The sequence below is a fragment of the Trachinotus anak genome, unplaced genomic scaffold, assembly GCF_046630095.1.
Source record: "Trachinotus anak isolate AG129_WGS33_773 ecotype Australia unplaced genomic scaffold, CSIRO_AGI_Tana_v1 ptg000002l, whole genome shotgun sequence".
Taxonomy (NCBI): domain Eukaryota; kingdom Metazoa; phylum Chordata; class Actinopteri; order Carangiformes; family Carangidae; genus Trachinotus; species Trachinotus anak.
In genome coordinates this window covers 18228185-18361847 of record NW_027273853.1, presented here as the reverse complement: position 1 = coordinate 18361847, position 133663 = coordinate 18228185, and the positions used below count along the sequence as shown (strand labels likewise).

At 42.2% G+C, this 133663-nt stretch overlaps 1 protein-coding gene across 2 annotated transcripts; it reads right to left on the bottom strand.

Annotated features, from left to right (window-relative positions):
• Positions 1–46246: 46246 nt before the first annotated feature.
• On the bottom strand, positions 46247–119986 carry ldlrad3 (low density lipoprotein receptor class A domain containing 3). Of its 2 annotated transcripts, none has more exons than XM_071503330.1 (6): positions 119554–119986; positions 92620–92766; positions 82944–83069; positions 80923–81054; positions 49165–49570; positions 46247–48525 (listed from the first exon to the last, which is right to left on the bottom strand). In XM_071503330.1, the coding sequence occupies exons 1-6, from the start codon at positions 119603–119605 to the stop codon at positions 48321–48323; spliced, it is 1068 nt and encodes a 355-aa protein (XP_071359431.1). In that variant the 5' UTR covers positions 119606–119986; the 3' UTR covers positions 46247–48320. The 2 variants fall into 2 exon arrangements, with proteins under 2 accessions (XP_071359431.1, XP_071359422.1); XM_071503321.1 differs by having other exon boundaries at positions 80923–81057; positions 119554–119982.
• Between the last annotated feature and the right edge of the window lie 13677 nt (positions 119987–133663).

The following is a 133663-nucleotide window of genomic DNA, read 5'->3' as shown; positions in this document are numbered from 1 at the left end:
AGAAAGAAAGAAATCTTTCTCTTTTCAAATGAATGTTAAAAAAGGAGTTTGAATGCGTGCAGCTCGGCACTTTTAACTGACACCTCTGTATGTGTGTGAATAGGCCCTAAACTTCAGACGACCCAGCAGAGGAGGAACCAAGCTCAGGACTGAAGGGTGGAGGGATGCAAGAGGTGGGGATGTGTGGTAGGGTGGAGGCGGTGGGGGCTGTGATTTGCATGGGCCATTGTGCTGCACAAGTTTGGGTGCTTTTTTTTTTGGCCTGGGCCCTTTTGGCCATTTACTTCCACTCTGGCTGGCTGTGGCGGGCTGTGAATAGTCTCTGCTCCGAGGAGACACAAAGGCGCTTTTGTGCTACAGCCGCACCATATTCATCATGTAATGCCTGTAAGACAAATCTGATTGGACGTCTCTGTCACTTTGATGTGGGTCCAGAGTGCGAGTGGCCCTGAGATTGCTAACTTCACTCTCTATTGCCTATTCTGCAGCATTGATATGGGGGTGGAGGCAAGGGGGAGTGAGGAGAGGTGACTCGCTGGGAGAAGGAGGAGGGAAAAGAGAGAGCAGGCAGGGGGTAGTCCTCATTATTTGCAGGAGCAAATTCATAATAAATTTCCCCATTCTACAAAACCGGGTCGAGATGATTGACACTACTTTACGCCAGGCTGAACAAAAGCCCTGATTTGAGCAGAATACTAAATGAATGGAGCGAGCGTGGACTCAATTCAAACAATTTTAATCTCTCCCTGTCCTCCCTTATTTCTCCTCTCCTCCTCTCTCCCCCTTTCCCTCACACTTACCCTCTTTTTTCAACTCCAACTCTCCTGCCTCTTTTGTCCAGAGTATTCTCATTTTACAGGGTAATTCTACTCCAACGGATGTGCTAATTGTGCTGGGTTAAACTGGATGCTGGTGGACTCCTGTGATACAGAGCTTATTCTTGCCTAATGACTGTAATGATGGTTCAGAGAGGCTGCAGCCTGCAACCTGGAGTGGACCGCTTGTACCGAGCTGGAGAGGGAGATGTTGTTTTTTTTTTAAATTTTTGTTCTTGTGTGGGCTGATTAGGAAAGAAGAGCAGAGCTGGAGCTGATGTCCATGGTTAGGTAAAAAAAAAAGAGAATAGTGGACACAGTAATCGCTCCCCACAAACTGGAGCGGATACTTAAACTGTGGCATGGGAGGATGATGCCATTAAATGCACTAAACTTATTGTAACTGCAGGTGGATAATTGAAATTGGTGATGGGCATTAGTGCACATTAGTGCAAGTTCTAGTGTACAAATGAGGAAGATTAACTGTGGCGATACAGAGGAATTTAGGCTCAGGATCAGAGCTGGGCCTGGTGCGTTCAAGTGCAGTGTGACGGACACTTGTCTCCCACGGCGTCATTCACAGTACATTTATGTTTTTGTCAATAATATTTAAAGATTATTTAAAATGACTATGCTCAAGTTTGAAATTCGGGCATTAAAACCTTAAAAAAAATTAAAACTAAATTTAAAAATATGGATGTTACTTCCTTTATGTCACTCAGACTTCCCATGATAGCCTGAGGATCAGTTTCAATTTTAGATATGTGAACAATAAAATTCGGGCAATGCAGCAAAGCCTTGGTTGAGGTGGGTTAAGCTGAGACAGTTGCAGTGTGATGGACTGAGACACCAATGACCTGTCAAACCCATAAAAAATGCATCTTTTTAAGCCTTGATCTTCCTTCAATGGAACAATAATAAGTGGACTAATAAGAAGTTCGGGTTTGTCCAATCTCCTTGATAGAATAGAAGTTGTCTTTGAAACAACATGTGGTAGCCAATAGTGGAGCTACATTTTAGAGGCCCCATGTTTTCTGGTATTTTATTTCAAGATTCTATATTCATAAGTAAATTTATATGTATCTCAAAGTAGTTTTACATCTCCTCTTCTCTCTTGTAGCAACAGGTCTGTGATTGGTTGGAGAGATCAAATAAAAATATAGCACTGAAACAAACCAGATCCCATGAGGTGGTTCTGTGTGGGCTAAGCTTGGGGCATGGCTGGGGGACGTGACTGCGTCGATGTGACTGTCACAAAGTTACAGAAGTCCTGACAGCTCGTTTCAAGGCTCAGTTTCTAAATATGGACTGTGTGAATTTCTCTGTGGACTGAGCACTTAGATGCTTTCACAGTATTAATATAGAACATAGACCTGCTTTATAATCAAAAAAGACATGGAAATCTCACTTAATACAATATGGGACATTTAAGACACTTGGGCATTGGCTTAAACACTGAGCTGCAGTGATTAATACCCAAGTCAAACTCAACAAAAGCTTATTATCCAAATGGATCTGCCTCATATATATGATACAATAGCTACTATTGGCGCAATTATATTCTTTCATACTGTCAGTTAATCACACAGTGAGTTGATTTCAGTATCGCCATCAATACGTTTATGGCTCCTGTCAGCTCATCAGGACCTCACCCATCCTGTCCTGTTCTGCCCTCACTTTTGTGATGATGACATGAGGAAAAAAAGGGTAACTCCCTTTAACTGTCTTTCTAAAAACATGTTATGTGCGGGCTTGCTGTGCGTGCGTATGCGTTTGTCTTTGTGTGTGTGTTTAAATAGCTTTCACCCATTCCTTCTGTTAAGATCAGGTGCATTCCTTCACTCAACAATACATTGTAATGTCTCAAGGTTTTGTGTCTACGTGGGCTGGTGTGCAAATTTTATGAAAGTCTACGTGTCAGAGGTCTCACCTCTAACCCTGAAAATCACTTTTCTACTTCTACTTTCTTTTCTTACTCAGAGCAAGACTGACTCCTCCCTACACACACACACGCACACACACACACACACACACACACACACACACACACACACACACACACACACACACACGTCATGTCCCAGGGTCTTCAGCAGGTTGGAGCCTGCCCCTGGAGAACCTGTTCACAGTGACACACCATGGCTTCTTCAGTCTCTGACATGCATCGCCCTTAGCTTCAAATCACATGCTTCATTCTTCTATTGTTCGATTCACACAGACAGTGGGACACTTGGATATTTTCTTTTATATGTCTTGTGAATGTCTCTGCATGACACAATAGAGGTGCCTTCTTTATGGTATCAAAGCTTAGTGTACACTTGCTTCTGGTTATGAAAGGGTTGTGTGTAAGGACTCTGAATGGAAACATGAAAGCACATGCAGGATTAGAATAACAACAACAACACAAGAAAAAAGAGTTTTAAGCGAAGGTTGTTCACTGATGTTCAACCACAATTGAGTTTTGCGCGAGTTGTCTGGTTTCACAGCCTTGATCTTGGCAACACAGAGCTACATAAATATATTTGGGCATTATCTGTCCCCATAATATTTCACTTACTCTCTTTGATCCCTTTGTATTCAAGTACAGTACAGTACATTATTTATTTATCCATTTTTTGCTACATTAGACTTCTGCTCCAGTCCACTGCAGCTTTAAATACTATACTTTATTAATCCACATTTATGTAACAGCTTTAATTCTCTTGTCACTTATAAACAACCGACTTATAAAATATGCATTTTTATTGAAAAAACCACCCAACTGTATATAAAGGATGAACTCCACCTTGACCAGCTACAAAAATTAAACACTTAAAGCACCAGAAACAACAACTAGTATAATATAGAGTAACATAATGACAAGGGCCATCCTGCCTCCACACTGAATACTTTACCTTCAAAGAAACAGTTAATGTCTTGAAACAAGAAGATTACATAAGTTGATGACGTAAAGCTGATTTGCATTAGAGCAACCAAAAAGATCACATCTTCCTGGCAACTGTTTCACTTGTTTTCAAATTTTTTTTTTTTATGGCTCAGAATGTGATCATGTGATCTCCCTCTCTCGTATGCACACACACACACACACACACACACACACACACACACACACATATATATACATACACATACAAATCCAGGTCCCCCTGCACCCCACAACCTATTATCAACAGAGATGCCCTGGCTTACAGAGTCCTGCCCCCTCCCTAAAACAAGGTAAAGGGAGGATTAGTAAGAACCATTTAGGGGCTCCTTTCAGGCCCCCATTTCATTTCATTAGCTTGTGACCTCTCCAGTTAATTATTTTGATCTGGCCAAAGGCTTGGCCTGCTTTTAATGATCCTGACTGACTCACCGCCCCCATCAGAATGCACAATACTTAACACACCCATTGAGGGCAAGGAATAAGAGGAGTGAAAGGGGAAAAGGAGAGAAAAGAGAAAGATTGAAAGTGGCATTTACCAGTCACCAGTAGAGGCTGTATGGAAGGGAACCCGGTGATGGCAGGGTGGCGTAACGCCCTCAGACTTTTTGTCAGAATATACTATTGTCCCTCACTGATGGAGTGGCTCTCCTCTTTAGAGGGCAAAATCACTGCAGAGCTTTAAGCTGATTTTGGAGGACAAAAAAGGAAGGAATAAAAAAAAGGGAATCCATTGCACCTCCTTCTTAAAAATAACAGTGAAGGGAAAAAAATGGCGGCCTTTAGAAATCATTCATCTAAAGTGTAATGGCACTGGGGAATTGTTCAGCTGTTATTGGGACATTCAGAGGTTAGAGATACAGTGTTTTGACGTGTGAAGTATTTTTGTTTCACGTTCACAGAGACGAAAAAGTAATGCCTGATGGATATACTTCCAGATGCATTAAATTGCTCCTCTCCTCTCCTCTCCTCTCCTCCACCTGTCTCTCTGTTGCTGCTGCACAGTCTGCGCTAATTGCCTGTATTTGTTCATCCTGTGGGTGTTTGTGAAGGGATAGCTTCCGTTTACCCATGGCCATGCAGCTTCATTTTGAATGCAAACACAGTAAAATCTAAGCAGCTTGTGCCATTTAACGTCTTATAAGCATGCCACCCAATACATTTCTCATTTTATCCAAACACGAAGGATGAAAAGTTTCAGAGGTGGAGCAAACTGATGCTTGGGTTAGTCCGATATTCCCTTTTTTTTCCCCCCTTCTTTCCGATCTCTCTAAGTCTGTTTTTGTGCCTTGTATTTGCTTGCAGTGCTGCTGGCCAGTTTACTCTGTCTGGCTATGCATGTAAAGAGTGTCCCCTCTTTGTTCCAGCCTTGGGCCCACAGCCAAGCTCCCCCTTCAAAACTTAAGCCACACACACACACACACACACACACACACAGTACCCCACACCCCCCTTTTTTTTTACTCTCTCAAACAACTCTCTCCCTCTCCCCTGTGCTGCCCTCAAATTGCAAATAACAAAAAAGGAGGATAGAACCACAGAGACAAGCATCACTTTAAAAAGCAGGTGTCCAGAACTTTTCAGTGCTCGTCGATTTCAAATGGAGACCCTTTAACCTCTGTGCTTTTCTAGCTGGTGGCTGAGGTAGCCAGTCAGAAGCCTAATCAGTCTCGTCTGACAATACTGGGAGGTTGAGGGCTGTCAGTCTTTCTTTCAGACAGGGACTCCAATGAAGCCGTGGCAGGGGAACCTCTGATTGATTAGTCCCTCTTTATTGAAGTGCATGTGTGTGAGGAATAGAGTGTGTGTGTGTCTATAGGGGCCCAGCCAGGAAGCTTTATTTAAATCCAGCTAGAGAGAGTACTATAATTATGACTTTTTCTTTCTGCTGGTCGGTTAAAGCTGACAGAGAGGGTTCTTATGGCTCACTTCACCCTCTCAGCCTCCTAAAGAGAGATTATTACTGGCCCTAAGAGCTCGGGCCAGTCAGGCTCATCAGTGTGGCTTTGTCGACCTGAGAGAAGGGCCGGGTCCAGAGCAAGACTCAAAAAAGACAAAAAAAGGGTGGAGGACTGAGATGAAGACAAGTCACTGTGTAATCCTATTTCAACCTTATTCATTGATGCCAGGAGACTGAACAATTTCTGTGCCCAGTATTTCAAATAAATGAAACCAGACAAACTTCTACCAGAGAGCAGAGTGCCAGTCCACTACTATCACTGGCACTATGTGTTACCCCCCCCCCCCCCCCCCCCACCAAACAAACAAATAAATAAACACAAACAGATGCTGAGTGGGGGTCAGATAAATTAGTAAAATGTGACTGATCCTGTGTGGCCTGGTTGGTAGGTGGTCTTCCTCCTCTCCCTTTCTCTCACTTTTATCAGTCATCCACTATCAGTATGTGTCTGCGTCCCCTCTGCTGTCCCCTCTGTGAGTCCTTGCAGTTACAGCGCTGGCTCGCTGGGCCTCAGCCCTGCTTCCATTGTTCAGCGACAGCTCCTATCTGCTGACCGTTTTGAGATGTGTGTGTGTCCGTGTGTGCTCACCTGCTCTGGAGCTGGGCTAACTTATAATTCATACATTTTTACTACACTTTCATTTGTAGATTCCCTTTCATTGCAGATAAGCAAGTAAACACACTCTGGTGCAAACAATAAGTTCAGAGGGGGTCACATGCGGGTAAGGAGAGTAATTATTCTGCATTGGCTTGGTTTAAAAGTGCTGTAAAGCCACTGAAGAGAGATCCCATTCAAACACAGTAAATCTGTAATTTCTGCCAGACTAGTGAAAGGGAAAGTGATTTATTTTTGGCAGGGGTGTAATAGAATTAATAGCTGAGCGAGAGAACAGTCATAATTAGTGTGTACAGATAAGTAACAAGGAGAACCATAAGCAGTATATGACCAAGACATAGAAAAAGTACTCAAACTGCAGAAAAATGCCCCCCATCAGTGTTATATTAATGCATAGTACATTACTATTGGATTATCATTACTGGTGCATTCAGTATAGCTATGTGGTTAAAGATTTAGCAATTTGTACTTAACGATGCATCAAAGTAGGAAGAAATAAAAACACTTAAGAGATTGCAAAACCACTTAAGTCAGTGCCTTAAAACTGTACTTCAGTACTTTAATACATTTCACCACCTGACTAGGACTTTGCAGTTTATCTTTCTAGACAGTGTAGGTCACTGTGTGTGCATCCATACGTGTGTTTCTGTGTGTGTGTTGAGTCTGTTCACATTGTATTTGGACCATTGTAACATGCACCTCTGGGTGTGGCAAGATTTTAGTTCTACTGACAGTGTCGTTGTTTACGTGGTCAGACCAATGACACACACACACACACACACACACACACACACACACACACACACACATGCATGCAAGACCTTCAGGTTATTCTGGAGCCCTTGAACCACATTGTGTTGCCGTGCTCCTGTGGTACTGACATAACACATTACAATTTACGTCACTTCTCAAACCTGACCAATTTATCGTCTGTACCTGCACATGGAGGCACAGGCTTACCTCGATGAGGAGCTTCTGGGTGATGTTTGTCCTTATGGCTCTGTGTTCATGAGTGAGTGCAAAATGAGGTTTAGCTTTACCAGCCTTCACGGATTCAACTGTTTCTTGTTTGTGCTTTTGTAACGCTCCCCTTAAGTGCAGCGCTTTCATCTTGAATCACCTTGTTCTTGTGTGAATAGCAGTCAAGCAAAACTGGACGCAGTGACATACCTCAGAGTCAATATTTAGATTCAGGTAGAGAGCACACGTCTTTCTCCCCTCTGTGTTCTTGTTGCCGGCGGTAACAGTTTTTCACCCATGCCATCATTGTGAGCAAACAGGACAGGCAGCTCTTGTCATTTGACTCCTGGGATTAACAGAGGCAAAGGGTGTAATCCTAACACTTTGAAGTGTGTAAGATCTTAGTGCCTCACATCACAGAGAGCACCCCGAAGAAACCTATCATTGTTATATATCAATAGAAACCATCAGCCTGCTTTCAGCTTTGAACATCATTTGAGTTTTCTTTTCTGCTTTTTACTCATTGAGAGGTACTGTATGTCAGAGGCAATCTCTTCAGAAATACAAAAGAATGAAAGACAAAGAAAGAAAAAGTGACTCACCGCTTTCATTCAGTTTAACTGTGCACCTTATAATAAGCATAAACGGCACATCTCTCTGAATTTTTGTGCACGTGTTTTGGGTTCAGGGTTAATTTCGATGGCATGTGGCAGCAGGTCCGCTCTGTTCACCATTAATCGCACTTTGTTAGATAACAACCTTACTCTCTCTCTTTCCCCTTCATGTTCTGTCCAGGTTCATGGCCTCCTCAGGTGTATAGAGGATCCACTGGTAAACACACAGGGCATCAATATGACACACACCTACACCTGCTTAAGCATTAACCATGTCACCCATAAGTGAATAAACGCACAGGTCCTCACATATCCTCTCTATCTGCCAAACACGCACACACACACACACGCACACACACTCACACACACGCACACACGCACACACACCTGTGTTTAGCATGTCTTTTAGTTAGAGGGGGAAAATTCCGACATGATACCATTTATCAGGGGGAGAAGGCAAGCGATTAGATATTGGTGATAAAGATTTTAAGTCAACATACTGGCAGGTGTCGAGCGCTTTTTACTGCACACGAGTGACTCCACTGGGTCTTTATGGGCAATAAACTCTTCCGCCCTTCATCCCTCCATCTACCCCAGTCCTCCTCTTTGGGCAGAGTCCAGGCTGGGGCTTTACCATCCTGCAGACAGGCAGAGAGCACACCAACCTGTGCTTGTTACACTAAATTACCAATTCAAGTCAGCCTATACAGCAAAAAGAATTATATAATTGTAAAAAAAAAAAAAGTCTTGCAGGATTCTCTGTGACTCAACTTGCTTGGGTACTTATGTAGCTTACTAGTGGCACTAACAGTCAAGGTACTCAATTTTTAAAGGTCATTACAAAGTAAATATTAGGTCAGGCCATGATACTAAGTATTACTTACTGCAACATAGTCTCCCATCGCAAGAAATACTATTAAACGAAATATATAAAAAAAGCTCTCACTAACAATAACATAAACCGCGATGGTATTAGCAACAACATTTCCCTTAATGGTATTTGGGTAGCTCATAAAACTTGTGGAGGCACTGAGTGCAGAGAGAGTTGATGCTTCAGACAAGCCTAGAGGCTTATACCGTTTTTCTTGCTGTGACAGGTTCCAAGTATTTTATAGATCTATAGATCACTCTGCTACAGTCACATAACATATACAATGATTTAAAATGATAAATGTTGAGATGGTGCAATGCCCAGTTCTGATTGCTAATGAAGTTTAAGTCAGCTTCTTTCTGGACCAATACATCAATGCATAAGGTCACTTAATGTACCACTCCAGGGACTGATGCAAAACGTGTGTGCATGTTTAACTCAGAGGGGTTCAGTGTCACTGCAGTGATAAGTAATCTCCTTTGAAGATGTAGGAATGTGTGATGTGCTTTCACCTCTACTGGGGGGGTCCACATTCACTCACCTCTGAGACAACAGCAAAGACCTACAGCAGCAGCGGTAGCATGTATGAACCTCCTGGTCATTACGAGAGCCACCTACTGAAACAAGCCACTCTGTCAGACTTTGACAGGGACGAAGCCACAGGCCGTGGACATTAACTAAGTTAGCCATTCAAATGCTAGTCTGCGCAGAGAAATGCAGGCAGGGAGAATCTGGTCTATTTGTTCCCTGATCAATCACAGTCCATTCCTGGCCTTCTTTTTGGTTTGGGATCAAAGAATTAGGTTGGATTGTCTTCCTAGTGATCCATTCCTGTTATAGTTTCATCACAATAGACAACAAAAGAATGCCAGTTGGTTTTCCTGCAGGGATTCTTTACAGTACTGGACAAATACAGATGGATGGACAGCATGGACTGGGAGCTATTGTTACATGGTGGGGAGGTTGTCCTGCATCTGCTGCCCACTGGGACCAGTTACTCCACTAGTCCAAAAAACATTGACTCATACAGGCATTGTTGGAATATTGTGATACACTGTTGTTTGAAATAAAGAGGCAGTTTCTGTCCTGTAAACTGAGGAAGTAAAAGAGTAAAATTCTGTCTCAATTGATGTAATATAAGACAGCAAATATTTTTGGCATTCATTTCTTTTAATTACTTCTATGATGCATATATGACTTTTAAAAAATTCTCTCTATTTAGCCTGACTTTCTCCTTTTACATTTGTCCTGACCTCAATTAGTAAAAGTACTGAAACACAAATGGAAACACACACACACACACACACACACACACACACACACACACAAACACAAACACACACATGCTCTGTTTTGGTTAGCTTGTAAATCAGAGAGATGTATCTTTAATAGCTCCCTTCAAGATAGCAGAAGGGAAAGAGAGTAAATAGAAATATGATAAAGTAAAGAGGAACCAATAGCTGGTGGTGTGGTGTGCTGCCACAGTTTGCTTAATGCTGAACCAATAAGATAATGCAGGGACCATATTGTCTGGACTTGCTCCATTCAGAGATACAGCTTGGACTGGGCAATGTGTGGCGTGTGGTCCCTGTATCAGTGGCTCTGATTTTCAGTTAGATAGTGAAGCCATTATATGTGTGTGTGTGTGTGTGTGTGTGTGCTAAGTTAAAGATAGTGTTTACAGCCCCCACTCATGGGCAGGTGTAACTTTAAAGCAGAGTGTGCAGTCCTCTGAACTTTGCTCCTCAGACAGCGAGTGTTTTTGGCTTTTTTTTTTTCTTTTCACTTTCTTGGGCCAGGTGAGACACAGCTCGTACCAAAAGATAGCTAGAAATGGGAAGGTGGGGGTGGAGGGAAATCACATATACAAGTTGATGTATGTTCCCCATCTGTAAAACTTACTGTGCAACCATCATTACTCTGCCAAACGTCTCTCCAGAAGTGAACATGCCATCCACTGCCCTTCTTCCTCACACATCTCTGCCCCACAGCTCAGCCCTCTTGGCTTTTGCTCCATTTCCTCACCACACTGGTGCGCTGCAGGGATGCTTCTGTGTGGCTCAGCGCACGGGGACTTGTTAATTTGTGACCCATGTGGAAGAGAGGGGGTAACGGTTGGGTTTGGTGGGGAAATTTGGTTTGAGGCCAGAGTGAACAGAGGGTTGCTCAAGCAGTGGGCCCTCACAAATGTGACACACATCCCCAGGCTCAGGACTTGTGGGCCTGAATGAAGGAGAAGAATAAAAAGACAAGTGTGCAATAAGTAGGTGAGATTTTTTATTCCAGGTTGATCTTGGGTGCATCTGATGCTCTTTTACTGTGAAAATAAGTGCAGTATTTGATGTGGTTTTTGGCATAGGCCTATATCATGTTTAGTTTAGTAAATTAGCATGCATGCATAATAAAGCAAAACAATTTGCTTAAACTTTGCACTTTGTGTTTTGATTGTCGTAGGCTGAGCACCAGTTGAGGTACACAGTGAAAAGAAGAGTGTGTAACCTGCTGTTTCCCGAAGGCATCAGTGTACACACTCGCGGATGCACACGCAAACACATTGTTGTTTTCCCTCAAACATCTTGGGATTTTGTGTTGCTGTGCTGGCAAATCAAGATTCCCAAGTACCAAAACAATTTTCCATTTGGAAGATGGAACACAGGTCTTTGTTTATTCCCTGCTTCATTCAATTACCCCCTCTTTGGTTTGTTTAACATTTCATACTCATGATCTAATTTTGTGTTTGGTTGCTCTTCAGATCTGTGAATTAATGCTTCAGCTGAGCGCAGGAGCTGCATGTGGTGTAGAATTCATTAAGCCTGCTTGTCCCCCGCGTGTGTATGTGTGCACATCACAGAACGACGGCATCCCCGGAAAGAAAGTGTGAGTGTGTGTGTGTGTGTGTGTGTGTGTGTGTGTGTGTCTACATGTGATGCAACGGTGAAAGGCACCATCTGTTCCATGTGACAGTAATGAAGTGAGGGGCATTGTGGTACAAAGCCTCAGACCCATTCATCACAGCTGTAGGCGGGCCAAGCATATTCCCCCTGTCTTATAGTGATACCTCTACACACACACACACACATACGCTGCAGCGTTACTGTATGGTTCCAGTTTGTAGCCTAAATGGAGCATGTATGCAAACACTTGTAGAGCAGTTATTCTGAGGGAAATAAATGTGAGTCACAAGTGTTCCCTCTAAAAAAAAGTACTTTGGCATTAGCAGGGAAATCTTGACTGTGGTTTCATTTGCATATTATCTGTTGTATCTGGTTTGCCATTCAGCCTAATTTACCTGACATACCTTAGCGGGAAGTACTTCCAGTTAGTGGTAGGGTGGTTTTTGAAATTGCAGTTACAACCTTGGGCTACTGTACTGGTGAGACTGATAAATCATCTGGAGCAAAACAACTGTTGAAACATGAGATGCAAAATCTCCCTTGCAAAACAACTAGGCTGTTTTAAGGGGAAATGTTGTGATGACTGTTTTGTTTTATTTCACTTATTTTATTTTGTGTCTTCCCCAGGCTTGAATTGACAGCTGCTGTATGATGGATTGCAAAAAATACTATTACTTTACAAGGATAATCTATGCATGCCTATGTTTTTAGTAACATATAACCATAAACTATGAGGTATCATCATTCTGTTGCGCACAGAATAGTCCACTTTTCCACACAAGACTTTTAGACATGTTAGAGTGGGAAAACACAGGCGTAAATAATACAGGTAAGAATGGCTGTATTGGCTGTATTCCATTTAGCTGCTTCAGTTTCAGGGACCTGATACTGGCTCGCTAGAACACCGCCATCATTAATGTTATGTTATGTTATGACAAATCAAAATGTCTGCCTAAAAAGGCCTATCGACATCTATTGTCGAAAGATTTTTATATAATGCGCTGTTTTGTAAAGTAGGTACAAGAACTGCCTCTAAGATAAGGAAAAGACCTGAGATTGCAAAACCATGTTTTGTGTAACACTGGTAAACTGACAGGATAACTGTCATTTCAAACCGTGATCAGTTGCTGCTGCCCAGTAAATCTGTCACTGGGGTTATTGACTGCATTCGGGTCCACCCACACTTTTCCAAAATACAGCATGTTGATGTTGGCCACCTTCCTTATCTTCATCTCATCACAATATATTTTGAATTGTTAACAGTATGACAGGATTCAAGGACTGGCACAATGTGTTTTCAGTTATTCTCACCGAATAGACTTCAGCTCAGGTTGAAGTTTAGCAGAGGTATTAATCTCACAAAACTCTATGTACAAAGAAAAACTAATAAAAACTAACCAGATAGAGGTGGAGATATAAAATAAGCACAATCTGTGCACAACCACAGCTGCGTTAAGAGGGCTGATCATCAAACTGAAAACACCTGTGTGGGTGGATGATGGCTGTGTACATGCTTCAACATTAGGAAGCACTGTTTAGGCACATAAGCCAAACATTGAAGCTGCTGCAGTTTTTCAGCTGATATCTGATAAAGTTTTTCTTTAGTGTGGTTTTGTGAGTGAAAGCAGCTGCTCTCCTTCCACAACTCGTCATTTTATGTTGGAGCCAGCAATATGCTTTATAGAAAGTGCATGTTGGGTAATCTGAACAGCATCTAAAACCAGAGTAATTTTTTCAGACTTCATGGAACAGGCAATCTGAGGATCATGCCCACTTTATAGAGTGATCGGCAAATGCCAGTTGGATGCAGGCTATGATGACAGGCTTTCCCTCAAGTGTGCCCATCTGGAACAGGTATAAACCACTTTGCCCGGAGTCATGGTTCGATGATATGGCAAACATTTTTATCCATGTATTTCATCTCTGTATAAACAGACAAAATAAGCCAAGGTGCAATGTACTACTGGGTATTAGCGATATGTGAGGTGATACAAGCTGATGTCTGCTTTGTTGCATCTACAACAAATACAGTATCCCAACTTTGCAGCAGCATTAAACCCAAAACTGTCTTCATCATTAAGATTTTTAATTGAGAAGTTTTAGAAAACTAAATCAAGAGCATAGCATGCTGTGGGTGGTTTAAGCAGAATTCCAGCTAGGTAATAACGCTCCTGGTTTTGTTTTCAACGCTTTCCAACCCCACTGGTCCATTCATGAAACTATTGTGCCTCCTTTTACTATGCAGCTCTTTCTATCAGTGCTACACCAGCAACTGATCTTTCAGATAAACCAAGGCAGACCTCATCTCTGTGCAAATGATTAGAATCATTGTTCAAACATTCAAACAGCTGGAAATGCTTTATTTCCCCGCTCTGTTTAACCAGACAGGGCTTTCGTCATGCCACCAACACTAATATTGACTCTTACGGCCTAATCCCTCAACGTCTTGCCTTGTCTCAAAACTCTGAATGCTGACATTAAACAGCCCATTTATCATATTTTCAGGGACTCACTGGAGGTGTCTCCTCTGTAACCTGCCCTCCCTCCTTCCTTTGCCCACTGCTTGTTTAGTCAGTGCACAATTCAATGCTTGTATGCACTTTCAGTTTTGTTGTTTAGTTTTAGACACCCCCTCTTTCCACCACCAGCGCCTCCACTACGCCATCATGCTCAGCATCTCCGTAACAGACGTACAATGAGGTTCATTCTCTCCACTTGTTGCCCTCTCCCTGCATGAGGTGCTTGTGTGCCTCCATTTTTACACTATATCAACACATGCTTTGTACATAAATGCCCTCTGTGACCAGACTGATGAAACTTCCCTCATCAACCCCCACACACACACACGCATGTACATTTTCACATTTGCATGTTTATGTGACCACACATGATTGTGCTTGTACTTGTTTTTGAATGTACACTGGGTGTTTGTTTGTGTGTGTGTTTGGAATAGTGATGTCTGACTGTGTGGACTCTTTCTCTCCAAACTCGGCGTGAAGTGTTGGTCAGCTTGTTCTGCACAGGTTAGCCCCTCCCATTCTTTTGAACCCTTGTGTGTTTTCTTCTTGAGCATCCTTCCCATTATTGTCTCCTTGTTTTTCATCACAGTGCATCAAATAGTAGAAATCTTCGGGACTCACTGACCATCTGTAACTATAGAAATACATTTTTCACGCCTCATATTACAGGCTTCTGTCCTGCAATATCATTCAACTATTAACTCATCAATGCAGACTGAAGCTGTGCAAAACATTTGCAGCTTTAATAGAGCGAAAAAGTGAAAAAGAAGAGTGAAAAGAAGGTATAAACTCCCTTTTCATGCTTGCAGAGCATTGTTGTCACTTGCAGTTTTACAAATTGCTCCTTACATCTTTTAATGGTTCTCCTCTTCTTGGTCTGTTGTTAGCAAGTTCAATTCTCCTCTCTCTTCATCACCCTCCTTCAGTCCCCAAACCGCCTTCTCTCCTCCCTCCCTGCCTCCTCCTCCTCCTTATTTACTGGGTCGCTGGTGTGCCTCATGCTCTGTATAGGGCCCCACTTTGCATTTGCCTGCCTATCAGAGCGCTTCTGTGTGTGTGTGTATGTGTGTATGTATAGAAACCCCCCTTCTCCTGCTAGCTGAAAGCATAGAGACAGCGTCCCTCTCCTTCAGCCCCGAGGATAAGTCTACTATCATGCTAATGCCCATGTCCTGAGACTAATAGGTCTTTTTACACTGGAGGTTTTCATTCCCCTTGCCTCACTAAAGGGTTTAGTGCCAAGGCCCTTTCTCTCCTTCCTAAACTTTTAAACAGGATAAATATTTCTGTGATTCCTCCGCCTGGATGATGGGTTTGAAGACAGTTCTTTGTATAATTGGCTCCAATGGCCTTGTTACGCTTTCTGTAAATACACCAGGCGAGATGCAGGAATGCACAATTAAAAAGGCTGATCAAAAAAAAAAAAAAAAAAAAAAAAACGGCTTGTGCTGTGCATTTGTGTGATAGTATGTGCCCATACATTTGTGTGTGTGTGTGTGTGTGTGGATTTGTATGCATGTGGGTGTTGTATTTATGCCCTTGGCTTCTCCACTCTTTGTTGCTCCATATGGAGGTAAATCAAAAAGTTGTTAATCTATGACCTCCAAGCAATGACTATAATAATATAATACATAATATAATTGAAATATGCTATGTGGAGAGGAGCTGTCAAAGGCCTCTGTGACCCAGAGTCATTGAACAGCCTGGCAGCAGTGCAGAGATATTACCTTTTAAAGTTTTTGAGTGAGTCTTGTCCTTCTAAGCAATCAGAGAAGGACAAAGTTGGGGGTGGGGGGCTGAGGTGGTGTGGTGTCAGTCAGTACACAAATGTGCTTCTGATGTACTGCTCCTCTTGTGCTGAGGCTTCAAGCTATTGCTAGCTGGCTAAATTCCTACATTAACCGGACAGCGAACATGATAAGGATGTAGTTGAAGGGCTGGTTGGAGTGTTACGGAAAGGGAGGGGGGTGGAGAGTGGAGTGGTGCTCTCGAGTCTAATGCAAGCACTAGCATAATTTCCAGAACCTGCATATTGTAGCTTTAAATATAATGAAGGCATTGCTTACTCTTAAACAGAGCTATTGAAACAATATTTTGATGTTTTTGGGAAATATGCTTTTTCACATATAGGAGGAGGAGATTCATCATACTCTTAGCCTATATCTTTCCATTAAATATAAGTCTACATGCAGCAGCTAGTTAGCTTAAACATACCACAAAGACTGGAAATGGGGAAACAGTAAGGCACCTTTCAACCTCAGTAATTTCCTATATGTTTTGAACTTTCCAGCTCTCCGTTCCCTCAAAGCTAGGTTAATACTGTCGATCCATTCCATCTTACTCATCATATTGCAGATCAACTGTGCGCGATTTAAATGAATGATTCCCTCCCTCCTCCTCCAGTGAAAACTGATTGTGTTCGAAAAAGCTGAGTGACATTCCAGAGAAAAGGATGAGTAGTGGAGCATGCTGAGCATTTACTGTGTTTTGGGTTTTGCTTATCTCACTGTACAGTAAACAACCAGACAAGGTGTTGGCAGCAGGCAGTCAAAGTGTAGGCCAACCGCTCCATCCCGCCGTGTGTGAAGCTTCCAAACATACACACAGCACTGGAGCTGCAGACGCAGCCCCTGCCAGTGTTTATATTTATATCAGGCATGAAGGAGTCAGATACTGGTGTATTGTTGCTGTGACATGCCACTGATGATGATTCCAGCCTGGTGACCAAAAAAAAGATTTCAGCAACAACTTAGTATTTCCAGTTTATTGTTTGTTTCCCCTGCCAGGAAATTCCTACCAGTTTTCTTCCACATGATACATTTATAATTTAACCTGTGCTGCTTCTCTTTGGATCACTTCATTTTCTCAAAGTTCTGCAGCTTAATCAAATGTATTCACAGTCAGTATGAGTTATGGGATTTATATGTCACAGCTATGGAAAATGTTTGAACTTCAAGGAATGTATTCTGATAGTTGTAAGGCATGATTTATGAATGTGAACTTTTTGGCAACAGGTTAATTTGCAGTTATATAATGTATTGGTGGCTGAGATAGGACTGATACATTTATCATGTATTTATCATGTATGTGCATATGTGTTTAACACACATATACTGTACATTCACAAACACATATTAGAAGCCTGATGGCGGTTAAGGGCATTTTCTTGCTATAATTTGGCGTGAGATGTGACAAGCATGTCTGCTCACGTCTTAGCACATACAAGAGAATGAAATACGCCTGGAGCAAGGATAGACTTGACTCTCTAAGCATGTATGTCAGTGTCAGCAGAAAGTTAAGGGGAGAGCATAAGGCAAGAACAATATCTTTACTGTCATTGTTTGGGAAAACATCCACGGCTTGTTTAAACTTCGGTCAGTTCAGTTATATATGCTGTGTAAAGTTAAATGTTGCACATTGTACAACGGGTTCTGCCCTGTTGATGGATACTGAGGTGCATTAGCATGACCGGCACAAGAGACTCAATCCACAGACTCGCACTGTCAGATTCTATATGTTTACAAGTCTACCGTACCTTTTTTTTTGTGTAGTTCTGTCTGTCCTTATGGATGAAGACACCTCCCAGGTCTCATCCTTTCACTCTCTGATGGAAGAATACATGCCCTGTGCTCCTGAAAGAGAGCGGAAGAGCCGATGCATTCTGACAGCTCCGTCAAGCACAAGGAATGGCTGCTGGGTGTCCTTGATGCTGCTGGGTACCCCTACCCTGTGCATACACTCGAAAAGCCTGTATTCATGCTTTCACTGGGATACAAAAAATTAAAGTATAGATTTGAAAATAATTTGCTCAACCTGTATTGGTTATTTTCTCTTCCTCTCTCTTTATGTGACCTTTGTTGTCTCTCTCTTACCTCACATATAACAGGCAGGGCAGGTTGAGAAGAGCTATTTCTTTTAGAGCATCTCAAATTTTCCAGTTGTTATTGAAATGTACATAGAGTAATGACTGTGTAGATTTGTGTAAGGTGCAAAGTGTAATGTGTAAATTTTTGATTGCAGAAGTTCCCACAAATGTGTTGCACCTGCAGGTTACTTTGCTTTCATGTTCTGTCCAGTTCATCCCAAACTAGCTCCATGGGGTTAAAGTCTGGAGACTGTGGACGTCTTCCAACATGTGAAGCCACCATCTAGTGCTCATTATCTTGCAGTAGGATGAACCCCTGAACAACCAGTCTGAATGTTCCTTTGTTACTTGCCTATTCCTCACCACTCTGATAGCAGATAAAGTGCTACTTCCTGCATTGCAGTGTTGTCCTAATAATGTATTAGAGGGTAACACAGTTTGTTCCAACACTGCTTTTGTACAGACAGAAGGTTTGTAAGTCATCCATACACCACTTACCTTTGAACTATTTAAAGTCATTGACTGCACTTGAACTAATTACATTTCAATAAAAGTGGTGTTCTAAAACATCTGACAGGTAGTGTGTATCTATATATGTACTGTATGTATATGGCACAGTATATAGTGTATGTACAGTATTGTATGAATTTTTCCTTTTGGATGCTTCCTTTGATTTAAGGTTCATTAGAGGATTACCTCTAATAAGATGTAAGGAATTGCTCTCTCTCTGCCTGTCAACTAGAGAGAAAGTGACACACACAGACCCACACACCACACACGGCACATACTCCATTAAAGCATTAAGACATCTAGCCTGCAGGTTCCTGTATTGTTGTGTGTGAGAGAAAAAAAAATGGCAAGAAATAAAGTAGATGAGTACAGGAACTGGAGAGCTTAAAACTAGAGGATAACTTTTTTAATGTTGATTTTCCCATGGGAACGTTTTCATTTTGTCTTTGTTAGCAACCATGTCTGTTACATTAAAGTTATAGATAAACATGTCTTTCTATGTTTCTGCCTTTTTTTTTTTCTTTGGAAACCAAATGTTATCCAAAGGTTTCATAGCATAAATGGACAAACACACGCAGACAAACACACAAGCCTTAACTGTAAGATTTAAATACCTAAAGGGGACTGAGTTCAAGAAATTGCCTTTTCACTGCATCCAGTCAGGGACTATTTTACAGCTGGATTACCAAATGATGCAATTATCTATAATAGAAAACCAGAAGTTCTCCTGTGCCAAATGTACTATAAATGCATGGTTGCTGTCAGGTATTCTGAATTCTGAAATGACATGACCTGCCTGGTTTCAGTTTCCTTGAATTTATGACCATTTGGCTGTTTGGTTGAGGTGAAAGAGAGGCTGAAGTGGACTAAGAAAGGTGAGCGATAGGCGAGAGGGAAAAACGAGAAGGCAGTAAAAAGGAAATGAAGTGATCCTCCAGGCAGCTCCTCTTCTATTTTCCCACCAAACCTTTCTCAAGGTGAAGCATGCCTCACTATGGAAATATGACAGATAACAGTGTCGTCTTCTTTACCTCTCTGACCTTTCTAACTCAACTTAGCTTCAGGCCTTGTATGAACTCTTAACTGAAAATGCAAAATTGATAGTAGAAACAACTTCAGCCTAACAGACAGACGCCAATAGATTATCTAACTGAACCTCCTGAATGGTGTAATCCCATATACATGCCTATTATTGCTATAAGTCTGCCTATATACAATACCAATAAACATTAATAACTTGCTTACTGCATATTTATTTCTCCCACGTTACCCCGTCATTATCTTAAATGTGGATAAATGATTCGGTGTGTATGGATCATTTCAGTTGGTCAACAAATCTTGGCAGATTTGACTGACATCATCAATACATCACCATACACATCAAGAAAAGTCCTGACACGATTTTAATCAGAAGTAAATTATAGTATCTCACTTTGCTGGTTTCAGTCACATCCTTTAAAAACATGCTGTTTGGTCTTACATATGGCTAGTGACTGAGATTATTAGTGCTGTGTGAGCACTAACACCTAGTTTACTCAACAGTGTTGAGAGCAGCCTCTGTGAGCCGTGACATGCAGTGATTGACAGGTAACCTGCAGGGAAGAGGGCCAGGTATGCACACGGCACTTCCCTCCATCTCCACATGTGTGAACACCTGATAGCTAGTGACAGGCAAACACACAGCCCCAACTTTTTTTGTGTGTGTGTGTTTGTGTGTAAATATGAGGTGAGGATGCCTCCAGCAACAACAAAACAACAATCCCTCTTTAAGTTTTTATTATTATTATTATTATTTTTTTTATCTCCATCTGTATGAGGGAACACAGTGAACCGTTGGAGCCTGTGAGTGTCTTCACTGTGGTTTAGCTAATGGGTATTTTTCTTGACAGATGGATGTCTCTAAGTCTGTTTATATTAAACACATGTGTATGCAAACACACACACATGCGCGCACACACACACTACTACGACCGTTAACTGCTTTAAGTGTGTGGTTGCAGTTAGACTGAAGGAATGGGAGACACTCATAAAGGGGAAAAACGGTAAAGGAGGAAGGATGATAACGCATATAAAGAAAGTTCAAGCCTTCCTCTTTGTGTGTGGGTGTGTGTCTGAATGAGATAGATGTGATTAGATCTAATGCAAATTATACATAAGAAAACAGAAACTTCTGTCTGACCCTGCATGACTTCAGTTTCAGGTTCAACCGGCATGACAAACATCAGACCCAAACTCAAACCAGTTCCTCAGTGTCTAACCAGTCTCAACCTTGCAAACTCAAGATGACTGGGGTCACTCAAGTGAAAAAGCCTAAAAGGTCTTGTTTCTCTTCTGCTTGTGAACTTGACATGCAGCCCATTCTGCTCTTTGTGTTCTTCTGTGTTTCAGTATTCTGTCTCCCCTCACACTCATTCACGTTTCCTGTAATCACATGGCACTGAGCAATCTTGGTATATCAGAGATTAACTAATAGATGCACATCTATCTGTAGTTCTTTGAGCAGGCACAGATAAATAAGTAGGAATCTAATAAGACAGACAGGGAGGTAGACAGAGGGATTTGTGACTGTTTGTATTGCATGTATTCATTTAGCCAATCATCTAGAAACTTGGTTAAAAAAAATCTCAGGCGTATTTATTTTGTGTGTGCTTATCCCATAATGTGACATTGTGAAGCAAATTATAGACGGCAGTAGTGTATAATTTTGCAAAGAGATCACAGAGGTGTGAGAATGAGAGCTGCATGGCTGAGTAAAGTTTGTTTAGGAAGAACGACCTTTCTGTGCTCCTCCCCGAGGACTGACTCTGCTGCACCGCTCTCTATTTTCGAGTGTTTTCAAACCCCAGAGAAGAGAGCTTCTAATAGTTTTTTGCCTGCCTTGCACTCTGCGAGGTTGCATTCTCTGGGAGCTAAAGAAGTACGAGTTTTGAAAACATTTAGTCACTGAAATATTTCTAGGTGTTTTATAACAGGAAACAGCAGAGTGCTTGCTTTATATCCAAAGCCATAATATCCCATTATGAACTCAAGCCACTGGAAAAAGAGATGGCTTACTGCCATGTCACTACAAAAACCTTCAGCTGGGAAATGAAGTCTCACACTGAAGTCTCACAATGACGGGTTATTTATCCGAGACTTACAAATCCCTTATAATGTGGCTATGTTTCTTACAATAAATTAGTAAATAATAAGTATGGATACAGCAATTTAGTACGATAGAAATAAATAATATGATAATGGCTGAATTCAATATAACTGCTTCAGTTTAATAAATAAACTCATGAATGAATGAAATTACAAGAAATTACTTTATCACCTTTAAATAGATCACAGTATAATTATATGTGGTTAAGGCTCGAACAGGCATTCAAGGCTACTGTGTATGTAACCATATTGTATGGGTATTAAGCACATGCACTCTATTAAATGAATCAGTGTCTAGTCCCTTCTCTCATGGCAATTATTGGGCAGGTATTGGGTACTTAAATACAGGTAAATCCTCTTGGCTATTAATATGGCCTTTTGATAAATAAAGATAAAGAGACACAGATACAATCCAGGGACAATTTCCCAGCCAATATATTCCTAAATCCTATGGTCCTGTGACTTTTCTGATCGTGCCAAGAAGTCAATACAAAATAATTACACCTTAATGTAAAAACAACAAACAATGTAAAATGTATTCAAAAGTTAGAGGATTGTGGGTCCCACTGAAAGCAACATATTCTGTCTTGTTCATGCACATTCAAGTGTCATTTGGGACTATGTCATATGATGAACATTGTAGTTATTTAGGTGAGTTGCACATATTCCCTCAATGAAATATTCTTTGGAATGACTCTCTTAGCCCTCAGGTGTGCCCTACTTTAATACTGTACCTACCCTGCTCTTTTCTCATAGGTAGGTTTCAGCTTTAGGCTTGAAAATGCTTGTAATGTGTTAAGTGAGTTGAATGGATTTGGGTATTAATATAAAAGTCTACTGAGAGTGCAAATAAATGCATACAATCTACTTATAATGCATAAGACACATTCTTTTGTCTTTCCACATAGTTATAAATCACTATATGCCCTCAGCAATCTTTTCAGAAAAAGACAACACACTGTGAACTAAAGCACTTCATGTTTTACAGTTTTTAGGTGGTTTTTAGTTTTTTTTAAAAAAAGTGCTGCATGGCAAAGCGTTGGCACTAGACAAGGTAGTCATGCCTGGTCATGGAAAACTATACTTTAAATTTAAATGCAAGAGATTATGATTATGATGGTAAAAATTTAGCTCTCAGCTCAGCTCATCTAACTTAAAATAAGGTGTCATATTCTTCATTTTCAAACATACATTTTCATGGTTTCCTCTCGTCTCTGTGTGCTGTATTAACCTCTCTCGCTATTTGTTTGTCATCCAACCTCAGGCAAAATCCTTTTTACTGCAGCATTATTAAGACATCCCACACACCACAATGGCTAACCTTTGGCCAAACAGTTGTTTTTCTTCACATTTTGTGGACCATTATGATTCAGCTCGGTTTTCCCCAAGTGCAGACTTTGATACCAGGCCAACTTCAGTTGGTTTAAAGCAGATAAAAAACAGCCACTCCTTAGAAACACAGACTCCATTACTAAGGTAGGCAAATGAGACAGAGGAAAGAACACACACCTTCTATAACTGCAGATCAATGGCATGCAGTAATTTTTACAGATAGACAAGCAGAACCTAGTACCCACCCCCCCCACTCCCTCCACCGCCCACAAATGTATGAATCATATGTTTTTGATACCATGGAGAAATTGAACTTGACTAAAACAAACCGTCACATGACAGTGGAAATCTCTCTTGAATTCACAAATGTTATTAAAACTTTCTGCATAAACACTCAAAGAGTTGACCTCTAAGAGTTGACCTGTGCGTGCATGTAACAAGATCTATACAACTAATCTCCTTCTACCTTAGGCCACAAACTTATCAGTCATCCCTCGTATAGTGATTTAAGAGACAATAAATCACAGAGTAATTTGCCTGTTAATTGCTACCTGCTAAGTAATTTTTTTCTAATGCATAGAAAAAATACAGTAAAGTACAGTTTCCGCACACATCTACGCATGTGTACAATAATGTGTAGCCCACAATATCATAACTGATGTCAAAGCGCTGGAAGCTGATTCAGGGGCAGCCTGACACGCACACTTGTCTGTAGCTAGCTATAGCAAATCACCTGTCAAAGATCCCATGATTATCCGCAATGCACATCTGCAACGTCCAAGCCCCAGCCTTTGTGAACATCACATGACCATGCCCACAAAAACAACAAATGAAATGAGGGCAGTAAATTATAAGATGACTACAAACAGGCAGATATTACTCCTACTTCAGTATCATTCTCACTGATGTTTATTTTAAGCCGTAACTGGGGAAGCACTGCTCGCCTTGCTTGTCCTGATGGCACACCACTGCTATAGATTCCCCTTTGACTGTTTGATTGGCGAAAAAGAATGAACCACTTTGACCCAGTCATTGTGGAGGATGTGTGAGGGGCAGACTGTGACAGATAAGATATGTGTTTGAGGCATGTCCCGAGAAGAATATAATTACCTGTGGCACAGGTTATGTAACAGTGATTCATCTTATTCAGTGGTTCTGGCAAATACTAACGGATCAGCTCCTCTCATGCAGTGGTATGCTATTAACATGACATATCAGGCCATTGTGTCAACATGTGGCACATTAGCTTATTCATTCCCTCTCTCTCCATTTCGCTATCGTTCTCGTAGTCTCTGTGGTCGATGGAGGTGATGTGAAAATAGACAGATGGGGCTGGCAGCCACACAACAGGCTGTCGTCCTCTGCGTCTGTTACCGGGCTCTCTTCCCTCGCTCCCATGTATCTCACATGCCCCTTCTCCTCCACCTCCTCGTATTGCCCTGTTTTCTCTACCTCTGTCTTTTAGACCCTTTCCTCATCCACATCGCTCACCCCATCGACCTTTTTTCTACTTTTCACCCCGACATTTGGTATGAAAATGTTTCCTCATTTCTTTACCCTTCCCCTTATTTCACCCCCTTCCCCCTCACTCCATTCTTTTACCCAGTGCCATAATGGCCTCATGTGAACGGAGGCCTTCATTAAATGTCAATTATACACCAGAGACCACACACTGGACGGAGAGGACACAATGATTTCTGACCCCAAAAGGTCAACATGCTTATGGGCATTCAGCTCTTGTTGGAGAACAGTCTGTCAACTCTGAGGTCTTAGAAGATTTTCAGGGATCGCTGACCAAGAGCTGGTCAAAAACACAACTATCCAATATGTGCAAAAGTGGATCTTTTGCTGTTTTTGAGTATTTTACACAATGAACATTTGTGATAAAAACAGAAACTTAATGACAGCAAAGGAAGAATGGCTGGATTTTGTCGTTCCAAAAAAAAAAAGAAAAGAAAAGAAGAAAAAGAAAAGAATCCTAGTGTCTCCATATGCACGCGAGCATGGGAATATTTTGATCGCACATCTGTGCACTCTCAGTGCGTTCCCTAGCGTGTTGCTGTGTGTGGGTCTCACAGAGCAGAGAAGACCAGGCCAGATGGTGAGTGTTGGTGGGGAGGGGGGGCTGCCACATGTTGTGAGTCTCCATTCAGACAAGCTGTGCAGTGTGGACATGCCCCCAGCTCTAAATAAACCTGTGGCAGCACCCAGGGTGGAGCCTATAGCACTGAGCGCAGTAGACAGGAGGGTGAGATAGAGGATGAAGTGAGTGAAGAGATTTTGCAGGCGACACATAACAAGGGCCTGTTTGTTGTTTTGGGTGCATACTGTGCGCTGTCACATATTTTTCTCCCGAGCTCCATGTCGCTCTTTGAATTGTTTTTACATCATTGTACAAAACGGTGCAGCTCTACACGACTGAACTTCTACATATCCACCTCCATCCCTGACCCGGTGTAAACTAAATCCCAGTTTTCTGTTCTGCATCCAAACTAGATGAGAGTATTTACACAAGACTTTATCTGCGTGTGAGAAAATGGTGTGCGTTTGCAGAAACAGACTGGGAGACAATAATGTGAGGGAGCGATAGAAAGATGGAGAGCCATCTGGCAATTTTTAGCCGTCTGCTATGAAAAAAAGGGGGGCAAAGAAGAATTCAGCACACAGCCCCAAATGAATGCAGGATATTTCTGAAGGAGTATAAACCACAGTGAGACAGAAATTCACTTAATTTCTGCCAGAGCAGGCTGTATGCAGATAAGAGCACCTCTATCACAGGAAAGATGCACCATTGGGAGGTTTGTAGAGAAACTTCCTGGGGCACATGCAAACCCACCGGCACAGCAGTTTTATCTTTTCCCCTTCTTTCCAGGGAAGTACTCCTAGATTACTAATGCATCTCCCTGTCAGCAAAGGCTGAAAATAGTTGAGCGCTGACCCATTTAATCAGACTTGTTCTGACCCCTCACTAAGGTGAGAGCAAATGGTTGGTCAGGAGCTAGAGCAGCGGCTCCGATCATGTGGGCCCTGCGGTCTTTCATCTGAAATTAAAAAGGGGACAAAAACAGGTAACATCTGAATGGGGCTGGTTGATTTTGGGATAATCTAATGTTTCAACACAGAGGTCATGGTATCTCTTTTGCTACACTTTCCCACCCTCCCTGCTCGTTTCAAAGATTTCTACATCACAGATTGTTTGTCCAACTAACTGGTTTAGCGCTTTCTGAAAGGTGGAGAGACGTGACAGAGGGGAGATTCTCGTGGGAGACTGATGGTTAAGTTCAGTTGGCTCGTTGACCCACGTCCACCCTCTCTATCTTTCTCTCTGTCCTTCTAGATGCCCCTCTGTGGCCCCTGGTCACCACCTCTGGCCCCATGGCCCCTGACATCCACCCCCAGTGTGCTCCTGTCCACCCACTGCCTCCCCTAAAAGAGCCCCGGGGTCAAAGCAGCAGCAGTGAAGGTGAAAATGCATCTCTTCCCTGGCCTGTTTGTTCAAGGCTGCCATTATGCTGGGTGTGATCAAGCAACCAAGTTCAGCTCCAAGATAAACCAGCCCCCCCCTCACCCTGTCCTCTCTCTGTTCCCCCAGGGAGGTGCACCCCCAGGCAGAGTGTCTTCTCTCTTTCATTGCACCCCATCTCTGGCAGAGGACCTGCTCCCTGTTTATTCTCTTTTCAATACCCCTTCTTTTGTATCCCCCTTGTTTTTGCTCTAAGACGATCACGCCTGCGCTCTACTATTTCTCATAACCCTTACCCATTTTTCAGTTCTTCCTCCTCCACTTTCCCTCCTCTTTCGCCCAACTTTTATTTCGGCATGTCTCTTTATTCCCATCTCATCTTTTACCCTCCCTTTTATCTTTAATCTTCTGTCTCTCTATCTCCGCTCTGATCTTCTTTCCTCCTTCCATCTCTCTTTCAGTGTGGCCTAGACACCCCGTAGTCTGGAAAGTGGCCCATCCCAACTCTGCCCCTGAGGCCCTCCGCACGGCCCCGTGGGTAATGGGCATTGTGTATTCCCACTGATCCCTGACGGGGCCATATTGTGCCTCGGCGGGATGTCAGGAGCACAAAGCCAACCGGCCTGCCACATTGTCTCACACTCCAAATGAAGAAGTTCCTCCTCTGGCTCCCAACACAGCCTTGAAATGTCAGCGGACAGGGAGGAAGGCGTGGGGTGGTGGTGTGTGTGAGGGTTATTGTTGGAGATGAGGGTTGTGTGTTACTCATTAATGCACCAACACTCTACTCATTTGGATCCAAATCCCACAGGCAACTCAAAGACACACACACTCTTTCTCTCTCTCTCTCTCTCTCTCTCTCTCTCTCTCTTTGGTGCTTACTCTCAATCTTAAAAGGCTTACATATATGAAGATGAGCATGCACACACACACACACACACACACACACACATATACACACACACACAGGCTTGGATATTGGGCTGGGAAACCAAGTGGATTTTTTAGTTTTGTTTGTTTTCCATCGACTTTCAAATCAACAGAAATTTCAGATGCAAGATTAAACCACAACAGGTTGAAAACAATTATCTTTTCACCCATCTAGGTTTCCCTTTGAACTTGAGCACAAGTTCACAGGCAATATATCTCCTCAGGCTTGTTGACCCACTGTGCTGTCACACTGACACACCTCGGCTATCAGGGCTATGATTCAGATGCTGATGTGCAGTTAGATAAATAGAGATAAGCAGCTTCACAGGCGAGTCTTTACCCTCACAGCTATCACAAAGCAGGAGTGATTGGGAAGAGACGTGCCGTTCAGACCTTTCTGTCTGCTCGTGTCTGTCTAATTGAAGTCGGTATGAACTGTCTGGAGATAAACTGCTACTTCAACAGGGCCCCTGCTTCTAATTTCCTGTGGTTTTTATACGTCACTGCACTGGTTTGACCTTGAATTGAGTGATTTCATGTCGCGTTTTGCTTGACTTCTGTCGTTCACTGAGGCACAAAAAGTATTTTACTTAATAAGCTGATTTTTATGGTGAGCAATATTCTTTTTGATCCCTAAAGAGTTGCTGTGATTGGTGTAAATGGATGGATGGCTGAGGCCTTAGATCCTGTCCTGTCGATACCAACAGTCATTAAACCATGAAGACAATCTGCCTTTAATTTTCAAGTTATCAGGGAGTGTTGTGCTCCTTGTGCTTCTGTAATTTAAATCAAATTACAAAAAATATTTCCCAAGTTTTATCTTAAATTTTAGAGCAGCTATCTGAAGACTTGGGCAAATTAATCCAAAACTATATTTGCAATTGACTTAATAGTGCTAAAGTGAAAATGAACTTGTTAACCATACAAAGGCATTGTGGTACAGTGTAAAAGTTTATTCTTGATGTTTGAGACTGTAGTTTTGTCAAGGTCCACTCACTAGCTTTCAGTTACATCTCAACATATGAGGGAAACAATAGGATGCATTTTAAAATACAGCTTATGATTTATTTCTAAAATGTTGTGTACAGAATATAAATGTCTGATAAAACATTTTTACAATCATCTATTTGAATTTTAAGTTCCTTCTTATCTAATTCATCCTATTTTATCTTATATGCTGTTTATGATTTGATGTTTGATGTTTCCAGCAGATTAAATCTCTACAGTGTCTCAACATATATAGGCTTCTCTGCTGTTTAAATTCCTTCCATTATTGGAGGAAGAGAATTAACCAGTGAATGGAGCTTTACTTGGTTTACTTGTCTAAGTGCAAAAACAGCAAAGCAGCCTCTTAATCAAATTATCCCTGCCTGTTGACATTGCACTTTGCTGTGCACAGGAATGTTGATCTCACTTAAACACACTCTCACATACTTACCGCTATTACATTCCAATTACTAAATTAATCCATTAACAAGGATGATGTTTGTGTAACAATTACATTTACTGGTGTGTACGAACGTTCCTTGAGTATGTTTGCTAAGTCTTACAAAAACCCTGGTAGTAGTAGTTGAATGGACCAAAAGTACATGTGTGTTTTTATTTGTGTTGTACTTCCCCAACAACCTGCTCCCACTGCAGTGTTTCAAGAAGCTTAATGAAGTGGTGTTTGTGGGCGAGAGTGTAAATGTGCGTATTTGCCTGCCAGTTGGAGCAGCCAGGTCAACAGGACGTCTGAGGTTGTAGCCTGCAGGTTGAGCAAACTGCCCCCTGTGAGTCCAGTGTGTGAGCTGTTGACACTGAGCAGAGTTAGATTGGCTGTGGCTATAATGCAGACATGGCCGGGGCTCAGGGGGCTTGGCTTGGGGTCGTACCCTGCTCTGCCCAGTCGTTCAGAAGCCCTGGAGAGAGCCTGTCTGTATGGCTGAGCTTAAGGGCGCTAATCCTTGAAGCACTGGCCACGCCAGGGCCCGCTTTTTCCATAACGTCCATCTTGTAAAGTCACTTCTGAAGACCTGTCTTTTTCTATTGCCATCCTCATGTGATTTCCTTATTATAATTTGCACGTAGAGTTTTGAAAGGAGAGGTTAAAATATTTGCTCCATATAGTCTCAACCAGGTTGTTGAAATAATCAAAACCCTGTCCCTTACTCTAATTAAATCAACCCAAACCATAATAAAATAAATTCACAAACCTTTACTATAACAAGTGACCAAAAACTTGATCAATTTGCTGCTATTGCAGTTTAAATAAAAATGTACAGACAGTACAAAAGGATAATTCTGGTTTATTCAAATTTATCAACTTACAATTATATTTTTGTAGCCTTGGCCATCATTTATGTTGGTAATGGTAACTTTGTAGTCATTGAGTCACTGCTGAGAAGTGTCAACACAGCGGTAACAGTCAGGTGGAGCTGTCAGACAGATTCTAAACAACCCCACAGATTATAAAGTGAGCATGCCTGAAACTTGCGTGTCATGAATGATATCCTGCCCTGCACATGAAAAACTGTACATGCACACAGTAACCTTAGCGTGACTGTACATGTTGGATTTTTGACCACTGGCAGTGCTATGTACAACTGTACAAACCAACAAATGAGGAAACAACAGCAACGGCACATTTGGTGCAAAAGGATTAGGTATTTATAAAATAAGACTTCAAGATGGAGGTAACTGGCGCAGGATTTGCCATTTTTGAAAAAAAAATTAAAATGACTTTACAGTTTTTTCTATAGAGAAGATATTCAGAAGTATTCAGTGCATTTGTGAAGATACACATAATGCGTTTTGATGAGGAATACAGCTTAAAAGAAAACTCCAATGGAGACAGCAGGATTTAGGGGGTGTAAGTTTAATAATTTTTCACTTTGGCTTTATTTTCTCTTCCTCTTGGTGAAGTTCTTCATTAACAATAGGAGAGATGGCAAGAAGTTTTAATTGGATGGACTTCTCCTTTAATGTAGTGAGAAACATATGTGCAAGTATGGGAACTGTGAATGACACATGTGATTATTTCTTGCTAATTTCCTCTGCTCCCTGAGTCACTGAACATTATCCACGTTCTCCTCTTGCAGTTTGGATGTCTGTACGTGCACACTTTCAGTTAAAGTCACACCATCCCCTTTTTTTAAATTTCAGCTGTCCCTTCTGCACTCTGTCTCTCTCTCCCTCACTCTCTCCCCCTCTCTCCCCCTTCTCTGCCTTATCTTTCCATCCTGCTGTAATGAGCGTGCTGAAGCTGCAGGCCTGTCCGTGTTCTGTGTTAATCCTTCCTTTCAGCTGGAGGGCCATTTAGAGCACAAGCACCCAGAGCCTGTTCCAGAATTTAATTAAACATTCTTGGTGTCGCTGTGTTACCTTGCACTTGTTCTCTTTCTCTCTTTCAGACATGCACACGCATGTGTGTACACTTTACCCCCAGCAGCACCCAACTAGTAGAATTAATGCACATCATGTTTACCATCTAACCTGGCAATTGCTGTGCTTCATACCTGTGTGCGTGGTTGAGAAGGTCAGTCACCTTTAACACACACCTCCGCTGTCATAGCTTTGATAAAGTGGCAGCAGTCAGCGATGCAGATCAGGTCATCAGAATATGTGTCAGTCATTCCCTCATTTGCTCAGATGTTTATTTTACTGCTCCCCAGTTGACACCTCACAGATGCCTTTGGAAGACATTCTCTCATGACTCAGTTCAGACAAGATGAAGTAGTATTGCAAAATGACCATGTTATTCCTCTAGTGATTTGTAAAGGGCATGTTTTGCTTTATTTGGCTGCAAGAAATTTGCCCCAGGTGTCTGTGCAACCTCATAGGGCTGATAAACCCAGTGGCTCCTGTGTTGTGCACCACAAAACACATATGCATACACACAGTTTTGTGTATATACATGCCGCTGACAACCACTCACAAGCAATTTTCCCCAAAACTGGAAATTGCTCTCTGAAAAGCAACATTTTGGTTGTTGCCATTCAACTCTGGTGATTTGGCTTCTGTGTGTGTTGTTTGTGTGGTGGCTCGACTTGGACCCCTCTGTCTTTCTGCAAGTCTGGTACAAGTCTGGCAGGTTGTCATGGCTTAATGACCAAGCTCTCTGAGCTCTAATCAGAACGTAGCAGAAGGCTTTTCATCTCTGCTGCAAACATACATGTATATCCACGTATGTAGACATGCCTGTGCACACATAAATATACACAACAAAAGTGTACAGTTGGAGTGGACTTAAACATGCCCCTGTCAGTTATACTCATCAGCCAATCATGACAGTGAGTCAGTCAAGATAAATCATTTCTCACCAATCAGATGCTGAGGAAAGCTGGAATACACAACATTAGTTCCCCCTCGCTGTGAGTGAGTGTGTGTTATCTTCCCTGGACTAACAGAGGCCCTCATTCATACTCAGGTCTTTATAACTGGCCAAAGAAAGACTAATTTGGGTGGAGGTTTTTTTTTTGGCGGAGGGGGCAGTATGGGGGAGCTGTATTGTTTGCCTAATCCGCAGTGACTGGGAAGTTGTACGCTGTGCAAATAGCGCATATTTGAGCAGCTCTGCTGCAAAGTAAAGCCCCTTCTGCCCCAAACGTTGAGATAAGCATTGGGCTTGGTTTTATTCAGAGAGCAATGTCTCAACGGTCAATTTTTTTGGCTCTCTCTCATGCCATTCTGTTTTCCATCAGAGCTGCACAACACATCAAATCACACTGGATATACTGGCATTGGCAATGACTTGAATGCTACTGCAGACGATTGTGAAATTCTTATCTTACAGCAGTTTGTTCTTATCAGCACCTTTATCTGTAGAGAGATAGGCTGGGGTGAGTTATAACATTTTTCTTTCACTGAATAGCAGATAGTGGAGTATGACAGAGTATACACATTTGGAAGCTGCAAGACTCACCTCTTTTGAGTTTTTGTTTTTATCATTTCTTCCCCTCTTTCTTTGCTCCTTTTTCTCCTCTCCCTTCCTCTCTCGTACCTGCCCTGCCATGCTAGCTTCATGTTTGAGAGAAACTTGCAGATGGAAGTTCAGAAACTCCTCTGATTAATTTACCGTCCCCAAAATGTCCTGTGGGGTTAGACGTGGGATGCTTTGATTTATATCTAAAAGCAAAAATACAAGACCATCTGTGAACAGAGTAGTCAGTGGCAGGGGAGGGAGGAAAGGGAGAGGAAAGCAGACAAAAAGTCAGCATATCATCAAGTCAGCATATCATCAGCATATCATCCATCCATCCATCCATCCATCCATCTATCAATCCATACTAAAAAAACAACTGTGAAACAGACTCATTTGGTAATCCCGACTGTTAGCTAAACAACCAACTCATCAGTGAGGCAGAAAACCAGCCAGTCAGTCAGTCAGTTTTTCAGTCTGCTGGTTGGATGAGGTCCAGGTCCATCAGTCTCAGCCTGAGCAGAGGACAGGGTAACACACCAATGTGGTGCAGTAATGATGCCTTTTTTAGTTTATGATGATGTGCAAGGAGAGACAGCAGTTCATGCTCTGCCAGTAAAAGTAACTGTGCTCTGCACTGTGTATATGCGTGATTGTGTGTGTGACAGTTAGTTGGCACGGTGAGGCCTCTGTGAAATGTTTCTCCTTGTTTGACGTGAAGCTGCCAGGCTCTTCCCATGGCCCCGGGTTACATGCAGACTGTTTTGACGATGCGTCAGTGTAAATCTAAATGTTCTGACAAACTGCCTTCTCCACAACTTCAAGTTTCCTTTCACGTGGCTCAGAGCCGACTTTACTATCTTGCCCACTATTTGACTTTCAGATCAGTCAATTTATAACATTACCATAGCACTGGTTTTCAAACACAGCAGACGTTCTGGCTTGGAGCACATAAGTCAAACAGAGTGCACCCAGAGGTTTGATAAGGAATATTGCACCAAGAGCTAAAGCCGCTGTTTATTCTATGGCGTTTTAAGGCTCAATAAATTCAGACAGCTGCAGCAGTTAGTGCAATTGTGTTACCTTTTGAATTACTGTGATAGATCGCTGTATAAGAACTTTAAAGGCCCTGTGTAGCCCAGGCCGTTCCTAATCTCCCTGTCATCTGCATAGAACTGCATAAAACTACCTCACACAATGGCAGCGCAGATCAACACCAACAAGGCTAACTTGTCCAACAAAGTGCTGCTTTATTTCAGCAACCATTTAAAACACACAAGCTGTAATCTATGGGGGGAGTGTTTGGATTTGAGGTCTGAATCTCTCAAAAGCAGTGCTCCCCTTTCTTCCCTTTTTGCTGTATTGAGGAATTCCCTTATCTCGCCCCACCAGTGGCGTAGCACAGAAAAGAGCAGGTCGCTCCATTGTCAACCCCTTAGAGTTCCAGTCTTGTTTGATAGTGTTTTCTGTGGGTCACTTGACACCCCCCTCCTTCTTTTTTCTAACACCCCCCCATACCCCCTCATTGTTAGCTTCTTCTATTATTCCCCTAACCAGATTCAGGGTGTTTTGGTTTTTTTTTTTTTTTGAAGAGGGGAGTGGGGTATTGAGAAGTGGGACGATAGGGAAGTTTGTCATTGGGTTGAAACAGTGAAAGGCCTCAGTCTGCTACCAGTCAGCCAGGGTGAGCCGAAAAGTCATGGAACCATATGGAGCCCCCAGACAATCAAATTATGTTTTTCTCCTCTTTTCTTCCACCCCCCGCTTCATCTTTCTTCCTTTCAGATTCTTAAAGAAATTATCGTGGACCTCTGCATTTGCCACCCCAAAGCAGTGATGGCATAAGTGGAAGAGATGACCAAATTCCGCCGCTCCTAATGAGTTAATGAAATAACGAGATAATCCCTTGTCCATCACGCCCTAAAGAATTCTGGGGGAAATGCCTAGCTCTAAAGGTGAAAGACCCTGAGGGGGTCAAATATCCCAAACCTCCATTGAAAAACTTTTAGAAGAAGGGTGTGTAGCACCGAATAATAAACCTATTCATGTTACATAACTGTCATTCAAAATTACAAATTGATAAATATGAAGTCTATTTATGTTTAAGTGTTTGGCTGCAGTGACACAGTTAAGAGAAAAGTTTCACCCTGTGTGATTTTTTGCAGTTACAGCTGCAGACAAAATTATAGCTGATGTGAAGGATGACTGTTTTTGCACCTGTGGCAAAATGTTTTCACCATCTCCTCTAGGAGTTGCTTCCATTTGCCATGGTAACAACCCCCCCCCCCCCCACCCCCCACCCCCCACCCCCCCCCCACCCCCCACCCCCCACCCCCCCCCCCCCCCCCCCCCCCCCCACCCCACCTCTCTCTCCGCCAGCCATTTAAATGGCAAGGTGAGTGGCAAATAGCCAGGGGGTGTTTCATGGGACTGAGGGACATGCACGTGTTTTGGGGTACAACTCATGCCAGAGTCAATGCCTGGGTGGCCAATTAGCAAAAAGGAAAGAAAAGACCCTGTGCCATCAACCAATGACGGCTGGGAGAGCAGAGAAGGGTGAAGTTTTTTTTGTCTGTTTTCCTCTCCCTTTCCTCCCTCCCCTCTGTTCCTCTTTTACTCTCTAACTCTGTCTGTCAACTTGGTGTCCACAGCAAAACTCCGTCGGAATACCCAATGAGGATTACCAGACTGGAAACAGTGGGATTTCTAGAGTTGTGTGTCTCTGTGTGTTTATGTATGTATGTGTAGCTGTGTGTGTGTATGTGTGTGTGTCTCACTTGTTGGAGGAACAAAAATGTCCTAGTGTGTCCCTAGACAGACATTTGGCTGTGTCCCATTGGCTATAGAGGATTACAAACCCTCTCTTTGCCTCTTCACACTGGCCCACAGTGCTCCACTCCCCCTGGCTAATGACCCAGTGAGACACATTCATTCCTTCAAACAGAGCTCAGATCTGGGCTCATCCCTGATGTTTCCTTTACATTAAAAATTTGAACACCAGAGGCTGGTTACCAGGAAATCAGGGAGTCAGTGGATTCTTGTGCACTTCCTTATGCTCACTGGCTTCACAAATTGTCAAGAATTTGTTTAAGAAAGGCTATGTTAAGCAATGACAAATTCCCATTTCTTCAAGTAGGATGTTTAAATCACCCCAGAGTTGTACCTTAATCTCAAAAGCTAATGGCTTGCAGGCTACAACTGATGCTAAAGTCATCTGAGGGAGGTCCAAGTCTAAACCACAGAGCTCCAGCTGCTGTTCAGCGCTGTGTGCAACCAGTTGCTCTAACGCTTCGAGAGATCCACATGGTGATGGTTTAAGCGAGGTTCCTCCCAGGCCTGCTCATTAGTGATTCGGGAGTAGATGGAGTGTAAGAGAGACGTGTGGGAGCCTGTCCTCCACACTGCTTTGCCTCAGCCTTCGTCTTCTCACTCTGCCCCTCCAGATATTCTCACTGAGCTGATCCTCCCTGACGCCATGCCAAGCCCTGAGCATGTTACTCCCCTCCAGCAATACGGCCCATTTATACACATCAGAGTTATAGAGAGTGGAATGCAGCCAATGGTGGGAGAAGCTAAAGGCTGCAAAAAATCTGTTTTGATTGAAGAGGTGTGATTTATACATTATATTGGATAGTGCTGAGAATTATCTCATATGATACCTATTTGTCTTGCATCAACGTTAGCTGGCCTGCAATATCCCAATTCACTTGTCTTGCAAAACTGTTGTACATTCATTAAAACGTACTGCAGCATGAACAGTATGTGCACATGTGTATGAGAGTGAGTGTGTCCGTGCTTTTGCACAAGCAGTCCGTTTTAATGACTCCGGGCCTTGCTGTTGAAACCGAGAATAACTAATGAGTGTGAGCCGGTGGGTGTGCACGCATTTGTGTGCAAGCATGCAGTTTTGTGTGTGTCTGCGTGTACGGGTGTGTGTTGAGGAGCGCAGGCCTGGAGTGGGGTGCTGCTACTGCATTTGGGTCTCTGTGGTTTTCTGTGAAGCGGGGTCGACCTTGTGGGGCTCTCCTCTGGGGCCCAGACAAAGCCAGCGCAGGATTATCCACCCCGGGACAAAGTGTGTGATTACCATGAGAAAACAGCCAGCTCCAGCCCCATAGCCAAGGACTGCCAGGCCTGCTGGAGAGGTGGGCCGCCACTCATTAGCTGCAGGGAGATGTTGAATGCGGGCACACACTCACCGACTTACACGCACACACGGAAACACAATGACACACACACACACACACACACACGTAGTGATATGCATGCTCATACTGATACGCATAGGCAAGCACTCACAGGTTTACAAGAACTACATGATTATTAACTTTTCATGTGTGAAAACCATACCTCCGGTGTTGTGTGACCCGTCATCTATATAGACTGAATCAGGCCTTTTTGTACAAATCCAATCCAAAAAAATGTATCCTGAACTTAACCACCCTGAAGGTGAGGTTATTTTCTTGTTTTCTCGTGTGTAATATTACAAATATTCATCATGTTGTAATATCTATCAAAAATGAAATATTTGATGTAACATTGTATTATTGATTTCAGCCATAACGTCCATCTATATTTATATTTGTGTATATGTCTATGAATATGTTGCACCATATGTTACTATGTTAATTTGCATAATGTGCATTACATTAACACTTTGAAACAAGTATGCTGTGTGTGTGTCTGCTCCACAATGCACAGACAGAGATTGGTGTCCTGGGCCCGCTGCGACGACCCCGAAGACAGCCACAGGTCTTTTGTAGAGTTTGCATCTTAAGCCCCTGATCAGTGGATTTCCCACCTCTTCACTGAAGAGTCCCTCTGTCTACCCAGGATTAAAGGGATGAGCTGACACTCCTCTATCTCCTCATCCCTCTGTCTCCTCGGAGGAGGATGAGAGGAAGATGTCTTTTGTTGGAGCGAGGCAGCCCACTCGAGCTGAGCTGGAGAGGGTCTGCGATGGAGGAGGTTTTTGGGGGGAGGAAAGGAGCAGAAGGAGGGAGGATGGGAGACATGGTTATTGATGAGGAAGACATTTTTAAAGGACGCCTACCAGGACGAATCTCAGTCCATAGGCACTAGAAGACAGGCAGACACACACACACACGCACACACACACACACACACACACACACACACACACACTGAGAGAGGGAGAGATTTGAGTTTATTGTTTTAACTGGGTGGTAGCTCTCAGTCATCATGGAGGTCAAGAGTTCGGTCCCCTGCCACGGTGACCCCTCACTGTTACAGCAGTTTTTTTGTGCAAGGCCACTCCTTTATATTTCTTTGCCCTTTACAACTTTGTGCTATTTTACGACCTCTTTGTCTCCTCATTGTTGGGAGGGGCAGAAGTAGCAGTGGGCAGGACAGACTGAGCTGGTGGGGAAATGTGTTGCTCCAGACATATGCTGAAAGTGCTTTGTTTCATGTCATTTTTGTTTTTTCTTTTTTTTTTTGCTTTTTGTTGTTCTTGATATATTGTCCGATTCTGTCCAGTTGTCTTTTTCTCTTCTTCTCTACATCCATTTATCCTGAAGAGGCACTGCTCCTCCACTTCTTTCCTTCTTTCAATCCATCTCTCTTCTTTCCCTCTCCAGGGTGGGAGACAGGTCACAGCTGTAGGGGGACGGCGAGCCTGTCACGTGTTGCTTTGTCTCGGCCTTCACCAAAACATACCGCCACAAGTTACCCTGGCAACTTCCTTTCCTTTTAACCACCCTACTGTAGTTTGGAGGAAATGGCAGCATTCCTCCTCTGGCCAGTATTCTCCAGTGACTTCCCAAAAGGTCACTTTGACTTTTAATTTCTCTCCTCTGGGTATGATTCATGATTTGCTCTCTTATATGGGCCGGTTGATGTTTATATTTGAGCTAAAATAAATTCACATCTGATTGGACACTCAGCTATTTATCTACCTGGAGAAAGCTGCCAAAACGCTATTCGCTGAAGCAGGAGTTAGTGAATGTCACGAGAGAGAAATGAATCCTGGTGTGCAGCTCTATAAATATTTGACTCTCCTTCCTTGAGCCCTCACCATGAGAAGAGGCTCTGCCTATTGCTGCTCTCCTTACCAGAGGGAACAGGGTGGCAAGCCGTCTGATTAATTGACTTAAAGAGAACATAGATCATGTTTTTTGGGAGACCTAGAAAAAGTTTGGGCCTATCCTCTGTATCCTACAGAACCTCTTATTCAGCAGTATTTTTAAGCCTGTTATCAGAAAAACACCACTAAAATCCACCCCGTGTCTTCCGACATTCCTTTGCAGTCTCTTCTAAGATCCAGGATGAAAAATATCCAAAATTTCTTATAAGTCTAACCTAAAAAAAATACCCAAACTTAGAAACTAGGTTGTCAGATTTACTGATGTTTTGGTATCTCTGTCACAGACAGTTGGGAAACCTGTATATATATGTATATTACTCCTCTTTGTAACGTGCTTCCCAAGAGGATAGCTTTCACATGAGTGTGAGTGTGTATGTGTGTTGTGCATGCACACTATGAGATCATCTGTGAGTATCACAGATGGTCTGGGGTCCCTTTGCTGACATGACTCTCATTTATAACCATCAGGGGTGGATGCTGCACACTTTCTACCAAGCTCATTCTCCTTCACTCTCTCTCTCTTTCTCTCTCTCTCTCTCCATTAGACACACACACACACGCACAAACTATGGACAAGTGCACTCTACCTAGCAACGCTTGCCACTGAATGGCATCACACTGCTCCGTGGTCCAGCTCTATAGTCAGCGGAATCAATGGACGGCTGATGCTTGAGGATCTGGCTGCTGTCCACAAGGGGGACTGTTTGTCTTTGCTGGTCTATCATCACAGTCACCACAGCATTATTTCATCTCCTATTCATTCACATGTCCAGATTAAACAGAGAATGAAAAAGTTGCATTATTGAATCATTCTTGAAATGATTGTTAAGTTTTTGTTTTGGCTTTTTTTTGCGCTGGTGTTTAAATGCTTTAAAAAAAAAAAAGTCATACTTGTCATATTGTCATTTGACAATAAGTCTTTTGGAAACCCATCTTTCACTCTATTCAACAGTTACTTTGAATTTTTGAATTCCCCAAGTAAGGGAACTCAACAAGCTGTTACACACAGCCCCCCCCCCCCTCCCTCCTGCCTTCCTATCCATCTACACAGCAACCAGTGCTCATTCAAGAAAAAGGATCAGCTCCTTCTGGTGTGTTCCCTCGGCCCGTTTAGCATAGGTCCCCACCCTGGGGCCTTTGGGCATGGCTCTGTGCCCTGACACCGGAGTCTGGGGGAATGCACACCCTGCTGAATGCTTTCTAATGGCTCAGAATGGTCTTTAATGAGCTTGAAGATGCAGAGCTCCGTATGGCGTTGTTCACCTGGGAAAATCACAATCTGTGCACTGGCCACACAGGCGTATGTATACACACACACGTGTGCGCATGCACACACACACACACACGTAGGAAAACCAGAAACACACATTCAACAGAGTTTTTGCAGCCTCAGCACACTATTGTCCTTTTAGTGAATAGAGCTGGAACGTGGTCAGTCACGGTTCCATTAGGGTGTGTTGTGTGTTTGAGGACTGATGTGTGCTTATGTGTGTGTGTTTGCGTTAATGTTTTCTTGTGTTGCTGTGTGTAGTTTCTACAGTCTTGCAGTTATTCCCTGTTAAACACCTTGTGTTTAACATTGTCAAACAATAAATATTATATTTACTTCATTACCAATCTTGCCATCAGTGGGATATGTAGATTATGTAAAAAGACGTGGTGGCCCCCACCTCTCTTCATGCTGGTGCTAGGCCATAATTAACAATAGTAGTGCCACATTTGTTCCCTCTCTCCACCCCCTCCAGCCCCCTCTCATTCCACCAGTCTACTATCTGCCTCACAAGTCTCTGGGGTCTCATAAACTAGCACACTGAATTTGGACAATCCAACATGTGCTTTGTTTCCTCCGACCAGGACTTTCTCCTCGTTAATAATTTCCCTGTCTTCTAACCTTTTCTGCCTAAACCTTTTCCTCAACAATTTCCAGGTGTGCATCATTTGTTCTTTTTATTTTATTTTTTAACTTTTCTGCCTTTTATACCATTCCTTTCCTTTATTCCTTTATGTCAGTTGGAAATCAAGGATGATAGGTATTTTTTTCTTTCTTCGTCCTTGTCTTTAATCCATCTTTTATATGTCACTCTGTTTTTGTGTTTGCTTCTGTCCCATCTCTGTCTTTCCCCCTATCACCTCCATTTGTGTCCATGCAGCTGCAGGGCTTTCTAACATCCATGACCAGCAGTGAGAGGTGCTCTATCAGCAGAGGGTGTGAACGTGACCAAGTGGGGACTTCCCTCTCTTCCTTGGGCCACAAAGGCAGGAAGGCCAGCAACAGAACATCAGCACCAACAGAAAGGCGCCCGCTTTTGTCTGCACTTAATGGATGCTGCCCATTCACTTATTCGCTCCCGTCTTCAGTCTTAGCTCTTTTTTTTATTTTTGGTTCCTGTTCTCTTTTCTTTCAGCAAAAGCGCTGCAATAAAAGGGTTTTCTATTTCTTTCTTTCTTTCTTTCTTTTCTGCGCTATCAGAAATGAAATCTGTGCTCGAGCAGCAGTACAGTTGAGTGAACATATCACACAAAAGTCAAAGGTGCCTTTGATGTCAACCTATGTAAATCCTCTACTTTATCCATCTTTCTTTAAAAGCTCCCTGCAGATGTGCACTCAGTCCCCCTCCTCACCTGAGTTTTGCTGTTCCACTTCACAGATTCTCAGTGGTCAGGTCAGCAGACCACGGTGAGCCTCGGCTTGTGGGCCCCTGAGTCAGGAGTTCAGGGCCCCTACTGCCCCCCAGAGGGAGTGCCCGTGGACGCAAGGGGAGGGCCAGGGCGGCCCCGTTTGACAGCTCAACACACAGGGTCTGCTGGTGACCAGGGGGCCATCGAGGGGGCCATACTATGCTGCTTTAGATAGAACCACACCCGGTTCCATCCCCCAAGCCTCCGGGCTGTTGTTCCCCCAGAGAAGAGGGTGTGTTTGCAGGAGAGACCAGGCGAGGAGAGGCAGGGTCCGGGACAAAAGACGGTCCTCCGTCCAGCACTGTTCTGCATGGTAGCGGCTGTATTCTTCTCCCCTCTTTTTTTTTGCCTTTTCTTTTCATTGGGGTAGCTGCCTTTGTGGGGACGTGATGGAGGCTGGGGGGCAGATATGATGGATGGAACTGGGGGTATGAACAAGCTGGGGGGGCCACAGGGAAGACGGGGATGGAGGGGCCCAGTGTCGTGCTCCCTGTCTGAGAGGAACGTGTGAGGCATGGGGTGGCCAGGACGGTAGGCGGACTCAGGCCGGCGGGGGGGTTATGGTTTACTATGTTGTGTGTGTTTCATTTTGAGGGAGTGTGGATGGAAATAGGGGGGAGGGCGCAAGCCGTGGTGTGAAGAAGTGTGTAAGGGATGTGAGGGCCCATGTAGCATATATAGTTGAAGAAGTATGTGTGAAGAACGATGTTGCTGCGGGTGGGGAATTGCTGGAGATGAAGGCACATGTTGAGGAAAAAGAATCACTTTTTAGCATCGTGTGGGATCCAGCTCCCTGATGAACCTGCAAGAAAAGTCCTACACAAGCACATCTGTTCTCAAGCTGATGAACGTTGGCCACTGTTGTAAAAAACAAGGATTTTTATGTGATGCGCTTTAATCAGAATATCTTCACGACATAACAATTAATACATTTGCATGATGAAATAGGCAGAGAGTCGAGGCTTGTGCATTGCACTGGGTAACTTGTGTGTGTGCTTGTGGTGTGTGTTAGTGTGTGTGAGCACACAGACTGGGTGCTGCTGTATGTGGAGCTCAGATCTCTGGGGGTGAAAAGACAGATGAGGGCTCAGTGTTGGGATGAGGCCACAATATTTCATCATAGACAGTATAGAACCAGGGCTGGATAAATTGTTTAAAATAATCATCATATGGCGATCCTATAGCCAACAACCTATGATACCACACACACACAGTACATGATGTTGTCATCAATTCTGAAGCTTCACTCTGCTCTTCATTGCCCATGTTTTTCTTGTGTAATCTACATAACATCTTCTTTACTCCATCACATCATAAGGATTAGGAATGATAATATTCCCAAGGGATCAACCTCCTCCTATAGCTTCCTTACTGCACCTTGCACTATGGAATGTCCTCTTAGCAAATCAATGACTGCCTGCTCCTCAGCTTGCTTCCCTCTCCTACTGTCCACCTTGCAATGTGGAATGCCCTAATCCATAGACATCCATGAACAAGTGCTTATAACCACAGGAGCACCTTTCACCAATTTACATAAAAAACAAACACCCTATCTACCACCTGACAGCATTCAAAGTCAGAATTTATAGTCATTTCATGGATAATCGCAAAAATCAATCTAATGTCAAGTGATCCGTTTTTATCAGTAGCACGATCAGCTGTTGTGGCTTATCTATCTTGTTAACCAATTATTTGTTTTCAAAGCTTGTTTGAAATGTTTCAGATTCTTGTGGGGGGCTTTAAGACAAACAGTAAAAGTAGATACCGCATACGACTCGCACTGTAGTCTATCAGATTAACTGCAGCTCTTTGTCAACTCATACAGACCACCTGCTGGATGACAAAGCGCCCCTACGTCACATTTTCACTGTCCCTTCACTAAGAAAGTTAGAAAACCTCCTCCTGTTAAATCACAGACAGGCAAAAAACAAAAAAAACAAAAAGACAAAAAAACAAAAAGGAAATCAGGGCAGACGCCAATCTTTCGCCCATCAGATACCAATCAAGGCCTGGCAACCTGCTGGCATCCCTCTGGAGGACTGAGATCACTATCTGGCAACATGCTGGCTGTCCAGTAGCAGGCAGCCTGGTGGCTGTCACCCAGTGCCCAGAGAGAGACATCCTCTTAGGGCTGGGACAAAGGTGGCTGGTCCTCAGGGATTACCCATTAGCATGCTAGTCTGTGTGTTTAACACTGGCCTGAATGGAAAGGACAAGAGCCAGCACCCTGGTCTATTCTTAAGCAGGGAAGTGTTACTGTTTCAGCTGCTAATGCCGGTCTGACTTATGCATATATACGCATACATGCATATATATGTGAGGAATTTTTGTTACTATCGGTATGCTGACCGACTGACTGACAGCTCGGCTGTTTGAGGTGAATTCTGATATTGTTAAAGTTGCATTGCAAAATTTATAAATTTAAAAGTTGCTGTTTTTTCAATAAACAGTTTCTTATCATTTAAGAAAGAATCTAAGGCTATAGCTCAACTTGTATCTTGTGAACATGTGTCTTACTTTCCCCTGACAATATGGTTGACTTGAACTTATGCATTGGGGCTTTGGTGGTTATCAGCCTGTGACATGCACTGATTTGGGAACAAAAATACATATTGTTTGTTGTCAGATGGTCAGAATCAGCATGATTAGAGCCTTTATGATGTGAAAGACTGGCTTGAACCTTGCTGATGAAAAGATTGAGGGCTGGGAGCAGAGTCGGTCCCATTCTGGGATTCATTCTCATGTGTGAACAGGCACAAGACACGGAAGTTGAAACCAGGTGGCAGTGAAAATTATTGCTGAGTTTCTCATTCAGCGAAACAAGCCAATTTGTGAATGGTGATTTGGCTGTGTGTGTGCTGGGGTCACCACAGTCTCTATTTTTCTGTTGTATGTGTCAGCCTAATGATGTGTAAAGACGCCTGTATGGAAATGTGTATTTGTGATTGTTCTCAGTGATTGTGTTTTTGGGTGTATTTGTGTCTGTGATTGTGTGAACTGCCCCTCTTCGTGCTGCTGTGTGTGTGATTATGTGCTCAGACTTGCTGGCTGGTGGCTGATAATAACACAAGAGGCCGTGTGTTTGTGGATCTCTTAGCTGAGGAGATTCCCACCGTGCTCAGTGTGTCTGGGCTCTGTGTGTTTTTGGGGTTGCACGCGTGACTCCGCCAGCTGTTCTATTCTCCTGTTGGCCCCCTCAACCCTACCCAGCCCTCGTCCCTCGCCGACCCCTCCTTCCCTCAGAGGCCTGCTCTTCATCTGATAAGGGCCGCGCTGGCCAAACCCTCAGCGGAGCTCCTCAGAGCTGCTCCGTGCTAACAATGCACCCGCCTTCCCCTCTACGCTCACACCATTTACATGTGAAAACACTGGGTCTTATCTCCAGTTCACTGGAGCTATGGCACAACAGCCAAGTGAGTGTGCACGTTGGTGTATGTGTGAGTGAAAGTGGCCTCGAGAGAGAGCTGCATGAGTAAAAGTGAAGCGAACAGTGGACCTCTTATGTGGCTAAATCTGTATTTATGTCCCTACTTAAGCTTTGATTCTCCTCCTTTTTCTTGTAAAGAAATATTATGAGAAACTACATGAGCAAATTGAATATACCGTAACCTCAGGAGTCTCATTCAGCACTAGTTGGAATTAAAGGTCTTTATTATCAGTGGGATATTAGCCAGCTTTATCACACTAGCGCTGTATCCAATAGCTCGTGGCTACAGTAATGCCAAATGAAAGACCCCCAAGAGAGGAAAACTGGTCTCTGTGCTCCATCACCTTGGAATATTGCCATGGTGTCTGTTAACAATAATCCTCATCTGCATGAACATTAACGTCACCTCTTTCCTCGCTACTACGCCCAACACAACTACCACTATTACTCCTCTTTCTTATTGTCATCTTTTACATCATGTTTACTGTTCTCTGCGTCGTTGCCCGCTGAAGGTCCACTGACTTAAGATGAATTTGACTAGGCCTTGTCTCCTGTGGGGCATAACTGAAGGCAGAGCGTCCTCTGGGCCAGCAAACACACTATTTTGCAGCGCATGTAGAAATTCCCGTATGCCAATTTACCAGCTGCAGGGAAGAGAGAGTGAGAGAGAGCGATGGGGACAGACAGCAAAAGAGAAGCGTGCAGGCTTTTAATTAAAGTCTGTGTGGTTAAGAGCTCGGGCTAAGCAAACATGGGCCTCCAGCATCAGAGTTTAAGATGAAGTAGAGGAGAGTGGGGCGATGAGAGAAATGCTCCTAACATTGGATGATGGAGGAGGGGCGAGGGGGTGAAAATGAGAGATGTGTGAGGGTGGAGAGATGAAAGATGAGCAGCCCGGGATAAAGGACTGTTAGGAAGTGAGGGGCAGGTAGAGTGATGGGAAGGACAGGAGAGGGGATGGGTGTTGTGCTGTTAGAGATGGTATCACACGTTATCTGATGTATCATAATGTGATGCGGATATTGGGATGGGAGGGTGGGGGGGGGGGCATTACAATTAAAATAGGGGGTGACTAGTACACAGCCAGTCATCTTTTCACCAAATTAGATGTCAGGGGTGTAGATAGTTGCCATGAATCCAAGATATATGCACATATGAGGTTGAATAGTATTGTTTTTAAACAAAATCAATATCAATAGCTATTTTGACAAGACCAAAATTTGACACGTACAACAACAACAACAACAACAATATAACAGGACAGAAATGAGGAGTTTCCGTTTAGCAGACTGGAGGATTCTGCTCTGAGCTTTCTTCATTATGGTGACATGGTGACATCTATTGGTGAAAATGTAGAACTGCAGAGCTCTGCTCAGATGCCACTATCATATAACATTCATGCATGGAGGGAAAAATGGGATATTTGAGGGGGGTCCTTGAAAGGTTCCTAGCTAAATGAAAATTACTTTAATTCAACTGTCTCTTGCGCTTTACAAAAAAAGTAGGATTTGGTTGATTCCATTGCCATGTCTCAGATGTGTGTGAGTTGTTAGCAGCTTCACCACAGAGACACAGATTGCCTATCGACAGTAAACTCCTCTATACAATATTTCACCAAATACACAGATTACAGAAATGTCCAAAATATGAATATACAATTGTGTCACACATTTTGTTAATGCAATATAACATCTCCAGGAAGACTCATACACATCAGATCTGAACCAGAACTTTATATTACTTTCAATGTACAGAATACAGGGGATAAAAAAAAAAAATCATGATGGGAAAAAATACAAATATGTAAATATTGAACCCCAACAAGAGAACAAATCAGGAAAAAATGGAATTTGATCTTAAACATTCCTTTAAAAAAACATGATATAAACAACAGAGCATACATTTTCTCCTGAGAAATGTTTTCCAGTTTTACAGCAAATAACATGAATTCTGTTTGACTCAATAAACCTTTGCAATTTTAATACAATAAAAGTCCAGACAGTTGTGACACATAATCATTCCTTTGGAGGGTGATATCCTTGGAGAAAAGTACAATAATGATTATCTTTGGTTTGATTGGTTGTCTTTTGTCTGCATCATCACTGCTGGCTCTAGAGGAAGACTAAGATGCAAAGCACAACAATTTAATATTTTACTGTTACACATTCATCTCTCACTTAAAACTTTTCTAATTTTAAATAGATTTCTTTCTTTCTCTCCTATGTACAGTGTCAAACACACCACTTTGAAATGAGCAAAGGTCAAAAGCCAAAAGTACAAAAGACAATTCATAGCACAGATCCTTCATCTATGGATTTCATCAGCCGATGTTCAATGCTTCTGAGGATGATTTTCCAGAAGTGAGTGCAGCCACAACAAATTATTACATGAACACATCTCCGGCAGAATTCGAACAATCTGATCTGAGACGAGATCATTTTAAAGGTTTGTTGTCATGTGATTTTACTGTTAAATCTCAGATTAGGCTGCTATTGTTAGAGGCTTTAAATAAGCTATTTGTGGCCAAAATCACATCACATATAAAGGCACTCGGGGCCCAACTGGCACAGAATAAGGCCTCTTTTTGTCTTTACATAAAAAAACATTATTGGTCTGTTATTCAGACAGAAATGTAATGAAACAATGTTATCTTTGCCAGCAGAGGTGTTTCTTTTGCTCAGAGGAATGATCGATGAAACTCACTTGGTAAAGATATATACTGTACTTATATAATCTTTGCCGAGCATCATTTAATGAAATCTCAATGGTCCTTCTCACATTTCTAGCTGGAATTTAACCAAATGAAAACAAGAAATACTGTGAAAATAATGTGTGAATAAAAGCACAAAAACCTCCACGGACTTTCAGAAATGTCTCTAGCTTTAAGTACCACTCAACTGGATACAAACTGTGTTTTTTATAGGCCACAAAATCAGTTCCCTGTGAAGAAAACAGGTTTAAATTTTTGAGTACCACTTTTGAGTACCACTGACTGGGTTGCTCTTGCATATCATAAATTCTTAAAAATCTTACACAACACATATTTTACATTATACTGTCTTCATTTTGAATGAACCGTAAAGTTCAGTGAGAGTAAGGCGACATGTCATTGCTAAAATTCTCATAATACAGTTAATCATCGTATGTACCAGTAATTCTCAACAGTACTTTATCTAGTATTCAGGTACTTTACAATTTTAACACAATAAAAATGTCTTATAAACGTTGCTATGGAAAATATTTTAGATGTGAAATGTAAAGTAAAGTAACGTTGCATGATTTTCATTCAGTTCTCCAAGTGCTGTCACAGAGAAGAATAAGACCATTCTAGCTTGATTATACTATAACACAGTGACCATTTAGGGTGATGCCACATTTTGCTATCATCATACATGATGTTCATGAATGGCGGTTTGCTCCTACTTCTTTGGACACACAGACTGTAGTCCCTGTTACCTATCATACACAGCACCTCCTCAACAGGAGCACTGAACTGATGACCGATGATTAAATATGGAGCTGTTTAAGGTGTAGTGCAGCTGTGACCCCAGCAGGTGGAGCCAGCAAACAAGATCATTCCAGCAAGAGAATCTGGTCTCAGTTCAGTGCTTCAGTAAACCCATACGTTGGAAGTGAGTTGGAGTGACCGATGGCGTTCAGTCTCTCGGTCCCCGTTGAATCTCCTCAGCAGGTCTTTATTGTGTACTGTCCTTGCCTCATGCGGCCCTGCAGCCTGGCTCTTCAGCCCTACGGTCTCCAAGTTCTCACTATTATCAGTCTACAAGAGTGTGGCTACAGCTGGTCCGACTCTTCTGTGAAGCTTGAACTCGGCTGTGTGCCCGAGGCCACAGTTTGGGGTGTGGAGGGTGCAGTGGGAAACGCTGCAGGGCGGCTCAAAGGGTCTTGCGGGGCTTCGTATTGAGGCAGCTCGCCATCCGATGGAAGCTCCCCATCTGGGAGGTATGGAGGAGGAGGGAGATCAAACCACGGAGGCCGACTGGGGACAAACAGAGGCAAAAAACAGAGGAAGAATATGATGCCAGGTTCATGAGTTATTGCATAAGGACTCTGCAATGACTATTTTTTTCACCAACAGCTAGCAAAGATACAGGATGTACAACCCTATCTGAGAAAAAAAATCGGATGTTTTTATTTACGGAAACCTGTAAACCATTTTTCTTTATTCAATTTATCTTATTTTCATTTAACCCTTTTTTATTCATTACATTTTACTTCTTTCCCACCATATTATGGTTCATTTTGCTTCTGTGTATTTTCAGTCCTTTATCATGAGCTTTTTAAACAGCAGCATAATGACTATCTAACAATTTAGAAGATTAATTGACTGTGATTATGCTTTACTTATTGATATTTCTAATAGCATTCTTTACTATGTATGAAAACTGCCTGTAGGCCAAACTAGCTGACGAGTGAATGACATTACACTTCTATTATGTTGCTTTTATATACGAAGTCATCTTCTATTTGCTAGAGTTGCTATTTGCAACTTTCAACAATACCATTTATGCGTTTGGTTTTTGGTTTAGTCCTGGTTTACAGTGCAAATCTTGCTTTATGGCTACAGACAAAAGATTATAAATGTCCATACAGCTGTTAGAATCATTATTCCTTTCACCTGACATCAAGAACAGCTTGTGAATATGACGGAGGTGAGTCCATGGAGAGTCCGGAGCGATACAGGGTCCCAGACAGCAGCTGCAGTGCCTGAGGAGTTGAGCTGTATTGGCCTGCCGTGGTGGGGGAGCCGGGGGAGAGACCTGGACCTCCGGGATGGACGTGGCCCCGGTCCAAGATGACCAGACGGGAGAGCAGCAGGGGCTGGTGGTGGTGGTGGTGATGATGTGAGCCCCCTCTTACGCCTCTGGGCAGCAGGACGCTCCGCTTCCTTTGGTGATGGAGCACTAAGGCCAACAATGCAACCACCAGGACGAAGATGACGGCACTGCCGATGACGGCGTAGGTGATGCTGGGGTAGTACCGCAGACGGTAGTCCAGTGTCACAAAGTCCTGGCCCGGGGCTTCTGCAGGAGACAGAAAGGAGATGAAGAGCAAACTGACAATAGATGCTACAGGAGCTTGGGGAAAAGAGATGGTGGTGTGGGAGACGCGGTAAACTATTTGAGGGAATAAGAGGCTGAGGAAACAGAAGGATGAGTTCTGGAGTTGCAGAGCCAGGGGAAAAAAGAATAAAGACGGGGGTGAAGTGGACGGTCATGACGATCAAGCAGTAAATTGTTTTCAGGTTCATTTTGGAATGTGCTCTGTTTGATTCAGCAGAGGCAGCCTCTCTTGTAGATGAGAGAGCAACATAATAAGCATAACAGCAGTCAGACTCTCCCCAAGAGCTCGAGCATCTTGTACAGTGCAGAGGCTACTTTTGAAAAGCAGGGGCCCAATTTAAAAGTAGGGACCCCCACTTATTACGAAGAAAGAAGAACAGAGAGGCTAAATAATTCTTTTTGAGCGCAAAACAGCTTACAGCAGCTTTAGATAAAACACGACTTGAGTTGCTCGCCGTTGAAGATGAGAGAAGGCAGAGGAACACCAGGGGCCGTCACAGATTACCATGTTTGTCACAGGGAAAAGGGGGAGTCTGCAAACTACTTGGTAGTCTGGGGAATGTTCACGATGAGAGCTGTGGCCAGCAGTAAGAAACGCACAGCAGCCAACTCGCTGGCCTGAAATGAGGAAAGGGACTAGCGTAATGCCAGAGAGCACTGCATCTTATTATTCCAGATGGGATGAGGGAATAGCACTTAAACATTTCCGCTGACTGATATTACAGTGTGAGAATTTCAATCAGGCACTCAGGGTGACGCTCATGTAAATGGTGTTTCAGCTGCTTACCGGCAGACAGTACTGTTATACAAAGGAGAGAGGGAGGGAGAGTGGAAGGAATCCTATTTATTACGGATCTGCAGAGAGGCTGTGCTAATGAGGAATGGGTTACATAAAAGTATTTTACAGTTGCTGTTTCAGTTCAAATTACACTAATGCCTCAGGGGCCTGTAAACATCAAACCTCTGTGTGCCTCATAAAAGGTTCAAAACACTCACCGAGACACTTTCTATGTTCTGTGTTTGAGGTTTTTGTGTTGCTCCCTAACGCACCGTGTGTATTACAGTTTAATATAGTCAAAAGAACTCACATCTCTGTCCACTAGCCATCATGCTGACAGTTGAGGATATTGCACAGAAAGCTTGCCAGGAAACGACCATTAGGAGATATCTCAAGGTGCAATCAATAGTCTGAAAATGCTTCCATCTGTAAGGATTAGATCCCCTGAAACTGCAAAGCAGGCAAGCCCTTTTGGAGCTTTTTGAAGTATTCCAGGCTTACATAGACTTACAGGCTCTTGGGGGATATTGTGTTTAGCACAGAGATTCCCTCCACATGTACAAGCTCGAGTACAGGGCTGCAGAGAATAAAACCAAATGTGCACAAAAAGCCAACCAGTGTGACCATGTTATAGGGAGTTAAAGGTCTGAAATACATTTAAAAATATAAAATGCCTACGAGAGGAAACCTTAATTTTCTAATTCAGATTAAACAAGTGAGCTTTATCCCCTTGTTTACAGTCTTAATGCTAAGCTAAGCTAACCAGCTGCTTCATAATTAATGGACAGACACAAGAGTGGTATAAACCTTCTTATCTAACTCTTGACAAAAAAGCAAGCAAGTGTATTTTCCCAAATGTCAAACTGTTCCTTTCAGACAAAGGTGCTGGGCTTGGAGAGATTATAAAAGCTCAGTTTTTGTCAGAGCATTTGTGTGGACAAACCAGCAAGCTATCATTAGAGGAGGAGTTTTTTTCAGCTTGTTCTCGCTTTCTTCCAGACACCATGCTGCATGTTTCCCCTGTCTACCTGACCTTGAAGGCCTCGAGGAGTCTTCAGCTGTGTGTGTGTGTGTGTGTGCGCGCACACTGTTGAAATCCCAGCCTGGCACACAGCCTATTTATGAACCAATGTGTAGTCAGGGGCCCCATGCCTTAATTAAATCTAATCTAATTCAGATGCTCCACCCGCCTGCTGCCCCAACCAGGCACCAGCCAATAAAACAAGCCCCCTCGACCCCTCCCTTGTGATTTAAAATTGGCCAGTCCTTCACGCTACCAATTAATTATAAACTGGACTGTCAGCAGAGAAAGGCCAAAACAAAGAAGAATTATTTCCATAATTACCTAGTAAAAAAGCACAAATAAAGAGATCCCACCGCTGCCACCCTATGCCGCCTATCAGGTTTCAGTGCATTCTTCTGGGAGCACAGAGTAACACACACAAAAGGAACTGTAACGTTAACAATGGCAGCCTACTTGGTACATTAGCAACAGAGGCCTGAAAGGCTGTTTGAAATCACACAAGAGATGAAAAGACAGGGAGAAAAAAAGAAAGAGACTGAATCACACACCAGCACCTTATGGACGCACGTACTCAGGATACAACTATTAGTTTCTATCTGCAAATCTTCCTGTTAGCTTTTAAAAGTAAATTTCATCTCCGTAAAGAATGGATTCGTACATCAAAGTCATGGATAGCTGAGCCACGACCAGATGTTGTGTTTAAGGAACATCAAAGGAAGAAGGGGGAAAAAAAGTTACACGCTCATAAATCTGCCGCAGTCTTTTTATTTTAAATTCTATAGATGAGCATTTCTGCACATTTCTTCGAGATCAAAGAAGAAATCTAACTGAGGTAAAGGATAGCTGATTTAAATCAATGAACCTGAGTGCGCTTTCAAACTTTTACTGTTACACAAATCTCTTCGCTCCCAGTACATGAACTCAAACATGCCTAGTCCTGCCAGCATCTCTGACAGTGTTACTTTGTACTGACTTCACTTGATGGAACTGTCATGATCAAAGTTGAACTTCAAAGTTCACTAGAGGCTTTCCCCGTCTTGTCAAACTTGACATGAAAGGATTAAGTACATTCATGCTGTCGACCAGTAGCAGTGTTGCCTGGACACCGTTGCCCTCAGAGGAAGCAAAGTCCAAAGTGAGGGAAGCTTTCCTTTTAGCTCATTCAATTTCATACCAGCCTTGTATGACATAACAAAAATTGAAAATCTAAAGACCTGCTGCGTGGCTCGCCGTCAAGTTGAAGCTGACAGTTGAAGTAAATCAGGAACTCCCAACCAAGGCTACTTCATATATAGTATGAAGGTGAAATAGTTAGCTGAAAGTAATAGATACTTGATTGATAAAACAAGATTAAGGGTCATGGTTGAATTAGCTAAAAGTTAAATAAATGGCTGTAATGGCTAATAGATGAACAGTTGACCCTGCGCTGATAATGTACACTGACCTAAACACTGAATGTTCAGTTACATGTAAAAACAGTATTGATATTTTAATAAACGATAAGGGCATGGTCTAGCTTCATGAAAACAAATAGAATTTAAACAAAGTTGTCCAGGATTTGTTACAATGTTGTCCTGCTGGACTGATTTGAAAGGAGAGACGCCACATTTGTAAAGTTTCAGTTGCTCACTCCGCTCTCTTTTTGTAAATGACCACACTGACTGAAAAGTTGAGTGTAGTCCATTGACACTTTTACTACATGCAACTTTTCCAAAATACTAGCAGTCTGTGAGAGTTTTGCATAGAGCTTTTGTTCTGTGGGCGGATCAGTGAGTGACAAAGATTAAAGGGAAATTACCAGGAATTTCACATCATCTTGAAGGGGGAGACATTACCCCACCCAGTATTTCTAGGTGAAGCTGCTTGTTAAAAAAGGGTCTGCACATAGATGCCCTTGTGTTCCACATTAAAGACCTAACTCCGCAGTTCTCCCAGTGGTGGTGGCACCTCAAACGGTGTTTCTATACTGTCTTCATAAACCTGCCATATGTGGAGGCTGGGGGAGGGGGGCAAGGTGCAGCCTTTCAACTAGGCCTCTTTAATTACATGAGAGTGCCTCCTCTCCACATCTCTCCATCTTATCCTCTCCCCTCCCCTCCCCTGTCCTCTCCTCCTCTCTCGCCTCTGCTCCACCACGGCTGGTGCCTTTTGTTTCCCCCTCTTGTTTCTCCTCTAATATCTCCCTCTCCCTCCCCCTCGGCTTTGTGCTTTCCAGAGCTCTTCCCTCTCCTCTCTTCTCTCTATCCCACTCTGCTCCCCTCTTGTTGGTAATTTACTGACACGGAGATGACATGTACCATGTCTTTATGATATACAACAACTGCACTCAGCCTGGATTATACGCTCAATTGAATGCTTATCAATGGCAAAAAAAAAAAAAACCCCATTGAATCTCTATTCAGTCTTTCTCCACTTTCTCTTACTTTCATTTTGCACAATCCCACCCTGTTCCCTCTTTCACTGCCTTTCTCTCTCCAATAGTCTACCACTGTTTTTTTGCATTTCATTATCTCCTGCCTGCATCAATCTTATTACCCCTGCATGAGAGGAGAGAATTATTGGGACGCAGAGAGGTCAGACAGCGCAACAGTGGACAGATGAGAGGAGTTGAACCAGGACAGAGCTGGAAAAAGATGTGGATTTGAGCAAAGAGATGAATATTATGTCTTTTCAACTTACATGTGCACACTGCTCTATCACAGACTAAAAAAAACTGTAACTTCACACTCAGTGTTCCAAACTAGCCTTAAATCTATTAAAAGAGGCTGAGTCACCCAGACCCCCTGCTGTATGCCTTCAGTATCAGGAATGTATTCTTTTTGCCTGTATCCCATTTAATGTTGCTATCTTCTGTTCTTGTGCCATCTTTTGTAAATCTGGCAACAAATCCTTGTTTTCTTTGAGAGTTTCCTTCATTTTCTCCTACTTGGTTGTGAAATAAAAGGAACTAAACCTGGCTCTGTGGTTGTCAGGGTGCAGCAAGGTCATACCAGGTAAAAATGTCATTTTGAAACAGCATGTGGCAATTACATGACGTAGTTTGTCCACTGTAGAACTGTGTACATCATCTTAAGGTCACAGTGAGACAAAGCTACAGCATCTTGGTTGTGGTGTATGCAAATGTCACCAAACAAATATATCATTACCAGCATTCTTTTTTTGTATTGATATTGGTATAGGCCTCAAAGATTCAGTTATTTTGAGTCCAAATAAAAACTCTATCTTATTTTAATTTATCAGTTAAAGAACATATATATCTCTTTTTTCATTCTTGATGAGACTGTCATGATCCACACGACATTATCTAATTTACTGTCCCTACATACACAACTGTTTATACTCCTGTTTTTGTGTGTGCATGTGTTTTACTCATCAATAGTATTTTAGAAAACAGCATTTTCTAAAGAGAACCCCAAAATTCACATAACACCTGAGCACAGCCCATAAGCAATAAGAGAGGAAGCTTTCACAGCACAATATTTCTGAGTTGAAGTTAAATGAAAACAGAAATCCATTCAATCCACTGAGAGATTCAGACCGAGATGAGATACAATGCTGGTGCACACATACACGCCCACAAACACAGAAGACTGCATGCAGCTACTGAAGCAAAGTGAGGGCCGATGTTCGTGCACAGTAGGCTATTGAGCATGCAGTGATTAAAACAAGCTCTGAAGCACTCCTTTGTCTGTCTTTAATCAAACTATGCTGCAGATCAACAGCAAAAATGCCATTAGGTTGCTGAGATACAAGCTTTTTTTTTTTTTTTTTTTTTTAAATGGAACGCATTCCTTTATCATGATTGGCTACCTGCCACTGATTATGCTAACTAACAACTGTCAGAATACGCTTATCCAAAGATGAATTAGTCAAATAAAATGAAAAGTAATCAGGCTAATAAAGGACTCCACATATCTTAATTGCCACACTTAAAACACCTCTGAATAAAGGGAATGGAGATATTTCCCCCCTCTGGCTTATTCCTGGGGGGGAAAGATAGGGGCTCCACAGATGTGCTGTACTTTCCCTATGCACTGAAGACTCATTTCACATTCACAAAGTGCCATCTTGAGTCCAGAGTAGGGGGGGTAATTCCCTGGCTTCTGCATTCCAGAGTTTGCCGCTATGTGTCAAGTGTGGTTGTCTTCAGCTGATGGAGGTTGGTCACAGCACACAAGCTTTCCCTTATTGCAGAGTCACTTTGTCTGACGTTAATTACAGGTGTAGGGCTGCTGGATCATTTGGCAGGTTTAGCAGCTCTGTTGCCACAGCTACGCCCACAACGACAGAGTGATAAAATGAGGTGCAGCACATTAAGTTCTGTATAAATGACGGGAACATGACAAGAGAAGAGAAGAGAAGAGAAGAGAAGAGAAGAGAAGAGAAGAGAAGAGAAGAGAAGAGAAGAGAAGAGAAGAGAAGAGAACCACTAGGGGGCAGGCAGTTCATAATTTTACTTGGCTACATATATGCATGCACGCACACACACACACACTCGCACATTTCATCTGTTAGTATTGGGCAGGCATCCAGAGCAGGGAGGCAGGGTGTGTATTGAGTTGAGTGTTGAGTTGGGGGGGGGGGGGGGGGCGGCATGCCATCTGGCTTCAAACATACCCACGAAGAGATGCACACATGTGTAATTAACATACAGTCCCCACATAGAGAATGCCGTCTGCTAGGCACAGGCATTCATGAACATACCTTACAGTGAGTTCAAAGGTAAAGTTCAAACACATTCACACACAGACAGCTTTCTGATGCTCGTACGTGTAAAAACAGCAATACAAACAAAATCCCAGAAATCCTTTCATCCTGGTCCAGAGTGAGCTAACTAAACCCATGCCACATGGTGGAGAAATCTGAAAAAACAAAAAAACATTTTTTTTTGAGGGGGGTGGGACTACAAACAGCAACTTGTGGGTTATTTGGAGCACTTGTGCCTTTACTTACTTCACTAGCAGCAGAGTGGAATCAAGATGGTGAAAAACAAACTCTTAAAAGTGACTGCAGTGGCTGTGGTCGCAATAAACTCTGCTAAAAAGAATTATAAGACTGAAACTATCCCATTTTTACTGTCTTTCTGACCCAATTTACACCTGCTATGAAACCTGAGTCTGCATCCGGAATATAACACATTCACTCCCAAGCATTTACTCCTGGCAATTTTTCTTTCTTCTCGTCTGTATTCTGCCTGCATTGCGATTTGGTCACATTTTTTATGCACACTATGCAAAGCAGGTGAGTGGGTGAAGAGGCAGGAGGTTTATCTATTGTCAACAAAAAACATGCTGGTGAGGTGAGGAAACTGTACAGACTGTACTCTCTCTTTCTCTGCAGGGGGCATCTGAAAGCAAGATGCTGATTGTAACAGCAATTGTGTCGCAGCATCTGTGAATGCTTCGTTGTTTTCTTGTTGATTGTGGAGATGAGACTTGTCTTTTTTTCTTAGTGAATCATCTTGGTTAGTAGCAGAGTAGAGCCTGCAGTGATTTTATTTCCAACCCATGAGTGGACACTGTCTAATGCAATCCAATCACTCTGCAAGCCTGATCAACTCCAGAGGTGGTCTGTCTCATCCAGTCACATACTGATAGTGTTCCAGCACCTTCCATTAACATCCAATCTTCTTTACCTAGATAAGACGCCCAGATACAGATCAAACTTTTAATTCCACGCATAAATGGGGTCCATGCCTTCTCCTCCATCCCAGCTCACGTTTTCACTATTGTGCCTGAGATGTACGGTGTTTGTTTGTGCACTGTATCTTATAGACGAGACTAGCAGTAACTCAGGCAACGCCGACAAATGGCTTTTGATGCAGGCATCCCTAAGAAACAAGAAGAAGAAACAAGAAGTTTTCACTGCCTGTTTGACCAGAGTCTTTACAGGTCCAGTGTCCTCCCATTCAGGACAGTGGATTTTTCATTAGGAAGCTGCCCGCTTGTCACAATGTATTTGCGGCAAATGAAATACTTTATCGCGCTGACCTACACCCACTGCCAAAGCCTTTTGAGCAATTGCCTTCATGCAATCATTTCGGCTGCCAGAGTTTTAAACCAAATGACTGAGAGCTTCATTTATTGTGGGTGGTTTTAAAATTCAACTGAACAGTTTGAACTTTAATTTAACATTTTCATTTACATTCTAAACCTCTACTCTCTTGAGGCCTTCGGAATTGCACCCTTCACTTTGGTGTGTGATCACCCTCGATGTCCTCTGTTATGTGTTATTGTTTTTATAAATCCTTGCTGCCAACAAACTTCCCCCTGGTGGGACATGAAAGATTGATTGATTGAAAGCTGCTCTGCCAAGCAACGCTGGGAAGCAAAGCATGTTAACTGCTCTGCGACAGGACTGTTCCAGATCCCGTCGGCATCCCAGTATTAATATTCATGCCCCATACTGTCACCCTGTTCCTGTTGCTGTGCCCTGTCATGTACTATATGTCTGTTCTCGTTAGCATGCACAGAGAAAGAAGGCATTAATGGGCAGGCTCTGAGCTGTATAAGCCTGCCTATCTTTTTTCTCATTAAGAACTTGTCTTTATGGTTTCTTCCAAGAAACCATAAAATATATTTGTGTTGTACGTGTTTGGATGTGTTTTTGTCTATCTCCATTTCTGTCCTTCTGTCTGTATATCCCTCAGTATGTGTGTGTGCATGCGTGTGTGTGTGTGTGTGTGTGTGTGTGTGGCCCTTTGGGGTAAGGAAGTTTTCATGCTTCATCGGGCCTCTATTTGCCTGTCCTGTAATAACTTGTCTGCTCCATTGCTTGCCACTATCAGACCCCCCCATAACACTCAGTCACAGCTTACTGTGGGCGGCCAGAGGAGTGGAAGGGAGGTGGGTTAGAGTTAATGGATGACTTCAGCATCTGGAGAGCATCCACAGAAGAGGAGAAAGAGGAAGAGCAGAATGGAAGGACAGATGGGAAAGAGAAGTGACTGTTAAATAGTGGCTGTGAAATAATAGATGGCAAGGCTGGGGTTAAGAAAGTAGTACAGCTGATAAATGAAGTGAGAACTTCTATAGTAAGTATTTCTTATACCAACCCTGTCAAACTGACTTAATAACCAATAACAGTGCAAATGACTGTTACTGCTTTACATCCTATTTATCTAACTGTCACTGTTTTGTTTCTATTGGTGACCATGTTTCATCCCCCTCCCTGGAACATTTTGGGGTGCCCCAGGGCTCTATTTTGGAACCAATTCTTTTTTGTTATATATGCTCCCTCTAGGTGAGATAAATCGTTGACATTATCAGTCATTATGCTGATGATATGCTGATATATGCCCCGGTGAAGCCTGACAACCCCACTAGCTAGTCCACCATAAAAGAGAGTCTACTTGACATTGGAAACTGTATGTCTGTGAGGTCCCTTCAGATAAATCCAGAAAAAAGTGAGATTCTCTTCAGTGGCCCTGGCAATGTGCATACAGATTTAAAATCCTCAGTTGGCCTTGTTTCCTTCAAAGACCTAGATTTCTTCATTGGTTCCATACTTAATTTTGAGACTCATGTCAGTAAGATACAATCCTCCTTCTAACATTTAAGGCAGTAGTTCTCAAAGCGGGGTCTGTGGAGCCCCAGGGATTCTTGTGGGGGTTTCAGGGGGTCCCCAGCAAAAGGGGAATCATTTATTCTGATTATAATTCCATCCATAAGTAAACAATAACAGAATATGTAACTATTTTGGTCATGGGTTTCAAAGACTTTCTGTTATAAAAAAATCTAAAAGCAAAAATCTTGATGGGGGGCTCTGGGTCAAATTTGTGTCAGTTTAGGGGACCTTGAAGTGAAAAAGTTTGAGAACCACTGATTTAATGAATATTTGATTCAAACTTTTTCTATGGAGCTGCATTCATAAGTTATTAGCTGATGGGGCATACTGTCTGTGTATGTTTATTGGGTCATGTACATATGAATATATGTGCATATGCAATAGGCCTACAGTGTGTGTGTGTGCTTATTTTTTTTTAATCTCCATTGACGTTGTCTTGTGCGTATTTTACCAGCAAAATAAAATGAATAAAACAAAGGAAAATAGTGGAAAAGTGGATCTACAGTAAGGGATCTAATTCTGCTGCTGATGTGGGAAAATGGGAGAGAAGTGGAACAGAAGAATGGCCACTGTAGCACAGTGGGGAAGACTCTAAGGTATGTTCATGAATAAAAGGCTTCAGACGCTGGTGAAAAGATGGGCTATGAATATCACTTTTGGTTGTGTATCACAGTGAATCAGACTCAGTAGCAGCTGCAGCAACAAAGACGCGTCACTCACCATTCTATTTGTAACAGGTTATGTACTTCAACTGTGGCACACAAGTGGGAGTTTCAGTTCAGCTCTTTCTTTTTAGAAACCCTTTCATTGGAGTGGCATGGTTGTGAAGGGTAGGCTATTTTTCTTCCTGGAGGAAAAGGAAGAATGGGGAGGGTGAGAGGTTGCTCAGGATTGTTGAGAGGCTTTAACCACAAGCCCGTCCCACCAAACCTGACGGGTGCGGTCACCATGGCAACTGTTCTTTGGGGCCGAAAGGTGAGTTAGGAGAGTGGACACAAACAGAACTCACATACGCCTGACACATGCGCACACACAGACACCGCCCAAAGCCTGGGTGTGATGGAGATGAGTGATAAGACTGTGGAGATTAAGAGTCTTATTCAGGCCTGTGTGCAGGGATGGGATCTGCAGGCTAGAACCAGCCCCCCTCGGGAGGGACAGGAGACTATAATAAACCGCAGCCTGCAGCTAGACCGACAAAACAGCAGGCAGGATGACACGCAGGAGACACAGAGGACATGCAGCCTCATCTGAAAGCCTGAGTGGCAGGAGGATGATATAGGAGGGCTGACTGTTGAGGGAAAATTGGTTTTAGTGACTTATAAAACTTTCATACAATACAGGAGTAGCACTAGCTGAGGTTGGATATTGAAGGAAAGTGCTGGCTGACATTCACAGAGAATTAGGATGTTCATTAAGCTCAAATGTGGAAATTCAGAATACAAATCACTTACAAGTTGAATATATTTTTTTAATTCTTTGTTGAAATATATTCCTGCCACAAAGATGATTTAGCGCCGTAAAGTACGACATAATCTGTCACAATCTGTGAGAACAGAATTATGAGGGCACAGTGCTGAATCTAAATGCCCTGCTTTCACATTTATTTGTTCTGGAGGACACAAGACACAAGAGAGATATTTAGATGAGCATCTTTCACCAAGTGAAACACAACGATTCCTTCCCATTACCTTTGGCTTCTAATAAAATTATTTATTAGAAGTCAGATACAAGGTCAAATGAGCAGTTAAATGGTGCCAGAGGCCACCTGACCAAAAAATATGATGAAAGAGATTGTTTGATGCAGAGGAGGATAAGGCTGAGCTCATCAGCTAATGATGCCACCACATGGTTATTTGGAGACTATTTTCGAAGTGCACAGTAAAAGAGAAAGACTATTTAAAACTAAGCCCAATTACGAAGAGTCTGGCAGGAGCAGCAGAGTGTTAGTGCTCTCACAGTTCTAGTCTTCTAATAACCGGGTAATACAGAAGTGAGAATGGCACAGTACTACAAGAATCCTACAGCTTCTCTGTTCTCTTTGTACTCATTCTTTATCTATGACATTGTTCCTTATTTCCCTATTTTTATGTTGCTCATTCACACAGATTTCTTTGTTCTCTTTAACACTAATTTAAGTTTCTCTGTCAGCCAGGATCTTTGTTTCATATCTCTTCAAAGCATTCAGAGGTCTATGTGTCATCAGGAGCTTCAACTGAGAGGATTTTCCAACTTGAAAAATGTGCACCTGTCCTAAACCAACAACTAAGTACGTACCTTTTTGCAGAATCGGAAAAGCATCTCTAAAAATGCTGAATTTAAAGTATCACATCAGTGCTTTTGAGTGTTGCGAGTCGTTACCTCCTAATAGTGCATATTACCAAATATTTTTCAAAACACGCTGGGTTTTTGAATAATTTCCTCTTCTTTCTTCTTGCTACTGCTGAGAGACTGGAGAAAGCTTATTTGAAATTGCTAATCCATCACGACGAACCCTCCCTTTGCTTAGTCATTGCTTGCTTTTGTTGCATGGTGATTTAACTGTGCATGGGGGATGTTTAGAAACTTCTTCTTTGCAGCTGCATTAAAGGATTTACTTCAATGAATCATTCATCCTGTTCATACTGGCCATTAACAGACAAAATGTACAGCCCTCTTTTTGCGCAAAAATGTTCCAACATTTATCTGTGGCTTATTATCGTCTTTTTAGTGTTAAATTCCCTCTTAGTCTTTCCCTGGACAGTGTCTCTCCTCTGAGCTGAATGTTTTACTAAAAAAGAATGCAACATTGGAAGATATCCACTTGACTTTGCATAGAAGGAGTGCTGCAGATTTTACCCCCCCCCCCCCCCCCCCCACCCCCACCCAAATCACTTACATTTGGAGCACATTAGGATGAGATCTTTCAATGACAAGCATTAATTGGAAGATTGATTGCAGCAAGAAAAAGCTGCTTTAATGTTCATGTGGGCACCTGAATTTAGTTTTCAGACTTCAAAAAATCTGAAACGTGACAGGCATCTTGAGTTTATGCTGTTGGGAGTCAAATCCTGGAAGAAGTCTATAGAGATGACATGAAAAGGAACATTTCTCACTTCTCCCATTAAAACATTTGCATTTCAGTAGCTGATTCTCAAATCCCCAAAGCCATAGCATCCTTGAATTCACTAATAAGGAAGGCTCTAGTGTTTACAAAAAGCAGGAATGAGTCTGTGCAGGAAAGGCCTACGGATCATAAAAGTATTTATCCTTTGACAAAAACTTGCTGTAAAGGTACATACAGCTGTCACTGTTGTCACAATGTCCTTAAGTGTAAGTGTGAGTTGGACAGTTAGCCAACCTGAAAGGACCTGGAGATCAAACTAGTGCATGGTTATTGCTGCTTGCTTTCAAGTAATTGTGCGATTTTCCAGTGTAGATGTCGACTTAATTGATCACATAAGTGGCAGTTAGACCATCAGTCATTCCCAAGCTGCCACTCCCAGGTTCACCTGCTGAGTTTGTCCTGAAGTGCCCTGGTGGCAGGCAGGGCTACAAATGAGATGAAAGCTGATTAAAGGGGCTGCTGTGGCGCAGCTTATTTTATCAGTGTCGAAATGATGACATGCAAAGATGCACTGCCTTTTTAAAAAAAATCTATACAACAAAGGATTCTGTTAAAAAAATAATCCCTTTGTAAGCATTAGGAGACATCTTTTTTCTGCTTGCACAGAAAGTTGCAATACTTTGCACTCGGAATTAAAATCCAATTATTTTTATATCGTTCAGAATAAATTAATGTAACCACATTTTGGGTTGAGTCAAAAGCAGAGCACTTAATGTTCTCGTCACAAATACACAAGATAATGTGTCATGAAATGATAGTAAATCTAAACACTACCAGCAGCGACACGGAATAATTACTTCAAACTGTCAAACTGAATTTCTACATAGGATTTTCATGGTACTATAACTAAAGCTACAGTGCTCTCAGGTTTATCTCTGACGCAAACAACGTACTCAAGAAAACCACACACACACACACACACACACACGAAAACATGCATGAGCACACATGCAGCACATTCCTCTTGGTAACCTTATCTACTGAGAAACGGTGGTGACAGAGTGTGTTTCAGTGAGTGAGGTTCCAGTTGAAAGCACTTGATTTAGTTATCAGGGCAGAGATGATAGCTACACAGACAGGATTAATTAAGGTGTGTGGAGATCTCTTTCTTGATTACAGTGTAGAATGCTAAAATTTTCCAAAATTTTAGCACTTAACTCTCTGAGGAGTTTACCATACATGTCCATCATACCTGCCAGCAGCAGATTTTAAGGTTGACTGCCACTTTCATATATTACTGCATAATCTGGCCAGCAAACTGGAAATAAAAAAAACGTACACGCAAAACCCTGGTGTAGTAATCTGTGTACACAGTATATGTGTGCATCCATTAGTATGCACAGGGGCCAGGGAATGACATTCAAGGCCAAAGGCCAGCATTGACAGCCTGCTCAAGACTTATCTGTTAAAGGTACAGTGAGCAGCAGCTCCCCTGCCCCCACACCACAGGCCCACTTTATCCTGGCAGGCCACGCTACGATAAGTCTGAGCTCAGAGAGGAGAGGGGCAAAGGGAAGTCAGGCCAGGATCTGGCTTCAGATCAAGTGGGATAATGCTGCAAAGATACACACATATGAACACATACAGCACATATAGCACACAAACACACAAACACACACACACACACGCACAATATCAGTGCCCACTTACAATACCAGCCCTCCCTTGGTTGCGCTCCTGCCCCATTCTTCTCCTTGTTAAGAAACAGAGCAAGACACCTGATGCCCATTCCACCATCTAATCCCCTCTCCTTCAACAATAGGCCTGGTCAGGCTGGTGGAAGCGTAAGGAGCCCCTGCGTCTTTTATCACAGTCAAACAACAGAACAACACAGCCCATTGCTGAAGGTCCATGGCTCCTGCTCATATCTCTGTGTTCAGCCAGAGTGAAATCAATGGGCTCAGTCTGAGTGATAAGAAGTGGAGCATGATGGTCAGTTGTGCAGCTTGAACATATTTGCTTTGAGTGTGACAGCTAGGGTTGAGGAAGCATGGAAAGATTGGGGATCAGGCCCTAAAGGGAGGCTGGTTCCTGGAGGTCAGAGATAAGGCTGGTCCCAGAGTGTTCTCTGAGATAAGTATTTGATGTCATGACCTTTTACGTACGGGAAGGCAAGGTGGAGCCCATCTGTGAAGAATACCGTGCAGTCTGCAAGAACAATTAGGAGCTGTGCTGTTGAAAATGAGGAGGGGACCGAACAAAATCCCAGTAGGGATCTTAGCTTGCCTCACCAAAAGGCGTGTGAAGTATATCGCCATCTCTATGTGGTCTTCTGCATACTTGCTAGCTATGAGTGCAACTCAATCTTTCTCATGTCTCTCATCCTCTTCCTCGCTCCCTGCACTCCCATTTGCATCTTCACGCTGACTGAAGACCAAAAAGGCTGAACAGAAATGTTCGATATATTGCGAAGATGTGATGAACAGCATTCCTTGGCACCTCTTCTCCTGGCTATTTATACCACAGCACAGCTTCATTAACCACAAGAAAATAGAACAAAACTCCTTATGTCACTGAAGGGAAAGGCTTTTACACAACACAGCCAATTAGGATCGATGCTTCTAAAATCAATTATGCATACAGCGGGGTTTCTCCGCCTTTTTATGATTTAAAGCACACTTCTATTCAGAGGACCACCTTCCTAAATAAATGAAAAAAAAAACTAAGAGATGACAAAATAAATAAATGAATGAACACAGAATATCATTCAAAGTTGCTTTTAGTTTGTTCCTTGCCTCTGGATCATGTAAATAGGTGGTGGTGAAGGGCAACAGAAATGTGACTGCCTGTTTTGACAGTGGGGGATATTGACTGGCAGCCAGTTTCCAAAATGAAGCAAGGTCAACTTGTGTGAGCTGAAGCTTCAGGCCTGTGTCTGCTGATAGTTCCATCAGTTGATTTTATAAACACAGTGGATAGAGCCATGTCTTCTGAAGCAGGATCCACAGTGAGAGGGCCTAAAATACAAAGGCTTCAATGTTGTGGGTCCTCTGGGAGGTAAAATGCAAACGTTCATGAGTCAAACGCTCAGTTATAGCACTGGAGGAGAGGCTTCCAAAGTTTCACTTAGGAGTGAAAATGTGGCGAATCGGCTTTCATTGACTCTTCAGTTCCAAAAAATACGTTTTTTCTTGAAGCCCTAAACTTTTGTCTGAGACCTGCCTTGCAGTAACATATTAAGCAGTGATACATTAACTGGTTAAATACATCTGTTAGGTAGGCCAGCATCAGTGAAATGCTCAGCAAGAAAATAGTGCTACTCTTCCAGAAATGTGTGCACTTCTTTTCTCAGTTCAATAAGGCGATGAAGCACACGTCCGCTTGAAAGTCATCTTACTTCACTGTGGTACAAAAGCTGCATCAAGTCTTTCACCCAGAGCAGCAAAACACTTTGGGTTGAATGTATTTCTTTTTAATATTTATAATATATTTTAATATTTAATATTTAATTAACAGCTTTCACAGACATGTTTCTGACTTCATTCAATTGACATCTGCCCTGTTGTTAGACTTTCCCTGGGTAAGAAACACTGCCTCCACTTGGTTCTGGTGCATTTTCTTGGATCTGTTTGACATACATTACTGTCAGTGATGCAGCGATGTCTGTGCAGTACAGTTGTTCCAATCAAAACCTTTTTCATTGAAATAATCATCAAGGCAGCACAGTTACATTGTCTAGTAGGGAGCTTTTTGCAAAACAGTATATCCTCAAAAAGATTACTGTGCCTGCAGTATCTTGCAAAAACTAACATCAACATGGCATTTCTAACATCAGTATGGGTTTGCCTTTATTCTTTCCACAAGTTGGCATTTGGTGTCATCACTCGTGTCAACAATTCTTCTGCTCACTGTGTCACTGGAGAGTGGTATTGACTGAGTTTTGGTTGTAGCTGCCCTCCCCCACCCCCACAATATCTCTCAGCACAAATCCACAGTGCTGGGCAAAATAAGCTCCTCTGTGTCTGTGATTGTTAAGAGTTTCTTCTTTTTCTACGAGCCACACAAGCAGGAAAAATATAGCTAGCTTTGTGCCTGAAGCTCATCCCTTTTCCTTAGGAAATATTCCGTTGGCTTCTCAACACATCCCGGGTGCTTTGTGTTTAAGTGTCTCAGGGGCTTCAGTGGTTTTACCACCTAATTTGACAGGATTTCACCACGTTCTTGTTCATGTGCCTTCCACTCAGCATCACTGTGTGCCATTATAAATCCAAACTTATTCATACTTCCTCACCACACACTTTGGAGCTTTTGCTGGTGCAGGGTTGCCTCCCACATCACTTTCTCAGTTCAAAAACTGATCCATTTTGTGTTGAGGCATCCAAGGAAATGTTAGAGAACTGTGGCAAAACGTATTTGTCTCTACCCAATGATGTGTCGTGATTAGCATGGTGATTTTCAAACCTAACTTGTCATTGAAATCATGTATTTAAATCTTTAATATTTCAGGTGTTTTTATTTGTGCAAATAAAAAACTAAAAAAAATAAAAATAACATAATCGAACTACTTGGCATTACCCCTGCCTTCACGGCCAACTACATGGTGCTCTGAGGCCATCTAGGCATGGTTGAGAATGGCTGCTGTATATTTACCCTATCCACAAGAGCCCATTGGTTTATTGACCGAATTGAAGCAGTGGGGCACAGTGTGTGTTTAACCTTTATTAGTGGGAAAGGTACTTTTTTCCCCCTGTATCATTGCTGTATGGCTCACTTGTTCAATATCTTTTGCTGATTTCTTCCATTGCGCTAACATGAGTTATTGGCCATTTTTACAGATGGCATTCTTTCCATTGTTTGATCACTAAAAGCTCAATGAATGTTTGTTTCGCTCTCTCCCTCCCTGATGTCTTTGTTGCATCAAACAATTCAGTTTCTTTTTTGCCTGCTGATCCTTTCTATGCCATATTCTCAGCAGGAGCCTCTTTTAATGGGTTAGACAGCCACATTAATGGGTTCTTCCAAATCAATAACAGCCAGCCACAGTGTACGTTAACGTACAGAGCTGCATCATTTCCAATGTAACTGATGTTCACTCACATTTGTTTCTTCCCTGTGATTATTGCTTTTGAAAATATGCACATTTATTGATGATCCCATCCATCAGCAGCAGGCTCAGGCAGGCGTGCACGTATTCTGTAACACAGAAACACAATCTCTCGCCCACGCAGCCGCAGATGAGACAGACCACACATCAAGCTGCGGCACACAGTGCAAATGAGTCAACTTCATGCCCATCTAATTAATAATGCAGCTTCCAGCTATGCATCATCTGTAGCCTGAGGGAGCTGTATGATACTGTGTTACAAAGGGTCATCATGTAGCACTACTGGGGAGGGTTTTTGTGTTGAGGCACAACTTTCACAGATGTTATTACAAGCAGAAAAAGCAGGGAAAGTACTAAAGCTGAAGCTATACATTTATAAACATTTGTCTTCTTACAGTTCCTAGTTTTTTTTTGCAGTAAGGTAATTCTACTCTTTAACAAACTGAAAATGGATGCACACTGAAAGACATCAGTCAGTTTGTGACTTTGAAATGTTGTCCCCGATAAACAACACAAAAGTGTTTTTTCAAATGCTTAATGTTGTTTGTTTGCCTTCCTCCATCTTTCTGAAACTTTTTCCAGCAATAGTTAGATCGTCCATTTTCTTAAAATAAATAAAACAAAAATCTATAATGACATCTTTCAAATTTCTTAATTTTGCCAATTTTCCTAATTTGAATGAATCTAACACTTAGCGAACTGAGATTATTTTGACCTGTTGGTGATGCTTGATGAAATGTAAGGGTATCACCAAATCAATTAGGATTCATCCTCCAGGGAAAAGAATGTCTCAACTAAATTCAAATGCAATCCATCTGAGGTATTTTATCTTTCATTCCACAGAGTGAAATGAAAAATAGTGGAAAGAATGATATAAATAAAGTAAATAGATAAAAAATAAATACCACTGTCTAAAAGATAAATTACTGGCATTTTCAGTGTTATATGCTAAATGACCCTGTTTTTTTTAGAAGTAACTATAATGTTTCAAGGAAATGGAATTTAATAAGAGAAAAAATGACAAGTTTAAGAAAATCACATCCCTGAGTTTTGAAGATCTTTCTATGAATACCAACACTGCTTAAAGGTTTCCCAGTAGACTGGCAGAGTTGGAAAATGCTGCTTTGAGAAACTAGGCTAGCGACAATAAAGCATCACTGGAAAACCGTCCCTCAGGAAAAGTTGGTCTAAACATATCTACTGTGTAGAGTCTACAAGGAAATTGCCTATAGCTCCGTGCATACAAAGCAAAGACACGTAAAGAAGGGTTTCATAATTACAAAAGTAAATAATGCACATTATCACCCAGTGATACACCTTCACAGGGAGTAGGTCAGTGCAAATACTGAATGGCAGATAACCCTGATGAAAGAACACTCTTTAAAGAATTGGGAACTTTCACTGTGCGTGGTTTTCTGTCTGACATGTGAAAAGGAGCTATTCTTCCAAATGCAATAATCCTGCAGTTTGAAGAGAAAAGGGAAAGGTTGTACGCCTTCCTTGTTGTAATCAGATCTTCGTGTGCTTTCATCTGAGATGCTTGTTGGCTATGAAGCTGCTGTTTGGATGACAGTTATGTAAGAATGTCTCGTACATGGCAGGAATTTCACCCTATTTTGGTATTCCCTAGCAGAGGTGGCCACTTGTAGGATTTACTGGTTCAGTATTTATCCTGCAAGAAACTGTTGAACTGCAGTACTTTGACCCTGTACCTCAATGTACTGACAACTTACCAAACTCAAGCGTGTCAAATGTTTAACGCACATTCAAGATTCTCTGTAATGTCAATAAGAGTAGCACAGCATCTGCACACACATTCCTAAACATACTCAAACACGTACACATGGACGAATGAATAGAAAGAATGACAAGGGAAAGAAAGAGCCATAAGGCAGATGAGAGCAATTTTCTCCTTTTCTATTCTTCTTCTTAAACTAATGTATTCATACTGCATATTCAGCTCTTCCTGCACCACCCACCATCAACACCAATGAAATTACACAAGATGTATTGTCTCAAGTGTTTTCTGACTCTGATTCTGACACTGAGTGAGATGTGATTGTTGGCTCTGCTCCAATGACAATTAAAATGAAAATGACAAAAGAAAGCAGTTAGTTTAAATGTGACCAGAGGGCTGAGGAAGGTCAACCTCAATTTGTAGTTAAGCCAAGGAACACTGAACACTCTGTCAATAAAATTTAGAAGCGATTCAGCGCACTGAGTTTAGCTGTTGAGGATTTAATTTATTTATCGTGTTAAAAATGTTACGCAAAACATATTAACAGCCTTAGTTTTGTAACAAAATTTATCTTAACGGGAAGTAATAATCTTTATTCATTTACAGAGCACTTTTCAAGACCCAGGTTTCAGTGCTTCTCACAAAGCAACGAATTAATATCAACGCTACATGTATTGCTACATGCTTCAGGATTTGGTCTTATCTCAGTCAGAAAAGCTTGTGATGTGTTTTTCAGATAAGAAACCTGAGCAGTTAGGAAGATTATTATAACAGCGGACCATGCAGACCAAAATATAACTGTCATGCCGCACTGATCACTGATAAGCTACAAATGGTACAGGTATGTTCAGCCCCAACTTAAAACCTATGTATTGAAGATGTGTCAACTTAAATAACCCCACTAATATGCATGTATGTACGATCTGGATTTTGCCTGGTCACTGAAGAATCATAGCAGAAAAATAAGTGAAATTAATCTAACATGCAAAAATGCAGAAAAGGCCCCTTCTATTCACCAGTTATGGTAATGGTCACAGGTGAAAGTGACCGTTGACAAAATATCTACAAAAGTGCTTGTTTTGTAAGTTTACATACAGTATAAGAGGAAACAAATGAACACTGATGGACTATATCAGCCCACTGATATGTGCTCGTATTGTTATCCATTGTTTTAACAACTAATAAAAGATTTGTATTTTATAAAGTACAGTGTCCGAAGTTAAGACTCTCTCCATCTCTGTAGCAAACATATACTGTTATTGCAACTGCCCAGCAGATTTGCACACACACTTGTCCTGCAGGCATACTTGTCCTTGCTTTTTATACATTCCCTCCACCAAACAAAGCTGCTTAAGAGAAGGACCAAAGGTGAAACACAATACAAAGATCTCTTTCTATTGTGCACTGTATCTCTTGCCTTTCTTTCTCTATCCCCTGGCTCTCTCAATCTCCAGCATGGTTTTAACATGTGGGCGTCCACATGAGAGTATCAAACAATGGGAATGGAAAGGATGGGCGAGGCAGAGGCAGATGCAGAGAGAGAAAAAAAGGATGAGGGGGATGTTAGAAGGAATGAAATAACCCCCCCCCCCCCAAAAAAAAAGGGTTAAAAAAAATCACTGCAGGAACAGAGTGATATCATCATCTCTGATGTTGCATTTACCACCTTGACCATCTGAACAAAGTCACCACAGACTGCCAGAAGAAGAAAGAGCAGAGAACAGAGGCGAGAGGAGAAAGCCCGTGATGAGAGGAAACATGACAGCAGGGGATGAGGAGGTGAAATGGTAAAAAAAAAAAAAAAAAAAAAGGTAATGTGAAGATGGAAGCCAAACATCAAAACTGAGAGAAGTTGATGGGAGGTTAATGGTACATGAGCACAGTGAGCCAGACAGACAGAGGGGAGACAGCAATAAGAAAAAAAGGGCTGCAAATGAGAAAGATGGTGCAGAATCCAGTAATGACTGAGCCCACTGTTGCATGCAGGGACTAATCTACATCCCCTGTTCAGTGTCTGAGCTTTACGTATGACCCCTGTTGAAACAGCATATCCTGTGGATCTTCTCTCATCCCTTCACCCTCCTGTCATCGTCCACACTCTTGTTCTTCATTTTCTTTGCTGTTTTCATCCTCACTTTCTCCTCTCTTTTTTCTCCCCTGCTTTGTTTCATTCCCACCTCACCTCTCTGGCTCGACTTCAGTCATCCTGATCACTCGCTTTGTTGTTTCCCATTCCCCAGCGCTCCTCTCTGTTCTGCTCTTACCTTTGCTTCCTGCACCTGTCTCTCAGGTTTCTGTCTGCTTATTGCCATCTCTGCAGATGTTTTATGCCCTGCTTACTTTTCCTCCACTCGGCTCCTCTCTTTTCCCTCCTTCAGTGGATTTTGTCTCTCCACCAGCACCCATGACCCCATCCCCAGCTACCATTTCCATCTCCTCTTCTTCTTTGTCCTCCCTCTTGATTCCCTGTCTTTCCACACAATGAATCCATAGGGTTTTATCTTTTTTCCCTCAATGGCTTTGCCACTCTCCCTAATCCCTCATCTCCATCAGCTTCCCTCACGCCCTCTATCACTCTCTCCCTTGTGCTTTCCTCCCCTCTTCCACTCCATCGTCTTCACACTCACATTTTTTTCGTATTCCCCCTCCCCCCAATCACCCAAACCCCCACCACCAACCCTCATCGCCCTCTCACATTTCTGACTCTGGCGCTCTCTGACATGCAATCCCTCTTTTCTCTCTCCAAGGCGCTCTTCTTTTTCCTGCCTTCCACTTAAGCCTTCTTTCTTTTTGCATTTCACTGATTGACACATACACACACACACACATACACACCAAGCACATAGGTGGATCCTCAAACCTTCAAAACACACACACACACACACACACACACACACTCACCATTGCACCCTCACCTCTATCACCACTCAAACACACATCTGCATTCTATCACATCTTAATAATTCCAGTGGCTCTTTCTCTGTCGAGCAAGACCTTGAGCTCAACTGTATCATGGGTGGATGCACACTTACACTATTGTCAGAAAACGCATTTGCAGAAAATAACCCGGCCCATTAGAGTGAGAGCTGACTGACACCTAATGCATCACTCGAGGCTATATATCTGTTTACTCCTAATAGCTGCACACCATTTTGGCACAATGCCACGTTGGTAGATGTATGGGGATAATGCTGCCCCTTAGTAATAATTAATCCTGCATTAGTTACTGTCAGACTAACCAATAAATAAATGCACATCATGGATGGAAAGATATTGAAGTAACCAGCCCTGAGAATGAAAGAAGTGATCCAAGTCCCAAATGACTCATAGCAACCTGACAGCCAATCAGTGGGCTTTTTGTAGCCTTAAGGATTGGCATTAAGGGACCCACTCCTTTTGATTAGATGCAATGAAGCACCTGATGCCTGTACTGATTGCTCCAATTTTAAATTCATATTTTAGCCACTCTTATTCACTTGAACACACCTGCCTTTCAGCCCTGCAAAACTGATGTGGTCTAACACTACGATTTCCTCCAGCAGACAAGAGTTTGTAATGCCACTAAGTGACTAAGTCTACTCATGGATGGGGGCATTAGATATGCCTGAAGAAAAGATAATATGGTCAAAAAAATTGTGTGGGCGAAATTAAATTGAGCTCTGGGCACATAACCATCTCTTAAAAGTACTGTATCAAAATTTTGCCAACATTCATCAAAGTTATCCAAGAGAATGAAATCCATTTCAGTGCAGCTCTTTGCTCTGGTTTCATAATTGTCTCCATTTTGAACTTAATGCAATTTAAAAATGCAAAAACAGCATTTTTCTCTTCTCTTGGGCCACAACGAGCCAACAGAGATAAAAAAATGTCTGTTGTGCAAACGTAAGGAAACATTACTGAGAGAAACCCAAAATGATGAGTGATTAAATTTTCCTTTCAAGTTCCTTTTGCAGAATGCTGAACCTATTAAAGACTTAATTAATACTCTCTAAACTTTTGCAAAGAAGTAGTCAAAGTATCTGCCACCCCTTTACAGCTAGTGAGGACTTCAGCAGAGTGACTAATGAGCAGTTGATATCTCATATTGGTGCAGCCTCAACACCTCTTAGTTCTTCTTTAATGTGATACTTTACAGGAGAGATAATGGCTTTGGGAGCCTTATTGGAGTTTGCACAATACAGAGTAGACGAGCACATTTTTCTACAAAAAAAAAGCTAGTGTACTGTGAAGAGAATGGAGGTAGTTTAAATGACTGAAATGATTCAGATGCAGAGAGGGAAGGAAAATACTTACAGAGAGAGAGAGAGAGCCTCATTTAAGCACTGCACACTTTACAGTGTGATCTCACCTCCTTTCTGCTGTCAGCCATCCAGTGAGTGTGCAGTGAGGGGCCAGAGAGGGGCACGTCTTTCCAAGCCAAGTGTCGACTGAGCAGGGAAATGCTACAGTCGAGGCCAAGCTTAACACACTCTAATGCAAATGTGATGCTCGTAGAAGCACAAATCAGTGAGCTAATGAGCTTGTTTTTGTCCTCTTTGGAGATTTCCATTTTATGGAGTCACTTAAACAATCTAATGGTTCAATATCAGACCACTGAACATGATTCAGTGCCTTTTGGTGTATGGAGATCACAGACCAAGCCAGCTCAACCAGAGATTGACACTTGTGCCGTATCACCTATTAATGGCAAACCTGGACTTTTCTTTGGCCTCATCCAGCGAAAAAACAAATAAAATCGAAACGTAGGAACAATGGTTTAGAAAAAGTGATGGGAAACAATCACCAGCACACGCACACACACACACACACACCCACACACACGTACCCAACAACAGATAAACAGCGCTCTCGTTCAAAGTACAACTCTACCCAACAGCAACAGTAGAGCTATTGTTCTGAGTGAAATTCCTCCACTAGTCTGTGGGTGCAGGTCGTCACTTGACCACCATCACCATGGCGACTGAATGAGGAGAGGTTTAGGAGGGAAAGGTTGTTAATTTACAGGAGCCTGAATAGAAACGGCTGACTGGTCCTGATTCAAGGACGGGGATGATTCATGCAGACTCTGGTCCCGGAAGAGACCCCCCCCCCCGTGATATACAACCAATGACAACAAGGCCCTTAAAGAACAAAAGCTCTAAAAAGGACTGATACTTGGTGAGTGGGTGGGAAGGGAAGGAAAGATGAAACAAGTGTGTTTCTCTGATATATTCTCCGATATAGCAAAGAAAACACACAAAGTAGGATGTACAAAACGGATGGGTGGATAAACACAACTTGCAGTATTCATTTCCACATACGATCCACATGGATACCAACAGTATAGAGTCTAAAGGCCACTGCCAGACCTCCCACTTACAATACTACACTCCTACGATACTAGAAAACAATTTTATTTACAACTCAAATCAAGAAACTATGAAGCTGCATCCCCTCAGTTCAGCGCTGCCAGAAGCAGCTAACAGCCTGTTGCCAACTGCTTGGACTTCTTCTCCTGCAGACCAACAGCCGAGAGCCCCTCAGCGCTGCTTTGTGAATGTGCTTTAGGCTGACAAAAGCAAAAACCTTTTGAAACTTTTCCCGAGTTCAAATCCATGGGAGGTGACATGTGCAACCTCCCCTATTTGTGCCTGTCAAGTGTGTGTTGGCTCTGATAAACTGGCACTATTACATTCCTCTCCCACACCTCAGTCTACTGCCATTATATTCCCCTACGCCATTTCACGCTCCCTCCCACACCTTTCTCTCTCTGCCAGTGCTCTCTGGGTGCTACTGACGAAGGGCATGAACAGACCAACATCTCACACGTCGCACACGTCTACCACAAAAATTGCACATGGATTAACTTGTCATTTTAATCTATGGCACGTATAATATTCGGCCCCAAAGTCTGGCAGCAATCAATGGGGGAGGACGTGGCTGTGCGAGAAGCTATTAGCAAACTAAAAGGATACTAATAGTGAATACAAACTGCAGGACTTTTAATCTCTCTGACGTTCTTTGTTCTTTATATATCAGCCTGACACTATATATTAATGTCTAGTTTACTGGCGATGCTAATGGAAGGCAAGAGTTACTGCTAGATGTCAGCAGGCAGTCACTGTATATACAGCCACATCTGATTTACTAGTGTTTATTGGCCCTGTAAATGGCGGGGCTGTGAAGACAGGTTGTTGAATACACAGTGCTTATGCAAAACAGCAGATGCAGTGCTAGGTGATCTATTCGAGTAATTCTTACACAGCCTTAGGAGGATATAACAAATAGAAAGCTGCAGATTACTCTCTGTAGGAGGGGAGCAACCCTGGAGTTTAAAATGAGGGATTTGAGAGGAAGCTCCACAGACAAACCAGAAGGTTAAAACTGCTTATTGTGCTGCTGGTGAGAAATGAGAGCGTTTGTGAATATGTGGTGATGCTGGCCAAAATGAAGCTTATGAACATATTAGTGTTTTAGTTAAACAGCCTTTGTTACACTGAGTCAAATTCCGCTGACAAGCACAGTGAGAACGAGTGATTCTCGCTGAGAGGCTCATCATTTGATTATACACAGTCATGTTCTCCATAAACTCTTGGTGCCACTTCATTTTGCAGACGTTCGGCTGTTTTTAGTCGATGGGCTAATTTTCATCAAACCAATCGGGCTCAGGGGTGATGTCATCTGCCAGTGTTTTGACAGTATACTCATGTAGCAGGCTAATGTTAATTGTCAGACTGCTGCCCAACATCTCACTCTGACTGACACTTCTCTGAGGACCTGTAGGCCAATGAGTTCTCTGATGGGGTCACTAGTAAAAGTCATATTAAAACAGAAAGATTGTGACAGTTCTATTTACTGGAGCACACAGTGATGAGCCATGTTCAGTTTTCTATGGGGCTGCCTGCTTGTCTCTACAGGAGTCTGGACATTACAGAATATGCATAGGTACTGATAAAGCACACATTCAGGCAGTGTGTAAACACACAAGGGCTACCCTTGGGTGCAGTCCCCTTATTGTAAGAGTGCTGCAAGATATCCTTGAGCAGAAAAACTATAAATAATTGTTGTTTACGGTGCATTGTAATTTAAGTCACATGTTAATCCAGCAAAGAGTGTAAATATATTCCGAGATGTGTCATGAATGTCAACAGTTCTGCGTCCTGTTGGTCTCCAGAATTGATGTTGGCCTTTTATTTCAAAGAAGCCTAATTGATGTTGGGAGGTTTACAAAGTGTTTGTGAGCTAAAGGCTTTGCAGTTTTTATGAGCTTTAGGATTTATTTGCCTTTTATTTGGCCAATTATTTAGCTGAGTGAGAGCAGTGAGAGCATAAATCTTTCTCGTGTGATGTTGGAAAGCTACAGTACACCGTGAAACTTAATGCAGGATGTTGTAGAGAACTGCTGTCTCAACTTCATATGGTTTTTACGAGAACGTAACAAAAATTGGAATTATATGTGTGTGTTGTCAACTGAAAGAACATATACAAATACAAATACATGCACACACACACACACACACACACACAAACAAACACCGAAAACAAGTGCCTTTCATGCTTGTGTCCACACAAAAGCATACCTTATCTTCCAAAATGCACAAAGCCAGTTGAGAGCTTTTGAAGCCCTGGAACCATCGTCTGTCCCTGTGTTCCCACCTTCACACCAGCTACACTTCTCCTCTCTTACTTTTTCTCTGACAGCAACTTCACTTAAGAAGAAGGCGGCCAGGAAGAAGCTTCTTTGAGATGGAAGTGATGTGAGAATTAATCACTATCACTCTCCCACAGTCACCACACCATCTGATACTCTTTGCCTACTCGTGTTAATTAATGCGTAATGAGAGACGCTGATGTGTGCATTTTAAATCAATTACTTTTCTTAAACGACTCCGAGGGGATTCTCCAACTCTTTCTAAAAGGCGCCCGCTACTGTGCTCATCACTTTTTCTAAACTTGTCAGAGTCGTGACCTTCAGAAAGTTTCTTCAGGAGATTATGGAGTTTTTTTTTTTTTTTGCTTTGCAATTAAATACGCTGAACAATCACTGCCAGATGCATTGTGACTCTTCGAGTGTTTGTCTGACTGTGTGTATCTGCGCTCATGCAGTCATGCACATGCTTCCTTGGATATGCAGTGGCTCTCTTGTTCTCAGTGAGGGCTCCTCCAGCATTTGGCCAAGTCCTGTGCGTCCTTTGGCGGTGATTCAACAACAATTCATTGCAGGGGCAAACATGCGTTCTGTCACTGCGCTCTCTATTTTCTGCTATAAGCAAAGCCTGGAAGACCGGGGGAGAGCAAAGACAAGCTCAGCTTTGCAAAACTAGCTTTCATGTCATTTCTGTTTCTGGAGTTACACTGCTCGGCCTCGGGGCTCGACTTGAGATGGATGCTGCTCTCATCCTCTCCTGCTTATCGCTACCCCTCACTCACTTCTATCCAAATCCCTGCCTTTCTCTTCTAAATCACCTAACTCTCTTCTTACCTCCATCTTCCTGCCCATTGCTATTCATTGCTCCTCGCGACTCCCTTTCTGGCTCACTATATCATGTTTATGTGGTGCGCTTTCCATTTCTTTATCTCTGTTATCCGTTACAGACTCCCCATCCCACCCCTTCTATCTCACTGTGCGAAGATTGCACCACTGCATTTATAGAAGATTGTGTATTGTTACATTGCACTGTTTGCCACTTTGCCACCTCTCTTCTATTTCGAAAATCAATTATCCATCAAATAAAAAGATAAACAGTAAAAGCAGCTCTCTGCTGCCCTGTTTGCGTCTAAATGTGCCAAAGTGTTTAAAATCACTCTGATGGGAAATAAAGACACTGGAGGCATGAGGATGGTTTCTGTAGATCCAGTTGTCTGACACCTTGGACACGATAACCAATTGCTAGGCTATAAATGCCATAATGATGTGTCTGCTGACAAGCTCTATCATTCAAATAGAGAGGCAAATGTGGAGACACTGAAGCAAATAATTATGGGTAAGGAGGAAGAGGAGGTGAACAGAGGGAGAGTGGTGGAGTTACAGGAGAGAGAATGAGGAAGGAGATGCCGTGCTCAGGTGGCTTAGAGCGGATATTGTATGCCTTATCTGTCACCTGCAGGTCTGTGCTTATTATAGAGAGAGCTAAAGTCAGAGCAGAATGTAAGGTGTGTGTATCTGTGTGTGTGTGTGTGTGTGTGTGTGTGTGTCTGAGCAAACAGGAAAGAAATGCAGGGAGTCAAACTGCAGCGATGCCTTCACTTCCTCTGAAGCACAGAGGGTGATGATAAAAAAAAAGAAAGAAAGAAAAAAAAACACAAACCGAGCTTCTCTTCCTTGATCTGTTCTGAAGGCCACAGCAACACAGAGCTCACAACTTCTCACAACTTCTCAGCACTGGTACTCTTTAACAAGTTTTCAGCAGCAAAATAAGCAGGGGAACATCAGGGGCATTTGTGCTCCGTACATACAAATACTACTATAAAATGAGTGCTGACAGGGAGTCTTTGGGAATTTAACAACACATCCAAACAGACTCAGGTTAGAAGTAGTTACACTGACACATTTCTGTGAATGGAACACATGCGATCTACTCTGCTGGATAGCTGAAAAAAAAATCATGCATTTTTATGATGAGAAAAAGATAAAACTTGGTACTCCATTATGACACCCCGGAAACATTTTAGAGATGGCAGTCTGAGGAGCCTCTCAGTCAACCATAGCAAGGCTTTTAATAAAATCACTGCAAAGTATAACACTTTCTTTTTGCAGGAAATGGAGTAAAATAATTGTACTTATGGTGTATCATAAAGCAGTCCTTAGATATTCGCTGAGCCCATATTAAGGTGCATAAACATTTTGTGAGTTGCAGCAGAAGGAGAATCTCTTCTAATGTGCTTGTTCAAAAAACATAAGCAAAGAAAAGACCTACCAAGTAATTTTCAATTAATTCTGATTTAACAGAAGCAAACAATTTTTAAATTCATACAAAATTACACTAACAGTGAGCTGTTTTGATTGTTTTAGCTTTTTATACAGCGTCCAGTTTTTAATGTGAAGGCTGCTCTCTGAGATCTAATGCCTCAGACGCCGTAAGGACAAGCAATTACATTTTGGAGTCGGTATTGTTTACTTGTCAACAAGGAAATGGAGTCCAGTGGGCACAGATATCAATCAATATTTCTGCATCACTCTACAGTCCCATTCAGCAATCTGTGGCTCTGCATTGAGTTGTGGAGTCGGGCTTGGGGTGATGGATGGACTCTCTTACCTTTGTTTCTGTGTCTCTCTCACACAACACATGCGGGTAAAAAATAATGAGGATTTCACATTTTTGCTAATTAGGCACATAGTTTTGTAAAAGGTTGACTAATTATAGTGTATTATGTATAGATTTTTGAGGAATCACATCAGCAGGCTAAATTATAATAAGTGGAATAATTATCTCCTGCAATCATTATCTGATCTGTAGTTTGCCTGTAGTGTCGGAGCAGAGCAATTTTCTGCAGCCGAGGAAAGATGAATAAATAAACGGTGTGGAAATGTTTCGCCCTGATTTAGCGTTCATATTTTGAAGTGTACGGTGTGACTGCTGCAGAGCTCCTCCCCTGTTTATCAGACATGTCTTGCCTCTGGAGTTTCGATCAAGTGTCTGCTGACTTTGCCTATCTGCGTACTGGTAACAATGTTACTGTCTTGTGGACTAGACGCTGACAGGTTATTGTCAGCATTGTTTTGTTATTTCTGACAGACTTTTTTCCCTACAGAGTAAGTCAATATGCAGCACCTCAACACAGGATTTTTTTTTGAAGAAATAAAAAAAGACGACACTACCAGTGGTCCACATTGTGTTGCCTGGGGTTATATGCACATCAGGGCTGGACGGCTGGCAGGAATCGTGTCAGCTTGCCATTGAAAGTACAGTTGAAGTGATGACAGAAGCCGACTGTTGTGCCGTAGTGGCGGCAGCTGCCTGTGAGAAGTGAAGCTGCCAGTGGGATAAGAATGGCATGTTGTACCTGCCAGTGAATAAGACATTTTCTAACAGAGGACATCAGACTCACTGTCAGGGATGATCCTACTGCTTCTTGTGTTACAATGCAAACTCACCAGAATGCCAACAACAGCACTGTATTGTATAATGTTATGCTAATGATGCCACGGGGTGATTCTGTGTGTTAAACAGATACTGGAAAGAACGTTCTCCAGAGTCAGGAGAATAAAAGCAGCTTATGTCGCCTTTAAAGTTTCATCTGTCAGTGGCTTTGCTGTATCTTCATGAAGCACAGACTGTAATATACATTTCCTAAGTGACGTCTCTAGAAACATCAGATAATGTGACGTATTGAGTGCCAGAATCTTCCAACTCCTCTATCATCATCGTATCCAGTATAATAGAAAAGCTAAAAACTTTATCTCCACCTGTTATGAAGTTCACTGCTAACATTTCAGATGACTATGGCCTGATCAGACGAACACAACAGTGGTGACCTCTCAGTCTCATCTTGAAATTGTTCACAGTTGTGTTACAGTGCAAATTAACTCTGAACGGAGTGAATGAACTGAATGAAGAGACAGATGGCTATTTCAAGACTTTCCCCTTATAACTGTGAGAGGAAACCTTATCAAACTCATTCACCCATAATTGGTCTCTGCAGCTATTTCTGACAAAACAAATTACAAAACGAATCTCTACAAGAGTCCCAAAAATGATCTACATGACCATTCTTGGGACTGTGTAATTACAGTGCATGTGAAAGGGACGCCTCACTGGCAACTACAGACCAAGTGACTCTTAGCATGTGTTTGAACATCCATTTCATTCATTTAAATCTTGTATTTTCAAGCTTGTCAATTATTAAAAAAATGTTTTTTTAGAGATAATGAACAAAAACACAGATCCATATATTGTCAGTTTTCTATGTGAGTTAAAGGCCAATCAGAGGGATCAAGAATGTGTTTATTGCAAACTCATCCTCAGCCTGTCTCTGTTTGTGATTTTCTGTGCCTGGGTAGTTTTAAAAATAAAAGGCCTTAATCTTTTTTTTTCTTCCCTGCTTCCACGACAATCTCTTGTTTGATTGGTGACGTACCTGCTGTAGTCAGGCAGAGCTCCTCATCACTGTTGTCCTGGCAGTTGTCCTGGCCGTTACACAAGAAGCTGCGGTCTACACAGCGGCCATTTCGACACTTGAAGCGGGACTCCGAGCACACCAGGGGGTTTCCTGCTGTGGTTAAGTAAGAGCAGAGGTCAAAGGTCAAGTGTTAGTTCATAGAAAGTGACACAGGAGCACCTGTGTAACTTTTCCTCGAAGAAACAAACTTTAATGTATAAACAAATTATTTCAAAACAAATTGCATTAATTTGATTAAGTCGATTTTAAACCTGTTGATCTCATCTACAACTCACTGGAATCATTAAATTTAAAAGAAAAGCATGGATGTTACAGTTTCATGGGGATTTTCAGAGAAGAAATTAAACATTAAAAACTGTGAGTCAGTGAAGCATCTGCTCTGAGGAGACTGATAAAATATCAAACTGAAACTCAAAATAAAAAAGAAGACAAAAAAACTAACACTAAAAAAAACATTCAGTCCTCTCCAGCCCTACCACTCCTTTTTAGCACACTTCCTCATTTGTCTGTGTTCTAGCTTCTGCAAAATGAGGCAGAATTATCTTGTGAGAAGATCCAGACAATTACACAGTCATGACGCAGTCTGTGCTGGGAGCATGGAGCATAGCCCCATTTAAATGGCTAGATTAGATTTGTGAGTGTGGGCCCCTGCAGGCTAGGAACGCTGCCTCTGACAATGGTGAGTGATTGGTTTGATGCACATTCTACAGTGGGAAAGCAGAGATGGGGTCATGTGAGGACAATTTATATCCCTGATTATACAGACGCAACTACAACCTGTCTGCTGCTGTTTAGAGATTTCAAGCAAAAAAAAAAAAAAAAAAAAAAAGCTAGACCCAAGCATAGTCAAGAGTTACAATGCAAAAGAGTGAAATAACCTGAAAAGGAGTGGAGGGGAGAGTGGAGCAGTACAAAATTAAATTTTTTTTATAAAAATGACACTCTCTTTCATTTTCCTCTGCAAGATGGGATATAAAGCATAGCAGCTTCACACTTTAGAGGGTATGAGAAATACTGTACTGGCACCAGGAAAGCTAAATCAGAGCAAAGTAACAAGCTTGGTGATTGCAGTTTACTATTTTGAGAAAGGTTTTTTCATTTATTTGTTCACAAAAGGACACAAGGAAAAAATGAGAAAGCACAAGGATGGAAGAATAAAGGAGATGAGACAAAGAAATGTGCAACATGTGCATCATGTATAGATGTATGGTGATTGTTATCTCTATGTGTCTGACTCCCCTTGTAGATTCTAGATTAAAGTGAAGTGAATGCATGTTTATCATGTTGTTTTTTTCATTATATTGCAATAGTCTGTCTAAGAAATTTGCTTTTCGCAGTTTATAGATGAAGCAAGTATATTGCTTGAAGGGGTACCACAGTAATTTAGTAAAGCATTTCTATCACGTTGGAGGACTCAAAAGAGACAGATAAAAAAATAATAATAATGACACAGCAGAGGTCGAAATATCCTCATTTTTATTCCTCAGTATGGGTCAAGCTCCATAAGTACTTGATCCTACATTTCCCACAATGCCACCTACCTACCTGTTCATTCTTGGCCTCTCCCTGCCTGGTTAATACCCTTATCTTTCAAACTCCACACACTCACTCTGTAATGTTTATTTCATTTAATATGAGATAATCCTGATTACATCACTATGACATCATCAGGGTTATTTTCTCAGACTTGACAAAATTCTCCAGAGCAGCAGAAGACACTACTGCATTTACAGGCTGAGGAGCAACCTGAACTTACTTTAATATCTTGCTCAGCCTTTACAGGAATCATTGTGCTTTTACATGAGTGAAGTACATATTGAGTCCTCTACCCTCCACTGGCTGCATGATGAGTGGCTGCAGTAAGAATAAACTGTTATGACTGGAGGACAGTACATCACTGAACAGACCAAGCCTTCTGGTGACCATGGCATGAGACCAATTGCTTTTATTGGATTTGGTTGCCGTGTTCTGAGACTCACTGCAGTTCTCCTCATCACTCCCGTCAGGACAGTCGCTGAAGCCATTACAGCGGAAACGCCCGATGATGCAGTGGACACCATTAGCGCAGGCGAAGAACGTAGGAGCACACTTCGACTTGACCTTAGCTGGGGACAGATGAGAGGTTGGGGGAGGCGGAGGAAGAGGAGAACAATGGATTAGTCTGGGGGTGATGGGAAGATGATACAGCAATTTCTACAGCAATACATCATGTTTTGTGACAGAATTAGCCTTGGCTGTGATTCACAATGGGAGGGAAGAATCCATCAATAAAGTTAAAGTTTTAAAGTATTCTTTATGGTAATAACACAACACCAACAAATGCGTGTTCTAAAATTAAAACAGTAAACCATTCAACCAAGGTTCAAACAGTCAAGCAGCTGCCGTGTAATAGAGTCCAATTAATTATCCAGCTCACTTTGTTCTGTAACGCTTATCTACAAGTTCTCTTAAGTATGACAAGTAAAGGGTAAGATCCTGAGCGCAAAGTACTGATAGGAGAAGAAAATAAGTTAATGACAAAGACAAAGAGAGCAAATCATGGGGGAGAGTGTTTGTATGGATTCTCCCATTGATCAGCCTAAGCAGGCCAACGGGTCTTATCTCCCAGGACAGGCCTGAGACTGAGTGACGAGCCTGCAGAACATCGATGCCTGGGGTGCTCCGTTTAGTACTAACCCCTAGTTTTAAGTCAAACACATTGGTCTTCCCTGGCAGGAGGAGAAAAACAAGACAGCAAGTAAGTGCAAGACAACAGGAAATATAGGACCTTTGCTTTGAAGTTAAAAGTTTCAAAACCCTGATGGCAACAAGAAAGGACATAAAAAAGACATGGCACTAGAACTACTGTATTTACAGTTTGTAATAATACAGTATTATCTCTCACACCTCTGTTTTTTACTCTGGCCTTAACATACTCATGGATTATTCCCATCCAGTAATTTGCATTAAAATACAAAAGCTTAAACTTGTACATGTGGCTTTGTGTGAGAGCAACTCCTGTTGTAGCAGTACTTACTGGAGACAGAGAAAGGAAAAACTACCAAACAGCTTACAGCTTAGACATTGTAATGGTAGTTAAATAAGACTACAAGTTAATGCCAGTGAGGGAATATCGTTATAAACATTGTATTAAATACTACGGAACAACAATAGGATGGAGCAGCCCACGCATTCAAATGACTGCATTAAATGTGTGCATCTCAAAAGCAAGCCACCGAACCGCCTTTCTGTTTTTTTCTCTACACTGAATACAAAGGGTGGAATTGGCCTGCTCGTAGGTTGGCATTGTGCCATCTCAAATGCCAGGGGCACACATTTTCCCCTCTACAATATATTGTGGTAGGCTGATTTATGAGCTCTTTCAAGCTTATGTGTAGCGAGGGGGGAGGGCTAGGCATAACAACCACGAGAGTTTGGATTGCCCGTCTCCAGGATGAAATTTAATCCGCTGAACGTGGGAGGAAGCTGGGATAGTGCCCGATCGCTGTGTCTATAGTCTGGGAAGCCTTTGTTTACCTGGACAGCAGAGGTCCTAACCACCCAAAGCTCATTTTGCATGGTATATCACAATCATTGGAGAAAAAAACGGGCATGGCTTCAAGCTGTAGCAACACATAAAAGACAAAAACATCTTGCTTTGGAGGGGGTACATTAAAATTCATCTGGCCACAAACAAAGGCAACATCTTTTATTTTCTAGTTTTATTTATTTTGCATGTCTTGGATATTTCGTCTATTTCTAGATTCCTTTGTTTTGAACCTGCTTTGGGAATTAATGGAAACATGCTCTGAGACATATAGAGTTACTTTTTGGAAAATACAACTTCCCTCTCCTCTGTATAGTCCTGGATCCTGACTTCTTTTTTTTTTTCTTGGCAGGCTTGGCTAGAAAGACATCTCTGTTATTACTCAGAGATTCCTCCATCACTTCCTCCCTCATCCGAATCCTCATTACCACTTCTGCTGCTGGCAGGATTCATCTGACCCAATGTTTGTGTTCCAAATGAGCTCAGAAGTCACTTGAAGGACAAGCTCATGAGGGGAAATTCACGGGTGGGAGACACAGCGCTGGTCAGAAGGATAGAGCTAATGTGCTTAGCCGTGTTTTGGGGATGCATGGCCCTTTATAACACAAGCAGTCTTCAGAAAGACTAATTAGAAGGAGCAAGTTGAGGGTAGAAGAGCTGGAATAAACACAGAATTATTAAGTTTCCTTTGATAATTCTGTGAAAGTTTATTCAATGTCCAGGACTTTTACTGTTCACATTTAAACACTGCTTCCGATCCAGGTAATGCTGATTCATTCCAGCACCTCTGGCTCCCTCTTCAACCTATAACCGTGAATATCGTCCTGTCTTCAGTCCTTCTGTTTCTTGGTTTGAACTGATTTAGTTTCTGGCCAAATCTTCTCTCTCTTCTCTACGCCTTTGTAGAAGTTGCTTACGTAAAGCAGGCAGAGTGTTGGACGCCTTCCAAACTTAGTTCCAGTGTTCACTGAGCAGCACAAATGAAAATGAATGAGGTTAGCAGTCGAGCTGATTCCTTGAGGTAAGACTATCACTAGCAGAAAAACATGGCTGGATCAAACTGAAACGCACAGTTGGAGGACACACAAACAAAGGCACAAAAAAAAAGAGAAAAAGAATACACAATACACAATACACAATACACAAATACACACACAGTAACTCTTTGCTACTGTCTCCAGTACAATTACAGGCAAACATGCTATATTTAGGTGCCTATTTTTGACAGGAGCCTAAAATTTCTTCCGCAAGAACATTTTAAAGAATAAAAAAACAGAAAAGACTCAAATACTTCAAATTATTTTAAAATATCTAAAGCAAAACAAAGTTCAAATCCATGGCATACTCAGGGTTTAAGAGTACATCATTTGATAATCTGACATGAAGTTGAAACAGAATGCTACTGTTTGTCTCTCCTTCTCCGTCTTTATCTCCCCTGTGGCTTCAGCATTCATGTCAGCCTGTTTCCGACAGCAGAGTTCCTGTTGCATATACTATGCTTTGCTCTTCCCCACTGTGCACCCTCATGCCCTTCTCCGCACTTCTCCCCTTTTCTCCCTCTCCTCGGTTCCCCAGAGAATGGAATAACTTGTTCAGCACAGGTAGGCTTGGTCGTGATGGGCATGCATGATTGACAGAGTGAGGAGAAGGACCGGAGGAGGAGACTAACAAGAACGAAAAACACGGGAGAATGAGCGCGAGAGAGTAGAGGCCAAGGAGGAGTAGACACAGCCGACAACTTCAAAGGTTTCTCTGACCTTGCTGAGCATTTCTGAAGGGAGGAAATCAATATGGACTCAAGGTGTAAGCAAGAAGGGCGGGGGTAGATTCAGTCTAGAGGGTGTGGGGATCAAAATAATTATTCCGTTCAATTCACTGTCTAAGCCCTGCTCACTCGTTGTACAATAACCTTCTGTGCAGGAAGAAGGATTGCAACATTACAGAGCTCCCTTCATCTCAAGGGCCAAGTGTTTACGGGCCACTGGCGTTCTGCAAAGCCATCAAACTTTGTGCTAGATGAGGAAGCAAGTGTGGCTTGTGCACTGTAAAACAAGGCACATGTGGAAAATATCAGTAATATTTCAACAACTTCCAATACAAGGGGAAGCAAGCAAGGGCATATAGTGGAAAAGCAGCAAGTGATCTATCAGATAACAACCCTGCTGCAATATTCATCATAGAAAGCAACTTGCTGCTAAAACTGCCTTGTTTGAACTGGTAGCTGCCAACATTGTATTGTAAAATGACGAGACAGCATTTCTTATTCCTTTGAAGATTTCGAAGCAATCATTCTGCCTAATTTGTGACTATCGATGGAACAAGGAGAGAGTTCAATCTTAAAGAGAAAACTAGGAGAGACAAAGACAGCAAGAGACAGAGTCAGAGCGAGATGCTATGTGAGACCCTAATCAATATTTCATCCATGTTCCTTGGCATTAATTACACCAGCTCATTGATCAGTCAACCGTTAAGCACATGGGAGGCACCAGACTCAGTCCCATTAAATCTGCCTCTGCTTTCCTTACTTCTCCTGCCATTATTGCTCCATAATCTCTCCATTTTCTGTTCCGCTCCCTCGACTGGAAACATGCTCCAGCCTAAGTCAGAGCCACGGACACACGCAGAGCAAAGAACACCTACGCATAATGAAGCATAGCAGAACCGAGCACGAAAAGACAACAACAGAGGAAAGAAGAAAGAAAGAAAAAAACATCTGTCAGCGGTAAATAGCTCTTTGTGTTAGAGTCGCCGCATTGGTCATTGCTCTTATCATATAAACACACACTCCTAATCTCAGCAACCCTTCCCTTACCCCTGGTGGGTTTGGAGAAGAATTGGCAGTGTGTGAGCCTTGATATCTAAATCATAACCGATCGGTCTCGGGAGTCTTTTTAGCTATTTCTGCCCCTGCTGTCAAGCAGAACTTTGTTGCTGATAAGCATTTAGAGGCTCTTTTGAGTTCAGTAACTCATGGGCATTTTGTGGAGGTCATTACACAAACACACACACAAAAAAAAACAAAACAAATAGCACCACTGATGTTGCTCCAGGCTTTTGGCTGTGTTATGACTGCAGGAAGCGATGATAAGGATAATATTGGAGTAATCCACTGAACTGACTTTATTTTTCTCCTAATTGTTGTGAGGAGCTAACAGGATCAATAAACTGTGCATCAGGTAATGAAAACACAGAATGGTTCACTGTAAGTATTGATAGACTTTTAAACTAACTGACAAAACATCAGCTCATATGCGACTCTCCAATTTTCTCTCCCCCTGTGCTTGAATAAAATAGGCCTGGAGTCACAGCCAGTATCGGGCCTGCACACGGTCCATTTGGCACGATGCACAAATAGATCTGATCTTGCAGCAAATCTTACAGCATAAAGTTTGCTTCATGGCCCCGGTCTGCGGTTTAATGTGCAAACTCTGCAATGTCATTTACATATTCATCTAAAGTCAGCTAACACTTGCTAATATTAGCCACCATAAGCTAGTGGTGATACCAGACCAAATAAGGCTGTCGCAGTAAAACCTGTGTATTTAGGAGAGAAATGGTGCATTTTGCTGCTTATGAATCGAGTATCTCATTTGAAGTGAAAGATCAGATTTTTCCTTCTTTTAAAAGTTTTATATTATTGCTTTAAAGCCTTAAGGACTAAAACTATCCAGTGTTTCACAAGAAAAAAAAAGCAATTCCTTAGAGAGAAGTAAAGAATAAATAAATAAATTTTGTGTGTGGGGGAAAAATGTTTTGGAATTGAATATCACCCATCCTATTTAGCATTTTGTGACCCCACAGTATTTTCTTGTCACCCCCAGGTTTGGAATCATTGTCCTGAAGGAAAAGGGGTCAGACAGCAACATCGGGTATGTGACTGGAAACAAAGATTTTTTTTTCCATTTTCTTTACAGGGAATGTGGTCTGCTAAATGGAAAATACAGCACAAAAGACAAGTCCTGTCATTTAGATACTGAATTGAAGAGCAAATGACGATAGTCTGGATTAGAGACATGAAAACAACTCGATTTTGAGCAGTGTATGAGAAGATGAGCAGCTCTTTCGTGTTACTTGATGTGTTCTGATCTTTGCTGTTTAAGAGCCACTGGCCCTGCTGATGGCTCCTCTAATTTAAAGCAAAGCAGAAGTGGAAGAGTCTCAGAAGTTTGTGAGTGTAGAATTCTGATTTCATTCTTGCACACACAAAGAGGCCATGGCCTCAGCCTGTGGGACAGCCACTTCAGAGCAGTCATTTCTTTGAAATGTGCCTTCCTGTCGTTTTGCTCATTCCCAACTACATTTCTGCCCCCCTCCCCATCTTCGATTCCTCACTTCTTGTTTTATACATCATATCCACTCACCCTTTCGGCCCTACTATGTATCTCTCCTCTCTTGCCTGCTCATGCCCTGCCCAGACAAGGGCAAAGAGGCTAATCCTGGCTCTGAGGTCCAGTAAGCTCAGTCAGCTCTCCTCCTTCTCCCCTCTGTCAGTATCCATTTCGTCTAACACTCTCCCAGGCCGTCGTTATGGACACCAGCAAGCAGGATGGTACTTTTGACCTCTTTGTGTGAGGAATTAGTCAGAAGCCTGTCTCTGAATCATTGCTTGAAGACCTCTCAGACTTGCCAACACACATAAAAGTCCACCCTCATAGCGCAGATGGAGATATTGCAAAAAAATAAAAAATAAATAAAAAACTGCACTTTTTTTTCATCTAAATTCCAGTTGAATTCATGTGCAGCAAAGCAATGGCTCCACTTCATGATAAACTGGACTTCATAAACAGGATCCGTAGAGGGTCCCAGCCTCATGCAGGACAGTAATAAAATAAGCTGCTTCTTTAATGCAATAAGGCTCAGGCTGGAGCTCCTGCCTCTCTTCTGCCAGTGCAGGCTGTTATTTAAGAGCCAGCAAAAAGTATTTACATGACTGAAGTTGACCCTCGTGCCAGAGGGGCCCAGAAGAACAAACAAACAAAAGAAGAGCAGTGGGGCTTGGGAGGAAGGGAAAAGTCTCTTCTAGGTGAATAAAGATTCCCTGACCATTCGAGAGACAATTCCTGGCCTATGAAGTGCAGCAGACTGGAGCACATCAACAAGAAGTAAATAAATAGGACAGAGCCAAACAAATGTAGACTATGTTTGCTCGATTCTGTTCTAAACCTCCTCAGCCATTGATAGTATTGGAATGAAGTATAGGTCAAAAATAAAAAACAGCAAAAAGGAGTTTGTTTCTTAGGCAAAACAACTGCGGGTTAAAGAAAAATCTGCCATTGCAAGTTCATGTGCGGGTGATTCTGTCTTGCAAAACACTTTTGTGCTAATTGGACCCTTACATCCCATATCTGCAGAGAGAGTGTGTGCAAGTTTTACAAATTTCACACAGATTCAAAAGAAAATGATTGTTTACATATCCCACCAAGTAATTTGCAAGTCCAAATTGATTTGTTCTCCTTTGTGTTTAACCATTAGCTACATGGTTTCCAAAAAAAATACAAAATTCTCGTTAATGAGACACTGGGGATATATCGCCACATATGACCTTTATCTCCAGCTCTGCGTTAGTATTCCTTGGATCAGAGACACCCACATCAGCACAATCTGCGGGCTAAACAGCATGGGCTTACAGGAGGATCTACTCTCCAACTACAGCTGTCTTCTGGTGCAAATTCATGTGGTAAAAATAGGCACTGCAGAAAAAGATGTACCAGAGAATTATACTCTATTTTCACACATGCATACCATAAATACATACAGTTGTGCATATTTGCCTGAATGAAAGCACAAACTTTCCATGCCTAACAGTGGACTACAGAGAGAAGCAGGGAGGGTTGCTAAAAATAAAATGCTTTAATGGTGCGGTCTCATCCCTGGCACCTTAAAACTCACTAATTAACGAAAGAAGTCAAAGTATTAAAAAAAAAACAAAAAAAAACAAACAAACTGTAAACATCCATAATGATGGTCAATTAAAACACATGTTCCTGGAAACCTCCCGGCAGAAGCAGACTGCTCATATTACAGATGGGAGGAAATTTAATATCCTGTGGTGGTGGTCAACACTGCTCTGCCTCCATGGTAATGACTGTGATTGCAGAGGACAGTGGACAGACGTCATCAGATACCCTGTGTGATTTCCTAGTTGGTTATATAAACCTAAAAAAAAAAAAAGCCAGTCAGACGGCAATATTCCACTGAATTCAAGTGATTTTCTGAGGAGTCTGTACTGAAACACAGTATTCATATAATTCAATGACAGAAGTACACTAAGCTAAGTCAACAAACTGTCTTTCAAGTTCGCAAATCCACCACTCGTCTGTTAAATAAATATATATATATTATATATATGTGTGTGTGTTTCCTTGGAGGGGGGTGACTAATTATGATTCTACTTGCAGAAAACCCAGTGCTGCAGTCTTTAAGTTTCCAGGCACTGTGTTCTCCTCAGATAATAGACATCTAGACAGAACCCCTGCTGTAGCCACTATAATGAGTCCTCCTCTTTACCTCCCTTCCTTCCCTTACTCCCTTGTTTCCCCTCCCTCCGTCTGTCAGTCTGTCCCTGCAGAGCCTCTAATGGAGCCAGAGGTCTGTCTGGGGACTTTTGTGATGCAGTCGCCGGAGATATCGACTGACAACTAGCCATCTATTTGAGGATAATAAGACCCACTTATGCCAGAGCAGATAATGTAGACGTCAACAACAAACACATCCGGAGAGGCTGGCTGAGTGTGATGCTTTATGATAACTTGCTTTTATCTACAGCAGTATCGCATGTAGTGTCAGCAACTGACAAAAAATCTTGTCTGCAGGTTCAAAGTACTTGAGGTGAACTTGACTGAACATGTCTGACTGAACTGACCCCCGAACGCTGTGATTAGATAAAACGGGAACATTTCACATATTCAATACTGATGCAATATGTCTAAACGCGTCTGAATATTATTTTTCCAGGTCTGACAGTTGTTGACAGTTTAAGGTCACTGAGTGATGGGAATCTGGGGCGTACAACCCATCTATCTAAGTAGTTTATTTGTGCAATAGACTTCTAGGAATGTCATTAGTAAAGGCGTACTAAAGAGGATAGCCTAGGACACCAAATTTCCCTAACTTAAATGACCAAAGCATTACAAACTAAAAAGATTGATGACTACAAAGTTTGGCTATATAGGGTGTGTGTTTGTGTGTATGTGTTTGTGTGTGTGTGTGTGTGCTGGTGCACCATGGGACACAACTTTGTCAAGAGTAGTCTGAGTGTTCCCTGAGCTGCCAACAAGTGAGAACAGTGAGAGAAAGTGACTGCTGGAGGAGAGGAGGAGGAGGAGGAGGAGGAGGAGGAGGAGGAAAGATGGAAATAAGGAGAGGTGACAGAATGGATGACAAACCATGGGTGATTTTTTTCTGGCAGAGAATTACCCGGAAAAAAAAAGAAGAAAAAGAAATCTCTGCTTTTCTAATTGAAAACAAGCCTCTGTGAAGCAAATTACAAGCCAAAAGCCAAAAATCATCAGATGAGATAAAGAGGGAAGGCGCGTAGAGGAGTGAAAACAGGAGAGCGAGGCATTTAGAGAGATGAATATATCGGGGGATGGGGGTTTCCATTCAGTGTGGCAGGGCCTCAAAGTCAATCTTCATCAGCAATCCCATCTTTGTGTGGAGCTCTGACTGAGACGGGAGGGGGAGAAGGAGGAGCAGCAGACCAGAAAGATCAAACCCAACTAAGAGTGAGGATCAAAACTGAACTATTACTGTAGCCTTACAGTGGAATTAGGCACGCGCTACTATTCCTGCCCACAGAAGTAATCGGCCTTTGCTTTGATGGTATTAAGTTTTGCCCTGGTGCTAAACTGGGGCCGAGGGTCTTGCAGGGAGGAGGAGGAAGAGGAGGAGGGATGCATGCTGTGGGGGAGAGCGAGGAGAGGAGTTTATTTAAGCTGGCAGAGAATTAGGTTTAAAAGGCCCTTATGGCTGTATGGATAGGGAAGGGAGAACTTCGACTGCAATTCTGCACAGCAAGAGGAGTGCAGGAGTTGAGAAGACATGACTAAACTGGCTATCTGGATACATTCCTTTAACGCACAGCTAAGAGCTAAAAAAAGATTTGATAATGGAGTCTAAACTGGACTTACGACAGCCCTTCTCATCGCTCTTGTCAAAGCAGTCGGGCAATCCGTCACACTGCCACCCGCCTGGGACACACTTCCCATCTCCACACATGAAGTTTCCAGGGATGTTGCACTCTGTGGTGAAGTTATTCCCTGGAAGCAGCTGGCTCTCTGATGGATAAACAGATAGAGGGGAAAGAGAGAGAGAGAGAGAGAAGGACAACAACTATTACAATCTCACACCATAACAAACAGATATTGCATTGCAGTGATATTCATCATGACAGTCAAAATGGGGGGACCCTTATTATCTCCATTCTCTCAAGATAGAAAAATATTAAAGGCAGTGGCTCTACTTTAAAAGCCATATCAATCTATGGGCAAATAAACAGAGGACGATCTCATGAATACATAAGCGGAGGGGGTCAGTCAGTGTTAACAGTATTGTGGGCGTAAGCGTCACTATAAAGCTGGGCAATATCATAATAGGGAAGATAAGGACACAAACACAAAAAAACACTCACATACAAACAAAGCATATATTTATACCTTGGACATGCACAGACTCACACACAATCAGCACATAGCATGTGCCCTGAACTAGTTCGGGGCATTTCTGGTTGACGCAGTGCAGCTGCGGCATAATGGGCTGGAATGTGAGACACGGCCTTTTGGCTGAGGTTTAACACTATGCAGTGAGCAGTTTAGCTCGTAAACAAAACCATAGGGCAGTAATGAGGAGTCCTGACAGAGCGAGGGAACATTTTCATGCGGCCGAGCCGAAACTGGGTTCAGCTGGTAGGCCACTTCATTACACTCGAGAGAAGGATGCAGCAGCTGCACCTGCTGCCAAGAGGTGTGGACCTTTAAGCCTTAAGTGACGGCGGGGTTTACCCAAACAGTGAGTGATCGGGTGAATCTCAAGTTCTCTCTTAAATAAGTCCAACTGTGAAGAGCAGTGACTTGAAAATAAGACAAATCTACCACCCTATACATTATTATGGTCTATTAGCTTACCAACTGACCTTCCATACTGTGGTTTAATCACTCTAACATGTGAGAGAAGGCTGGGACAGAGCGATCAGTGATACAAGGTTTTTGCAACTGACATCTGGTGTCATTTTCTTTTACTGTTGTGATAGTGTTGATTTTTTTTCCCATGATCAAAATAATTCTTGCCTATGCAAAAAAATCTCGCTCAAGGTCTGTTTGTGCTGTACATCAGCACCCTTTTGTGCATTAAATGAGCTGTAACATTTCCTGCAGTGGTCAGTCTAGCGGTTTATTAAATGTAAACTTCTGTGTTGTTGGCTGGTCATGACACACACTAATGTTTCCAAAAAAGTGTATTAAAGTTGGTATTCTACAAATATTGTGAACATTTAAACATGTCACATTTCATAGGGATACATGGAGATACTACCATGCTGCTTCTGTTCGTCCAGTATTTCTAAATAAATCAGGTAAGTGATGATTTCACTTTGCGCAGGAAGGAACAGGGTTTGTTTTCTCTATTTTATGATTACAAAGACTCAATCTCGACGAGGCAGAATTCATTACTGAAGAATCTGTTATACTCTGATACAAACAGAATGCTTTGACCTTTGAATGCTCGTGAATTCATAACCGGAGCTCACAGGTTTAACACAGTTAGTTGATATTCAGTCAGTAGATGTAGCCACTTCCCAGAGTACAGCTGAATAACTGGCACATAGAAATCATCTGTTCTTACATCATCCTTCTCTGGCTGCCCTTTTAACGCAGCAGGCTCAGGAAACCACATATAGATCCTCTCTTAAATGAGACAGCACGGCCTTCTGATCCTCTGTGGAGATGATGCAAACCACCCTTTTGCCTCTGGCAATATAGAAAGGGGAAGTGAGGGATCAAGACAAAAAAGGCGCTTATAATTTATGAGGACTGGAAAGTAGGGGCATGAAATCCAACGATTTTATATCATGATCGATCTTGAAGACGTCTATAATCTCCTTTTCAAGTGAAACGTAGAGATTGTGACAGTTCACCACTGTACCAGCTGTGCTCAGTGTACCCCGACAACATGGATACATGCTAGGTTCACAAACCAACAGAGTGACTGCCTACAAGATGGCTGTGCTGATTGGTCTCTCTTTCATGCATGATATATTTATGAGTGGAGGGTCCCAAACGAGGACATTAGTAGTGTGGCTATGGTTCAGCTACGCACTGTCAGATATTTCTTAAATCAAACTTATCTGTAAATTTTGTCAGGGAACGGTCGTCACTGCTGGAGGTAGGTGGTAACAAATCTATTCAACCACCTTAAAAGGAAGCATACGAAGGAACGTGCAGAGTGTTTAACTCAGGTCAGTACAACCCCACTCATCTGTAGTCCACAGGCTTGTATGAGTCTGGATATTGTCAACAATACATTTCAAAATCGGGAAGGAAGATTCCAACTGAGACTATGGCGGGCCTCCTTTCCCTACAGTGAAACCCCAACAGATGGTCCAGGATGCAGCAGCCTGTCTGCCTGTCTTCGATCAGCCTAAAAGGGCACATCACTCCACTACTCATCGACCTACACGGACTAGCCATGGCTGCCCGGATGAAATTCAAACCACTAATGCTTGCCTACAGAGTGACTTTTGGGTCTGCACCCATCTACCTGAACTCAATCACGCAGGCTTATGCTTCTTCTTGGTCAGTGCGTTCCTCCTGGCATTGCAGTCCAGACTGTTCTTGTCCGTGGTTCCCTGATGGTGGAATAATCAAATGCTAGAGAAGAGGCGTCCCTCTCCATCTTCAAGAATCTCTTGAAGACTCATCTCTTGAGAGAGCACCTTAAACACCCTGACATGCCTAACTAGCTCTTACTATGCACTTTTGGTGCGCTTCTTTATCTGATCTCCTTGCACTTATTGAACAGATGTAGTACTTAGTACTTACACCAAGGTCTTCTTCTGCACTGAAGCTTCAGTAATGTCCTGCACTCGTAAATCACTTTGGATAAAAGCGTCTGCTGAATAAGTACATGTAAATGTAAATGTAAATGGCTCATGATTGTGTGTTAAGAAGATCATGATATGATTTTTTTGTAAAGATTGCCCACCCTTACTGGAAAGCATATGGATGATTAGTTTTTTCATTGGTGGGAGGACCTGCCAAATGCAACAGCTGATGAAAAGATGCGATGAAAACTGTTATACATATCACTGATTATGACCTTCACAAAACTAACACAAATCTTAGACTGTTTTTACCTGTGGTATGATATTTCAGAAAATACTGGACATACCAATACTAATTCATGTAGCAGAGACCTTCTCTTGTATACAGCACTTTATAATGGTGAGCCTCTTGGATATACTATATCCAGGTATGTTTGAAAACTGCCAAATATAATTTTTTTTTTGTTTTATATTTGAGAAAATAACACCTTCTTCACAGTATCTCCCCTAGCTCTTCCCCTGCCACCCCTGTTTGTTCACCTCTTTCTGACAAAGGAACCTAAACAAACATGAGCACGTCGGAGACAATAACAGAGAAAGGTAAAATGACACGGTAAGACTGGAAGTAAATTAAGACTTGAGTTCTTTTTCCCTTTTTTCTTTTAAATCTTTACTCGCCAAGAGCTGTATCCAGCGGTGGAAAGCAACTCTCTTCTTTTGCTACTATTTCTATCACTTCTTTTCTGCTGCTGAAGTTTGCATGCTAGCCAGCTAGCCTCATCTGGTCAGACTGTCTTGTCATATTTCAATACAGTCACTGTAGCATTCAGGTTGCCCTGAAGAAGTATTATAACCTCTTGTAATGTAAATTCAACGATGGCTGACAGGTAAGTAAACAGCTGTTAGCGCTATCCTTGGCTACGTAGCAATAAAAAAACTTACAAATAGCTCCTTTAAGATACAGTATAGTTAGGCTACTCATTTTACTGAAAAATATACTGAAATATATTGCAGGAAAAGATAGCATAGAATACTTATCACAATAAATACGCATATTATTACAAAGCAGACACATGGGGATTTGTTGTTTTCCTTTTGATATATGTAACAAACCATTTTTCAGTTCACGTCACATACAAAAGGTAAATATTGCAAATCCTAATCTACACTTCTGTTTACCAGCTCCATCTGACTTGTTCTTCATAATGGCACTTTTCACACCTCTTATACTATAGATCCCTCAGCAGCTAGCAGCCTTTATGAGAGTTTAAAGAACACACAACTAGTGTCGGAGAGAGCTGTGTAAAATGACTTCAAAGAGCCGGCAGTATGAGAGGCACCGGGTTAATTGGAGAGTTGCTTTGAGAGCATGTGAGAGAAAGAGAGAAAGGACAGAGAGACTGTGTGTGTGTGTGTGTGCGTCTTTGACAGAGGGCCAGAAAGAGTGAAGAAGAAAAAAGGTTGACAGACAGCTCGTCTTTTCCCATGAGTCTCTAAAACCGCCAACAGCAAACCTTCTGCAGCACTTCTTGCATCCAGGTTGAGTCCCTGTTTTGGCAGGCTCCACATGTCTTATTCCAATGCCCTTGTCAATCTATCGATACAGTAATAACACATAATACTTACAGTGGTTTGCCACTGAGGTAACGAACAAGCCCAACTCATTACCACAGTAAGTGTGGCTACACAGCTCATTACAGACTGCTCTATGAGCTTGTTAACAGAATGATAACTCACCACAGTTCTCTGTGGGCACTGCAACACTCCCAAGGTGACCTACAGAATTTTTAATGGACATGACAGCATCCATGCTCTGCACCTCACTCACTCCTATATGTGCTTTTAACTATTATGTTGTGGAGAGCTCAGGGCATTATCCACAGCTGCACAACACAGCTGTGTACAACTGTGGTCGGCCATTGGGTGTGTGAGGGAGAACTGGAGGAGATAAGGCAGGGATGACGCTGGACACCTGTGTATCTTGCTGGGAGAAGTGTAGACCAATTACTCAGGGTAAATATTGACTATACTATCCTTGCTTCTGCAAACCCTCCCTCTGCCTCCCACCCCTTCCCACCCTCTACCATAGCTGTGTCCACTAAGGCCCCTATTTAGACTGCTAATTCACAGAGTGTAGGACCTTTCAAGCATGGGCTGGATACTTTTTTAATTAGCATTTACATTTTGTGTTTGCATTACTTCCAGAAAATTTTATTGGTTCACTCAGGGTGAAATTCTTCCCTCTCCATATTTCAGCACAGCTGCCGTTGGTGGTACTGTATATAGTACCCCGCTTGTCTCAATTATAATTTGAAATAAAAATGAACTCCCAGCATGAACACTAGTCTAATTTCCCAGTGGTTCTGAATAATACTGAATTTAAATTTGGAATATTTTTGTAATATTTTCTTTGTCTCATGTTAAGTCATGAGTGACATGCAATATGAGCATGACTGCTGTGCTGTGTAAGATTATATTCGAAACACAAGGGCACTAATGGAAGCAAACATCTCTCATATTTACACAAAGTTTAAAGATACTCTGCAGACAAGTTTGAAGACGTAAACACACTCCAATTTAAATAATAATTTCACTGATGTGGTTTTTCCACAAAAAAGATCAACACCCTTGTTCAAAATTCCCCAAATAACATCTACCTCCTCTCCGTCAATAGAAATCCAGATCTATGAATGTGCAAATATTATTTTGTTTCAGAAACCGAACTGCAGAACAAAAGATTTCTCCCACTTCACTGAAAGTGTATTTTCAGTGTTTGAGCACTGGAGGTTTCAAGTTCCCACATCAGACTTGTTGTAGGAAGTTGACCACTGGACCACAGTTGTCCTCCAAACTAGCCGTGATGTCACAAAATCACGGTCATACGTGCACTCCAACTCAGATTCACGATGAGCGCGGAGAAACTTTCCAGCATCGGCAGAATTTGAAAACAACCTTCCAGAGTCAAACTCTGCTCATACATCATCCTGTGTGATGTTCTGCAGTAAAAGTCCAACTGAAGTTACAGTAAGCAAAACACATTTATTTTGGAGTATGGGATGACTTTAAAGGTACCTTGTGGAGTTTTTGACTAGTAGTACTAAGCTTTTACCAGTGGGTCCTCGTCTTGTTGGTACTGTGCATGCATACAGGGATGCAATAAACATTTCTGCTGCTAATTTCACTCCATTCCAGTCCTCGACAGTCGCTTGTGGTAATGCACAAAGACACAAAGCTTTCTGCAAGCTAGCAAACGAGGATGTAAACAATGCAGTATTCAACAATTGGCTTTGTAAATGTTTTATGAGGAAGGACGCATGCTCTGTGTTTGTTAGGCCTGAAGGGTACACACAATGCTTTTTGTTGAGTGAGGAGAAATAGTTTTATGAGACAACTCAATAGAGCAGCTTTAACCAAAACAGACATTTCTGGGTTAAATTAGACCTTGAGGAATGTCGCAAGCGAGGAAACAAAAATCAAAGCCATCCCACATGCAAATAAAATGCAAATAAAAAAATAAAAATGTTGTGGGTATGGAAGTGGAAAGATCTGGGGAATGTGTACCCGCAACCTCTTAAAAGGGCTGTCAATTATTCAACATCTTTGACCACTGTTGCCCATTTAAAGGAGCAAAAATCAAGTCAATGCACAAATGGCAAGCTTCCAACTTTCATTCCAGGATTTTCCATGGGTACACTTCATACATAATAATTCTGGAAATGGCAGCCTGGAGACTTCAGTGCACCCTAAGCAATTCTCTGAATATGCAAAGACAGGCAGAGCAACGGCAGCCTACGGTCCAGCCACCCACATCTGCCACTGTCTCCCAGGTCTTGTGAATATTTTCATACCAAATGTCAGCATGCTGCCCAAACGCTGGGCAGCTAATTTGGTAATAAAATCTATATTACTCTCGACAGGGGCTATTGAAAATGCAATAAATATTAAAGCATATAGAAGGACTCCCCTATAAGACCCTTTGGGCTATGTCTGGACCCTGGGTTGTGCACCACAGTGAATGCCGCTCTTACACACAACAGGGAGATCGTGGAAGGTGGAGTGTGTGTGGTGGGAGGGGGAAGGACCAAAACATGAAAGTGTGTAGGGAGAACATGTATAGACTGACAGCTCACTAAAACAAACGGTAGGGGAGAGAAGATCAAGATACAGCCTGACAACTGTTACATGGCACAATTGTGGGAGAAAAAGGTAGAGAGGTAATAAAAAAGAAACAGAGAGGTGGACAGTAACAGCATTTTCTGCCCTCAGAGTCCTAGTAATAAGCGCCTTAAGCAAGTTCTATTCCCTGTGCTCTGCACATGAAAGGTCAGTGATATAAATCTGTATCTGAGATGACTATTGGCTTGCCTGTTACTGCTTTAACCCCACCTTCCACAGCAGGCTTATATATCTGACCTGCATTGATTAGCCTCAGGTGAAAGGTTGAGCCGCCGATTGAAACAGCACCGAAAAATTGATTGGGCTGTCTCTGTATGCTTTGTGAGCTACAGTGAAAGTGAAAGTTAGACCGAGGCTATGGAAGAGGTATCATGATAAATTGTTTATAGAGGGCAGCTGTTGAGCTCTCCAGAGATTAAAAAAAAAAAGTTTTTATCCATAGAAATAGTCATACATTCTCATCAACCATCGCTTGTCTTCCATAATACACCATTCTGGGCAAAACAGTCTCCAGTGAATTATGTCAAATTCTCTTTGAAGCTGAAAAAAAGCAAGTCAAGTCATATTACAGCCTGACGATGTCAATACAAACGTGTCTGCTTGAGTTAGCGGATAAGGGAGGAGTGAATCGATAGGGCATAGCTTGGAATAAAAACAAACTTGTTCAGGTTCAAGGACAAAAAGATATTTTTCATTTACACACTACTCTTAATGGGCTCTGTGTCGCAGGTGGGTGGAGGTGATTGGGCTGTCTCTTTCATTGTGTGTGTTCATGAGGGTGTGTGAGAGAGAGAGAGAGAGAGAAAGCGCTTCCCAGAAAGAGGAAAGGATTCCCCATCCTGTTCCTTCGGCTCAACGAAGCGCCCTGTATAAACAAGCACAAGTGTAAAGAACCTGGTCTGCATCAATTAAAGACACCCTACAGCGAGACAGACACACAGGCAGGGCAGCATAAGCTCAGAGCAACAGAGCAAGCAAGGCCTTAATGGGGAACGATGAAGAAAAGGGCAGTCATGCATGCAAACAGTCAACAAACCCAGAATAATGTGATACTGGCTACATTTAGGCCTCTGCCTCATTCAGCCGTTGTTAAGCCTTTTTCAGCCTTTAACAGCCACATGGGAAATTTCTTCTTCTGGGAGGAGGTCCTGTAAATCTGTGCATCGAGGGGGGGGGGGGGCCTGCTGTAGTAGTGTGGTGTCAACCCAGCACAGTTATGTCCATTTCAACAGGGCTAAATAAGTAACTGAGCAAGACCCACAGTTCATTTTAAGGCTAAGGTAAGGTTAGTTCGTTATCATCACAACAATGCTCAGATCGACAACTGCTCACTCATATCAATCAATAATTAAATCCCCAGAAAATCCACAGCTGAGTGTAAATACCCGATGAAGAAAATGCAAAACAAAAGCTGATTATGAATGCAATTAGGCTTAAAATAAAGCCAAAAAATCTGAAGTCATTAAGCAGATTTTCAACCCTAGAAGGCAACCACTTGCTTAACATTATTATGCTAACTAACAAATGGAATTTATTTTCATGTGGCGTTCATCTAAATCTAAACTGTAAGCTGTGATAGATCTTTGTGAAAATACTCGTATCAGACATTTTTCATATTTCATCATTAGGTCCTTATTAAAATCACACATAATAAAGTTGGTGCAGTGGGATAATGCGTTTACTTGCCCTGCATCCCTTGCTCCAGTGTGCCACAGCAGAAATCTAATTGTCAACCACTGATTGTGCTTGATTCAGTCCGTAAAATATTAACTGAATATTTTACAGACTGAATCAGTTTGTGCCTCAGTCTCCTGGCAAATTCCCATAAACATGCAAATTAAGGGCATTTTAAAGACAGTGGTAAAAAAAAAGAGGGTATGAGGGAATGTGAATGAGCAGAATAAAAGCATGAAGCTAGTGGAGACGAACCAAAAGTTCATACATTTTCATTTGTTTAGGAAGAAAACAAATAAATAAACTGCAGAGGAGAAAGTGGACAGTCCACCTCTGTGAGGATTTCATAATTCACATTCTGGATAATCAGTGAGCACAGAGACACAGCGATAAACAGAATTTGGGATAATTACCTGCAAGCAAAATAATGGCAGGTGAGTTGCTGGGTGTGGACATAACATTCAGTATAATAGCAAAGATAAATATATGTGTTGTGTGTGATTGTGGTTTCTCTGTTAGTGAGCGTGCTCTCAGCATACAACAGCTGCAGACAGTCCTAACCTCCCATATTCCTCAAAAACACACACATTTGTGATTCATCCAATGATTTTCTCCAATTTTCTGCTATATATGGAAATAATAACCGACTGCTATGGAATCTACCATCAAGCTACAATCATTGATTATTAATTAATAAGACCTCTATCATTTTAGACAAATTCTCTCATTTGTCATGCATGCACAGCACTGTACTCCCATATGTTCCACTTTCCACGAAGCTACATGATTCTGTATTCCCATATTCTCACTTGTTTAATGCTATGCCGTGTATGTTTACTTTGTAGTGTGTCTGGCATACTTGATATGTAGGCCATATCTTTTATTGTAGCATTTACTGTGTAGCACACTCCTAAAATAAGACTTCCCCAAAAGGGAAAAATAGTCAGGGCGTAGATGTGAGTGAGCCTTACTGCGACAGCTTCTGTTGTTCCCAGCGTACAGAAAGAAACATGGATATGAGAGGCCAGGGAAGCTAACATCTTCCCTGCTCCATATTCTTCTGATATATGTCTGACATCTACATCACAATCAGAACTAAACCTAACTAAACCCTCCCATCCTGGGACGGTAATTTACATTTTTGGAAATTTGCATTCCATTTTTAGTCTTTTTTTTTTTTTTTTTTTTATTTTACACTTGCACAATTGTCATAGTTTTGACCAGCCATTCTATAACATTTCACTGTTTCATTGACACAGCAGCACTGGTAGCTGCAGCTTTACAACAAGAACTGTAATAACTTACCTTGTTTTCACCTGTAAATGATGTCCTTTATATTGTATCATTGCCCTGTTGACATGCTTACATCTGCCACCATATCAGGATCTCAGTTATAAAATTTGTTATCATCATCAGGAATGATGGCAAACACTGTGAAGACAAAGTGACAAAGGTCACTATTGGTCATCAAACCAATCAACAGCAATGAGACTAAATCAGCTTTGCTTCTGGTTTCAAGTGTCACTTGTGAGCAGTTTGCTATGTAATCCCGATTATCCTATTAGTGAGAAAATGAGAATGTGATATGGCTCAGAGGCAGCATGGTTTGTCATTTTAAATCACATCTACAGCTGCAGACTTTGTAAGGTGGACTGGTGAAGAAGCAACATATTGATCTTTCATCTGGTCATCATCACTTGTTCTGTTTACTGAGGGAGTTAAAGAAAAAGTCAGCGAGACAGCTCACGTTAATTTGTCATGCACTATTCTGCTGATGAGGATTCAGATTTGGCTAATGATTTTTGAATAATCTAGCGGTAACACCATGCAGACAAATAGCTGCATTAGATATCTCACACGTTTTGACGGAAGTCAGATTTTGGTGACAATGTGAGTTCCATCTAACAACGTATTCATGATCTATCTCAGTCTTTCACAATTAGCTTAAATGCTAAACTGTTATCTATACGCTATATAATCAGCTTGATGCACTATGTGCAGCAAGTCAGCACAGTGAAAGATAGATTTAGGCGTGACAAGTTTGATAGGCTTACAGAAAACAATTACTCTTGTACAAGAAGGGTGTGCTGATGCAACAAGAGTGTAACCAATGCTGATAACAAAAACTAAAAGAATTTTAGCAATTTTTCTCTGGTCCTTGTCATCGCCAGCCCTGCTGTAGGTCTGGAGAGGGAGACAGAATGACCCCGCAGCTGCTTATTTGTACCTTCCAGTGTATCGATACAGTGCTTTTAAAATTAAAACTGTTAAATCTGTTCTCTCTCTTGTTGATAGAGTTTTCTCTGTTGTCTTGTGTAAAGCAAGTAATGGCACATTGTGGGTATAAAATATTACAGAAGCTGTATATGCCTTGTAGGTGAACCTGATGTTGCCTATTGGCACAGTAACATAATAAATCAGTTTGAATATTTCCCTCCTATGTTTGACATAGATGTAGAGGATTCCTGTGAAATGGTAATGTGTAATTCCATTCACACATTTCATTTCTATCAGGGTACCACACACACACACACACACAGCCATACAGAGATATAGACAGAGACAGGGATTCTATGTTAGGAAGTAAAGCAAAAGCAGCATAGTAGCTGCTGAGGGGAGCAAAATAATGTGTAGGAATTCATCATAATTAACGTCAGCATTCTAGCAATCTTGTGCTTTCCACATTCCACACAACATTCAAAATATTCAAGTGACAAAACAGAGCTATGCCTTCTGAGCCATGCACCTTTGTCTGCACAACTAACGCATGAACATTTCAGCACACATGTGCCAACATCCCGAGGGAACTGACATTAATCAAGACGGAACTTTTTCCACACACTTATCCTTCTGAAAGTTATGGTAAACAATCATACACCAAATGCAACACACATGCTTAGAATCATAAGTTAAACTCCAGCTTTGGAATGAAATCTGTGGTTTGTGTGACTGTGTTAGCTGGCGACTGTGCTCACAGTGTAATCGGGCCAGCAACACTATGGTGGTGGGTGTGACGCGGCGTGCCACAGCGCCTGGCGGCGTCTCTATGTTTGCATATTCATATATTTTTGGAATGTTAGATGAGGACTAAGGAATAGATGTACTTTTAATCCTTTGCAGTAGTTTATCGAACATGTTTTTGAGGAAGAAAACATTAGGAATAATATTATTCAGGGCTGAGTATTTTTACATGTGTTAAAACGTCTCTGGAGGGGAACTTAACCAAATACAAGTTTTCCATCTCCAGGCTTGTAAAACAGCAACAGCAGGAAAAGGTTAACACTGAAAATATGATGTCATGACCAGATCAAGACAGCCAGGCTGATTGCTGCCAGCTGACTTCACCACCCTGGGAAAAAGAATTAGAGTCCAAGAGTGTCCCAAAAACCACCCACTGTCAGACCAGATCTAAGAAGTCTTTAGCACCAACCTGAGACAGAGAGAGTGGTTCATTTTCAACAGCATCGGCCACAGCAGTGGTCAGCTCTCACAGGCAGGGCGTCAGCCCAGTTCCCCTGCTTGCATCTGCAGAGGAACAAACAACAGTCCACAAGCTTGTCCTCGCTACAGGCTAAAGGAGGATTAGCCACGATCCATGCAGCTGATCATGAGGAGGACTTAGCATTTAGTGTTTAATGAAATGAGGACACTGGCAGGAACACGGAATACTCTTACACTCCACTACTTTTCTACTGAAACCCACCGGTTTGTTGTTGGTATTGTGACCAAAGTTTTATTTAATGGAAGGAATAAGAGGATATGAGCCATGCTGTATAATCAGACATAATATTGAGACCAACATAGCGACAAGTTTTACGATTTTTCCTCTGTTTGCAACATTAACTGTGGAGTACAGTGCGTGAACTAAAAAAGACAAAATGTTTGTGAGGTTTGGCATCAGGCCCATTGCTTCCATTGCTTTAATGGACGATAAATGGCAGTCATTGCCCTGTCATCCATCTTCATGTAATTCTTTGTTTTCCTTCCGTTTTTTGGAAATAAGGATAAAAAGAAAGCATGAGGACACAATCAATATCCAGGAATGAATATTCTAAAGATGCTATTTTATTTTTTTATGGACTGGATCTACTCTCTTCTCAACATCAAACACGGAGCTGTTTTCAGTAAACATGTCAGAATAAATGGAGGTTTTCTGACCCCCTATAGCTTATAGCATTATCACAGACATTGAGGGATAACTGTGATCTGAGAGAGCATTACTCGGAAAACAAACAGCCTCTATTTCCTCAAGACCTCTTCATAACTAATACAAACACACACACACACACACACACACACATACAATTAGGCATGCTGCACCTCATGGCTTTTGCCTGAGAAGACAGTTCAGCGACAGTGCAGCATGAGGCTGAAGCTGCAAAGAAATGCAAACAAAATATGTTCAAGCAGAATATGAACTTTATAGAGCGACAGAGCAGTTGCGTTTCCTTCTCGCTTTAGCTACCATTTCATTTTTGCCTGCAGCTATGCAGTCTTTGCTCAGTTCTTTCCATCCCTGGCGAGACAGCGACTTCTTGCCCCACCAGTATAAGTGCTTTCCAGCATTGTCGAGGTTCAGAAGAAAAAGACATGATAACGCTAAAAATAAAGTATGAAATGTCTGTTAGCGGGTGGTTTATTTCCGCTTTCAGCACAAAATCGAACTCCTGTCCAGAAGGCTGTGGCCACCCAGCGACTAGCAGGCATCTCAAAGGGAGGGGCACTGACAAACCCTCCTAAAAGCCTCTGCCTTGTTAAAGAGGCTGCATTATTGATAGTGCGTCTGTGGGCTGAAATAGCACCACAGTGAGCGGAACGAGACAGAGAGACAGCGTGAGAGAGAACGAGAATACCAGCTTGAAAAGGCAAACCAATGTCAGGGAGAGAAATCGTGATTCTGAGCAAAGACCAGCTGCTAAATGTGCACTCATTCAGACACTCAGTTGAAACATAATGTACCTAATAATCCAAAGCATACGACCAGAATAATTTATACACATACAAATTGTCTTAAAAAGTACAGAGTCATTTCTATCAAGCCTTAAAATATTATTTAGAGACAATATTAGTATAATTTGGATTGTAAAATATCAACTAAATCTGTATGTTTACGTTTAAATCCTCTAGTGCTTTTAAATAATGCACGCACACATGCATGCACAAAAAGGTAACAATATAACAAAACTCCTGCAGGGTAACAGGTCTGTGGAGAAAACAGGCGAGCCTTTCTCTCCTTTGAATGCAGCTGCAGAAAGTAGCAGCTGTATACAGTGCTTGTACTAGACAACGTACAGCTGTCTGTTCAAGTAATTATTTCCTGCAATTGATTCCCTGAAGCTATTTCCTATGTATGGCTCCATAGAGGTTAATGGAAACATAAAGATGCATACTTTGCCAACAAAAAAGCCCACAAAGCTCTTAGGCAACATGAGCACAACACTGGTTGTTTCATTAGCCTCTGCCTTATTATTATGCATTCATTTAGCAGCCTCTCCTTTATCAAATAAGCCTTGCAATGACCGCCTTATACTGCCTTTGGTTCTTTGGAACGGTGACTGGCCAAATTAGCCTGGCTTGGCAAAGCAAGGCCCCATTAATCACACATTGCTCCTCCATTAATCTGGGATCACATATCACACTGAGCCTATAATCCCATAGCAGCGGTTTATTTTGGCTGTTTATGAGTCCATCTGTGGTTAAATTAAAATGGAGATCAGAACATAAATGCATTACAATGCAAACACAACACTGAGGACATAAAATCCAGCGCAGTACTGTTAAGGCACTAAAAAAAAAAAACAAAAAAAAAAAGTATAAGGCAGTTTCACAAAAGTTGTTTTGTTGCAGTTTCCTTTAACCACTTGGCGTGGGTTTCAGGGAAGCAATTGTCCAACTAATCCTCAAAGAGATGACAGTAGCATTTTCAACAGCATCCCACCCTATTAACATCACCTTGGGATTACCTTGACAGAGAGGAGGAGCTGATGGAGATAGGGAGGGGACAAAGGATGAGGAGGAGAATGGTGACTAAAATGCGATTTAGTTGTAGGCACTGCAGGCAAGCTGCTCACCACTCAAAGCCAGACATTGTTTGACACACAGGCAGACAAAAACAGAAAAGAATGCACAGAGAGTGTGACCACAGAGATGGGCAGTCAAGCACAAACAATGCCAGCCAGACAAATATTTTCTTTACTGGCTTGAAATCCTCATCAGTCCTGAGGAGGAAGCTTCTCCTGTCAAACAAACACATCTATCCCATTAATTCAGATTCCCCGCATTGGCCCATCAGCAGCACAGAACTAAATGTCAACACTCCCCTGCGTCCCTTTCATCATGAGGCTGGCTGTCGCACCACACACCCGTAAAAAGCACACACCCTTCATCCACCGCTACGCCGCGAGACCCCCTTACCGAGCAAATTGGCATTTCCACAGAGCCAGCCAGATAGCGGGAAATGATGCAGAGAGTGGCATGGGGGGGGGGGGAGCTGCCAGAGCTGACCTTATGTTACACCTGTGAGACTCGTGCTTTGCAGTTTGCTTTCAGTCGCACAGCCTGAGCTCTGAACACGACAGGAAGAAAACAACTGCAAATAAAGGCATCAAATTCTTTAAAAAAAACAAAAAAACATTGCTTACGATAAGGTAAACAAAACTCAGAAAACACTTTAAGCTTACTTGATGCCAAATGAGCCAGAAAATGACATGCAGAAACTCAAATGTCACTCGGGTTGAGAGTACATTTAATTTAATAAAAACAATGCTTATGAGATGGAAATTGAACGATTAATTCTTCTTAGCACTCGCAGGTTCATTATGCACCGCACAGAAGATGTGCTGTGGCAGAGGGAAGGATGAGAGGAGTGAGAAGGAGAAGGAAGAGAAATTGCACCCTTTTACTTAAAAAGAGCCTGGGGAGAGAGAGAGAGATAAAATGATGGAGCGGGGGGGGGGGGGCACAACAAAGAAGGCACAGACCGCTTTTGTCTTCCAGTCTGTGTATTAGCAAGTAATGAGCTCCTAATTGTGTAGCCAGGCCATGGAGTCACTGCAGGGGTTGAAAAGCAGTGGGAATGAACTTTATCTGCCAAAAGCACCGGGGCAAAGAGAGCCATAGAGGAACAGAAAGAGAGAGCACAAGGTGAGTGGGGGGAGAAATAAAGAGATGTGAGATAGAGACACTACATTAAGGAGAGGGGGCAAAGGGGGAATGATGGGGGTATTACAATGGAAATTTTTGCTCCGACAGAATGCAGATGAGGGAAAGGAGTGCCAGTGGCCCCTGCCTGCGCTCTCTGCCGCTTTCTCTATGTCTGTCTCCTCTCCCTCTATCGCTCTGTATAATATAATATCTACTCAACTGAATGGTAATGAGTCAAAATGGTAATAAGTCAAATGGAGGGCCTTAGTTTAAAAGGAAGCGGGTGTATGAATAGTTCTCACCGTGGCAGCTGATGTTGTAAGTAAAGGTCATTCCCAATAAGCTTTCAGTCCGGGCTATCCGTAAAAGGCCAACTTAGACATAGAGGTAACGTGACGAGAAAAGACAGGAACAGTGATGAGAAAGGTCATGAGAGCATTAGGTGACCAATTTTTTCCCACTGGTAATTACAGTCAGGAGCAATGAGTTCATACCACGGAGACGTCTCACTCCCTCATGCTCTCTGTTAAGCTTTTCTCTTTCCTCCATGTGACAGAAAGTGGATGCGTGGGAGATGTTAATTTGTGTGTTTAACTGTGCGTTCCTGTACTTGACTGTGTATTTTAGCAGGTGTGTGTACCTACGTGCTCATCAAAATCTATCTCATCACAGTCGCAGCATCGACACCCCCGCTTCTTCCTGGCTGCCACTTAATTCTTCTTTGCTGGCGAGCCCGCGTCATCTGGCTTCACTTTCCTCCTCTGAGCGATCGGCTGCATTACTCAGACCCGTTAATTCTGTTACGCTCACTCACATACAGAGCCCTAGACCTCTATGTTGTCATGGTAATGGCTAAAAAGTACTCTCACACTGCATTGAGAAAAAGCTTCATACGTTCGCAGGGCTCGTGTTATGAAAGCCGACTGCTTCCTTCTCGCTTGCATGACATCAGTGCTCCTGATGCTCCTCATCACATGCAGACTCACGCTCAGAGCTGCAGCGCCATGAACCCTCCGCGTGCCCTCCCAAGGGTCAATATCAGCATCTACTCTGATATCCCTCCACTTCAGTCATTGTTTCTGTTGGCCTTTTGTCCACATCGAAGCATAGGAAAATGCAGAGCGCGGCGCTTTGCTAAGCACTGAATGTGCATCAGTCAGCACCAGAGGTTAGCGCCATCCACCTGTTTTCTCCTCACTGCTGCTACACCAGAACCATCTGTGGTTAGATGGAACTTGGATGGTGGTTGTGGGTGGAGGTGGCCGGTCTGACAGAGACGCGCTGCTCAAAGTGCTCTGCACGGCACCAGTAGAGACACCAAACCAAATGAAAACAAATGGCCTGCTCTGAAAGCAGCTCCCACTCTCTGGGGCTCAGTTTTAGAAGTTTTATTTATTTATTTTTTCTTTTTCTGGCGGATTTATTTGCTTTCATGTGAGTTTGTAGGGAGTTAACTGGGTTTTGTTCAAGCCTCTAACTGGTACTGATCTGAACTAACCTACAAGAAGGTCAGTTACGAGCAGCGCTGCGTGGCACTGGATAATGTTCTGTTGTAACGTGTGTGTAAGGATGTATGTGTGTGTGTGTGTGCAGACTGAACTCACCATATGTAACTGTGTATGTCCTTGGGTGAATGTGCCTTCCCGCTGTAACATGAACACACTGTCTGCAAACTGTCTGCAAATGTGCACACTTTTAGGTATCAACATTTAAGTGTGTGTGTGTGTGTGTTTTTACACTTGTTTGTGGTCATACAGTTATGAGTATATACATGTGTGGGTATGTGCAAGTGAAGTGAGCAGTGTGTGAGTGGCTGCAGAGGTCAGTCAAGGAGGAATCTATCATAATCCATCATAATCAGCTGCTGTGCTGTTCCTTCAGGACACATGAGCTCCTGACCCGTGGCGGACACGGTGGAGATGAGAATCACATGAGGGTGAAATGTGATGTTTACCAGCTTGACTGATTTCTATGTAAGACATTTTCAACTATATTGGAGGCTTCCTCGACAACGCAAGCAGGTCAAAGCATCTTCAAAAGCATGTGAATATTGAGGAAGCGTGTGACTTTTTTTTTTTTTTTGCATTTTTCTTATTTTGAAAATGTCACTTGTGAAATTTAGCTGCATCTGAAAGATCCGATCACCAGCTTGATGTTAGGATGACAGTGTGATGGACATGTTTATGACTAAGAATCAAGCTAAATAACTTCACTCAGTATTGATTTACACTGAACAGGCAATTCTTCCTTTCACAAGAATTTGTTTTGATTTGGATTTGTTTCCTACTTGCGCAGGAATGAGGAATGAGAAACATAGAGCATTTGGCAGTGCTCAGCTGTCCATTAACATCTTTACAAAATGAGGACAAGTTGTTTAGAAGCCTGTAAGACGCGTTTAAATTATATATCTGTCATTGAAAAAAACAGTCCCAAATCATTCAAATATAATCCTACAGAAATACTGGCATGAATACAAACAGAAATAAAATAACACTTTTGATCAGTGGCGCTGTGCAATGTCAAGGCATCAAAAGCCTTGGGATGTCATTTAACAAGTCTCCAGAGAGCACTAACTCTTGAAGTACATTAATATAAACCTCCATCCAAGTCATTGGGAATCCCAATCCTTCATTAAGTATCGGGACTCATTAGGCACAGGATGGCCAGGCCGACGTATTGTCCTGGGCACGTAAGAAATTAGTCATATCTTAGACCTTCAGCTTCTCATTAGAACGGGCTGCACAGTGACAGACTCAATTACCATTTCTGACACGCTGGACCCTGGCAAGACTAATAGTTCTCGCCCCATAATGACCTAAGCTGGGACTGAACTTCCTGCCCTCTCGCCTTCTCTACAACTAACCAACCTCCACTTTCGTTTCCCCTCCCACAGCGCTCCTCTGCTCGTCCTGAGTTAAAATATCAGAGGGTAAAAATGGATGCAACAAGGAGGTGCAGGAGCCTCCTATTTGTCTTTAGTATTGATTAAACAAGTGAAAAGAATTCATTTTGTGGCCCAGCGCAGGGGGCTGCTGCCAAGCCATGGTTGACAGGGAAGCAGCATTAAGGCAATTAACATGAGCTTTGCATTTGATTTTGGCTGGCGAGACTGCCTCTGTAAACAGCAGGCGGGATCGGGTGATTAGTTCCTGTGAAGATGAGCGCCTCTCCTCCCCTGGTCCCTGTCCAAGAGAGGATTACCCTTTATACATACTGAGCATACACACTGCACCTTATACATACACAAACACACACATATTCACCGACTCAAAGGCATGATCTGTGCTGGAGAAGAAAGAGATCAAGCGGCGGGGAATCAAAGTGTGTGCACACTTGAAGCGAGAGGCAGAGAGCTCAAAGGGGTTAAGTCATGTTTGTGACACGATAGAGGTGGAGCCATGTCTTCTCCACACATGATCTTCCAGCTTCTGCATTACTTCACCTCCTATCCCTCAAACAAACAGGGGAATTACCCCTGCCTGTCTTGACCCTCTTATCGTTCATTTAACACACGGTCTGATTCTTTGGATTCAGCTCCATTTAATGTGCAGGTTTTCAGGTATGTAATAATGGGAAATTCAATATCAATATCAAGGGGTCTTGAGTCAAAGCTCTGAAATTAATTGTGACAAATAGGCAATTATTTCAAGTCAGCCGAACTGAGATTGATCTTATTTGTTCATTTATGCACTCGCCTGGAGGAGCAGCATCAAGTGCATAATAGCTTTTACGTCCCTTGATTGCAATTTCACCTGAGAGGTTGCTAAATCAAAAACGTGTGTCCATGTGGGTGAGCACAAAATAAATAGGTGAAGAGAATTCAGTTGGCACTGTCAACTAAATGTCAATCTGGTGCGAAGAGAAGGGTGGGTCACATCTCTCCTGTGTACTTTTCCCCATGGACAGGGCGATATCAGGGTAACTAAAGGTTTAGCTGTCTTCTACTCTTGCTCCGTCACGCCTGGCCAAGCACCCTTGCTCTACTGAAACAAGGCACAGAAGGGCATGCAAATATCTCCAAGGCATAAATATGGCACACTTGAACCTTAGAAAATCTGTAAGATTACTATCAGTAAGATATACAGCTATATGATGTTCAGAGGGTGGGGGAGGGAAATTTAAGCACAGTCTGCACATTACTGAAATTTCACACTCTGCAGCACCTCAATTATAATTGTGAGTTTCATTTCAGCAAATGGATTGTTCCATGAGCCAGCATTTCTCGCGCACGAGTCCCGGACTTAGAATCTACTGTGCTGACCTATGGAGCAATCCTAAATCACTGTGTTGTGTAACAGAAGCAGGAAAGAGCTCCACTATAGGTCTCTATAATCCGAAAGATTAATCTAATCCTGCAGATAAATGCATTCGCAGCAACACTGTGCTTCCAAAAAACAGGCCTCACCTACACTGCTAAGACAATTTGCATATTTATCACACACGACACTTGAGCGCTTACGTAATCGACACTTGGCACGCGAAAAGAGACAAACATGGGAGACAAATGTCTGTGTGATTGCAATCAAAAAACTGTGGAGAGTCAAAATAACTTTTTTTTTTTTTAATAATGATTAGATGTTTGGAGAATTGCATCTAATTACAGCATCCAAAGCCAGTGGATGGAGTTGGGCCACTCACTGGAATGCTGATGCTGCCAGAGCTGTATCACTATTACAGAGCAATTACACATGAGGCTAAAGGTATGTCCACGTGAAGGTTCAGTGCAGCATAATCACCGCCACAGGCACTTGGCAGCTGATAAATACAACTCCCAGTGTAGATGATGATCTGTGAATGCACAAAATATCAGGGACAGTTGTTGAGCTGGAGCACAAATGGCTTCAAAGATTACAAATGACTTTACTTTGCTTCCCTGTATCTAATCCATGTCCTCTTTGGCTGATAAAGCCTTTCCAGTCAAACAATGAGAAATAATTTAGTCCGATTCATAACTTCATAACATGAATAAGGAATGGATAATATTTTCAGCATTCATTAATACTGTAAAGTATTATCTTCATTGTTTGAATGATTCTTTGAGTTTCTTGAAAAAGTCCATTTTCAAGGCCACAGTCACCTCAGTCATCACAAGGGACAAATCAAAGTCATCTGAAGATTCACATGTATAAAAACCGCACTAACACCACCTATACTTTCACCTGGGTCGACAAACAAACAGAGGATCAGCTGCCCTGATGTTGTCTGCGTTTCTCTCTGGGTTTTTGTTGACCTTTAAGGTAGTGTTTGTTTGCTTTGACAGAGGGATGTTGGAATTTCAGTCCAAAATAGCCTGTCAGTGTCCACACTGGCTGCTGTGAGACACAGTACAGCAAATGACTGCTGATCACGGGGGACAGCAGGGGCGCCAGCTGTCAGCCTGCCAGGGTCCGTTCCATGTCTGACAGCAGGCAAAGCAACACAGGGGACACATACAGAGGGTCATTCTCCTCTCTGAGGAGGCACCGCGAATGAAGATAAAAGTGGGGAAACCAAGGTGACTGGGCAGGGCAAAAAACGTGCTGTGTAAACACAATAATCCACAACTTTGTAGCTGTGTTGCAATTCAGGGCTCGGATCCTACAGAGTCTGCATCTCCAGACTGAGTACATCAAAAGAGGAGGACAACTTCAAGGTCAACCATTTCAAAGGCCTCAAGACTTTGGTCTAAACTCAACAATACACTGAAAGCAGTTTGCTGCCGACAGTCCCAGTCAGATAAAATGGCTGGAGGCTCAGCATCAGTTTGCAAGTTTCTGTGTAATTACAGTCTGTTGTGAGAGTCTTGAGTTAGGACCTGCATAACAACTCTGGACAGATTTCCTCCAACTATAAAATGCAGCAACATCATAAACAATTAAGTGTTAAATAACCTTGATATTTTATATGCACGATCTGAGTATATCCAAAAGCTTAACTGCACAAATAAAAGCTCTATTCCATAGTGAGCATCTCATGCACCTTTCAGGAGTGGTTAATTAGATTTCATCACACACATTTGTTATTGTCCAGTAATGAATATCGAAGGTGTTTGGTTTGCATACATACACGACGGCCAAGCTGTCAGGTTGCTGAAACATCTCACAAAGCTTCACTCAATCATGCAGTTTACATCTTGTTGTTGCGGTTTATATTCACAAATGATCAGTATCATTTGAACTGGAGAAAAAAGAAAAAAGAAACAGAGTGGATGTGGAGTTTTCTACTTTAAAACAGTCCGCTTCACACTGATTGGAATTGAATCTACTATAGAGCTACTTATACAGCACGTAGGCGATGTGTGTACGTGCACATCTGCATGTGTTGTAACACTGACAGACTGTAACACACACTTAAAAATGCTCCAAACACACTCTCTGCTTGAACTTTACTTAAAACAAACTTCTCAGCATGCCTCAGGTCAGTCATTGGATCTGGCACTGCAGACAGTTCAAATCAATGTCTAGCCACACTGTCTTCATAGTTGACTCCACTGGGAACAACTATGTTTCCATAGTATAAAATGTGCTGGTTATAAGTACAGACTAAACACTACATTTGGTGAAAAGCAAGAGTTGCATTTACTCATAAGTGGAGAAAATGCAGAAATGTAATATCTAATATTCCAAAAACAACTCTCTTCAGTGAATAAGCAGATTCATCCAAGGTTTGATCTTGGCAACCAAGGACATGGTGGATCTATACCAAGCAACCAACAGGGATTAACAAAGACTCTGCATCTTTGCATGGCAAATTAGTGAAGATCAATCCAAAATCAATATGTAATGAGCTGTCCACTAACTTTTTCCACGGCATTTTACCCTTCTCTGTGTCTCTCTGTCTCCCAGGGTTCATGAAACATTTGAGTGCGGTTACATGCAATAATGATCAGGTTTAGGAGTATCCTGGTTATATTTTTGCACATGTAAACAGCTTATCCCATCAGAAACCTGGATAAGACCTTATCCCAGTTTTGAGAAATCTGGCTATACTACCTGGAATACTCCACTAGAAACCAGGACACTGAGGCATGTAAACACATGCAGATTTCTGAACCATCTCATAGTAACTGAGTTGATGAGAAAACAGGACACACCCAGAGGCACCCGACCGCAACCCTGGATACTATTATGATCGTTATTAACCAGATTTCTCACGTTTCGTGAAAATGTCATATGCTGAATATAATCAAAACCTGGACAAGATCTGGAATACTAATGCACATGTAAGACCATGTGACTTATAGATCAGAGATGCTCATAGAGAAATGGACAGTGAACCAACATCCCACACAGAGAGGTCCTCAAAGATTCCTACAATAAATACATATACTTTACTGGTCATGCCTAATGTGTACTTACATTTGACTGCTAAATGATGACAGAGAATCCACACAATATCTGCTGACAGCATTTAATGCTGTGCTGTTACCAAGGTCTGAAACATGACTCCAGTCATGTGGTTTTGTTCAACAACTCTGGGAACTAAAGCTGCACTGGCCCTCCTTAAACCCTGGCCTTTTCTGTGCAACTATGGCTGGACGCATATCAACCATGTCAGCCAGCGCAACGTCTCTTTCTCTTCTCTCTCTTTTTCTGTTCCAAAGACACGCAAAGATAAGCACAGACACACAGAGGCGTATTGGGCCAACTGGACTGTCTCTGAGAAGCCACGGTGCAGAAAGACAAAGCACAATAAGAGGGAGACAATGCGATTCGGTCTCCCTGTTCAGCAGGAGAAATGACCCGAATAGTCTGTGTTTGGTTATGAATGAAAATATCCTACCACCTGGTCTGTGTGTGTGTGTGGCCTGGTGACACAGGGCAGGTAACGGAGCACATATTTATGTTGATTGAGAAGATAATTGGTATGTTTGTTTTTTTTTTCCATACGAGACACTGGGAAAACAAAGTCACTTGAATATTAGCTTTGATAGGCTTCACCCAGAATTCCTTGTTGAAGCAAGACGTGGGCTTTGACAGATCTGCGAGTTGACCTACTCATGAAATGTGGAAAACAGTCATGAGATTATGTTAATGCAAATGGTAAAGTCGTTTTAAATCTTAAACATGTGCAAACAAGCTGAATGTGTTGCTGCTTGTTATTGGTGCATATAAATCAGAGGGAAATGGTCCAATTGTGAGTCTATGCACTCAAACACAAGAACAAAGTGACAAGAACATGCTGGTGGCACTGTGTCGTTAATATCTAATATCAGTGCTTATACGCTGAGGGACTGAAGGGAACAAGAATTGGAAATGTAATATATCATCTAGTTGAAGAAAATGTATGTAAGATATTTGATCACCACACACACATATCTACTAGTTGACACAAGCACCCCTAGGTGCTAGATTAATATAATCAAACATTTGTAAAGTTGGCATACATATCATGATGCTGTTTCCTAACAAGCAATAACCATCCTCAGGTGTAGGGGGGATAACTGATACAGAGCTAATTCAACTTTCCAATCTTTCTGTCTGAATTTATCTGTATCAATAACTCCCCTGGTGCTTGGCTGAGCAGACCGACTGAACAGCTTCAACATACTTTCAGGCTGCACACCACCCCACCATAAACAAGCCCTGTTTGTAACTGCACTGCAACATTCCATTGTCGGTGGATCGTGTGGCTAAATCTCACGTTACATAATAGCACCGATTTATCTCATGGAGTCTGAAGATGAGTGCGAGGCTGCAAGGCTGCAAGGCTATGAGTATGGTCCAGTGCAATGCCAATTAATCTGCAAGGTCTGTTTTGAAATCTATGAAAGGGAGTACAAAGAGTGCTCTTCTTCATTAGATTTATATTTCATTATTACTACAGAACAGACGCTGGATGCATTGGAAGACAGGTTTTATTAGCCCAAAGCAAACAGATATAAATTCCTAATAGAAGGGAAAACAGGAGGGGCCTTTGCTTAGATGAAAAATTGGTAATTTTCCGAGGCCACTTAGGCAACTTATTGAGATATTTGTGGCAAATTTCAAACACTATGTCACTGAGTGTTCTGTAAACTTACTTAATGAAACTTACAATTAATGAATCTTCTGTTGAGTGTAAAACAACAATTACCGCGTTGTGATTCCTAGATTCCAAACAGCACCTTCGTCATAGTCTTATGCTGTGGTGGAGTGTGTGAAGGACATTAATAGCACTCACATATCAGCTGAGTGTTGGCAGATCTGCTATATTCAAGGCCGCAATTATGTGCAGGTATCATAATGTTTTGATTCTACAGTGCACATTTGGAAAAACACTGAAGCTTGTGCATCTACCATTGAAATTCTACTCCATTCATACATATTTTATTTCCCTTATTATTTATAGCACTGACTCTGTGTGGGGTGGGAAATTCTGCCAATGTCAATTGCAATATCTTCATATGTCAATATTGTGATTATCATTTTAATACACCACCAGAGAACCAAATACATTTTGAAATGTATTGGACCTTTATGTCAAATTAAATGCAAATTATTGTGACAGAACACCCAATTAAGACCTAATATTATTGGTCCATATGGAGGCTAGAATACAAACCAATAGTAATGTCCTGTTAGACGACAATATTGGCTGGTAATATCTATGATCTAACTGATAAACAGACCTGGACACCAATACAACACACCGTCTAGCTGACATTATTATTACCCTTGTCGGACTATGAGCTAATAAAAAAACTGAAGCACAGTTTGTTTATTCAAAGCTGAAAACAGCGAGCAGCACTGAAGTAAACAAACTACAGTAATATTCTGGGAGAAAATTTCTGACATCAATCATGTGTACAAGCTCCTTTGCTCCAATAGAGAAAACGAGGGTGGGGTTTGGCAGTCCAGGACTAAATCACTGCTCCACACCTAATATAATGATATTTATACTTCACTCTGGCTGACAGTGACAAACTCATATTCATATGCATGTGCATAAACAAGGGCCTTGTGGAAGAAAGTACACACTAACTAGGAGTGTAATTCCTGTGTTCGCTAACAAGTGTTCAGAGCTCTTGTGCTTGTTTATTACTCTTTATTATTATTTACACCTGTGTTTTTGTGTCCAAATATCTTCCATTAAAAGCATCTATGGTATGAAGGGTATCTTAAGGGTGTTTTTTTTTTTTTTTGTTCAGCTATTCCCATTTATTGCACCTGTGACAGCTGTTTATTACATCAGGATGCACACAATATACTGTAGATATGAGTTTGGCTCAAAGCAGGTTGACAAAACAGGGACTGTTAAACTCCATAAAAAAGTCCCATAAAAGACATTAAAAGTAAGTCTCACATCTTAAATTCAATGCTAGATAAATGAACTCTTTGCATGTAGATGGACTGCATATATTATTACTATTATTACTGTACATGCACATGCAGACCACCACTGAGATGGGCGGTTGTTTTTCAGCACACTGTAATCAGTGGATAGATGCCTTTTATTAGAATACCAGTGCAAAACTACAGCTGCATGGTTAAAAGGAGCAAAGTGCCAACTGGCTGTCCTATGTATAAACTCCTGCAGAAGTGTCCTCCACCGGGCCCCAGCTGCCATGGCGGGGCTGGAGAACAGATTGACTTGTCAACACTGCCCTGTCAACAACCTCTCAGTCATAACCTAGCCCGAAGGAGACAACAACCTCATATCAGTAAAACAAATAGTGGATGGATACGTGTGTGTCTGTAACAAAAAATATACAGCTCTATTCTCAGACAGGAGCGAGGAGGACATGCACCCAATTCAGTCCATTGGACATGCACGGAAAACTCTGAAACTGCTGCTCCGGCTGCTCCAACTCCCAATTTCCAGCCAAAAAAAAAAAAAAAAAAAAAAAAACCCCTTTCACTCGATGTAAATGAGAAATAGGATAACTTCTTTTCATACAGGTTGCTCCAATACGTTCGAGGGCAAACTCATCGAAGAGGAAAACATATCAGAGGATTACAGCCGCGGGCTTCACAGTGCCCCCTCTCCTCCGCCCTCCCTCCAACCCACTCGTACGCTGAAGCATGTCCGCGCCGTCACAACATTAGTTTCCGTGTGCTTTTAAAAAAAAACTCACCTACGGTCCTTGGGCCTGACCCCGAACCCAGCAGAAGGTACCAGATCCACATCGTATGGTCTCCTTTCGACTCCCCCCCCACCCCCCCAGGCCTACCCTTGCTGTCCTGCCCCGCCGCGGGGCCAAAAGCTGGTGGGCAAAGAAGAAAAACTTCTCCGATGTAGCTTCTCCGTCCAGTTGTACTTTCTCAAGTTTGGCTCTTTTTTTCTTCTTCTTCTTTTTTTTTTTTTTTTTTTTTTTTTTTTTTTTGGTTTCTTCCGCCGAAATCAGACGCACATTTCGCGGGAGAGAGGAGGGTGGGTTGGGTTCGCGGTGGGACAGCGCTTTGCAGTCCGGTTTAGTGAAATGGGGAGTAGGCTACACAGGCTGGAGCTGGAAGGGGCTCCGGGGTGGCGGCAGGCTGGCTGGGGGGAGTCGCTCCTGTGTTGGTGCTGAGAGAGGCGGAGTCGGAGGCAGAGAGCCGGAGAGCAGAGGTCGGCCACTCCGGGACAGCGGTTCCCAAACTGCGGGCTTGGGACCTTTAACGGTCCCTGCCAGCAAAACCAAGTATTTGAGTCCACCGTTACTTGGTCAGAGCAAAGTTAGCTTTACAGCTGTGTGGTTATCTCACCCACTTGAAGGGAAAGAAGAAATGAAACGGACAAAACGTCCAACTACAAAATGAGGGGCAAACTGATGGTTTTCCTTGCACTGGGTATGGCGGCCTGGGCGAGGACCTTTACAGAGTAATTCAGAACTTAACTAAAATTAATCCCATGCAGAGGTTGGTAACTTTGCAAGTGAAAGATAGATCTAAAGGTGCAACAGATGACAGCATTAACAAAATATGCCAATAATCTCACTGTCAATCCTATCATAAGGAAGAGGAAAACCACATTAGTCCATATTGAAAGAATATTATAGCCTATTATATAATAAAGTGGGCATAAAGAGGCTATAGAGCCAATGTATGACACAAACACTGTCCCTTAGAAATATTACAAAAACCTTTGGGCCCACTGTGTTTTCCATAGGAATGAAAATATTATGGAAAAAGTGAAACTATAAAAAAATTAGATAAGGAGGCAACAGATGGCACAGGGGAAAACTGTTTAGAGCAATCTTTTCACAGATGGTTCGCCTTGATTAAACTTAAAAGAGGCAAATACTTGTAGAAAATCAAAGCTTGAAAGAACTTTTGGTGTTGGCACGCAAAATTGGAAATCTACACACACAGAGAGGTTCCTTCTTTCCCATTGTATTTCTGGTGTTCCTATAAAAAAATAAACTCTGGAAACGTTCATGCAGCATGAGGAATTTAATATTTAACAACTTGAACAAGGCACAGTCCAGGCACTGATCCATAAGGCGTATATACAGAGATGAGGGAGAGAGTAAGGAAGACTGTTCATATTGGTGTTTTCAGGCTAATTTAAGTTGAGCTGAATTAAAGAGAGACAGAGAGTGGTAAGGAAGGACAGGAGGCTTCACCTATCAAACCTTTCCTCTTTATCATAGAACTGCAGCTGTGTGCAGACAGACAACCTCGCTTCAAACAAACCCCCCCCCCTTTTGATAGTGTGCTAACCTGGAGGCATATGATTGGGATGAGTCCCAATATCAGACTCTTCCAGCTCACTTTATATTCATCCACACTCTGCCTTATCAAGCCAAAGCCTTGTGCAGACTCAAACTCCAGGGGAGGGTCTTGGCATGTTAGTCGGATCTGTTAAAACTTTGTCAAAGATTCCAGCTCGATAGCTTCTGCAGGGGCCTGTTGTCCTCATATCCGCCCCCTCCTCTGTTGCCTGTAGGGTCTTATGTATTTCAGTCTGTTATGATGAGCCCTGATGGTAGATGGTTGTGCAAGTGCACTGTGTAACCACTCTTGAAAAAGTCTGCAGTTGGCAGATATGAATATTTTAATGATTGCCAGAGTTAACAAAAGGAGACAGAAGTCTCCTCAACACAAACCCTGAATACAATCAACACTAATAAAACTAAATGCTTGTTGAGGAGGAAGAAGATTTGTCAGTCAATGTTAAATGGATTTTATTCTGCTCCCCTGGAGTTATCATTAATGTTAATGCTGAGCTGTCTCACAAATTATACAGCCTGATCCATGAACCAGAACGTTATAATCTGTTTTTGGGGGCTCTGTAGGCTACAAGCTAAAAGCAGAAATGGGCTCAACTACATTACTGATCGACACACAGTGTTTCAGTAATGCCCATCATTTAGTTCAGGCTATCTATAAACAGCCCAGGCCTAATTAGCCGCCGGCCAACAAATGGACTCATTAGGGGACATTAAACTCTAATATGAAGGTTGTTATTGACTTAATCGCAGGAGAAACCCAATTAGAGGCCAAATTTGTAAAATGACTCTGAGGTAGTGAGACGATCTGATTGGCGAAGGGGGGAGGGGGGTTGTAGCAACCTGGGATGACTTTGCCTGTGGGTGAGTGGTGGCATTGAGAGAAAGATGGAGTGAGATTTCAGGCAGAGATATAGGGAGAGGTAAGGGAAGGCATAACGGGAGCCACACAAGGGAAGTCTCTTTGAGTGTGCGTATGTGTGGGTGAGGAGAGAGAAAACAACACTTACAGAGGAGTGGAAGGAGAATGAGTAAGGAAGCCAAGGGCAAAAAAGTACAGGGAGGTGGATGAGAAAGGTGTGAGACAGAGGGTGTGAGAATAAAAGAAAAAGTCACAGAGAGATATTGTAATAGAAAGAGACAGGGAATGAGAGGAGAAATGTAGCTGAACAAAATCTTCCTTAATACTCAGGTATTGCCTTATTACTGATGCAAGCAGTAGTGTGTTTCTGAAAGTAAATGGCTGAGTCCACTATCACGGAGAGCTTTGCTAATATATCATTTTATCTAACGAGAATGTGAAATGAGGGGCCAAGAGCAATAATACAACACATGAGAGCTTCAGGATGACATGTCCTTGTCATGTCAGACTGCTGTCGAGGTAGCTGTGAAATGCCAAGGCCCCTAAAGGGCTGGCAGTGCCTGTTTAACTCTCTTGTGTGAGTCCCTTGACATTCATCTTACATTTAATAACCAGTGTTTTCCGATGTGAAAGACATCTTTGTTTGTGAGTGAGTGCGAGAGAGAGACACATCAAGGGACAACGTGCTAATAATTTTAGCAAGCGTTTCTGCTGGCCCATCAAGAAGTTGGCTTTGATGGCGAATATTCTGAGCTGCACACACCTTCTCTGTGAACAACACCACACACTCACATCCAGGCTAATGTGACCAATCACATGGAAACACGCACAAACACAAATAGTTGTATATTGAGTTATATATCGATGAATACTTGCAGAACTTGGCCCTCACTCATGTTCACTCAGAGTCTCCTTCATGCTCCTCCAAATTCATTAATTGAATAATCATTCAATTATGTGATCAATGCCTTGTTCCTTTGACATTAGTTAACAAAGCTGACGTCTTGCCTGGTGGCAGTGCAGGGACATCAGATAGGCAATGGCAATTGATTCAGAGGGAGGTTGAAAGTGTTGCTTGTGGGTGTGTGACTGCGTGTGTGTGTGACTGTCAATCTATACGGCCCAGGCTGAGAATCAAATGAGGAGCGGACATTGATTTAGGATTTCAGAGGCAGGGGCCGATAGCAATTTGAGTGAGAAATGCCCGAAGCATCAACAATTACTTTCTTAATTAATCTAAACAAACTGATTGGAATGAGTTACACATAAAAGTGCAAAGCCCAAGGATGATAATAACAAAATTAGCATTAGCATAACATTATTATAATAGAAAAACACAGGGACGTGACTATAAAAAAAGAAAAAAGATCAATCCCTGGGCTAGTTGAGTAAAGGTAAAAAGCTTGTTGCTTTGAATGCTGTGTCTGTTAATGGCAAATGTTTATTAAAACCTGCTTAGTAAAATTCAGAAGTAATAATGGCGCCTTCATACAGATGTTAATTATACCACCATGAGCAACAATAATTTATCAATTTACATTAACACCTAAATCATACACAAGAAAACAGGACTAGATAGTTGTTTTACTGGGGACTACTCTCTTTGGTGAACCACTTCTCAAGGCCGCAGCAGTCCATCATCACATCTGGTTTCCAAACAACAGGTGGTGGCATTTCTAAATAACAGCCTTAAACAAGGTCCAGTCAAGCTGAGCAATGGGCAATTATTGCTCACACATAATTAGTAGACAGCGGCTAACTGTGAACACTCATCAGGGCTGCAGCCCTCAGATTTTGTCCTTCTATTTAGACAGAATATAAAGTAAACAGTTGCTTATACAATCGCAGCCATCACTCTAAAACTTTAAATTATTGCCAACTGAGTTTAAACAATGGCTAATTAGAGAGAGCAGATACAGCACATGAGCATGTCAGAATGAGTCTGTCCCCCGTGAGTCTCTATTTAGGCACAGTGGCTCAGCTAAATGCAATAGAGTACAGCAGAGGGTGCTGGGAATGTCATTAGTTTCACAGGTATTAGGTCATAAACCAAAGCGCTAGACAAAATTGAAATTCTGACCTGATGATGGCAACAGATGAAAAGTCAAGGCACAGCCAAAGTCATTACGTATCATCATGTGTGGAGCATAACCCAACCATTGTGACATTTCATGCTGAACTAAAACTGTCAGCTTGCTGGTGATTGCCAGATGAAAAGTGTATTTTGGGTGGGGGAGGGGTCAGCAAAGACTGTCTGGTGCCAATCAGTCCAGTAGATGTGAAGATATTTTGCTGGATAATTGAAGACTTTGACCTGCTGGTGACAGAAGTCAGGGGATCATCCAAGTCAGGATTCATCCTCTGGCAACCTGAATATAAAGCATGTAACATTCCCTTCAACTATAGCTGGGCTATATAATTATTGTGATATACATTTAGTACCATTTATAAGGAGGGACTCTTATTCAACATATGGTTGACCACAAAGGCACACACAATGTGTTTTGGTGAATAACACTGAATGTAAACACAATTTGTTTACTACTCATTACTTGTTTGTTGTTTGTTGCAGCTGAGGTTTGAATTAGCTTCACCATAAAAGGCTAGTTTGCGAGCCTGGGGGCTACTGCCAGTGCTGGCAGTTTGGGACCACAGATTTTCCCCTTCTGTGTACTGGATGGGATTGGTACCTTTTCAGACGTGGAAAAAGATCATAGGTTGCCTGCATATTTTACAACAGATATTGCTCTGCTGTTCATCCAGCTTTAAAAATCCAAAGCAGTCACTAATCACTGGTGATGAGTCACCTCTCTTTGGCACGATTTCCTCACCATGGTTGCTCATTTTTGTCTTTCCAACAGTGTGTGTGCGTTTTATGGCTTGGCCCTCCATGTGAAGCCTATTGATGTGGCCTAATGGGGTTATGGGGTAATTGGATTGTGCAGATGAGGATTGGCCAAAATGTGTAACATAAATCATTCATCAGTTCATTGTTATTGTGGGATTTTTTTCATGATAGCCTAATTTAATTATTGAAAATAATTGAGATTGTTTTATCACCCAGTTCTACATTAAAACATACCATTCACCTGTTGTTTGGCCATTTCACATGAAACAACAATTGTTAACCTCATGGTGCTATAGGAAATGTAAAGGGATAACCAAAATCTTTAGAATTCATTCCAAGGGGACCACCCAGTCCCTCCACATCCTGCATCCCAGCACTGTACAATACATCCTTTTTATGTGTTGCTATTGTCATCTATCAAATGGGTGTTCACTTTAAATTCAATAACTGGCTATCAAAGGCGATGTTTAAATGGTGTTAAACAGAATTAGAGAACTGAACCTTGTCAGTTTTGCTTTTCTACCCATTGTACTGAAGTCTGGGCACACAAGACCAACAGCACAGACAAAATCTAATAAAATATTGAAGAATAGAGTGGTAGGAATATCACAGCAAGTCAGAGAGCGAGAGAAAGAGGAGGAAAACAGAAGGAGAGACGAGCACATCAGGGCCAGAAGGTCGTGTGATGGAGTGAGGCCACGATGAAAAGAGGCACCAGCGCTCCCAGCAGGCTCAGCCTGTTTCATGGCAGTCATTTTAGTTTGGCCCACTGCTCACACCCGCAGGCTGCCTTCATTTAGTGGACCACCAAATGTCGCAGGTGTTTTTTTTTTATGGGCCAAAGTGGGCCATTCATTCCCTGCCTCCCCACCATGCCCTGGCCCTATTCTGCATTTTTCATCAGACTGCTCTGTGCTCCAGGCTATATTTGTGTTAGATAAAAAGACCCAGATTTGCAGGAGGGTAACATTGAAGGTAACCTTGAGGATATTACAGCAGAGCTGCATGTCTAAGAGATGCCAGATTGAACGAATATACACAACGGCAGTGTGTGAATGACGTGTGAGCTATTGAAGTGTGAATTAGAATAGAAGGAGCAGCGAACAGCATGTGAGAACAAAAGAAAGTTGGAGCAAACAAGGAAGAAAGAATTGGTTCATACTTAAGATTCAGCAGTCAAGTGCATAAATATAGATGGGTGTTTGGAAAAGGGGTTAGGAGGAAAGGGAGCATGAAATATCTTAGCTAAACTCAAAGTTATGGGTGTTAAGAGAGATTTTGTCAAGGGCATGACAGACTGCATCATGTGTGGAGATCAAAATTGTTCAACAGGCTAAAACAGGAGTCGATGGCAAGAGGTAGCAGCACTGTGAGCTGTCTAAAGGTTTCCAGAGAGGCCAGAAGCGAAAGAAATTGTTTAAGTCCGGTTGCAGCTAGACCATGAAGATTTACCATGAGAGGCAGAAGCTGGGGTTATAGGGGTAAGAGTCTGCACAGTGAGTGGGCTTTCCAGTCGGGAGGGACCAGTAAGATCTGCAAGACTCAGGGATAATAAGCAACACTGCCACGGGGTTATAACTCACGCCTGGCTGCTCTGGGCTTTGATTGGAGCAGCGAGGAGATGGGAGGGAAGGGAAAATAAGGGGAACGGAGAGAGGCTGGTAGGGGAGCTTGCTGAGAACCAGGCCTTTGATCACAGGGTGAAGAATTACCAGCTCAGCCCCTACTGCTGCTGGACCCCAGCCCCAAAGCACCACGGGAAATGTCCACATTCAAAAAATCAACCCCTTTCTCGCTACACATCTCTGATTCATTTATTGGCACACACATAGACAGAAATCCACACACATAGCTTACACATTGACAGACACACACATACAAATAAATTGCTCTGTTCTCTTGCCTTGCCTTGGGCGACCTCTCATTAGAGTCACCACTGTGAAGCTATGGGACTGTGACACACAATACAGGGTGATGCTAGTCTGCACACACACACAAACACACACAACTGCACACATATGTATGTCAGCCACTACTGACACACTGAGACTGAAGAAGAGGGCGGTTGTCAGACACATCTAAACAATAGCAAGTGGGAAAGTGGAGCATGGTTGAAATATAGGACATCTTTTCAAGTCTCTGACTGAGTGACATGGAAAAAGCTATTCAAATTTGAAACAAGGAAGCAATGCAACATGATTCACCTATAAATGAGTCCACTGACAACCGCAGGACTTGGCAACAAAACACACAGAAATGTCTGAAATGTCTGAATTTATGAGCAGTAGTAGAAAGTTTCCAAGTAGTGTTTGGTTGCATGTGCCCCCCCCCCCCCCCCCCCCCAAACTTGCCTTAAGCTCGCCCTGCTGGCTGCTACAGATGTGTGTGTGTGTGTGTGTGTGTGGGCCGATGGGGGTTCCCTGCCTGCTGTTAGGAGGGGAGGGAATGTGAACGTGGAATGAGCATAGCTTTGATCGTTTCTAATCCTCAAAGGAAGAGAAGGAAGGGGGGGGGGGGGCGCATCTCAGCACGTCGGCAGGGGAAAGCCAAATCCAGCGTTTAGGAAGAAGGGGGAGTGTCGATGCATGTTTGTGTGTTGTACAGTGCTAATACAATGGCTTAACTGCAGACACATGAAATGGATTATTTATGTACTTGAGGTGTTTGTGATGATGACTTTTTAAGAAGTTGGGAAAGAATCTACCCTCCGTAACATTTGATGGGGTGACAAACCACCTTCTGAAATGCCTGTAAGATCCAGTGTGCCCCATAAATGTCAGTTGGGAGCAGAAAGCGCCGGCCTCCATCTTTGTTTCCCTGTGGATAATTTAATTGAGAAAGTCTGATTAAATACCACTGCTGATGGTGCCCGGGCTCAGACACATGCTGTGCCTGACCTTATGAGAACAATTAACATGACTGCTAATGCTCGTTTAATCAGACCGCCATTTTATTACCTTAATGGCAACTCATATATCTTGGTTAAAGTCAATCCCTGGTCGCCAAGTTGTGGCCTCCAATTGTGGTGAGGTGGGCACAGGGTTAAATGGCAGCCAGATGCTTATAACATCATCTCAAAGCGACCACAGAAGACAGAAAGTAGATGTTAAATATGGGGGAAGAGGAGAAACACTCATTCTTCCACTGAGTCCTACACAAAGCTTTTTATGAGGATAAGACTGTGTATACTGTGTGACTGTGACTCAAGTGCAGTGTGGATAAACAGATACTGGCTGTCAGAGCCAAGTTGGTTATTTCTCTCCCTCCGTGTTATAAGATAGGGCTCTCAGTGAGTGTGCTCCTATGCCATCTTTTTGCCCATTATAAGCCACGCAGGCCCATGGTAATAGAGAGTGGTTATGTCTGGAGTGATACATTTTTAGAGACTGACCTTTGTGGGTGGAGTCTTCTGAATTGAGAAAGCATTCATAGATGTGCGTTTTCTGTATTCCACCCACAGGTACAGATCGTAAGGCCACTCAGGAACAGTCAAAGCTACCTTGGGACAGCTCTAGCTCTCACTTCACAGTCCTCCTGTACACTGTGAGACCCTGCAGGGCACTCAGAGGGGTGGTTAAAATTGGAACACATTCATCTCAATCCCCTGCCTGCCACAGCGCTAATGGATGTTAGCCTGTTTCGGAGAGACAATGAAATCGAAGAAAGACAGGATTTCGGGCTCCTGTGGCGTCTGAGGACATGAGTGAAAAATACAAACACATTTAATCCCTTTGTGCTACCATGTGTGTTATACATGATTTGAATTCAACAACAGGCTCTTCTTAGCCTTGAAAGTAAAGCTTACTTCCCGCCACACTTTGGCCATTTGTTATGTCCTGTGTCCCATTTCCTCTACTACAAATAAGTGATGCATCAATAATGCTAAAGGATGATTGAATACAGGCTCCTGTGCTTCCCACAGAAATGTAGCTGTCTATAGCTGGAATGAACTCAGCTATAGAGTTCTAAAGCTCCTTCAGTGCAAAAACACCTGTATTTATGCTTTTTTGGTTTTTCTACACATCATATGACATTTTCCATTTGCAGTTGTATTCTGATGCGGGCACAGAATCGGCCTCATACCTTGTTTACGGTCTGTTATTTCTCTACTTTTCATGCCTTTCAAACTGCACCTCAGTTCACACGTCATTTATTATGTGCCTCTCTGCCTGTAATGTAGTTCTGTCTTTTGCTGCAGAAAAATGTCAGCCCTCGAGACCACACCTATATTGTCCTTAAAAAAGGAGGAGCAACATCACAAATATAACAGACTGAAATATCCATTCTGACAATTTGCCACTCCAGTTTAGGAAAAATCCATCAAAAATTGCAAGTCTCCCTTGGTTTAAAAAAAAAAAAAAAAAAAAAATCCCCATTTCTCATTTGTTTCTTTTGAATTCTCTTTTTGTGGCTGGTGCTTTTAAAAATTTTGTGAACACATGTCTATTGGGAGTTTATAGGCTACAGTGTACAGCCACCCAGAGATACCATCTAACATTGTAGCGCATTGATTGTAGTCTCTTAGCAACACTATCATGAGCAATGTCTGGATTTCTATGCGGAGGAAGTGTGGAAGTGTTGATGCTGCTGCAGAGGCAGAAGGTTCAGTCTATCCTCTTGCAAATGTGTCGTACCTGCAAGTGCCGGCTCTATACGTGTAAGGTGCTTTGGAGTATATCAACAACCAAAGAGGTGACAGACGCATCAACAGAAAACAGGAAACTAACACATGCTAGTGTATGTGGTTGTGAGAAAGAAAAGGATAGAATAGAATAAATTCATGTTGTTATTCTCCTTTTATATTCAGTTCCACACAACTGCCATATAAGAGGAGGTTTTAGTTGAGGGAAAAACTCTTGTTGTGGGAGGGAATTTCTTTTTGGAAAATACATAAAAGAGTGCATGTTTAGTTAATATCTTATCATCACTACATTAAATTAGGATCTAATATTTAACTGCTTGTCATCTTGATTAGGCAGTCACCATGGGGAGTCTGCTGAAGAACATTTAGTGTAGGCGGTTAGTACAAGGACAGAGAGTAATACATCATGTCAGTAAAGAACTAAATTGATAAAATCTTGTTTACTGTACAAATTCTTACTATTAATGACATTCGTGTGTGTCTGCTTTTTATATATGCTTCCTATTTCCCTCTCTAGACCATTGCGCCTAATAAAGAAATAATGCTCTCGTCAAAACACTTGTCAAGACAATAATAAATGTTTTACAGTTTATTTCTTATTTGTTCTCAAACAATAAATGTGTTGTACATCTATCCAAAAAATATTCGACATGTACCACGAGCGACGTATTGAAGCACATTGTTTCCTCTGTACAATCAGATCTGATCTCACAAATGTGCATACACTTAGTTTCACAATAAAAGCCTTACCATAGCATTAAAATCACTATCACGTTTACTTGCTTTGCTTGACTACACAGTGTAACCCACAAAGACTGGCTAATCAGGGAACACCCACAAAACCAGTACCTGGTTACTGGTTGTATAAACAGCCATTGTATGGAACAGGCATACACTGTACCAGACCGGTTTCAGACTGGTTGATCTAACACAAGAGCAAAAGCAACACCTCTCCATACCTGACTTCTTGCCGGCTTCACACAACAGATGAACAAGCTCTCTATGCCGCTCTCTCTCTCTGGGTGGGTGTTTGGCAGATTTATCCTCGCTGAACAAGTGCATGTAAATTTCAGCGTATTACACCACACCACAGGGTGGCTGAAACTGTATAGCAGACTGTGAAATACAACAAACTGTTTCTCTCTGACTTGAGAACGGTAAGGATATGGAATGACACGCTGCAATTTCACATTAGCATATTTAATTAAGTATCCTGGAGTTTCCTTTTGGTTAAAACAAAGCTAAGGATAAAATAATAGCTTTCTACATTCTCACTAATCCTGGCAGCAAGTGAAGCAACCACCTTTATGTTATGCTTCATTAATCGCTGTGAGGAAATTTTCCTCTGTATTTCACAAAGTATTTAGCAGCAGTAGGCAGCTGTGTTGCAACCCTAAGGAAATCCAGTCCTATGGCCAGCGTGTTGGTTAGGGGTAATGTTAGGTACATTCCTAATACCTTGTTATTTGAGGACACATCCCAGTTGGCCTTGATAGGGTTCAATCCCAGGGCCTTCTTGCTGTGAAGAGACCGTACTAACCACTGAGCTACTGTGCCAGGTCTCATTCACACTGCGAGTGAAACTGTGCCAGAAACCCAAATCGACAGCAGCCCCATCAACATGTGCTAGAATAAATTTCAGCATATACTGTATATTTATGTATATGTATTTTACAGTGTTAATGTATTTTCTGTTTTAATAAATCAAACTGCATCATTTCGGGGTGTTTTCTCTATAAACAGTCAATTGATTTCACTGCTTTTCCTCCGAATGCTGCTTTCGATTTATTTAGGATAATTTGCTGGGAAGAATCTACAGTCGTTTCCAGAACAGCCTGATGAATGGGGGCCACTGACACGAAGCTACTAACTGCAAGAAAGCTATTTGTACAACAGCAGGCATTTAAGTCTGCCACTCTTGTACATGTGGGTCTGCAAATTATGCAAAGTGCTGCCATTTGATCTTGCTGTATTAGGGTGAAAGAAACAAAGCAACGATACTCCAGTGGCCCTGCTGTAATTTAAAGATGATCACAGTACTATACAAGTAGTTCCAGCCACTCATGAACAATACAGCCAAAGAAACAACATGCAGTATGTGGGCTATAGCAAACCTAATGAGGACAGCAGTATGAGTCGCGTCCCTGATAAAACTGCTAATGCTATCCATCTCATCCAACATGGAAGCATGTCTCTAATCTTGTAGCCTTGGGGCAGACCCAGAGGCCAGGCGGCTGCACCCCTTCCTCTTCTCAGGCCAGGCCAGAGCAATTACTACTGCTGCTTCACACACAGACCTGTGTCACCAACGCAATTAACAAGCTCCGGAGGAGCCTGGGCAACCAGAGAGGGACAGACTGTGTACACAGCATGAATGATGAGAGGCATGAGGAGGGACGGGGAGTGAGGGAGAGATGGGATGGAAAACAAGAGTGGATCAAGACAGGTTGCGAGGGTTTTAGTGAGCAGAGAGCGTGGGTGGATGTCAAAGTTTTCTGAGAAGAAACATGGAAACTCACAGTTCACATCTCCAGTGCATTATATCTTATTTGGATGTCATACACATTCAGACATATTTGTGTCAACAAAATTTAATATTCCGTGTTGATATTACATTATATACATATATTGTTTTCACTTCTACGTAGTCTTTGGGCAGAGATTTTGGAGAGCTACATTTTGCCGCCCACTTCTCTACATTCTACATTCATCCTTGTTGTGAGGATGATTCATCACAGCTGTGACAGAGGGAGCATAATGTGTTACAGCTCGCAAAAGGAAGAGCAGTGGGTGTTATCTAGGCGGGATGCTCATTTTATTGAGGCACGTTCCATTATCAGCTGGAGGAAACCAAGCATCCCAGTTCCTTTCCAATGCATTCAACCCATCATGATCCCCGTCTCTGTTACCTTGCAGGTGACCAGTTTTAGGTCTCGCCATTGCGAGCTTAATTCTAAACTCTAATCCTCATTCTAAACCCTGGCACGAGCCTGCTCATCTGCTGCTCTTTTGATCACAACATCCCCTCAGTCTCCTTTCCTTTCCTAATCTACAGTTTCTTTACTTTTCCAAGAAGTAGGCTCAGACAGGAAAGGATTGCACTGAGGTTAGAGACAGAGGCCCTAAGATGTCTTGGCCGACTCTGGGATGTAAGAGTGATGGAGGCTGTCGAGACGAGAGATGGATTCCCCGGCCCGTCTCGTCTCCTCCCAGTCATTGTTCATGAGCTAGGGCTGCCAGACAGCTGTCTGTACCTGCCACCTCTGACAGATGCCTGCTGTCAGTCAGTCTGAGATGGTCCACAATCTGTGTCACCACAATCTCGTCGGCTGCATCTCATATGGGCCAAAAATGGAGAACTGGAAAGATTTTTTTTTTATTTTTGCATTTTTTCTATTCTTTAGCTTTAGCCTTTTGTTGAGCATAGCAAATGAAATGGAGACAAGCTGGAGGTGGTTGTGAAGGTTGTGCCTAAAAATGCAAACAACAAATGTAGAGAAAAATGAAGAAATGTCACTTTTTGGTCACATGTCTCTTTTTACTGACTTTTTTTTTCTCTTTACTGATATATTTTTTTCACACCTCTTGCATAGCAAACACATTGGAAAGCCACACAGGTCACCAAATAGGATGAAAATGTTACACTCAATAGTGAAATCGATCTGAAAGTCTTCATAACACCATGAGTGATGTCAGGTATTGTAATAGTCACCTCTGGTTTCAGTGAGTGGTTGAACCCAAAGCAAACGGTGGAAAATGTAAAAAATTGGGGCTAGCGTCCCTTGACTGTTGCCCATTTCTTTGTGTGTGTGTGTGTGTGTATGTGTGTGTGTGAAGAGGCTAGGGGGAAAGATGAATAAGAAAGTGCATTTACTGTGAGACAAGCAATGCATTCTCTTGAATGGTACAAGAACATGCAATCTGAGCAAGGGCGGACGTGTGGGTCTCTGCAAATAAACTGTCATTTTTCACAGGCTAATGCACATCCTCACAAATACTTAGAAGCACACACATGCAGCGTACACACATGCGTACATATATCTTGGGGAAATGTGTGGTCTTTTATTAGAGAATTTTCCTATTTCTCTTGCAGCTCTTTCATGCTAATAAACAGAATCATTAAGCATGTCATAGCAGGCTGATGGGTGGTGGAGCTGTTCCATTACTGTGAAACCACAGCCTC

Coding starts and splice junctions, on each gene's coding strand:
- ldlrad3 (XM_071503321.1), bottom strand. CDS start 119,605: ATGTGGATCTGGTACCTTCTGCTGGGTTCGGGGTCAGGCCCAAGGACC. Junction 83,070..92,619: donor GAGCGATGAGAAGGGCTGTC/GTAAGTCCAGTT, acceptor ATCTGTCCCCAG/CTAAGGTCAAGTCGAAGTGT. Junction 49,571..80,922: donor GCTCTGCCTGACTACAGCAG/GTACGTCACCAA, acceptor TGTCTCCTGCAG/AAGCCCCGGGCCAGGACTTT.